The sequence below is a fragment of the Muscardinus avellanarius genome, assembly GCF_963383645.1.
Source record: "Muscardinus avellanarius genome assembly, chromosome: 5".
In the NCBI taxonomy this organism is placed as follows: Eukaryota; Metazoa; Chordata; class Mammalia; order Rodentia; family Gliridae; genus Muscardinus; species Muscardinus avellanarius.
The window spans coordinates 42,076,779-42,220,957 of record NC_137790.1 but is presented as its reverse complement, the minus strand read 5'-3'; the positions used below and the strand labels follow the sequence as shown (position 1 = coordinate 42,220,957).

The 144,179-nt window shown below is 38.0% G+C and overlaps 2 protein-coding genes across 2 annotated transcripts; both read right to left on the bottom strand.

The window, feature by feature from the left end:
- Nucleotides 1-40,270: 40,270 nt before the first annotated feature.
- On the bottom strand, nucleotides 40,271-47,876 carry LOC308262917 (uncharacterized protein C3orf38; the record flags this gene model as incomplete). Its single annotated transcript, XM_080695683.1, has 3 exons — nucleotides 47,671-47,876; nucleotides 43,742-43,983; nucleotides 40,271-40,948 (listed from the first exon to the last, which is right to left on the bottom strand). The coding sequence occupies exons 1-3, from the start codon at nucleotides 47,795-47,797 to the stop codon at nucleotides 40,271-40,273; spliced, it is 1,047 nt and encodes a 348-aa protein (XP_080551809.1). The 5' UTR covers nucleotides 47,798-47,876.
- Nucleotides 47,877-58,139: 10,263 nt separating this feature from the next.
- ZNF654 (zinc finger protein 654) lies at nucleotides 58,140-142,808 on the bottom strand (the record flags this gene model as incomplete). The annotated part of the gene is made up of 9 exons (XM_080696487.1): nucleotides 58,140-58,262; nucleotides 58,946-61,336; nucleotides 66,271-66,412; nucleotides 78,436-78,575; nucleotides 79,421-79,623; nucleotides 82,400-82,535; nucleotides 99,855-99,936; nucleotides 111,722-111,867; nucleotides 142,614-142,808. 9 exons carry the CDS (start codon nucleotides 142,806-142,808, stop codon nucleotides 58,140-58,142), a joined length of 3,558 nt encoding a protein of 1,185 aa, XP_080552613.1.
- Nucleotides 142,809-144,179: the final 1,371 nt, after the last annotated feature.

Sequence of the window (144,179 nt, the reverse complement as noted above, 5' to 3'; positions counted from 1 at the left end):
ATTTTATCCAATTCTATTAGTAACTTTTAACTCTGTTTACATTGTCTTTGGATATACAATATTTTCTTTTATTTTTTAGGGAGTTTGTATATTCTTCTGTTGCCTGTGCCATTTAAATCATATCCAAGAAATCACTGCCAATTTCAATGTTGTGAGGTTTTATGACCCAGATTTTCTCCTAAAAGTTTATAGTCTTAAGATTTCTATTTAGGTCTTTTATCTAGTTTGAGTTAATACTTGTATGTGGGATTAGGTAAGGGTCCAATTTTATTCTTTTCCATGTAATTATTATTTTTCAACAATATTTAGTTAAAAGATTATTATTTCCACCACCAAATCTTCGTGGAAACCTTGTCAAAAATAACTTGACAATATAGGGAAGAAGTTAGCTCTAGGCTTGTATTTAACTCCAATGGTCTATATATCTGCCTTTAGAACAATACTACACTGTTTCAATTATTGTAGCTTTATATGGTTTGAAATCAGAAAATATACAGCTTCTAGCTTTGTTTTTGCTTCGAGTTTGTTTTGGGTATCTAGAGTCCATATTCCATATCAGGATAGATTTTTTTTCTGAAAAATAAATATATGATAGTTTCACCTAAAAAAAAGAAAAAATATTCTCTGGTAAGAAAGAAAGCAAAAAGAAATATTGAAATGTTATCTTTAAGTCATCAAAAGCTTGGTATCAGACAAATGAAACTGTTATGTGAGATTATCATTTTTAATTTTGGATAAATTGCTATAATACTAGATGTCAACCACTAAGCCAAGCATGGGAGGGAGGGATGGGGAGAGAATGGGGTGGGGATCGGGTGGGGGCTGACTGGGCGATGTGTGCATGTATGTCTACAAAAGTTTGTATCCCACTATGATGTATGAATACAGTGCACCAATAAAATAAAATTAAAAAAAAAATTCTCTCTCCAGTCAAAGTTGATCTCCTCACTCCTCACCATTTCTTAGCATCCTTAAAATGTGTGTGTGTGTGTGTGTGTGTGTGTGTGTGTGTGTGTGCGCGCGCGCGCGTGTAGAGCCAGTCATGGTAGTACATGTTTATAAGCCCATTCCCGGGAGGCTGAAACAGAAGGATTGAAGGTTCGAGACCTGTCTCAGAAATTTAGCAAGACTCTCAGCAACCTAGTACTATCAGAGGTAGAATGACCCTGGGTTCAATTCCTAATATCCCCCAACACACGTGTGTGCATGCGCGCACACACACATACACACTCAAATATATACGTACATATATATTATTCACTATGGATAGAATACTGAAACTATTGAAGTGCCAGCTGACAGATGAACTGATGGGTTTATGTTCTGGTAAAACCGCTGTAAGTTGAAAATGCATTTAGATATATAACCTACTGAACATCATAGCTTGGTAACACACACACTGCAGACATTCAGTTGTTAACCCACTTATCTCATGTCCACTTATCTCATGTCCAAGCTGCCACTCTCCCTTGCTGTCCAGAATTGTGAGAGTACTAAATCCCACAGAACAGATTAAAATTCAAAATTAAAAGCATCATTTCTACTGAGTTGTGCATCACTTTTTGTACTATCATGAGGTTAAAAAATGTAACTTGAACCATAATTACTTGGAACCATCCACATATGAACAACTGAATATTATTCTGCATTCAAAAGGGAATCCTACCATTTGCCACAACAGGAGTAGACCGGGTGGATACTCTGTTAAATGAAATAGGCCAGACACAAAAAGGTCTCACTAATCTGTAAACTCTTTTTTCTTTAAAAGTTGATACACAGAGATAGAGAATAAAATGGTGAACACCAGGGCACGAGGTGAGGAAATTGGGCGATACAGCCTTCCCAAATGTGGTTTGGCTTTCTTCAATCTGCTGAGGACCTGAACAGGATAAAAAGCAAGGGAAGAAGACATTTCATCCATTTTTATCTGTTCCATTGTTTAAGTTAGGACATCTCATCTTATCTTACCCCACCCTCAGGATGAATTATTCCACTTGCTTCTGCAAGTTTCCAGCTTGTGGCAATAGATAGTGGGCCTTTTCAGCCTCCATAATAATGTGAGCCAAGTCCTCAAAATAGATCAACTGATTCTGTTTCTCTAGAGAATCTTGACTAATTTGGTGACTTCTGTAAGAAGTGCTATGCAAAGAAGGACTAGATTACTTTTTAGAAAGGAATAAATAATCTTTAAGACTTCTCCAAACCCTAAACTATATCATTTCATGATGAAAATGCATTATTTATATTAAATGTAATTTTAATTTAAAATATTTAAATTAACAAGATAAGTTTCTCACTAAAATCATGAGCAAAAGAACATAAGCAAATATCTATTCATATGCAAATTTTAGACATAAATAATGTCATTAACTTAAAAAGTCTATTTATATATTATAATATTAGAAATACAGGTTTTAAATTATTCAACCAAATCTTATATATAATCACTATAATCATCAGAGGATTTGATGCATTATTAATCATCTCCAAATACAAGATACATTAAGTGAATATATCTACATTACATCTAATTGAACACATGATTTAGAAGAAAAAAGATTTATTTTCTTACTGTTTTGGGTTTAGTCCATATGTGGCAAAGGGACCGCAGATCTCAGGGCATGGCAACGAAAAATGGAGAAAGGGAGAGCATATAGACTGTGCTCACATCATGGAGGCCAGAAATGAGGAGAGAGAGTGTGGGGAGGAGGATCCATATATATAAAATCTCCAAGGACCACATCCTTCAGCCACACCCTAACGGCCTACCAGGTATCACTCCAGTAAACCTATTACAATGGGTTTATTCACTTCTGGAATTATAACTCTCATGACTCAATTATATGAACCCTGAATATCAGCAAATGTGCTCTTTAGGAGACATCTTATATCTAACTATAACACCATGTTAATGGAATACAAAAAAATCATAGTTGGGATAAAAATAAATGTTATTGAATAATTGACCATATTAACAAATGACAACTTTATGGATCAAGAATATGACCCCCTTTGAAGAACATATCAAGTGAATTATCTTCCCCATGAAGTACTGAAGACATCTAGACATGAGATGATGGTTGACTCTCTGTCTTAAGCAAATTGGTTAGGAATGGTGTCTGAAAAAAATGTGTTTAAGAATGTGCAATCTCCTTTGAGCTCAGTGGGAAAGAATAAGGAGACTGATGATCTGTGTCTGCTATGAACTGGGGGTGAAGGAGAGAGGAAGGGTTTCAGAGTCCAGTATGTGCCAACTCTATTGTTGATCATTAAACATTCACTTTCTACATACCTTTCTCCCACCACTTCTACCCTTCTGTCTAGCTATAAAATCATTCATAACAAGCTGTTAAATGATTCCTCCAGAATACCTCATTTTCCAGCCAAGTAATGGCTATTTTTGGTGAGAAAATCACTTTTTTAAAATTTGCAAAAGACAAAGTAGCATTCCTGAATTTCATTTTGACAGTCTTCATCCATCATAAGTATGATATTAATGAAGAGGTATATGAGGCCAAACAGAGAACAATTCAAAAAAAGAAACTAGAATTATATGAACCACAACAGTGTTAAAAAAAAAAAAAAAAAAAAGTTGATTCTGCCGGGTGTGGTGGCGCACGCTTGTAATCCCAGCGCTTGGTAGGTGGAGACAGGAGGATTGCACAGGTTCGAAGCCAGCTGCACTGGCTTAAGAGACCCTGTTTCCAAATAAAAAAGTATAATAATAGGTCTGGGAGTGTAACCCGGTTGTAGAAGGGTTTCCAGGAACCCCAGTCCACCAAAAAAAAAAAAAAAAAAAAAAGTTGATTCAGCGATCCTTCCTTTGTCTGGGGCCCAATGCTGCCCTTTGACTGTGGGGCTGTGATTCCCTTGCTATATCATCAGCACAGCTGTCAAGCCCCTGTTGGCATCTGCCCCAGCACTCCTCTCCCATTTCTCCCACAGCCAGCCCACCTGGGCATAGGGGAGTCATCACATTCACAGTAGTTCCTTGTGGTGGGCTTGTCAGTCACAAGAAAAAAAAGTTGATTCTGCCGGGTGTGGTTCTGAAAGACACTGCACTTCTAGGAAAGATCTGCCATTGTGCTTTTCTGAGTAGCCTGCCCTACTGTACCTAACATCTTATATTATGTACTAAAATTCTAATTATGCACAATTAAATTCCCAGGAGCTTATAACTCATAAAAGAGAAATCAGACAATAAGGCAATTCTTAAATAATTGTGAAAACAAAGCCAACACTGTCCAAGATAAGGTCAAAAAGATTTAGGTTAATAATATTTCTTTCTTTGTAAATGCCCTAGTAGGCCTCTGCTTCTTTTAACCCTCTTGCTCGGAGTCCACCTTGAGAATTGTACTATCCCTGTAGCCCCTCAATTAAAAGTTATTTTCCCTTCCCATCTGCCCCTTATCTGCATGAAGGTGACCATACTTTCCCACTCCTTCTGGGAAGCTCTGAATCCCACAATTACCAGCCTATGCCAACAACATCCTCTTTGTTATTATATATGGTTCTTTGGTCATGTTTATTTAAAATTTTTTAAATTTTCATTATCAATAGCATTGCTTCTGTGGCTTCATAGATGACATAATAAGAGCTAATAACATTTTTTCTTGTCCTGTTCCTCTCCCATTATCTGGCTCTTACTTTTTTGTTCCATCTTCCATGGTCTAAAGTTGTATTCCCACAACATTTATATATTGAAGCCCCAACTTCCAGTGTGATGGTTTTTGGGGATGTAGTCATTGGAATAATGAGGTTTAGATGAAGTCATGGTGTGGGAGGTCATGGTTAATTAGCGTTCTTATACCAAGAGGTACTGGAGAGCTTTCTTCCTCTCTCTACCATCAAAGACCATATAAGCGCAAGAAAAAAGGCAGTCATCTGCAATCCAAGATGGGAGTTGAGGGGGACTCCTTACTAGACAATGTTCCTGTTGACACCTTGACCTTGAATATCCAGTCTCCAGAATGTGAGAAATAAATTTCTGTTCTTTAAGCCACTTGTTCTATGCTATTCTATTTGGGCAGCCCAAGATAACTAGAACAATATCCACACCTATAAGCATACCCTACACCTTAAAACTATAGCTCCCTTCCCTTTAGTTACTTAGTTATTTAGCTAGTTAATTAGTTTTTACATTTTTTTTTTGAGACAATGTCTTGCTATGTTGCTCAGGCTAGTCTTGAACTCATAGGCTAAAGTGGTGCTCCTATCTCGGCCTCCCAAGAAACTGGGACTGCATGTGCACCACCATGACTGACTGACCAGAGATCATTTTAAATATCAGTTCCAGGTACTTTTTATACCTATTACCTTTTGTTTTCTCTATTCACTCCTTTTAATGTCATGGTTCTGAAAATCCTTATTCCATTAATCCTACAGTGTTTTCACTATTCCACATGGCTTTCAGTCACTTAATTCTTTTTTCACACCAACCAAGGAACCATTTTCTTTCTTTTTTTTTTTAGCAAAAGTAGCACATGACATTTATTGGATTTTTTTTTTATAGGCCAGACATAGGATTAAGTAAGAAGCATTTTATATATATACAGTAGATATATACATTAAAGCTTCTTTTAAGGCTAAAAAAAAAACCTTTAATGAAGGTACTCTTACCAACCCCTTTTTGGCACTGGGAGTTGAACCCAGGGGACTTCTACCTCCAGCCTTCACCCCACCCCACGTCCTTTTTTTGAAACAGAGTCTTACCAGGTTGATGAGAGTTCACTAAGTTGCTAAGGCTGGCTTCCAAACTATGATTCTCCTGTCTCAGCCTCGCAAGTACTGGGATTACATTGTACATCACCATGCCCAGCTTATTTCTCTTGTTTTAGAGAAGAAAATGTTGAAGCTTAGTATTTTTTAGTAATTCATCCAATGTTAAACTTCTTGGCAGAGGTAAGAGAGTCAAACCCAAATCTAGATCACAAGCCTGCCTTGTAAATCACTGTGTGCGTGGCGGGGGTGGGGGTGGGGGGCTTGTGATCTCACACACACACACACACACACACACACACACACACACACACACACACGTGGTTAAACCTTACTATCTGTATAGCAGAATAACTTTAATCTTCTTTATACAAGACAAGGATAATGATATGGATTCTCAGAAAATACTGTTAAGTAGTTAACATGATTCCTTATAATATTCTTACAATAAATATAGCAGTGAAATTCACTAAATTGTTTCTTATACTATAGCTTTGTGGTTGAACACCTGACAAATACAGTGTTGTTTTTAAATAAATTTTTAATGGTGCATTGTAGTCATACATCTCAATGGGATTTAAAAAAAAAAAAAAACTTGTGGAGAATATACATCATCCAGTCAGCCCCTACCCAATCTCTAACCCCATCCCTCCCCCTCTCTCCTACCCAAGCTTGGCTTCCTGATTGACTTTGATATGTTTAAGTATATCATGTGCTTTAAAGAGTTTCCCTTATCCTCCCTCTTATCCCCTCAGATAGGTCACCTTCATTGCTCCTCTACAGGGTCCCTTCTTCATCTAGAGTTCCTCCTGTTACTCATTTCTCCCTAATATTTTGCACATTAAGAAAAGCATCTGATTTCTTTTTGTGTGTGTGACATTTCACTGTAAATGTCATAATTTTGTTCTCCCTTATGGCTGGGCAAAATTCCATTGTGTACATATCCCATAGTTTTAAAATCCATTCACCTGTTGAAGGACACCTTGGCTGGTTCCACAGTTTGGCAGTGGTGAACTGTGCAGCTATGAACATGGTTGTTCGTGCATTAGTTTGGTTTTCATTCTTTTTGGTAGATACCCAGAGGTGGTATTGCTGGATCATATGGTAAGTTCGTTTTCCTTCTTCTGAGGATCTTCTATACTGTTCTCCAAAGTGTTTGCACCAACTTGCAATCCCACCAACAATGTATTAGAGCTTCTATTTCTCCACACTTATTCCCACTTACTGAAAACCTGTAAGCCAGAAGGTGAGTAACTTTAACAGGATGATCCACTTAGAACCCATTTTTTTTTAAATAAAGGTCACTTGGATCTAGAAATCTACTGAGATATTAGGTGAGGCAGTGGCAGCTTCTATTGCTTCCTGGCCACACAGTTGAAGAAACCCGCTGGGCCTTTCCTGTGAAGCAGGCACCAATTCCAGGCCTGTCATGCAACAGGCTCTGGGCCCAGCCTGCTGGCTTCTGACCTGGCCTGGCCACACGGCAGGCTCCAGGCCCAGCCTGCTGGGCAGCAGCCATGAGCTGAGGTTTCCTGGGACACCCGGCGCAGTGAATCAGCCCAGCAATATGGGTGGGACTCCCTCTGACTTGCCCCAGACATTTTTCTTATATAGTGTGTTGTCTAGAATTTTTGCACATGTGCGGCAAGAACAGTCTACTTTTGGGGAGATATTTTTAAAAATTCAAGGTGGATTGGACTGGATCTCTCTGCCCGAATACTGGCCACCACCACCACTACCACCATTTTGGTTAGTCTCCGCAAAATCTTTTCTTACATAATATGTTGTTCAGAGTTCCTGAGCATGTGGGGCAGGAACAGTCTACTTTTGGAGAGATTTCTTCAAAAATTCAAGGTGGAGCCGGGCGTGGTGGCGCACGCTTGTAATCCCAGCGCTTGGAGGCAGAGACAGGAGATCGCGCAGGTTCAAAGCCAGCCGCGCGCGCTGTATTAGGAGACCCTGTTTCCAAATAAAAATGTAAAAATAGGTCTAGGAGTGTATCCCGGAGGTAGAAGGGCTTCCAGGAACCCCAGTACCACCAAAAAAAAAAAAAAAAATTTAAGGTGGATTTGGTTGGATCTGTCTGCCTCTCATGAATACTGGCCACCGCCGCCTTCTTGGTCTCTCCTGGAGTATGTTATTGTTAAGTATTCCTGTGCATGGGTGGCAGGAGCAGTCTGCTTTCTGATCCCTTCTGGAATATCCCTCCAAAAATCACTTTTCTTGCAGTGATGGGCAACACACTGCAGTCTTGCCTCTAATTCCACCATTTTCCACTTTCTTTCCTTTCTTATCTGAAAGATAAGAAGTCATGACTGGAAATGTCTGTGTGTTGTCCCAATCAGTTCTTAAATCAAAATCAGTTGTCCAGGGGTTATCAGGGGGACGCATATCCTATTTGGCCACTGCTAACCATCACCACTGCGGCCATGGTCACAGCTGCAGCTGCAACTGCAGCAACCGCCACCTTCCTCCCTCTTCATATATATATATATATATATATATATATATATATATATATTTTTTTTTTTTTTTTTTTTTTTGATGGTACTGGGGTTCCTGGAAGCCCTTCTACCTCTGGGCTACACTCCCAGACCTATTTTATATTTTATTTGGAAACAGGGTCTCTTAAGCCAGCGAGGCTGGCTCCAAACCAACGGGATCCTCCTGTCTCTGCCTCCCAAGCACGGGGATTACAAGCGTGCACCACCACGCCCAGCTCCTCTTCATATTTTTTAATAAAAGAAAACAGTATGTGTCTTTTCCAGGAGTTGGGAGCCCATGTACTTAGTACCAATGTGTTTTATCTTCCCGCCAAGAGTGGAGGCCCACAGCTTCACCATGGAGAAAGGGTTCTGCTGCTCTGACCACACCCAGCCACAGTGCTACGCAGAGGAGTGCAGTGGCCAGGAGCACCCTTGGCTCCCAAGATGCATGGTGCCAGAAGACCTGACTATGTGGGTTCCATCTGCCGCACCCTGAACATTTTTCTTTCATAGTATGTTGTCCAGAGTTCCTGAGCATGTGGGGCAGGTGCAGTCTACTTTCGAGAAGATTTCCTCAAAAGTTTAGGGTAGATTAGAATGAATTTACCTGCCTCTCCCTGATACTGGCCACTGCTGCCGCCACCATCTTGGCCCTCTTCCAAAGCATTTTTCTTACACAGTATGTTTTCCAGAATTCCTGAGCATGTGGAACAGGAGCAGTCTTTTTTGGGGAGAGTTCTCCAACAGTTCAAGGCAGGTTGGATTGGATTTGTCTACCTCTCCTGAATACTGGCTGCCGCTGCCACTGCTGCCGCCACCATCTTGGTCCAGCTCTTCTCTCTTATATTTTAGGTAGGAAGTCATGGCTATAAATGTCACTATATGTTGTCCCAATCAGACGTTAAACCAAAATCTGATGTCACAGGTTTCTCAGAGGAATACCTGTCCTATTTGGTCGCTGCCAGCAATTGTTGCTGAGGCTGCAGGCGCATCGGCTAACTTCTTCCCAGAAATTCTCTAAAGAAAAATTTCTGCTGAAAATTCTCCTTTTTTCTTGATTACTATGTCATACTATATATACCAGTATTGGGAATGGCTTAGGAAGATTTGAGAACGCTCTGATTGTTAATAGATATATTTCAGAAATAATTGTGTCAAAATGGCAGACCTAGAGAGAGAAAGGAAGCAAACAGCTATTGAAACTTAGATTGACTTAGCTAAAAGTAATTAGCAAGTCAATTGGAGAGGGGAGCTAGGGCTTCCTCTTTCTAAAGACAGATCTACATAATAATCTAGCTAGGATAGACCTTAGGAGACACCTTGCCACACCTAGCTGGGGAAGGTGCCTTGCAGGGTAAGAGGAGGTACCTTACAGGGATGTTTACTACATCAGAATTACATAAACAAAATTGAAGTCACGGGTATAAAATGCCAGGTCCACGTGCTGTATCTTTGGGTGGTAAATTGGCTTGAACCACCCCCCCATGCCATTTTCATGGGGCTGTTACCATCTTCTGTATTTCTATCTTTTTAATAAACTTCTTTAAATCTTCAGCAAGTGTCTGAGCTATGTATACTTATCCTTAGCTCAGGACAAGAACCTGTACTTTTTATCTTTGTGTGCTTTTGTTGGGGAAATTATTTCTCCCCTCACACACACCGCAACATATTTCACTGTAACACTATAGACACCACACCTTTCTGGATTTAGGAATATGATTTTCACTTAAAACAGTCCGTGGAGCGCTCAGGCTTTGAACTAAACTTAGCCTCAGAAACTATTACCACATATCTACAGCACAAGTGAAAATGGTTTTCCTCCTAAACATATTAAGTCTCTGAGTGGATGGCCTGAAGGCCAAGTTAAATGATATAAAGTTGTACCCATCAGACTTGCTTGGTTGTATACCCCCTAAAAGAATGTTTTTTTTTTTAAATGTCATCTCCTCACTAATTTCAATTCAACATCTAAAATTGTTTTTATTATGTTGATAGTAAATAGTCTAAAAGAAATAACTTCCTTTTTGTGGTACTGGGAGTGGAACCCAGGGGCTTTCTACCTCTGGGCTATACTCCCAGACCTACCTATTTTATATTTTATTTGGAAACAGGGTCTCATTAAGTTGCTGAGAGCCTCACTAAGTAGCTGAGGCTGGCTTCGAACCTGTGTGATCCTCCTGTCTCAGCCTCCCAAGTGCAGGGATTACAATTGTGTGCCACCACGCCCTGCTGAATAACTACTATTTTTTAAAAATAGAATTGTTAAGTAACTCCTTAAAGTGTATCCAATGTTAGTAAATGAAGTACATGCAATATGCTAATTTACTTGAATCTAGAAGTCATTCACTATGCATATGTATATCAAACCATCTTGTATGCTTTTTTTTTTTTAGCTCTTATTTTATTTTATTTTTTTAAATTAATTTATTTTTTTAAATTGGTGCATTGTAGTCATATATCAATCACATTGGAGTACAAGACTTGAGAGGATATACAAGCACACATCATCCAATTAGCCCTCCTCCAGCCCCCGTCCCATTCCCTCCCCCTCCCTCCATCCCACACTTCTTTGGTGATTTACTTTGATACATTTGTTTATGTACCTCCTGCATTTTAAAGAGGCTCCGTCCTCCAGTATTACATACCCTCTGATTGGTCACATTAGTTGCTTCACTATAGGGCCCTTTCTATAGCTCAACCTCTTCCTGTTGCCCTTTTCCTCCTAGTTATTGCTGATTAAGAGAAGCGTCTGATTTATATTTTCTGCGATATTTCTCTGTGCATGCTGCGTTGCAAGTACCAATCTCACTCTTGATGGTCCCAGTAGTGGCCTGGCTACTCAGTGGACTGATCCAGACCTCGCTGGCTCACGCAGCGGCCTTGCCTCATGGGAGGACCCAGTTCTGGTCTCGCTGGCCCCTGAACCGGTCAAACCCCTAAGCTGGCTTTGGTCCCGACCTTAGAGGCCGCAGGAGTGAACTTGCCTCACGCCAGGCTCCGATGCTGGCCATTGGCCCCTGCACCGGTCTAACCCCTTGGCAGGATTCCAATCCCGGCCTCGGAGGCCCCAACACTGGTAATGCCTCATGGCAGGCTCCGATGCCGGCCTCACTGGCCCCAGCACCGGCCTAACCCCTTGACAGGCTCTTATCCTGGCCTCAGAGGCCCCAGTACCGGCCTTGCCTCAAGGCAGGCTCCGATGCCGGCCTCGCTGGCCCCAGCACCGGCCTAACCCCTTGACAGGCTCCGATCCCGGCCTTGGAGGCCCCAGCACTGGTCATGCCTCAAGGCAGGCTCCGATGCCGGCCTCGCTGGCCCCAGCACCGGCCTAACCCCTTGGCAGGCTCCGATCCCGGCCTCGGAGGCCCCAGCACTGGTCATGCCTCAAGGCAGGCTCCGATGCCGGCCTCGCTGGCCCCAGCACCGGCCTAACCCCTCGGCAGGCTTTTATCCTGGCCTCGGAGGCCCCAGTACCGGCTTTGCCTCACGGCAGGCTCCGATGCCGGCCTCGCTGGCCCCAGCACCGGCCTAACCCCTCGGCAAGCTCATATCCTGGCCTCGGAGGCCCCAGTACCGGCCTTGCCTCACGGCAGGCTCCGATGCCGGCCTCGCTGGCCCCAGCACCGGCCTAACCCCTCGGCAGGCTCTTATCCTGGCCTAGAGGCCCCAGTACCGGCCTTGCCTCACGGCAGGCTCCGATGCCGGCCTCGCTGGCCCCAGCACCAGCCTAACCCCTCGGCATGCTCCGATCCCGGCCTCGGAGGCCCCAGCACCGGCCTTGCCTCACGGCAGGCTCCGCTGCCGGCCTCGTTGGCCCCAGCACCGGCCTAACCCCTCGGCAAGCTCTTATCCTGGCCTCGGAGGCCCCAGTACCGGCCTTGCCTCACGGCAGGCTCCGATGCCGGCCTCGCTGGCCCAGCACTGGCCTAACCCCTCAGCAGGCTCTTATCCTGGCCTCGGAGGCCCCAGTACCGGCCTTGCCTCACGGCAGGCTCCGATGCCGGACTCACTGGCCCCAGCAGCGGCCTAACCCCTCGGCAGGCTCCGATCCCGGCCTCAGAGGCCCCAGTATCGGCCTTGCCTCACGGCAGGCTCCGATGCCGGCCTCGCTGGCCCCAGCACCGGCCAAACCCCTCGGCATGCTCCGATCCCGGCCTCGGAGGCCCCAGCACTGGTCATGCCTCACGGCAGGCTCCGATGCCGGCCTCGCTGGCCCCAGCACCGGCCTAACCCCTCGGCAGGCTCTTGTCCTGGTCTCGGAGGCCCCAGTACCGGCCTTGCCTCAAGGCAGGCTCCGATGCTGGCCTCGCTGGCCCCAGGAGCGGCCTAACCCCTCGGCAGGCTCCGATCCTGGCCTCGGAGGTCCCAGCACTGGTCATGCCTCACGGCAGGCTCCGCTGCCGGCCTTGTTGGCCCCAGCACCGGCCTAACCCCTCGGCAAGCTCTTATCCTGGCCTCGGAGGCCCCAGTACCGGCCTTGCCTCACGGCAGGCTCCGATGCCGGCCTCGCTGGCCCCAGCACCGGCCTAACCCCTCGGCAGGCTCTTATCCTGGCCTCGAGGCCCCAGTACCGGCCTTGCCTCAAGGCAGGCTCCGATGCCGGCCTCGCTGGCCCCAGCACTGGCCTAACCCCTCAGCAGGCTCTTATCCTGGCCTCGGAGGCCCCAGTACCGGCCTTGCCTCACGGCAGGCTCCGATGCCGGCCTCACTGGCCCCAGCAGCGGCCTAACCCCTCGGCAGGCTCCGATCCCGGCCTCAGAGGCCCCAGTACCGGCCTTGCCTCACGGCAGGCTCCGATGCCGGCCTCGCTGGCCCCAGCACCGGCCTAACCCCTCGGCAGGCTCTTATCCTGGCCTCGAGGCCCCAGTACCGGCCTTGCCTCAAGGCAGGCTCCGATGCCAGCCTCGCTGGCCCCAGCATCGGTCTAACCCCTCTGCAGGTTCCAATCCCGGCCACGGAGGCCTCAGTAGTGGCCTTGCCTCACAGCAAGCTCCGATGTCGGCCACTGGCCCCGGCGCCCGCCTAACCCCTCAGCAGGTTCCGATCACTGTCTCTGTGGTTATTATTTCAAAGGTTCCAGTTGTAGTTTATCAGATCTCTGCCTCCCCCGAATATTGGCCACTGGCATTGCCACTGCCTCCACCGTTTCAAATCCTTCCCAGGCTCTTTTTCCACTCTGAATGTTGTCCAGTGTTCCTAAGCATGCGTGATGGTAGCATTCGACATTTGGTGTAATTTCTCCAAAAAAATATAAAGTTGGTAAGATCCGGTTTCTGCTTCTCCTGAATACAAGTCTCCACCACCATCGCGAAGAACTCTTTCAACACCACATTTCTCCTTGGTCTCCGCTAAACTCTCTCCTTATATGTGATGTCTGAGATTCTTAACAATATAGAGAAATAGCAGTCCTCTTTCACAGCGAATTTTTCCATAAGTTCCAGTGCATTTAGATAAGTTTCGTCTGCATCTCCAGTGTCCTGGCATCCATAACGGCTTTCTTACCACCTCTCCGATATTTTTCTTTATCTTTTTCTGTTCTGGGCCCGGTTTCTCCAGGGGTCTGGCGTGCTACTCGCAGTTCGGTCGGGACCCAGAGTCCCGCGATCCGGGCCCCAGCTGGCGTGCCCTGTGCTCGACCCCCGCCCAGAACCCAGCGTCTTACTGGGCCTGGTTTCTCCAGGGGTCTGGCGTGCTATGCGCAGTTCGGCCCGGGGCTCAGGGTCCCGCGACCCAGGCCCCGGCTTTTGTGCGCCGCGCGCGACCCCTGCCCAGAACCCAGCGTCTTACTGGGCCTGGTTTCTCCAGGGGTCTGGCGTGCTACTCGCAGTTCGGCCTGGGGCCCAGAGTCCCGCGACCCGGGCCCCATCTGGCGTGCCCAGCCCGCGACCCCAGCCCAGAACCCAGCGTCTTACTTGGCCTGGTTTCTCCAGGGGTCTGGCGTGCTATGCACAGTTCGGCCTGGGGCCCAGAGTCCCGCGACCCGGGCCCCATCTGGCGTGCCCAGCCCGCGACCCCCGCCCAGAACCCAGCGTCTTACTGGGTCCGGTTTCTCCAGGGGCCTGGCGTGCTACGCGCAGTTCGGCCGGGGCCCAGAGTCCCGCGACCCGGGCCCCATTAGGCGTGCCCCGCCCGCGACCCCCCTTGTATGCTTTAAATATATACAATAAAAAAGAATGTATAAGGTATATCTGCCATTTGATTTTTCACCCACTAATATCAATTTAAATGTTTACAAAGAGCTTCTCTTTTCTTTATACCTCTTAATTTGTACTTTTAATTTTAGTTGCCCATAGAATTTTATCTCAATCTTCTACATTAGGTGTCTAAAAGATATTGATCACTCCTTCCACAGAAATATATTTTTTTAAATTTCCCACAATATTTTAAGTACTAAGACAATTTCATCTGGATTTAAATTATATAATTTGTAATAGCCCGGCATGGTGGTGCCCGCTTGTAATCCCTGCGCATGGGAGGCGGAGACAGGAGGATTGCACAGGTTCGAAGCCAACCATGTGGGCTTAAGAGACCCTGTTTCCAAATTAAAAAATTAAAAAAAAATAGGTCTGGGAGTGTAGCCTGGAGATAGAAGGGCATCCAGGAATCCCAGAACCACAAAAAAAATTTTGTAATATTTATAATCAAAACAACAAAATTATTTGACACATTTTACTGAAAATCCATAGTTTAATTAAATTAGTAAGCATTCTTATGCTGCTGGGGATCATCATGCATAAAGTCCTAGGTTTGATCCTAGACCACAGAAACAGCCTAGTTGGGGAGAGCCCAAAGAAGTTTGAGAACCAGGAGCCTGGTGCAGTGGTGCACAGCTGTAATTCCAGTATTAGGGAGACTGAGACAAGAGGATAGTAAGTTAGAGGCCAGAGAGCAGTAATTTAGTGAGACCCTGTTTCAAAATGAAAGAAAGAAAGAAAGAAAGAAAGAAAGAAAGAAAGAAAGAAAGAAAGAAAGGAAGAAAGAAAGAAAGAAAGAAAGAAGAGAGAAAGAAAGAAGAAAGAAAGAGAGGAAAGAAAGAAGGATTAAAAAAAAGAAGTTGGGACCAAACTCAGAAGTAGAATGCCCCTGGGATCAATCTCATGCAAAAAAAACAAAAAGAATAAAGGAAAAAGAATCAGGAAACATTGAATGAAGAACCTTTAGGTTGGCTTAATTTTCTAGAAAGTCTTAAAACATATGCTGAAGCAAATGTTTTCCAGTTGAAGTCCTTTCCTGCAGAGCCAAACCTGACAGCCTTAGAACACGAAGAAGAAGCCTTGGCCACAAGGTGGCACTAAATTCCCACTTTCTGCTTTAAATTGTTATTACAAGTTTCTTTCATAATAATCAACAGCAGCATTTAGGTGTTGAACAAAAAGAAGACAAAGTACTTTGTTTCTTTAATATTAAAGGAAAAAATGTTTCTGGGAAAGAAGGCATTAAAGCAAAAGTTATTTTACAGTATCAATTCATGATTTATGGGCCTTGCAAATTTGTTTCTAGTAAGATGTAATGCAATAAACATGTTTAAATTGAATTTAAATTTAATAAATTTGGTACTCTAAAATGAAAATAATTCTGAAAATTTAATTTTTTTGTGTGGTAACAAGGATGGAACCCAGGGGCATTGTACCTCTGAGCTATACCCCCAGGCCTATATTTTAGTCTTTTTATTTTTTTATTTTTTATTCATTTATTTATTTATTTTGCAATACTGGGGCTGGAACTCAGGGACATTGTACTTCCAAGCCATACTCCAGCCCTAGTTGTTATTTATTTATTTATTTATTTATTTATTTATTTATTTTTGGTGGTACTGGGGGTGGAACCCAGGGGCTTTCTACCTCCGGGCTATACTCCCAGACCTATTTTATACTTTATTTGAAAACAGGGTCTCACTAAGTTGCTGAGAGCCTCACTAAGTAGCTGAGGCTTGCTTTGAACCTGTGTGATCCTCCTGTCTCCATCTCCCAAGCACGGGGATTACAAGCTTGCACCACCACACCTGGCATAGTCTCTCTCTCTCTCTCTCTCTCTCTCTCTCTCTCTCTCTCTCTCTCTCTCTCTCTCTCTTTTTAGTATTTATTTATTTATTTATTTATTTATTTATTTATTTATGTGTGTGGTGCTGGGGGTGGAACCCAGAGGCTTTCTACCTCCGGGCTATATCCCAGACCTATTTTATATTTTATATGGAAACAGAGTCTCACTAAGTTGCTGAGGGCCTCACTAAGTAGCTGAGGCTGGCTTCAAACCTGTGGGATCCTCCTGTCTCAGCCTCCTAAGCATGGGGATTACAATTGTGCACCACCATGAACAGCTAGTCTTTTTATTTTTGAAACCGGGTCTCACTGAGTTACGAAAGACCTCGCTACATAGCTGAGGCTGTCCGCGAACTGTGATCCTCTGCTCTCTGCTTCCTGAATGCTAGAATTATAAATTTGAATCATGCACCACTGCGCCCAGCTTGAAAAATTAATTTTTAATAAAATCAGTAACTTTGGTCAGTATGAATAAATTCACCCACTAAAGAGAAATTACCTTAGAAAATATAAATGTGTCTATGAGTCAAAAGAACTGAAATTTCTCAGTATTCTAGCTTACCAACATATACAATTTCATTCAAATGAGATAGTAAGCTATGAATATTAAGTGTATTTTTTTCTTCAGTTTTCAGGGCATTATTGCATAAATATTTCAAAACACATTATCATGTATCTTAAGAGCATTTTAAGTAATCAAACTAGCAGAAGTAGACACAAATTTATATTAAACTAATGTTCTGACAATTTCTGTCAGTAAAATAATATTTTACTTACAACATAAACAAAAGAAATGTTTGCTGTTTCAATTTTTTCTTCTAAATATTTACTGTGACAGTTTTCAAACATAAATCAAAATTCAAAGAATTCTAAGCAAGCGCCTGTATATGTACCACAAGATCATTTTTAGTGTGCCTGCTTTATCATCTCTATCCATTGATCCCTCTCTGAATCCATTAATCCATCTTATTTATATAAGTTATTCAAAGTGAACTGCAGATAGCAGCATACTTTCCCATAAATATTTCAATATGAAAATTTTTAAATAGTTAGGAGATAATTAAATGGAGGTGGCTGTAAAGATCTGAGTTCTAATGTCAGAAAACCAAACTTCAACTCACTGAATGGTCTGATCCTAGGAATACAAAACGTGACCTTTGCCAATCAAAACCTAGGAACTTCAACAATCATAAACTATCAATTAACCTCTCACTAGGAAATTTTCAGTTCATAAACCCTCACGTAACCTCGCCTAGGGACTTTAAAGTTAGTCTTCCACTGTAACTAAGCAAGCATTTTCTGTCTTGCTTCTGTAAGAGTTACAGAAAAATTCTTTGTAAGAGTTTTTCTCTTGAATTTCTTTGGTGGAGCCCACACCACTTAGAGTTTTGTTTATGAGTCTGTTTGCTCAAGCAAGCTCTTAAAACTTTAACTGGCCTATATTTATCTTTTTGGGGGGGCAATAATAGGCAGTAATAGTAACGGGGCATTATACCTCCGAGCTACACCCCCGGCCCTATTTTTTATTCTTTATTTTGAAACAGAGTCTCACTAAGTTTCAGAGGGCATCACTAAGTAGCTGAGGCTGGCCAAGAACCAGGATCCTCCAGTCTCAGCTTCCCAAATGCAGGGATTACAAGCTTGCATCAGCACACCCAACTTACGTTTATCTTTTAACAACATCACTAACTAGAATTTAATACATGTGTGTTTGTATAATATTTATACATACCACAATCCACATTACAAGTATTTACTTGCTGAGTTGTGACAAATAGGTGTATCTGTATACAGTCAAGTTTTTATAAAAACATAGAATATAACTTTTATGGTTGAATCTGGAATGTCCCCCCAAAAGGCTCATGTGTTAAAGGCTTGTCACCAGTGCAGCCCTGTGCAGAGGTGGGGCTCCATGGAAGTGATTTGACCATTGAGAGCTCTAAGCTCATCAGTGGATTAATCCATCTATGGCATTCCCACTTGGGTGAACTATTGGAAATTGGCAGAGACTGGAGGAGGTGCAATCTAGGTGACAGAAGTGGATCCTTGGGTGATGTGCCTTTGGGAACTGTAACTTATCCCTGGCCCCTTCCCCTTTCTCTGTTTTCTGGCTTCCTTGAAGTGATGAGCTGCTCTCTGCCACACCCTTCTGCCTCACCACAGGACCAAAGCAATGGAGCCAGCCATTCTTGAACTGAAACCTCTGAAACTGTGAGCCCAAATAAATATTTCCTGAGTTGTTTTACTCAGATATTTGGTCACAGTGACAGAAAACTAACACAGCATCACCAAAGTCAATTTCAATATTCAATTTTTTAATTTTTTATTTACAATACCAGAAATTTTTCTTTTTTATTTTGAAACAGGGTCTCACTAAATTGTGATTCTCCTGTCTTAGCCTCCGAAGTACTGGGATTATAGGCACATACTACCATGTATGACTTCAACATTCTTGACTCTTAAAGTCATGCTGCTTTCAATTTTTTTTTCTTTCCCATTCCATTTGCTTTAGACTTTATTGCAAGGCAGTTTGGGTTTTATTTTCAAGTTAATCCATTGTGTAGCCTCCGCCATAAAGCCCCCAATTGCCTCTGAATACTAATTTATAGAAGTTTCATCTGTTGACTCTTAGGTATATTATTGCAGGATTCTATCTGCCTAAACAAAAGTGGACGTTTCCCAAAATGTCAAGAACAACATTTTTGTTAACAGATATTTTACATTGAGTCCGTGATGAAGTTTTTGTTAACAGACAGGTGTTCTGCATTGAATACTTGGGTGTTATCAATTATCATTATGGTATAGACTATGTTGACTTGAATATATATATATATATATGTATGTATGTATCAGAACTAAATCTAGTTGATTTCCAAATGCCACAATAGCTAGATCAGATCAGGTGCCGTGCCACAAAGTGATTATTTCTTATAAAAAATTATACCAGAGAGAAGATCTTCATATTTTCTTTTTTTTTTTTATACTGGAGGTTAAATCCAGGGGCCCTCTATCTCTAAGTTACAATCCTAGCCCTCTTTTATTATTATTATTATTATTTTTTAAACAGAATCTTGCTAAGTTGCCGAGGGCCTTGCTAAGTTGCTTGGCTGGCCTTGAATCTATGATCCTCCTGACTCAGCCTCCCAAGTAATAGGATTACAGGTACATACCACCACACCTCACTCTTCACACTCCTGATTAAGCAGTTTCATCTTAAACACAAAGGAATGTGTGTGCAGGTATAATTTAAAAAGTAAAATATTCATGTCTAATTGGTTATGGACTGTTATGGGCTGAATTATGCCACCATAAACTTTTTTGTGTATTTTACCAGTACTTCAGAATGTGACTGTATTTGGAAAAAGGACTTTAAGAGGTAATGAAAGTTAAATGAGGTCATTAGCATGGGCTCTAATGCAATGTGACTGTTTTCCTTATAAAAGAGAAGTTTAGAACACAATCTCCCTAAATTCTTGAATCCCTTCCTCTACTTCAAATCAAAAGAGCTCAGCTTTCCCCACCTCCCTCAAAGCAGGCCAGCTGCAGCTCCATGTTTCACACAAACTGTTAGAACACTTTCTACACCCCCACCACAGTATTAATGCAGAGTATGTGTTTTTTTAGGCTCATATCAACAAATTTGATTGAATCCAACCTTAGGTTTCTTTCATCATATCATATCCTTAATAGCTATTCCACACATTTCCCAGGTGTCAGCTTATATAACTTAAAAAATTAGCAATAGAAACATGACATATTTACTAATATGCTAATTATGATAGTGACTGAAATCTTTATCTTGGAAAGGAAATAGCAAGGAATATCAAAATCACCTGAGAAAAATTTCTTCAGTTCTCCAAAATAAGTTGTACAAAATATGTCCTGGTGGTTCCCAAACTTGTTAGGCTTGCCACCCTTTCTTCAGAAAATAAAATTAGCACCCTTGTGGACATCTAACTTCTTTAAGCAAATGAACAGAAAGATGCAATGACAAATTTGCATTATTTTATGTATTTGTATTTAATTGTGGCAACAAGGGTGGTATTACCATTTTTAGAAGAAAGATTGCCTACTGACTGATAAGGATTACATTCTGAAGATAGAATTCATATAATTTGAATGAAAGGATATATTTATGTATGTATGTATGCTCTTCATATTTTGTTTGGTTTGGGTTTGTTTGGTTTTGCAGTGCTGGGCATCAATCCCATGGCCTTGCACAAGATTGGCAAGAACTCTGCCACTGAACTACAGCCACAGCCCAAAATAGATATTTTTAAGTTTTCTTATTTTTGCACTGAAAATATTTCCAACTAAATTTTGATTGGATAGAAAGTAAAAGGAGAAAGTGATCGCTGATCATTACTATAACACTGAAATTATAAAAGAACAGAAATAAGGGGCAATTGAATGGTTTCTAAAACATAGAAAGTGATTTAGTTCAATTGTTTGTATGAAAGGGTGATTAATTTTTTAAACAATATATAAAGTTAGGTGAGTATAATCTATTGAATCCTTATAAGAATGATATATAAGTAGCTTTACATCTCTATTACTATATTCACATAGAACAAAAGTTTGTCACTCTCCTGCAAATATGAGAACAGGCATGTGATTTACAATGTTATCTCTTTCCTGGGACTTGAGCCCAAGGGCTCATGACATGCTGTTATGGCTTTGTAGTGTACTATGGGCCCTCATCAGGCCCCATGTGTGGGTGCCAAAACTTTTACACTGAAGATGCCAGGAATTCTTTTTCTTGGCCCAGGATAGAAATGAAGAGCCAGAAATCTCCGTTGTAATGCTAAGAGGTTTATTGAAAAGTGAAAGTAAAAAGCCCTACACTGTAAAGAGAAGTGGAGGAGTGCTCAAAATGAGACACTGCTGGCCCCCACTCCGCCCCACCCCATACTCCAGGTCTTATATTTAGGTCATGCTTCCTTATCTTTACAAAGACAGCCCGGTCTGGTCTGAAATTACTGAACAGAATATCATAAATCAGGGTATAGCTTAGTCAGCAACTGGGTGAGAGGATACATGGTGTTTCCCAGTTCCCTCCCCCACCCTTTTTTTGTTTTGCTGTACTGGGGATGGAGCCCAGGGGCATTCTACCTCCAAGTTACACTTCCAGCCCTATTTTTTATTATTTGTTTTGAATAGGGTCTCACTAAGTTGCAGAGGGCCTCATTAAATAGCTGAGGATGGCTGCAAACCTGTGATCCTCCTTTCTCAGCCTCCCAAGTACGGGGATTACAAGCGTGCACCACCACACCCAGCTTCCCAATCCTCATTTAAGTCCCAGTGTCTGTGACCTTTTAGGTCTCAGCATTTCCATTTATCTTATTTTTGTTAATACATCCACAGCCTGTCTGCCTGCGGAGCACTCAGCAGCACAGCCTGCCTGTAGCACAGGAATCATCTACCCATGACTAGGTCAATGGTAGGTGAACAAGTGCTTTACCACAAGGCTACAACACCAGACCCCACTTTAAAAATGCATACACACAGCTGGGTATGGTAGCACACACTTGTAATCCCAGAGCTTGGGAGGCTAAGACAGGAAAATCACACAGGTTCAAAGCCAGCCTCAGCAACTTAGCAAGACCCTGTCTCAAAGTAAAGTATAAAATAGGTCTGGGAGTATACCCCAGAGGTAGAAAAGCCCCTGGGTTCCACCCCCAGTACCACCAAAACAAAAATGCATACACACAAACACATACACACACAATTTTACTGGTGCATTGTAATTTTACAACATAGTGAGATTAAAAAGCAGTGCATGTATATGTGCACACATCACTTGGTGTGTTTCCTCCGGATCCTACTTCACTCCACCTCCTCCTCCCTCCTCTACAAGTTAGTGACATTGGTAATGATACCTTCATATATTAATATAACATTACTTGATCTGTTCCCTTCCTCAGACTTTTTTTTCCCTCTACTCTCCTCCCTCCCCCACCCCCTGCAGCTAAACCACTAGACTCTACTTTTATCTGAAGTTCCTTTTTTTCCTACCCTCTCTCTACCTTTCACAAATGAAAGAGAACATATGCCTATTACTTTCTGAGATTGGCTGATCTCCTTTAAAATAATGTTCTCAAGTTTTACCTAATCCTGCAAATGACAAAATTTTCTATTTACTTCTTACTTACTTTACTTACTTACTTACTTACTTACTTACTTACTTACGGTAGTGGGGATTGAGCCCAGGGGCATTATATCTCAAAACTATGACCCAGCCCCTTTCTTTTAGTTTTTGTTTTGAAATACAGTCTCACCACATAGGAAGATGGCAGTGGCCACGGTCAAAGTGGCGACCGCAGCAACAATAGCTGGCAGTGGCCAAATAGGACAGGTATTCCTCTGAGAAACCCTGTATATCAGATTTTGGTTTAACGTCTGATTGGGACAACATATAGAGACATTTATAACCATGACTTCATAACTAAAATATAAGAAAGAAGAGACAGACCAAGATGGTAAAAACGGCAGCAGCAGCAGCGGCCAGTATTCCTGAGAGAGAGATAAAACCAATCTAACCCACCTTGAACTGTTAGAGAAATCTACCCCTCCAAAAAAGACTGCTCCTGCCCCACATGCTCAGAAATTCTAGAAAACATACTATGTAAGAAAAATGCTTTGGAAAAGGGCCAAGATGGTGGCGATGGCAGTGGCCAGTATCAGGGAGAGGCAGGTAAATTATTTCTAAAATTATTTCTAATCCACCATGAACTTTTGAGGAAATCTTCTCAAAAGTAGACTGCACCTGCCCCACATGCTCCGGAACTCTGGACAACAAACTATGTAAGAAAAATATTCAGGGTGCGGCAGATGGAGCCTCGCATAATCAGGTCAGCTGGCGCCATGCATCCCAGAAGCCAAGGGCGCTCCTGGCTGCAGTGCTCCTCTCCGTACTGCTGGAGCAGGGTGCACTCAGAGCAGCAGAACCCCCTCTCCATGGAGAAGCTGTGGGCCTCCAATCTTGGAGGGGAGATAAAACACATTGCTACTAAGTACTTGGGCCCCCAACTCCTGCAAAAGACATGTACTGTTTTCTTTTACTAAAAAATATTGAAGAGGGAGGAAGATGGTGGTGGCTGCAGTTGCAGCTACAGCGGTGAGCACAGCCACAGCGGTGATGGTTAGCAGTGGCTGAATAGGATATGCATCCCCCTGAGAAACCCTGGACAACAGATTTTGATTTAATAGTTGAATGGGACAACACACAGAAACATTTCCAGTCATGACTTCCTATCTAAAATATAGGAGAGTGGAAAATGGAATTAGAGGCAAGACTGCAGCGTGGTGCCCGCCACTTCAAGAAAAGTGATTTTTGGAGGGATATCCCAGAAGAGATCAGAAAGCAGACTGCTCCTGCCACCCATGCACAGGAATACTTAACAACAACATACTCCAGGAGAGACCAAGAAGGCGGCGGTGGGCAGTATTCAGGAGAGGCAGACAGATCCAACCAAATCCACCTTAAATTTTTGAAGAAATCTCTCCAAAAGTAGACTGTTCCTGCCCCACATGCTCAGGAACTCTGAACAACATACTACGTAAGAAAAAGTTTTGCGGAGAAGGACCAAAATGGCGGTAGTGGTAGCAGACAATATTCGGGAGAGGCAGATAGATCCAATCCAATCCACCTTGAATTTTTGAAAATATCTCCCCAAAAGTAGACTGTTCCTGCCGCACATGTGCAGGAATTCTAGACAACACACTATGTAAGAAAAATGTCCAGGGCAAGTCAGAAGGAGCCTCGCTTGTATTGCTGGGCTAATTTGCTATGCTGGATGTCCTGAGAGACCTCAGCTCATGGCCACTGTGTTCCTCTGTGCTGCGCTGGGGGTGACTGGAGCAGTGGATCCTGCTCTCCATGGTGAGGCTGTGAGCCTCCACTTTCAGTGGGGAGATAAAATCCATTGCTGCTAGGAAATTGGGCTCTCAGCTTCTTCAAATGACACGTGCTATTCTTTGCTACTAAAATATATGTGGAGGGAAAAATGGGAACTTGCCAAGATGTCCTTCAACGAATGAGTGGATTTCAAAACTATGGGATATGTACACAATGGAATTTTGCCCAGCCATAAGGGAGAACAAAATTATGGCATTTACAGTGAAATGTTACACACACAAAAAGAAATCAGATGCTTTTCTTAATGTGCAAAATATTAGGGAGAAATGGGTAACAGGAGGAACTCTAGATGAAGAAGGGACCCTGTAGAGGAGCAATGAAGGTGACATATCTGAGGGGATAAGAGGGAGGATAAGGGAAACTCTTTAAAGCACATGATATACTTAAACATATCAAAGTCAATCAGGAAGCCAAGCTTGGGTAGGAGAGAGGGGGAGGGATGGGGTTAGAGATTGGGTAGGGGCTGACTGGATGATGTATATTCTCCACAAGTTTTTTTTTTTTTTTTAATCCCATTGAGATGTATGACTACAATGCACCAATAAAAATTTACTTAAAAATATACAGTCTCACTAGGTTGCTAAGAGTCTCACTCCTTTCTGAAGCTGTCCTCCAACCTTCTCCCCTCCTGTTTCAGCCTCCCAAGTACTGGGATTACAGACATGCACCACCATGTCTGGCTAATTTTCCATTTATCTACTGACAGAGTTAAGTTTGTTCCATAATTTGGCTATTTTGAGTTTTGCTACCACAAACATGGCTACACGTGTGTCACTATAGTATTCTAACTTTAATTCTTTTGAAAAAGTACTGAGACGTGGTATAGCTAGGTCATTTAGTGGTTCCATTCATAGTCTTTTGAGTAACCTCCCTACTGATCTCCGTAGTGGTACTAATTTACAATACCACCAACAGTATATAAGAATTCCTATATATCTATATCATCATTAATTATTTTTTGTATTTTTTATGTTTGCATTGTAACTGAAGTTAGATGAAATCTCATTATAGTTTTGTTTGCATTTCCCTGATTGGTTTTCTTATATATTTGTTGGCCATTTGTAATTTTTCTTTTGAGAAGTTTCTATTCAGGTCAATTGCCCACTTTGATTGGGTTATGTGTTATTAAGTATTAAGTTGTTTGAGTTCTTTACATATTCTAGATATTAATATCCTATCAGAGGAGTGTCTGGCAAAGATTTTCTCCAATTCTGTAGGCTCTATATTCAGTCTTCATTCTTTCCTTTGGTATGCATAAGCTATATTAATTTAATTTTTTTTTGCGGATTTGGGGATAGAACCCAGGGGCATTTGACCTCTGACCTACACCCCCTGCCCTATTTTTTATTCTTTATTTTGAAACAGGGTCTCACTAAGTTGACAGAGGGCCTCACTAAGTAGCTGAGGCTGTCAGTGAACTGCAAACCTCTGTCTCAGCCTCCCAAATGCTGGGATTACAAGCATGTGCCATCACACCTGGTTGAACTATTTTAATTTGATGCTATCTTATTTATTCAATCTTGTTTTTATTTCTTAAGCTTCAGGGACTTTACTAAGAAAATTTGAAGCCAGGCCTTGTGGTACATGCCTGTAATCCCAGTATTTATGAAACTAAAACAAGATAAATGAAGGTATGTGGACAGCCTCAGCAAATAGTGAGACTCTCATCAACCTAACAAGACCCTGTTTCAAAATAAAAATAAAATAGAGCTCAGAGATTGAATGTCTTTAGGCTCAACCCCCAGTTAAAAAAACAAACAACTCTGTACTGGTGTCTATATATTGGAGAGTTGGTCCTGTGTTTTCTTCTACTAATTGCAATGTTTCTGGCCTACATTCTAGGTCTTTGATCTCTCTTGAGTTAACTTTCATTCAGGGTAAGAGACAGGAGTCTTGTTTCATTCTTCTTCATATAGATATCCAGTTTCCCCAACACCATTTGTGGAAAAGGCTGTGTTTTCTCCAGCATATGTTTTGGCATCATTGTCAAAAATCAACTGGCTATGAGGATATGTCTCTGTATTTTCTTTTTTTTTTTCTGATTTACTATAGCTCTGTAGTACACTTTGTAATTAGGTATTGTGATGCCTCCAACATGGTTCTTCTTGCTCAGAATTGCTTTGACTATTTTGGCTCTTTTGTTTTTTCATATAAATTTTAGAATTTTTTTAGTTTGGTGAAGAATCGCAATGGTTTCTTGTTTATTCTAGGTATATATAGTTGTCTGACTGAACAAAACTACAATCATCAAAAATCATATTCAGCCTTTTTTTTTTTTTTTTTTGGTGGTACTGGGGTTCCTGGAAACCCTTCTACTTCCAGGCTACACTCCCTGATCTATTTTTGTACTTTTTTATTTGGAAACAGGGTCTCTTCAGCCAGCGCAACTGGCTTCGAACCTGCGTGATCCTCCTGTCTCCATCTCTGAAAAGCAGAGATTACAAGCGTGCACCACCATGCCCGGAAATATTCAGCTTTTTAGTCTCCAAGATTTCCTATTCTTGTTAATCACAGTCTTAGAAAGTCTTCTGCCCGTAGCTCTTAGAAACCACAGGATCTGAAATTGAGGGCACTCACAGACATCACCAAGTATGATATTGTGTATTTTGAGACAAGGTCTTTGTAGATTTCCTAGGCTGAATGTAAACTTGTAGTTCTGCCACAGCTCCAAGAGTAGCTGGCATTACAAGAATGGCCATGGCATACTACACATTTAGAGACCTTATTGTTTTTCTTTACTTTGTGTGAGGTACTGGGGATTGAACCCAGGGGCATTCTACTTCTGAGCCACAACCCTCTGTCCTATTTTATTCTTTATTTTGAAATGAGGTCTCATTAAGTTGTTGTGGGCCTCACAAGTAGCTGAGGCTGGCCATAAACCTGTGATCCTCCTTTCTCAGCCTCCCATGTATTAGGATTACAAAGGTGGGCCACCACACCCAGATTTGTTTTTCTTAATGATTCATCTTTATAATTCTTTTTTGGCCCAATACTCTATCATACAATAATCATTTTACATACCATCACAAAAATAAAAATCTATCTATAGATGTTGTTCTCAATCTGTCCTTTGTATTCTCCTCAGGGAAGAAGTATTCTTTCCTCGTAGATGCAGTATTTGGATGTAGGTTTATATAAGCTCAAAATGTAAAACAATGAGATGGTTGGAGAAAATGAAGCTCCATAGAACTGAGCCATCTGCAGAAGAGTTATGTGATCTTCAAATAATCTAATCTCCATATTATCATTCTCATATGTACCTGGAAGAATGGCTCAAGACAGTGGGTTGGTTAATATGTCACTTGAGCAAGGTACTTAATATCAAAGAAGAGTCATTTACCAATAATAAAATCTCAAAAATACATTTAATCAGAAAAGAGGGTGACTCAGAGGGAGACATCAGGATTCAGGTATGCTGAGACTCAGAACTCAGAGACTGCTTCTTGACAAGGGAATAAAAGCAGCAAAAAAAAGCTCAACAAAACAGGTTAAAAAGTGACAGAATCAGAATTAGAAGGAAGAACTGAGAACTATAAAGAGCTCCATGCATTTCTCCTAGTGAACACAGAGCAGTGGTGGCACCATCTTTGCTATGCCACACCAGGGCAAGTGGCTATCAGCACTTGGCTCCCACATACCTCCTACAGGAAATAATTATGAGGCCATAAACTACAGACCGTCATCAAAATAGGTTGGCATTTTGCTCCACATTGCAGAGACCCAGTAGACCAGACAGTCCAGCCGGACTCTGAGGCTACAGCTGAACCCACTTCTTCCAGAAGCAATCCAGAGCAGCACTCATTAAGACCATAAATTAACACAGTGTCCCAGAGGAAGACTGCCCTGCATGGTCACAGGGACTTATATGGCAAGGAAATAGATGCAAGGATCTGAGACTTTCAATTTCTTTCTTTTTTTTTTTTTTTTTTTTTTTTGGTGGTACTGAGGGTGGAACCCAGAGGCTTTCTACCTCCGGGCTATACTCCTGTGACGGGCCCCGCCCATCAGCCAATAAGTCCGAGAGCTAAGATGGCGCTGAGCGGAATTTCCCCAGAGCACTTAGGTGGTAAACAGCTTTCAGGAAGTGACGACAAGAGCATGAGATACACGGGAACACCGCATGCCATAGGGCAACAGCCAATGGACTGGCTGTTGCCATGAGTTGTGCACGTGAACAGTCTGCTGATTGGCTGTTGGGCTCTATATAAGGGGAAGATTTCTGGGGGGAGGGAATCGACGGGAGAAGATCTACGGGAAGAAGATTTACGGGAACTGTATAAGAACCTGGGGTAATAAAACTGCTTGAGGAAGATCGTGTAAGAGTCGTCACTGCGCACGACAAGTGGTGGCCCGTACGGGGACCTTCGCTTTGATCAGAACCTCGGCAGTCCAGGGCAGCCGGCTGGTAAGTACTCCTTGACTCCGAAAAGGGAGGAGGAGGCTCCGTTTACGGAGGGTTATTTTCCCCGATCAAAGGGGGCTCCATTAAGGAGGGCAGCTGGCTGGTAAGTACTCCTTGACTCCGAAAAGGGAGGAGGAGGCTCCGTTTACGGAGGGTTATTTTCCCCGATCAAAGGGGGCTCCATTAAGGAGGATATTTTTTAGTGTAAGCAAGTTAGAGAATCGGGCTGGTCCTGATTCGATTTTCTCGAGCAAATAGATAGGGTAGCGCCATGGTTTACAGTATCAGGGAATCTTTCTTTAGCAAGCTGGGATAAATTGGGAAGAGACGTAGAACGCGCCGAAGAGCAAGGTATTGTTACAGGAGGGACTCGGCCGCTTTTTCGGCTGATTCGTGCCTGTTTGGAAGAAAGGCGCTTTAGAAGATTTGTGCAGGAGGGCCAGGCAGCTTTAGACGGTGTAAAAGAGGAACGTTCAACTTCCTCTAAAGTGGCCAGTGAGGAGGATTCAGAGTCAGAGGGGGAAGATGACTCTGAGGAGGAATTAGAGGCCATTTGTAAACAAGTGAAAGCTTTTGAACTGATTAAAGAGGAAATTTCGCCTCCTCCGTATAACCCTTCTGCGCCCAGAGCAGGAGAAGGTGTCTCTTTTAGTAGTCAGATGTGGAGAGATGCGGGAATTGGGTCGTCAGCTGCTTTCAATATAGCAATAATAGAGAGTTTACATCGCTATGCCATGACCCCAGGAGACTGGCAAAATTTAGTTAGGGCCACTTTAAATCCTGGCCAATACTTGGATTGATCCGCAATGGGGGCTTCTGACTGCTTTTCCTTTTCCATTGCCTTTGAGTCATTCTGCTCAAGTTTTTCCCCGCTTAATCCTTTTACCTTTTCCCCTAAAATTGGCACAGGAGCAAATTCTACTTTTGCAGGTTATAATTTTACTTATCAGAGCCCGACCATGGCCTTTCATTCTAACCCATTTGATCTGTGGCTTCTTTGTGGGATAAATGGCAGTTGCACGGATTTAGCTCCCCTTGTCATGATTAATGATAACGCGTCTATTGCCGCTAATCTTTCTTGCGAGCTTTCTGCATATCCTACAGATAACTGGTCATCGAAATTTGACAATTTGACAAAACAATTGCGGTTGGAGATCATCAAAACCAATACTACTCGAGTTGACCCGGTGATGGCCCGCACCTTGATGTCCTGGATCCAACAAGCAGCTCGTCATTTAAGAGTGGGCTGGACTGGGTGCTCTTGGCCTCTGTCTGGTCTTACTGTGTATCTTATGTCTCTATTGTCTTAGAAAACTAATCCGTCAGCGCGCTACAGATCAAGTGCTCATAGCTCAGGCATTTGCAGCCATGGAGTTGGGACAATCCCCTCAAATATGGCTTGCGGCGATGGGAAAGTCTTAATGACAGGATGCCAGCTAGGACTGCACTCAGGACCCCGGGAGGGTGCATCCCGAGGAGGGCATGCTCAACTGCATACGGGTTGCCACTGATTCTTGTCCCGTCCCTGGAAAAAGGTGGTGGGCCTAGAAGCCCCTTCCAAACATACAGGGGTTGAGTCCTCTGTCCTCTCCTGTCTGAAAAAACAAAAAAGGGGGAACTGTGACGGGCCCCGCCCATCAGCCAATAAGTCCGAGAGCTAAGATGGCGCTGAGCGGAATTTCCCCAGAGCACTTAGGTGGTAAACAGCTTTCAGGAAGTGACGACAAGAGCATGAGATACACGGGAACACCGCATGCCATAGGGCAACAGCCAATGGACTGGCTGTTGCCATGAGTTGTGCACGTGAACAGTCTGCTGATTGGCTGTTGGGCTCTATATAAGGGGAAGATTTCTGGGGGGAGGGAATCGACGGGAGAAGATCTACGGGAAGAAGATTTACGGGAACTGTATAAGAACCTGGGGTAATAAAACTGCTTGAGGAAGATCGTGTAAGAGTCGTCACTGCGCACGACATACTCCCAGACCTTTTTTTTTTTAATATATATTTTATTTGGAAACAGGGTCTCACTAAGTTGCTGAGAGCCTCACTAAGTAGCTGAGGCTGGCTTCGAACCCATGCGATCCTCCTGTCTCAGCCTCCCAAGCGCGGGGATTACAAGCGTGCGCCACCACGCCCAGCCTCTGAGAATTTCCAAATCACCACTGTGAAGGTAGGAGTGGGGAGTACTATCAAACAAATCAAAAACATGAATTAGCAGATAGTCCCTGCTTCTGAACAAGGGGGAAATAGCTTAGCCTACCAAGTTTCAAGCTCAGAAAGCAGTGAACTTGTGCCTGGCCATGCTTGGGCTATAAGCACCAGCACAGTAATCCAGCAAGGGATCCCATGATTGTGGCCACTCAGGACAGCACTGGTGTCCTTGGGACAAAGTAGAGAATAAAAAACCAATACAGAAAATCAACTAAAAGCTAGTTCCTCAAAAAAATTAATAAGATAGATAAACCACTAGTCAATTTAACTAAAAAACCAAGAGAATCAACCCGAATCTTGAAGATAAGAGATGAAAAAGGAGATATCACAACTGACAGTGCAGAAATCCAGAGGATTATCAGAAATTACTTTGAAAAACTATACTCCAACAAAATGAAAAATATGGAGGAAATGGACAACTTTCTAGAAAAATACAAACTTCCTAAACTAAGTCAAGAAGACATAGAAAACTTAAATCAACCAATAGGAATCAGAGATTGAAACAGCAATAAAGATATTACCATCAAAGAAAGGCCCAGGACCAGATGGCTTCCTAGGTGAATTTTATAAAACCTTTATAGAAGACCTGACCCCAATACTCCTCTATCTATTTTGCGATGAAATATATCTTTGACTAACTTGGATGCAAAACTGCTAAGCAAAATACTAGCAATACACATTCAAAACCACATCAAGAAAATTATACACCATGACCAGGTAGGCTTCATCCCAGAGATGCAAGACTGTAATTCATCATATAAACAGATTCAAAGAAAAAAAATCACATGATCATTTCAATAGACGCTGAAAAAGCATTTGATAAAGTCCAACAGCCATTTATGATAAAAGCACTTCAGAAAATCGAAGGAGAAGAAACATACCTCAACATCATAAAGACAACCTACAATAAGCCCACAGCCAACATCATATTAAATGGGGAAAAACTTTGAGAATTCCCACAGGAACAAGACAAGCATTATCACCACTTCTCTTCAATATAGTACTTGAGACTCTAGCCAGAGCAATAAGACAAGAAAATGAAATCAAAGGAGTACAAATAGGAAAAGAAGAACTCAAGCTTTCACTATTTGCAGATGACATGATACTATACATAGAAGACCCAACAAACTCAACCAAAAGACTTATAGACCTGATCAACAATTTCAGCAAAGTATCTGGATACAAAATCAATCTCAACCAATCAGAAGCTTTTCTGTACACCAACCATAAATCAACTGAAAAAGAAATCTGGAAAACACTTCCACTCAGGATTTCCCACACACACAAAAAAATAAAACACTTAGGAATAAACTTAACCAAGGAGGTAAAGACCTCAACAAACAAAATTATAAAACATTGAAAAAAGAAATCGAAGACCTTAGAAGATGGAAAGACCCCCCCCCCCCGTTCATGGATAGCCAGAATAAATATAATCAAAATGGCCACACTTCCAAAAGTGATCTACAGATTCAATGTAATACCCATTAAATTACAGACATAGAAAAATCAGTCCTTAAGTTCATTTGGAACAACAAAAAAACCAAAATAGCCAAAGTTGTTCTCAGCAACAAAAAACATGCAGGAGGAATCAATACCCGACTTTATACTGCAAAGCCATTGTAATAAAAACAGCATAGTACTGGCACAAAAGCAGATACATAGACCAATGGAGCACAAAAGAAGACCCAGAAACAAATCCACACACTTACAGTCAATTGATTTTTGACAAACTGGCCAAAAACATACACTGGAAATTGATTTTTGACAAAGGGGCCAAAAATATACACTGGAAAAAAAGATAGCCTGTTCAACAAATGGTGTTGGCAAAACTGGTAAGCATATGCAGATAAATGGAAATAAATCCCACTTTCTCACCCTGCACAAGAGTCAGTTCAAGATGGAATCAGACCAGAGACCTTGGGGCTCCTTGAAGAAGGCATATGTCCAACACTGCAACACATAGTCATAGATAAAAACTTTGTTATCAAGACCCCAAAAGCACAAGAAACTAAAAGGTAAATCAATATGTGAGATTGAATGAAACTGAAGAGCTCTGTACAGCAAAGGAAACTATCAAGAATTTTACCCGAGAACCAACAGAATAGAAGAAAATTTTAGCCAACTACTCCTCTGATAGAAGACTAATATCTAGAATATACAGAGAACTCAAGAAACTCAACACTAACAAAACAAATAACCCAATAAAAATATGGGCAAGTGAATTTAAAAAAAACACTTCATGAAGAAATTCAAATGGTCAATAAATGCATAAAAAATGTTCAACATCATTAATAGAAGCAAATCAAAATGACCCTGACCTCTCTTAAGCTCCGCTGAATCACCTAGGCTCAATCAATGTGTGCTTGGTATATTTTGGAGGGAGGGAGAGGAAGGTTGTCCTAATGCATGACAGACCGGCCCAAAAGTGCCTCTCTGTTGCTAGGAGTGCAACAGTTTGTCTCTGGTGGGAAACTTAGTTCCTTTCAGGACACCAACCCTCCCAACTCTTCTGTTCTTTAGCCAAGGCCACCTTTGATGCCATCTCAAAGACCTACAGCTACCTGACCCCCAACCTCTGGAAAGAGATTGTGTTTACCAAATCTCCCTATCAGGTAGGGTTGAGCTGCTCTTGGCCAGACTTGACCAGGGCACAGCCTTGCACAAGGTTGGGACTTTTTGGTCATGGCCAGGGGCTGGGGTATGCTACAAAAGTTGTGTTTGCCTTTTCAGGAGTTCATGGACCATCTTGTAAAAACCCATACCAGAGTCTCTGTGCAGATGACCCAGGCTCCAGCTGTGGCTATAATATAGGGTTTTCATATCACAAAAATAAAGTGAATGGAACCTATAGACTGCCAAAGTTCACCATTCTTTCATCATTGATCTAGTTCAGAGGTTAAGATTTTACTTATAATTTCAGAGAAATCCTAAAAGACAACAGTTAAATTACTAAGAACCTCGACAAGAGATCACAAAGAAGCATCTTTTAATAAAATAAACTCTTTATTAAACTATAGTACAAGCTTGATAATTCTATCAAAGAATGTGGGTTGTGTAGGAGCTCACAGAACATTACTCAGAAAAATAAGTGATTTTATTAAATAAAAATTTATTGAGTACCTACTACAATGAGGCATTATCTTTAATACACAAAGGTCTAGGAATATATAAAGCTCTGAATAAAAAGTAGCACTCAATCCCTTATTTATTGTAGCACTGGGGATCAAATCCAGATTCTCATGCATGCCAACAAGCACTCTACCACTGAACTACATTCCTAGCCTATTATTTCCATCTTTAATAAAGACAAATGATAAATTAATACTAGAATTGCTAGTGCCCAAATAAACATGATGCGGTCACAAATACTAACAGATTTACTTAGTTAAGAGAGGAGAAAACATGTATGCCAATTCCTCAAAGAACAAGCAGCCATGCAAAAAGCTTGGGAAAGATTATTCTACAAAAGCAGTCTACTCAAAAGCCCTACACTATATCCAGGTGTGGTGGCGCACGCTTGTAATCCCCACGCTTGGGAGGCTGAGACAGGAGGATCACACAGGTTTGAAACCAGCCTCAACTACTTAGTGAGGCTCTCAGCAGCTTAGTGAGATCCTGTTTCCAAATAAAAATACAAAATAGGTCTGGGAGTATAGCCTGGAGGTAGAAAACCCCTAAGAGTTCCAACCCCAGTACCACACACACACACACATGCACACAAAGCCCTACACTGCAGAGAAAACATGCTTATTAAAAATATTAAATAATATATACCTAAAGCATGATGCTTTGGAAAGATAAAAACCCACCAGCAAATTAACCTTCATGTTGAGAATAATTAGTCAAAAACTGGTTCATCAAAAAGCTACTATGAGCCAGGCGTGGTTGCTCACGCTTGTAATCCCAGCATTTGGGAGGCTGAGACAGGAGGATCATGCTTCTCAGACAACCTGAGCTATTTAATGAGGCCCTTTGCAACTCAGTGAGACCTTTCAAAATAATGAATAAAAAAATAGGGCTAGGGGGTGTAGTTCAGATGTAGAATGTCCTTGGGTTCTATCACCAGTACTGCAAAAACAAACAAACAAAAAAAACCCTATTATGTGTAAACAAGGCACGGTGGTGCATGTTTGTAATCCCAGCCTTGGGAAGCTGAGACGAGATCATTACCAGCTTCAGCTTAGTGAGGCCCTCTGCAAGTTAGTGAGACCCTGTTTCAAAATAAATAATAAAAAATAGCTCTGAGGTAAAATGCCTCAGAGTTCAACCCCTCCCCCCAAAAAATCCCTACTATGTATAAAAGGCAATATAGTTACCAAATTGCTCTTTAGTTTTTCTGGGCTTAAATCTCCACTCTAACATTAGCTGTAACAGCTTAGAAGTTACTCAACTTTGTTTTACATAAGAAAGATAATGGTATTTATTTCATATAGCTATCTGCTACTGAATGGATTAATACACGCAATATAAGCAGAGAAGTAACCAGCTTATATAAATATCCTCCAAATTCAACTATCATTCATATTCTGCAAGAAACTGGGGGAAAGAAAGTGCAAAATTAGAACCACCAGTTCAAGGTATTTACAATTCAGGGAGACAAAAGTAACTTACATGTCACAATCTGAGAACAATTATGTGTAACACTGATCATCAAAAAATGAGAAGTGAAAAAGATTTAAACTTATAAACTGAATACTTCAGTAATAAGATTTCCCTCAGTAATTTTTTCATAAACATCAAATCTGAGAATTAACCCAGTGTTGGCGTGGGTGATTTTCCTTTTAATCCTTAAATTTAGTAATTCAAACATAACTAACCTCATATAATGCCTAAAACATCATTAAGTTTTCCTTTTTTTTTTTTTTTTTTTTTTGGCTGGTCTGGGAATGGAACCCAGGGGCATTTCATCACTGAGCTATACCCCCTGCCCTATTTTTTCTTATTTTGAAAGTCTCACTAAGTTACGAAGTGCCTCACTAAGTAGCTGAGGCTGTCTGTGAACCGTGATCCTCCTGTCTCAGCCTCCCGAATTCAGCCTCCAAATTGCACGCCCGGCAAGTTTTCTTCTTTCTGACCATGTAAAAGTCAGGGACCTATCAATTTTTTTTTTACAAAGGGGCTAAAGAAGTTCTCATCCTGCCAAGCATAGTGATGCACATCTATAATCCCGGTACTTGAAAGACTAAGACAGGACGGTTTGAGACCAGCCTCAGCAACTTAGTGACTTTTCAAAATAAAAAATAAAAAGCAATACGGGTATGTCTCAGAGATACAACACCCTTGGGTTCAATTCTCAGTATCACCAAAAAAAAAAAAAAAAAAAAAAAAAACTTCTCATGTTAAAAGACAAATGACCAAATGCAGATTGGGACCTGAATTCAAGACAAATTTTGGAAAATCTTTTTTTTTTTTTTTTTTTTTTTTGCAGGTCTGGGGATGGAACCAAGGAGCATTCGACCTCGGAGCTACAGCCCTGCCCTGTTTTTTATTCTTTATTTTGAAACCAGGTCTCACTGAGTTGCAGAAGGACTAAGTAGCTGAGACTGTATGCAAACCGTAATCCTCCGGTCTCAGCCTCCCGAATGCTAGATTACAAGCGTGCGCCACCACGCCCAGCTTGGAAATAATCTACTGATGCATTATTTTTGACTTGCATTTGATCCAATGACTTACAAATAGTGGAGGTACTTAATATATGCCAAATAAACTTGAAAAGAACCCAGACACAGAAAGTTTTCTCAGTACTGCAATTATACTAATTGCATCCAAACTGAGTAGATAAAAGTTATTGGGGGAAGTGAAGGAGAGGTAGAAAAAAGTGGTAAAAGGTGGGGTTCACATATATACAATGCAGAAAATAATGTTCATATTTTAAAAGTAATCATAATTACCAATATACAATCACTACAAAATAGAAATCTTCAAGTTTTTGTTGAGGTCTCGAGAATATTATTTTCCATGTTTTTTATATTTTATCAGTTTCTCCAAGGCATGTTCATGAATTTTCATAAAATTGTCAAAATAGAGTACTTCTATGCTCCATTCGACAGAATTTCAGATGTCTTCATATCTAACATTTGTTAAAAAGCAAAATTCATAAATGAGACTTATAATCTAACAGATTTCCTAGAAATTATTTTTTCATTTATAAGATTTAGTCCTCTGAGGGACTTAAGATAATACCCCTAAAACACTACTTTTTAAAATGTTATTGAAATAGTCTAGAGAAATATAACATTACAAGAGTTTTAACATGGAGTATGTCTATAGGAGTATAGGAGTATGTCAAAACTGTGCTTTAGGAAAGACCAGGAACTCACTGAAATATTTAAATATTGTAATATTACATGTAAACATATCTCCTCTAGGGAGAAAGAACATAGATAGCTATTGTCTTAGTTTTCCTAAGGTTGATGACCACCCCCCATGCCCAACTTAAGTAGCAAGGGGTATAGCTCAGTGGTAGGGGGTGCTTAGCAAATACCTTGGTTCAAACTCTAGCACCATAGAGATCAAAAGATATTATGGCATAGTTTTCATTAATTTTAGTGACCTACTTAACTATATAAGACCCATTTTGTAAAAACAGTTTCTGAATTTTTCTTTAAACTATTTTTTACATTTCTTTCTGGTGCTTTTATTCTTACAATGAATATGTAAACAAACTTCCTTTAGCATAAAAGTGTTACCTTTCTTAAAACCCCGGAATATTTTCCCGACCTGCTACTGTTTGACATTTGTAAACTAATTTAACAGAGATGGCTTTTTCCTATAGTTTGGTATTTTAGTAAGAAACATAAAATACTTTATTTGGCATTTTAGATAGTAATAAAATATCCCAATGTAATTATTACTTACAATTTAGTTAAGATTTTATATTTAGTATATTTTTAAAATTTTTGATAAAAAAGGTATTTATCTATGACATTATTAGGTTATAGTAAATTAGCCTACAGAGGATAAAGCCCAATTGATCCCTAGTTTGAGCAACCAGTTATGACTTGTAGTGTTTTATTTGTCACTACCTGAATCCAGATTCACCAAATACCAGATGGGTTTAACAACGCAAGAGACCAAAAACTAGAGTCCCTGCCATTGCCTAACACGAAGCAGATTAATTAGTTCAATATTTGCATTTTGCTTTTGGCCATTCCCAAGGCCTTAATCAAGCTCCAAGCTTCCTGATCAGATTTTAATTCTTCCTTTAGGCTTCTTCCTCCCAGTAGGTTCCTCATAAATTTCACCTGTATCTTTTTTAAGGTAGTCTTAGGGATATTAAGAATATCTCAGTGAGTTGGGTGTAATGGCACAGACCTGTAATCCCTGCACTTGGGAGACTGAGACAGGATTGCAGGTTTGAAGACAGCCCCAGCATGTGGTGAGACTCGTTAACCTAGCAAGACCCTATTTCCAAATAAATAAAAGGACTGGGGGTGCAGCTCCAAAGTAGAGTCTCTGGGTCCAATCCCTAGTGTGTACACACACACACACACACACACACACACACACATCTCAAAGATCCTGAGCATTCAAGTAAACACAGATCTCTCAAATCTGAGTTGTTTGGGGACTTGAAGGTTTTCTTGTATACACATATGAAATTCAAGCAGATTAGGTAAGTATAAAAACAAAAAACAAAAAAACAAAACTCAACGTTGAGAAGAACCAAATGTAAAATCTTTTTTCCTAGTATGTAAGCTTTTGCTCATACATTTACCCATTCACTCTAACATGAGGCTCTACTGTGTGCCCATGTACAGGAATTTACCTGAAATAAAACACAGCCACCTCTTAGCCTATCAATATTTCAAAATTTTAAGGTTGATTAAAAATCTGTGTAGAAATTGCAGACTTGGACAAATTCAAAATTCATTACTGAAAACCAAATAAATCCCTGCCCATTCTAAGCATCTACAGTAATATTCTCCAATAGTTGACATAATAGCACAAAGAGGCAGTTTTTAACTTTATCTTTTACTTAGGATATATATCTATTTTATTTTATAATGGAATTTCAAACCTAAGAATAAATAAAACTCGTTTCAAAATTCAAGCAGAGCTATAGGATGGAGAAAGATGGACCTGTAACCTAATTGCCTACCTTATAAAAATATGAGAAAATTACTTTGCAAATTGCTTTTTTCTTATACCCAAAGATATTATATTGATAGTGTAACAAGGAGTGAAATTTGCTTTATTTTGGTTAAATGCTTAAAACTTTACCTAAGAGCAAGATAATTATAAATTAAAAATCTAAACAGTACATTATTCTTACGCAGACAAAAGGGATTTCCCTCCTTTATTAAGTTCTTATTTTAGGACATATCAATTAACCCTCATAAGAGCCATGCCATTAAAAAAACAAAAGCAAAAAAAGAGTGTTTTCTTCCTGGTTCCAATAATGGGTATTAGTTTCCCTAGATGATCATGAACAGAGTTAAATGTAATAATTTAACATGTACAATACATCATCACATTTTCCAGTTGAATTTTTTCCCCAAATGGTACTTTTTAAAATTAAAATCCCTAACTTAATCTAGGATCAGTAAATAGTTGCTGGATGATGAGGAATTTAAACTTTAAAGCAACTATGCAATTAATCTGGCAACCAAATCTTATAACTCAAACCTAGTTACATGTTAAGAGGTGAGAAACTCCTCATAAATTTAAGTTATGACATGGATGTGTATGTATACATATATATCCTTTTTTAGAGGGGATCCCCTCTTCCAAGATCAATCAAGAGGTAGAACAATACTCATTTACAAGTTAGGAAGTGGGCACACCTTCAAAATTTCAATAGTGTATTTTCTTTTTATGGTGTTATAACAAATGCTTTATAAAACTGTTAGCTGAATCCTAGGTAAGAATAAGGTCTGTTTTGAGAATAGCATTTGTCATTGCCCAAAATAGTTGAGAAGAGGTTGTAGATTAATAAGTATTTAGCTTGGTCTAGGGCAGATAACTTTGAGAAATGGTCTTTAAATATTTAAACAGAAAATTTTTATTCCTCTGCTAAATTATTGGACTTTTTGCATAAGAATGTTATTTGAGTTTTCTAAAATGACAATTGAGTTTATATTAAACATCTCCAAAATATTTAAGATTTTAAAGACAATACTGTAATGAGATGCATTTGTAAAATATCCAAACTTAGATAAAATAAATGAGGGGACCTTGGAACACTATTAATCCTTTGGCTCATGGAAAGTACAGATTTAAAAAGAATGAATTAAAATGAAGATATAACCTGATTTCTAAGGCACACAGCTACACATCTAAAGTGGGATTTATTTGATGAACTGTAATAGGCTCTCAAAATACTTGCTGCAACTCAGGTAGAAATAGGCATGTATTCACATAATATGTAGTCTGTAGTCCAGAAAGGTATTTCAACTAGAATATGTCAATCCTCATATCTGAAGTGATGTAGAAGCTACTGATGCAGTATTTGAGTTTCTGTACAGAATTTTTTTTTAGGATGACAAAGTTTGCTCAATGCTTTAGAGGGCTAGGAAAACTCAGTTCTCTTTTGTCCAAAAATGCCTCATTTACACTACATAAAGCCTGGTCTCCAGTCCCACTATCCAACACCTGCTTTACATCAAGTCTTACTTCCTTGTCACAAGAGGTGATTACATTATAGAAGGACTCCAGATCACTCTGTTCAAATGTAACAGTTGGCTTCAGTTCTGTTCCAGGAGCAAGGGAACTTTCTCCAACAATTCTCAGGTTGATAAATTTGATCTTCCAAGTATTCTCCACAAAAGGACAGCGGATAAGCCCAAAAATTTGTTCAAAAATGCCCAAACAAGTGTTCCCTCGGTGAACAGTTCCTGCAACCCCAATCATTACTAACCCATGAGGAGAGGAAGCACATTTCAGTCCACTGGAATCTAGGTTAGGGCTGAGAAAAAGAAATTCTTCTTTTACTAGTGACAGCAAACGAAGGCTCACAATTTCTGCTCCATAGTAGTCTATCACATTTTGTTCTGATGTGCTGTAATAAAACTTAAGCTTCACATCATGCCAGAAGTGCTGTGGCCCCCATTCATCTTGAGGTGGTCCCAAAAAGGGATTCTGAGAATTAAGAAGTTCAAAGAACCAGTGGCAGAATTCTTCTCCTAGGCGACGAAAATCAACTTTTTCAGCTTTTTTATCTTCTTTTGCCTGCTGATTAAATAAAAAATAAGACTAAAATTTAATTCATATCTACTTTTCTGCTGAGCCTTTTTCAGGAGAGAAGTTTTAATGTACTGATTACAACAAATAAATATGAATTATATATGAACTTACTAAACCCATCTTATTTCAAAAAGGAGAAAGATCATTTCAGAAGTTTCCAGCTTATACAGCTAAAAATTCAGCTATGTAAAGTTTAACAAGGCTGGGCACAATGGTGTGTGGCCTGAAGTCCTAGCTACTAGAGAAGCTGAAAAAAGAGAAACTCTTGAGTCCAAGAGGTTGAAGTCAGCCTGGGAAACAGTGAAACACTGTCTCTTAAAAAAAAAAAGTAAAGAATAGTAAGAAAAAGTCATATATAATGCCCATGATGTTTTAAATGAAATGCACAAGTTACTTTAAAAAGTCACAATCTAACAAGGCCCCTAAATACAACAGTATGAATATCCAGTGATAATGGTTTATACTTTAAAACATTCACACTGTATGCTTCAAATGAACACACTTTATTGTATATAAATTATGTCCCAGCCTACATGGTGGTGCATGCTTGTAATCCTAGCATTCGGGAGGCTGAGACTGGAGAATCCCAGTTCATGGACAGCCTCGCTACTTAGTGAGGCCCTCTGCAACTCAGTGAGACCCTGTTTCAAAATAAAGAATAAAAATAGGGCAGGGAGTGTAGCTCGGAGGTATGCCCCTGGGTTCCATCCCCAGACCCGCAAAAAAAAAAAAAAAAAAAAAAAAAACCAATAAAGCTTTTACGTGTTTACACAGACACTTCAAATGTGGTTGAACTAGGTCATTTTCCATGACAAGGACTAATTTTACTCTTTCTCCATTGACCAAAAAAAAAAAAAAAAAAAAAAGTTACTGCAAAAATAAACCCGGTAGGCAAGATCCCTTTCTCTTATTCTCTTATGTATTTTAGACCATAATATCTCAAAGAGATGGTCAAGAAGTTATGCTTACTAAAAATCTGCTACTGGATATATCAGGCATGGTATATAGCACTTATTTCTTCCTATAAGTAAATAAATGCTTATAAATAAACATTTCTATCTTCACAATAAGTTTTATGACACATATTATCACTATGATCCTTCTGATCATTTCTGTTTCTTTCCCCTAGTGCTGGGAATTAAAATCAGTGGCTCCCATATGCCAAGGACACATTCTACCACTGAACTACACCCCCACCCCCACCCCATCCTAGCCATTTTTTAGATGAAGAAAACAAGGCTCAGAAAGAACAAGTTACTTAAGTTACTTGTCCAAGCTCACCTACCTACTTTATGGCAGATCCTATCATCATCATAATCATCATCATCACTTTAGTGCTGCAAATTCAATCCAGGGGCATTCTACCTCTGCGTTATATCCCCGACCTTTTTTTTTTTTGGGGGGGGGGGGGGATTAGGGCTGGAACCCAGGTGCCCTGAACCTCCGAGCTACACTCCAGCCCAACATTTTAGTCTTTTTATTTTTTGAAACAGGGTCTCATTGAGTTGACAAGAGCCTCACTAAGTACCTGAGGCTGTCCTGGAACCACAATCCTCTGGTCTCCATCTAACGATTGCTGAAATTACAAGCGTGTGCCACCCCAACTGGCCCATGTCCTTTTTTTTTGGGGGGGGGCAGTACTGGGGATGAAACCCAGGGGCATTCTACCTCTGAGCTACATCCCCAGCCCTATTTTTTATTCTTTATTTTGAAACAGGGCCTCAGTTGCAAAGGGCCTACGTAGCTGAGGCTGGCTTTGAACCTGTGCGATCCTCCTATCTCAGTCTCCCAAATGCTGGGATTACAAGCACGTACCACCAAGCCCTGCTTCCATCCTTTTTAAAAATGAAAAATGTCGCTGGGCGTGGTGGCGCACGCTTGTAATCCCCAAGGCGGAGACAGGAGGATCGCGCAGGTTCAAAGCCAGCCACGTGCGCTGGCTTAGGAGACCCTGTTTCTAAATAAAAATATAAAATAGGTCTGGGAGTGTAGCCCGGAGGTAGAAGGGCTTCCAGGAACCCCAGTACCACCAAAAAAAAAAAAAAAAAAAAAAAAAAAAGAAAGAAAAATGTTTCATTTTGAAGCAGGGTTTCACTAAGCTACTGAGACTGGCCTCAAAAGTAGGATTCTCCTGTCTCAGCTTCTCAAGTACTAGGATTACAGATGTGAGCCACCATGCCCGGCTAGCAGACCTTAATTTGAAGTAACATCTGTATGATTTCAAATTCTCTTTTTTCTGTTTTATGTTAAGTAAAAAAAAGTCCTTAGAGGATCTTTTTCTACTATAAAAGCAATTACCTAGAATTCATTAAGTCAAATTTTACATATTTACTCAATATCTAAAATGCATGGTAGATATATATAAAGCAAAAGAAACAGCCAATGCCATCTGAAAAACAGTACCAAGGCTTTCTTCTAGTTAATTAAGTTTCTTTCATAAAAATTTTGCATTATCAAAGGCACTCTTAGAATTTTTATAGCTTTCTTTTATAGTGGAAAAATACTAGTGAACTAGAGTCAAAATTCAAGTGAAATTAATCTTAGACTTTACTCTGTAAAAGCCATTTGATAAAAGAAGAAAACATTGATTTCCCTAATAAGTCAACAGAATATTTTGTTAAAGGTTTTATTGGTCTTTGTTCTTGTAAGATGCAAAGGATATAAAATGAAGTTCAAATTGTAAAATACAATTGTTAACTATTATTTTCTCAGATCTAGATCCCCTAGGATTATAGTGTTTCAAATAGAACAAAGGTTCAGAATAACTACAAATCAGTTTACCTGTTGAAAAAGTTGGAGGTCTTCTGTCTTTGTAAGTGACTCTGAAGTTTCTTTCAGTTTCAACTGTGCTTGTTTTTCCCAGTAATTTTTTGCATGCTGAATAAGACTGTGTTTTTCAGTAGTTGGAGGTATAACAATCCCCTGTGTTGCCAAGTACTTAAATATGACATCTCGGTGGACTTTTTTGCGCCTCAGAAGTTCTTCTACACTTTGACTATACACTAATATTGCATGAATAGCATCTAGAAGAAAATTGTAATGGTTAGCAAAAATCAAAAAGAACTTGTAAATTTGTGTAATGCCAGGAGAAATTCTACCAGAAAGTATTTATAATTAGTTATGATATTTGCTTTTGCATGAGATAGTTTTTTTTTAAACCAGGAAGTTGTCAGTTTTATTTTTATTTTTTGGTGGTACTTGGCTTCCTGGAAACCCTTCTACCTCTGGGCTACACTCCCAGACGCATTTTATATTTTTATTTGGAAACAGGGTCTCTTAAGCCAGTGAGGCTGGCTTCGAACCAGCGTGATGCTTCTGTCTCCGCCTCCCAAGCACGGGGATTACAAGTGTGCGCCACCATGCCCGGCTATTTTTATTTTTAATTCATTTATTTGTACTTTAAATTTCACTTACCTCCCCTAAATGTCCCCCATTTCTTTCACTTTGTATAAGAGATAGTAAACGCCTATTATATTATTTTAAAGAATTGTGTTTTAAGAAAAATTTTGAGCCATAATTTTTTCTAATTAGGCCAAAAGATCTAAATTCATATACAACTTCTACAAAACAGTAAGTGTACAGTATTTTGTGTCAAGGAATTTTATACAAGTTCTACAAAACAGTGAGTGTACAATAAGTATACTGTACAGTATTTTAGGTGTCAAGGAATTTGGGTCCAATTTTTTCAGTCTATAGACAAAGTTGAAGATATAAAAGGTATCAATACCACCAGGTGTGGTGGCTCACGCTTCTAATCCCAGCATTCAGGAGGCTGAGACCGGAGGATCATGGTTCGCGCACAGCCTCAGCTATTTAGTGAGGCCCTCTAAAACTCAGTCAGACACTGTTTCAAAATAAAGAATAAATAATACGGCAAGGGGTGTAGCTCGGAGGTCGAATGCCCCTGGGTTCCATCCCCAGACCCGCAAAAAAATAAAATAAAATAAAAGGTATCAATAATCATTTTTCTAGAACATGGCAGAAGCAGGCTTTAATTTAAAAAACCTATATAAAACACAAAGAATATTTTTATATGAAATGGGGTACAAATAATGGTCATGAAATTGGCAATAGTTTTTCCTAAGTCTTAAGACACAGGAAATTACTAGTATCCTTTAAGGCTCCACTAAAAATGTCAACCCTCACTAATGCCATTCCCCTCTCTTCTCACCCAAATTAAGAGTAGCTACTGTCCTAGATGCTGTTTATCATGTCCTACTGTTTACTTAGGGTTGTACAGCACAAGGATAGATCCTTAAACAATATATTTATATAATGGCATTTTGAAATGTTATATAAATCCAATCCATTAATTGTTGTTCTGTAATCAACTTCACTTAATGTTTCTGAATTAATATAGTTGTATATATGTAGCTCTAGTTAATTCATTTTCACTGTTTTACTACAGTTAATTATACAACTATACTACAAGATTTCTCTCCTTGTTCATAGACTTCTATTGTGCCTGTCCTGTTACAAACACTGCAAACTTGAATATTCTCATATATTTCTCCCAGTGAAGGGACTAGTAAGCTACCTGGTAGTTTGTTAGAAATGCAGAATTTTGAGTCTACCCAAAACTACCGAATCAGAATCTGCATTTTACTAAAATTCTGAGGGATTCAACAGTATATATAAGTGTGAGAAGCTCAGGTCTAGAGTATGTGTCTAATCTTTCAATTTAGGAGGTGTCTGTCAAACTTGCCTTCTAAAGTGGTAATTCTAACTTACATTCTTCCATTAGTTGTAGAGGAGTTGCTTTATCTGATCATTAACATTTGAGGTTTGTATTTTTAATGTTTTGCCAAACTGGCACATAGACATTTAGTGTTTTTTATTTTTACTACATTGCTTTCTAAAAAGGTTGAAATTTGTGTGCGTGTGTGTTTATTGTTTATGCACATGTGTGCTGAGGATTGAACTTGGGCGTTCTACCTCTGAGCTATACCACCAGCACTATTTTTTTTTTTTTTTTTTGAAACAGGGTCTAAGTTCCTGAAGCTGGCCACCAACCTTCTCCATTCGTAGCCCCCCAAGTACTGGGATTATAGGAATTATACATCATGCCCCACAGAATATCTTTCATATGCTTATTGTTTTTTTCCTGTAATATCTCTTCAAATCATTTAAAGAACCTTGTAATGGGAAGTTTTTAATTTCCTTATTTGCTCTTAGACCTATCAATTCCAACATTTTTCTCTATTACGATTTTTAATTCACACTCATAAGAAGGCAATTAGAAGCCAAGCAATGGTGACTCATTCCTCTAATCCTAGTATTTGGGAGACTGAGACAGTAGGATTGCGGGTTCTCAGCCAGCCTCAGCTATTTAGTGAGGCTCTTAGCAACTTAGATTCTATTTCAAAGTAAAAAGTAAAATAGGGCTCAGAATAGAGCTCAGAGATAGAATGCCCCTGGGTTCAATCCTCAAAACCACAAAAAGAAAAAGTCAATTAGCATATAAAATACAAAACTGAGTCTATTTTCAGTAAAAGAAAAAAAAAATCTTTATAGTACTCGAGATTGAACCCAAGGCCTTTCTAACTGAGGTGCATTCCAGCCTGATTTTATTTTGAAACAGGATCTCATTGAACTGCTGAGGGCCTAAGATCCTTCTGTCTCATCCTCCCAAGCACTGGGATTCCAGGCTTGCCTTTACAATCCAGGCTTCAGTCTAAATTCTTATTTATTTTGCAGGTTTGGGGATGGAACCCAGGGGCATTTGACCCCCGAGCTACACCTCCTGCCCTATTTTTTATTCTTTATTTTGAAACAGGGTCTCAATAAGTTGCAGAGGGCCTCACTAAGTAGCTGAGGCTGTCAGCGAACCAAGATCTTCTGGTCTCAGCCTCCCGAATGCTGGGATTACAAGTGTGCGCCACCACATCCGACTGTCTAAATTCTTATTAACTTATTTTAATGTTCATGCTCGAAAGTTATGAATGACTAATTTTCTTAAATGGCAAAAATATACATTCGACTTAATAACCCTCAAGATATACTCTGCCCTATGCATTTGGCTCTAAAAGTACTACACAAAATCACCTCGGAAAATATTGTCTCCAAAAAATAAAATAAATAAATAAATAAATAAGGAGAGGAATTTAAATCATTTGCCTTTTTGTTACAGTAGTAGTTTTACCTGAACGACTAATAGAGCCGGGGATGGTGGCTCACGCTTGTAATCCCAGCATTTGGGAGGCTGAGACAGGAGGATCCGGGTTCGCGGACCCCTTCAGCTACATAAGTGAGGCCCTTCCCAACTCAGTGAGACTCTGTTTCAGAAATAAAAAGACTAAAAAGTAGGCCTGGGGATGTAGCTCGGAGGTAGAACGCCCGTGGGTTCCATCCCCGATACCGCAAAAAGAAAAACAACAACAGCAACAAATAGAAAATGGTTCTAATTTCCTCTCCTCCGCACACTTGGACCAAAAAAAAAAAAAAAAAAAAAGCTTGAGCAACAGCTGACTTCTCAGTTGTTTCAAACTGAGAAACGAAAGTGTTCTGTTCCCCTAAAATCGGGATAAATGAGTAGTGACACGCTGTGGATCCTAGAACCTTCCGCTGCTCCTCAGCCCCAAGGCCAAACACCTGGAGGCCGCGCCTCGGTCAGCAGCCCCACCTCCCAGGGCCCGGGGTCGGGGTCGGGGTCTGGGCCGGGCCGGGTCCTCGGCGGGGGCTCAGCGCGGCGGGGCCGGGGTCTCCCCTACCATGGCGGTCCTCAGGGTGCACCAGGCGGTTGGTGACGGTGTCGCAAAGGGCGTTGATCTCGTCGTTGTCCAGTAAGCCGAGCAGGTGACGACAGCCCTCCTTCTCTAAGTGGCTGAGCCCCGACATCTCGACCCCCGAGAGCGGGGGGAGAGGCCGACGCCAACGCTGAGGTCCCCGGCCCTCCGGGCCCGCGCCCGGGCAACAGACACCGGAAGTGCCTCTCCCGTCGTTGGCCGCCGCAGAGTCCGGGTATTCCAAGCTCCCGGGCGGAAGTGGTCGCTGGGGAGGTTAAAGAGGAAACGCGGGGCTCGCGATTTGTGGTTCCGGGCTGTGACGCGGCAAGATTCCCCGTCTCTCACTTAAGGGAGGCGCGGCGTTCGCTCAGAGAACAGCGGCCCTTCACGGCAGAGCTGCTGGTTACGTCAGGAATCCCTGAAGCCGGCAGGACTCGGCCTCCCCGCGAGCGCGGCGAGCGCGGCGCGGTGCAGGTGCGTGGAGCGCGGCGGCGCAGGCGGCGCTCCCGTGATGCCGCGGGGCGCTGGGGCGGCGCCTTCCCGCCCACCCGGCAGGCGCTGTGCGTCGGCGGCGGCTGCTTGCGAGCTGGGTGAGCCCTGCTTTAAAATCTGTAAATCAAATAAAAGAAAACCTTTTTTTTTTCTTTCTTTATTGCTTTTTTTTTTTTGCTTAACAATATACCGTGAAAAGTTGATAAAAGAGCTAATCACGCCTGCTTTCCTTCCAGCTAGCCCCCTCTCAGAGGCTCTGGGTAGGAGGTATTAAGATTTATTTATTATTTATTATTTATTTATTTATTTATTTGCAGTACTGGGGATGGAACCCCAGAGGCATTCTACCTCAGAGCTACACCCTCAGCCCTATTTTTTATTCTTTATTTTGAAACAGGGTCTCACTGACTTGCATAGGTCCTCACCAAGTAGCTGAGGCTGTCCTCCAACCACGATCCTCCTGTCTCAGCCTCCAGAATGCTGGGATTATAAGCCTGTTTTAAGTGTAGTTTTAAGAACCTGCACGTTCTGGAAGCCAGATTGATAGGGTTTCACTCCAGTAGAGATACCTAATTCAGGGGTTGTGGCAGAGGAGTCTAGCACACTGCCTGGAGCCTAGGTTCGCTCAGTGTACGTACATTTACTAGTGTTACTATTAGTGTGATGACGCTAACCCACATACACTGACAGAGAACCAGTCATATTTTCAACGCATTGTTACTTGCTTCTATCTCCTGTTTTAATCTATATTCTTAAACGAATTAACATTTAATTAGAGTATTTGCATTTAGATGCTGAAATGTGCACAAGTGCAGATCCAAGTAGGCAAAATTAACATTTTTCTAAAAATGTCATAAGAGACATAAAATATACCTTGAGTATTGCCTTTAAGGCATATAGCTGGGCGTGGTGGCACATGCTTGTAATCCCAGTACTTGGGAGGCTGAGACAGGATCGCACAGGTTCGAAGCTGGTCTCAGCTACTTGGTGATGCTCTCAGCAATTTAGTGGGACCCTGTTTCCAAATAAAATTTTAAAAATAGGTCTGAGAATATGGCCCGGAGGTAGAAAGCCTCTGGGTTCCATCCCCAATACCACAAAAACAAACAAAAAATAAAACAAGGCATATAAGTCGCTAAATTGCCAGTGAATGTTATTTGGGGGTATCACTTAGTAGTTAACAATTATTCATTTCTCATTAAGCATTGATGAATGCCTATTATGCTAGAATTGGTAATTCTGAGAAATGACACTCCCTTTCAAGGAGCTTTCTCTAGGTGTTTTGCAAGTAAAGATGATATTGAGTGATTATGTATACTGGTGTGGGACCACATGGAAACCATACCCAATTTTTTTCTTTCATTCATTCATTGCTTAGTTTCAAAAGTATAATTAGGATTGGGAGTGTAGCCTAGCATGTTTGAGGCCCGGGGCACAATTAACAATACCTAAAAAAAAGTTAAAAACAAAATTAAAATGTATTTATTGAGCACCTAACTACTTGATAGTTTTTTTTTTTTTTTTTTTTTGTACTGGACACAAATGCAAGTTCTTAAAATCCTCTTCATTTGAGAGAAGTCCTGCTCCATACTATGGAGGAGGAGTGCTGCAGAGGGAGGCTAAGAAGAATACTGAACAAAAAAGCCTTGTTGGATTTCCCTGTCCAGTATATTAGCATTATATCAAACCCATCTTTTCAGTCACATTTCAGCATATCTTTCCATGCTTCATTCATACCTGTGCAATGAAGTCTTCATCAAAACCCAAAGGGACAGTACAGAGAGCTTCTGGATAGCTGAACACATGGAAGTTCCTGGAAGTTGGCACATTGAGCAAGGGCATGCAAACTCCATGCCCCTTTTCCCAAAGCTAGACTTATGCAGCTGTCCATCTGTGTCTTTTGTAATATTCTTTATAATAAACCAGCAAATTTAAGTGCTTCAGCCAGGTGTGGTGTGCCCGTAGTCTTAGGACTTGGGTGGCTGATGCAAGAGGATTGCAGGTTCAACACCAGCCTCAGCAAGTTAGTGAGACTGTCAGCCATTTAGGGAGATCCTTTTTCAAAATAAAAAAATAAAACAGGGCTAGTGGCATAGCTCAGAATTAGAATGTCCCTGGGTTCATTCCCCAGTACCACAAAAAATATTTTTAAGTGTTTCTCTGAGTTCTGTGTACTGCTCAAGCAAATTAATTAAGCTCAAAGGCTGTGGGAACTCTGATTTTTAGTTTGTCAGTCAGAATCACAGAAAAAAAGAACAATCTGGGGCTTTAAACTGGCATCTCAAATGGACCAGGAGACACACAATTTTGGAACGACCCTCAACATGTAGGATCTGATGCTATCTCCAGATAGGTGGTATCAGAATTGAACTAGAGGACATCCAGCTGGTGTCTGCCACTGCAGATTGCTTGCTTGTTTGGTATATATGAGAAAAAAAAAAAAACCTCCACTTATCTGGTATCGGAAGTGATCTATATTGGGAGTATTGTAGGAGAAAGTGAGTTTGAGGGGCTTTATTTTTCTAAATACAGCACTACTGATATTTTCAGCAGGACAGTTCTTCGTTGTGGGAGTTGACCTGTGCATTGTAGAATGCTTGCCAGCATCTTTGGCTTCTATCAACTAGGTGTCAGTAGCACCATCTCCTCTCAGATGAGACAATACAAAATACCTCCTGATATTGCCAGATGCTCCCAGCGGGAAGATCAGAAACACCCCCATTTGAGATCCATTGATATTAGGCAACCTGTCAAAGTGCCTTCTGAAATCTTGAAAATGTTCTTTGTGTTTCCCAGTGTAGTAACCATCAGCCATACATGGTTATTGAGATCTTGTAAGGATCTAAGGTACCTGAGAAACTGAATTTCAAATTTTAATTTCAGTTAATTTTTCATTGTCACATGTGGCTAAGGGCTACTACATGTAATATTTTGTATTGTTCATTGCCCTCCACTAGTTCTGTGAAGCAAGTATGTGTGTATATCTGTGTGTGCATGCATGTGTTTTCTATTACAAGACTTGACACTCAGTAGGCATGCAATGAGCATTTACTGAATAAATGAATGAGTTGTGATGCCAATGAAGAGGCTTAAACTGAGAAATGGAATTATCTGATTTGATTCAAACAGGATCACTTTGGATCGTGGTTTGAAAAGTAGACCAAAGGAAGACAAAATGGAGGAAAGGGAGGGAGCCCAATTAGAAGACTACTACAATAATCCAGGTGAGAGAAGATGGTTACTTGAGTTATAGTGGAGGATGTGATAGGGATGACTACAAAGTTTTGATTTGGTCATTAGAGCTGCCATTTACTAAGAGAAAAAACACTGGGTGAAGTAGATTTTCATGAGGAAATAGAAGTAATCAAGAGATCAAGCTTTCTGGAGCAAGTGGTGATACCAAAGAAATTGAATCTGAGTGAGAGCTAGAACAGGAATGAACAGGAAGAGGGTAAAGAATTACCTGTCAAGGGAGAATAGTAGTGAAAAAAAAAAAGTATAGAGTAAGTCAGTATGATGGAGAGCAGTTGGACTTTTGAATATGGTTGGAGCCCGAGATCGAACAGTAGAAATTGAAAGAGTAGAAACTAATAAAAAAAAAAAGGACATGAGGAGAAACTTAGCAAAATTATAATAGGTTAGCAACAGACCTCTCACAGACTTAATTCTTATATCCATTCAAGAATATCTGTCCCCTTTTACAGGTGAAGAAGTCTGAGCTTACTGAGAGCATATATAATTGCTTAGGTCTCTACAAATATAACACTACCATGCTAGAATCTGAATATAATGAATTGCCATGCCTTTTTGGCTATTTCTAATAACCTACACTGGGTAATTTTTGAATAGAAAAAAAATAAACTTCTAGGTTACAGTAGTTTGGGGTATTAGATATTATATTCACTCAACACTTGTTACTTAAGTACCTACTAATGGAGCACTTTAGATGTCCTGGATACAGTTTCTGAGAATCTCTGAATTTACGGGGAAATAGTTTACCTTCTAGGAAAATATAATGGATTAATTGCATTATATCTGTTTAATAATTTATTTTTATTTTTCATTATTGGTGCATTGTAATCACACATCTTGATGAGATACAGGATGGTAAAGACATACATGCATACATCACTCATTGAGCTCTTCTCCAATCCCCACCCCATTCCCTCTCCCTCCCTCTTTAGTGATTGACTTTGATGTTTGTGAACATACATAATGTGCATTAGGGTGTTTCTCTCTCCCCACCTCCCATCTCCCTCAATTAGGTTGCCTTCTTTACTCTTTTGTTTTCTCCTTTGTTTAGAGTCCTCCTATGTCCCATTTTCTTCCTATCTTCTGCATATTAGGGAGACTTATCTGACTTGTCACTTTTTGTGACTAATCTTACGTAGCATAATGTTCTCCAGTTCCATCCATTTTCCTGCAAATGACATAGTTTTGTCTTCTTTGCTTTTTTTTTGGGGGGGGGGTGTCTAGGGATGGAACCCAGGGGCCCTGAGTCAAATGGAGACTGAGACCGGAGGATCGCGGTTCTCAGACAACCTCAGCTACTTAGTGAGGGCCTCTGCAACTCAGTGAGACCTGGTTTCAAAATAACGAATAAAAAAATAGGGCAGGAGGTCGATGGAATGCCCCTGGGTTCCATCCCCAGACCCGCAAAAAATAAATAAATAAATAAAAGAATCATTGCTAGTAGAAGATAATGAAATATCAATGAGATATATCTATACCAGTCTTTATCCTGTCTCTGAAATAACTCATCTTTGGGCAACTCTGGCCCCAAATGTATTTGGATATATATATTAGATTTACTTATGTTACGTTTGTGGGGAAACTTCAGTGGCAGAATGTAAACATGATTTTAGGACACATTTGATATTTCTCCATTTATTAGCTGTATGATTTTAATTTACTTTTCTGAGACTTGGTGTCTGAAAAGCAGTGTTTTTATTTACCCTTGAGTTTAATTATTAGAGGTAACACAGAATAGCTGGTACACAGTAACTCAGTAAAAAAGGCCATTTTTCCTAGTGTTTAGCACCCATCAATAAAGGATCTGTTTTAAAAATTTTATTCCTTTTAATATTGGATTGGGTCCACATAAAATTTATAGCCAAAACTTCTCTTATTCAGATTCTTGACATCTGCATATTCTTATTAAGCTACAAGCTTTGGTGTGGATACAGATTATGCCCCTCAAAGGCTCATGTGCTAGAAGCATAGTCCCAGAGAGAATACAAAGGTAGTGGGGCTTCTCAAGAAATGATCAAATGGGAAGGGTCATTCCTGGAATAGATCAATGTAGTTCTTAAAGGACTGGGTTGGTTCCTGGGATTGTTAAAAAAAAAAAAAAAAGAGTGAGCCTAAACCCCTCTGTTGCTTTGTTGCTCGTACACATACCTCCTTCAGCACACAGTAGTTCTCCTTCTGCTTCTACACTATGTTGTGATATATAGCCAGATGGTGGCACCATGCTGTCTGGACTTTCAAACCACCAGAATTGTGAACCAGATAAATCGTTTGTAAATATCACCAGTGTCAAATATTATTATAAGACACAATGAAAAGCAACTTAAATATCTTTGAAGCACACTTGATAATATTCCCAGAATTCTTCAAGTTCTAGAAACTTAATATAGTCATTGTTCTGAAAATGGATAACAGTCTAAGATCATGTGACCATAAATCAGACTGAGAATTTTAGATCTCAGTGATAGTTTTTTTCAGTGTTTGAAAGTATGTAGTATGTGCAATCACTGTAAAACATTATCTAGTTTCACTTGTAGTGCTAGCTTATTGCACTAAGAAGTTCTTCTACTTAAAGCCTTTTTCTAGTTACAATTATCGCAAAGATTATATGTGAGGGTTTCCTTTTTTACTGAAAAAGAGGCACCCTCATGACCAAGAACATCACTTTTGGTTATAGACAATTAATTGACTTAAATGTTTCCTCCTGAAACACTTTTATAGGAAGTAATTTTAATTATGTAATATATACTAATTTGGGGGAGGGGAGATTTGGGAATTGAAACCAGTACTTTATGTACCCTACCACCAAGCTACCCTCCCAATCCCACCCCTTTTTGAGACAGAAGATCTATTTTTCCCAGGTTGCCCCACAAACTTTTGAGCTCAAGCAGTCCTCCTGCCTCAACCTTAAAAAAGCAGCTGGGACTACAGGAATATGCCACCATACCCAACACCTCCCAATATTTTAAAAGTGACTTCAGAGCCAGGCCTGGTGGTACCCACCTGTAACCTCAGTACTTGGGAGGCTGATACAGGAGGATTGCAGATTTGAGACCAGTCTCACAACTTAGTGAGACCCTGTTTCACAATAAAAAATAAAAAGGGCTGGGGGTATAACTCGAGGTAGAATGCCCTTGGGTTTACTACCCAGTACCAAAAATAACTTCAGTGTTCATTTTGTTTTTTAAAGTCCAACCAGAAGCTGTTTTGAAGAATTTCAATTGTAAACAAATCCATCCCACTACCTTAGGTCTGACATACATATATATATATATATTTTTTTTTTTTTTTGGTACTGTGGATTGAACCTGGGGGGCAGGGGGCTTTCTATTTCCAAGCTACTCTCCAGCCTTATTTTTTAATTCTTTATTTGGAAACAGGGTCTCACTAAGCTTGGAAGACTGATGAGTAGCTTAGGCTGGGCATGAACCTGTGATTTTCCTGTCTCAGCCTCCCACTGGGATTACAAGCATGTGCCACCATACCTGGCTTAATATTTCTTTTACAGCTATTAAGCGGAGTACTGTATCACACAGAAACCACTTACCTGAAATGACTTTAATAAATAACTAGACTTCTATCAGCTGCTATTCCTGCATGTGAACATTAGTTTAAAAAAATACCAAAATTATGTATCTTGTATGAAGTATTAGATTTTTCTATATTTAAAAGTTAGCTCAAAAATGTTATGGTAATAACAATAACTGGATTACCCTTTCTATAATTTATGAGACATAACAAATTTCTCATTTAATAAGCCTAATTCTTTTTTACATCAGTGTACTACATAAAACTGAACACTTGCATTATCAACAAGGACAATGTTTTATTGAACAAATCTATGTACAGTACAAAAAATTTCTTGAAATGAGACACTATTGTTGATTTATTGCAGTTCAATGGCTCAGTTTTAATTTGTACTATTATAAAATGCAAAGTAAAATAATTTAAATGTTCAACAAGGAAGCACAAATTTTCTTTCTTGCTGAATCGGTAATATCTTTCACATATTAACAATTCCATAATGCATATGCAGCATTTACTCATTCCAAAAAGGTGTTTTACAGTACCAAATAAATTAAAAAATAAACACAATCATCCCTTTTAGGTTTTTCATTCATACAATATTAAACCAAACGTGAAAGGAGTACGTCTGTACCTGTGTGATTTGAAAAGAATCACAAATTCAATGATATAAATTATGTATGCATAATATAATTGGTGGTTTTTTAAAAATGAATATGGCTAAAGCCCAAAGTACCAGTGTCCTTGTCCACAGAGCTTCCCCTTTTCTATATCCTCTAATAATATGTGAGCAGCAAAAATTCAGATTTGCTCTTTTCTTGATCTCACTGACATACAGTAGTTAATATTTTATTTTTTGAAGAAAACTCTTATTTTTTTAAAAAACAAATTTGAAACTTGGCCCATGTAAGAAATAGAAGTAGAAAAGAAAAAAAGGAGACAAATCTGAGGAATAAGAAAGCTTCCTTCTGAATCCCAAATTAGAATTGTTGGAAGTTTATGCACCCCATAAAAGCAAAAAAATATAGGCTTATGTTTTAGAAGACATAATAAAATACACATTTTAATAGCCAATATTTGAAAAGTACATAAATAAACAGATTAGAAAAATGTGGTCAAATAAAATTTTATAAGACACTCCTTGATTTAGTTACATATAAACCAATTTGATCTTTCAGAATTTTTTTCTCTAGCAACACAAAAGTACAAGAAAGACATCAAATTTAAAGACAAAATAATAACAAGTGAAAAATGTTTACATCTTAGCATGAACTTCAAAATAATTAAATAGAACACTTTGTGGGCATAGATTTATGTCAATGGTTACAAATTTTAAGAAATAAAAAGTCAAAGATATGGTAAAATGATAAACTTCTATAAAATGTCCAAAACAGAAACTGTATTTCAAAACAAAACAAACAAAAAAACAAAAAAACAACTTCACTGTCCAAACTAACCAGGTTCCAAAGAGACTTGTCAATTATTACATTTTCGGTATCACGAATTATGGAAAAGTTTCAGTTTACCATAAGGACTTAAAAACTTGATTATGAATTGTTTTTATTTATCCATTATCTACATGTAAGTTCCACAGCCTAATGTAGGCTACATAACAAAACAAACTTAAATTTGATTGGAATGGACTTACGACCATCATTGCATAGTAGTGAATGCCCATGATAAATAAACTAATAAAACTGACAAATATATTAGCTCATCTGACCTATCATGAACTGGAAATCATAATTTAATAGTCTAGATGCTAAGCTGGAAGAAATGTCCCATTTTTTCTAATAACTTCATTCAAGAAGAAGCTCTAATATTATTAAAATTTATCATTGTGGGGCCTGATGAGATTATCTGCCTTGAGAAAATTTTATCAGTTGGAATAACTGGAATATTTGGTTGACATTAGTATATTAGTAGGTCCATTAAAGAATTTACCTTTGCATTTTTTATCTTTTTATCCTTGTTTTAGATTAATACACTAATAGGTAAAGGAGATCTGTAAGCATCTTCTTTTTAACAAAAGACAAGTGGAAAATCTCAGTGTATTTCTAAAAAACATTTGTAAAATGTTTATTGATTTAATAATTTATTAAATTAAAATCTTCCTTAGGAAAATTACTGGTCATCAAGGAAAATAATGCATTAATAAATCTCTTATTGTGTTCCTGTTGTGCAAATTTTTGTGTACATACTTCCTTTTATATATAAAAATTACTATTCAGACCAATTCATCACTAAAGAATTCAAAACATGAGTAGTATGGCTTATTTGAGAATTAACTCTAAGTGAATAAATGAACAAATTCTCAACCTGATTCTTAAATGACATTTTAAGTCAGTTATTATCATAGGACTATACTTAGATAACTCACATTAATGTCTAAAGGACTTTACTATGAATCATCAAGCAATGTCCTAATATTATATACAAATAGAAATATCCCAGTGTGCTTTTACCATTATTCACATTGAACAATTTGCAATTCAGTGTTTTCTTTCAACTAGATAGCCTATATAATGGTCTTAGATTCCTCTCATATCCCCCCAAAGTTACTGATGATACTTTTGATACCTTTTAAAAATAATTTTTATTACAAAAGTGGAATGTTCTATCAAGAGCTAATTATCAGCAAAGCATTTTTTATTGTTTTTTAAATTTTCAATGCTGGCATGCCATTCATTGAAGTTTGACCTGTTCAATTAATCATTGGAAACAATTTAGAGTCTTTAATAGATAGCATGGTGACAAGTAATATTTTATTTCCATGTATCAGCTTCTAAATTATACCACAAACCAAACAGCAATGGTTTCTTAAAACATGTTTGATTATAAGGCAAGACATAATCTGATTATGCATGACAAGAAAACAAATCCCATTTGTAGAATGCTTTACATTGTTTATTATTGTAAACCAGCTCTCCCTTCACCTCCTTTTTTTAAATAATGGGTTAACATTTCCCTTTTTGTAAGGCCATAACTGGTTTTTCCTTCTGACTAGTTGCCCAAACAAGTTTCCATATAAGCAAAACTGAACATGCTGCTATTAATCATTATAAACTTTTAAAAATGTGGCTTTCTGGATAACTGGTACTTTGGGAGTTTTAAAATAACCCTTTTAGAGTCTAAGCCAGCACATCTCCTCTGCAAGTTCATTCTAGAAATGTGCTTTATCTTTATCTTTAGTAATCCGAGACCACTCTAAAATTAAGGCCATCAGGGAAATAGCAAACTGATGATGCATTTTCTTGTAGTGCTTTTTTCACACTACTGCTTGATCGACGGGAAACATTTTCATCAGGCACCTGTAAAGCAGAATATGTCTGTTAATTCAAATTTTATAGCAGTTCAATTGGAACTCTTAAATTTATTCCAGTTTAATTTATATTCTCACTCAAAGGATATTGTATTACAAGAAAGGTAAGCTCTTTTGTGCCTTTTAACTATTTTCCATTTTTGGGGTCACTTCTATTTTTTAAGACTCAGCTTCACTTGACTTATAACTTTCATTACATGAAATTTGGAGTGAAGAAAAGCCTATAATAGTGGAAAGAGTAGGATCAGAATATGAAGACCTATGTTCTAGTTTCCAAAAGTTCACTGGCCTATCCCAATGTAAATTACTTAAATTGTTAATTTCAGTTTTTGATCTATAAAAGAGGTATAGTAATATCACCTCACAATGGTTTTGAATTAAAGAAAATAATGTTTGGAATAGTACTTTACCACCTGTGCTATGCAAATGTTAATTCTTTTGGCCCCATAAAAATCTATATAGCAGGTGACACGCATCTGTAAATCCTAGTACTTAGGAGGCTGTGGCAAGAGAATTGCAGGTTGGAAGCCAGCCTCAGCAACTTAGCAAGGCCGTCAGCAACTCTGTAAGATCTGTTTCAAAATTAAAAAAAATAAGGCTGGGGTTACAGCCCAGGGGTAGAATGCCCCTGGTTCAATCCGTAGCAATATGCTCACCACCACCCCCACACACTATAGCTTTATTTATGGCATTATGTATAGATATGTCCATTGACAAGACAGAAGACTTACTTTCATCATCTGAATCAAATCCAAAGAGTGTCTGACATTTCTTTTGTGCAAGGTGAGCCTCAAGTGCTTCTGCATTACAGTAGGTGGTCAGGCATTTGCCACATCTTAATCTTTTCACTGGTTTTTTATAAATGTTATCTTGATCAGAACAGGCATCTGCTCTATCAGTCAGAAATTTTCTGCGTTTTGGCATACTAAGGTACCGTTCATCAAGGTAACTGGGAGGCAATGGTCTGACATATGGCTTTGTTAAAGTTAAGCCATATGAAGTATGTTCACTTGTATGATTTGGTTTGGAAGGTGCCTGAGATACTGGCTGGTTACTGTGTTCTTGAGTTACAACAGAGGGTAAAATAGAACCATTTTCTGGCCTGGTTCTGTTTGTATCAGTTTTCAAAGCAGGATTTGATAAAACTAAAGGTGTCTGCTCTAATACACTGTGACCATTGACTAACTCACTAATACTACAACTATTTTCAGAATTTGGCTCTATGTCAGGCATCTTTTGGTCTATCAAGCTTATATTTGAAATAGTATCATCAGAATGTTCATTTCCATTCTGAACTAAACTGTCTGTTTTCTTTTCTGTACTTTCTATACATGTCTTTGGTTCTGTAGAATCGCTCCTTGATTTGCTAGTAGAAACTGGTACACTAATAGTTTGTTTCTCATTACTAGGTGAGTCTTTTTCCTGATGATTTGGAATTGAATCTGTATGAACATCCAAAAGAATAGTTTCACTTGGTTGTGCCGATGATTCTGGTGTTTTACTTAAATAGTGCTGAGCTTCATGTTCATATAGCAGAGGAAGATCTTCAAAAAGTTCATGGCATTCTGGAAAACTACATTGAGCTTGAAATATCCTGTGACTTTTTATATGCTGGGCAAGCTGGAATGGCAGCTTAAATGACTCATTGCAATTGAAATGCAAACAAAAGTACACATTTGGGTAGCTATGTCTATTAAGGTGATCTATAAAATGCTGAGAATCTTCAAATTGCCTTTGGCAAAATTTACATTTTCCTTTGCTCCATTTCATTACTGTTTGCCGCACATTTAAATCTGTTGGATGTACAGTCCTTGCATGTGTATTTAGAAATCCAATTTTTTTAAATATCTTGACACAGCCAAGAGCAGGGCACTTAAAGTTTCCTTCTTGATCTGTAGCATATATGTCTTTCGGATGGCACACGGTTCCATTGATTTTATGAAGTACTGAAGTTTCCTGATTCAGGTCATAATCATCTTCATAATCACCGTCTTCATCTTCTTCCTCCTCAGAATCATCCTCACCTTGTGGTAAAGGCTCTGAGACATTATTTAAATGAGTATCAGAACCGCCATTTTCAATAATGTTTTCAGTAACATCTTCTGGTACACGTATGGGAATTTCAATGAATTCAGCCACATGCTCAGGGATGGCTTCTTTGTTTCCATCATTGGAAGTCAGAGTCCCTACTTCCAAATCCTTACTATCAGAATTCCCATTTTCAAGTGAAATGGAAGAACTGGAATAATTTATTTCTTCAAAAGCAGTGATTTCCTGATCGTCCTGTTGAGCTGCAGTAATTTGTTGTCTCTGTATCTTCTTAACATGATTCTTTAAATGCTTCTGCATAAGTCCTCTGTTTCTAAATTTCCTACCACATATTACACACGAAAAACTACCTTTCTTTTGATGAGCCTGGGCATGCCTTACAATATGACCTCCAAGAAATTCCTTGTTACATAACATACACCGATGCCTTGGAACATTGTGATCTACTTTGGAAGCATTAAGAGTGGTAAGGTTTTTCTTTGCATTCACGTGACCTTTCAGTTGTACTCCAGATATATCATCAGGGTCAGTCTCTTCAGTGCTCTGATCTATAAGACCTTCATCTAAACTTTGGTGTTCTACTGTCTTTTTTAGATTACATGTAGAATTTTCCAGTGTACTTTCATTTATAAATCTAACTGCTGATTTATCTCTCAGTAAAGCCACACAGTTTTTCTTAATCATTACAAAGTTCCAAAATTCAGGATCAAAAAACAATCCCTTTTTTAAAATTGGAAGTAATTCAAAACGGACACGATTCTGAACACTACTTGTGCCTTCATTATATTCTTCATCTGGACGTTTATAAAGCTCTTCAACAGTATGATAAGCTTCTAAGGAGCGCTCAAGAAAAAATATTGAGAGTGCACAAATCCTGAGGATCTCCAAATCATTTGGCAAAAAATGTGCAATTGTTTTATAAATCAGACATTTAGTTTTAGGATCATCATGAAGGTCGAGTTGTAGAGCACAACCACATATTTCAACACAAATTTGCAAGCCTTCTTCTTCAACCTGTAAAAAGAAAAATATTACTATTACACCAATGCTTTATCTTTTTCTAATAAAACTCTGAAAGGGAAGATTTCAGCACATAATATTCTAATGTGCAATTGTTCTCAACTGGTAGCTTTGTTTAACACTTATTTAATATTTAGCTTTCTTTCTGAAAATAAGAATAATCTGCAATAGATATTATTTCATCTTCCACATTAACTTTTCAAGTTTGACAGGCCCTACTAACCACAATACAAAATGGTTCAGAAGCATACACTGAGTGAAGTTTCTTACAAATTTCATTTTATTAATTCAGGTACAACCCTCATATACTTTGACAAAGAGCTAACTTATAATTTTAAACAGATTAATTTTTTATGTTAAGAACTAAATTTTAATTATGGAATTTTTATGCTGCTATGATAAATATTATTTTATCGATTAAGTAACATTATTTTTTCAGTGCTAGAGAACAAACCTAGAGCCTCACACATGCTAGGCATTTTATCACTAAGACTCCCACACCCCAAGAAATATTTATTCAAATAAGGAGGAAATATGGCATACATGAAGATGGAATTATAATCTTTCCAAATCTAATACAGTAGCAGAGTAATTATCTGAAATTTGTTCAAGCTTTAAAACTTACTAATGAGTCAGCCAGGCGTGGTGATGCACACTTGTAATCCCAGTGCTTGGGAGGCTGAGACAGGAGGATCACACAGGTTTGAAGCCAGCCTCAGCTACTTAGAGAGGCTCTCAGCAACTTAGTGAGACCCTGTTTCCAAATAAAAATATAAAATAGGTCTGGGAGGATAGCCCAGAGGCAGAAAGCCCCTGGGTTCCATCCCCAGTACCAAAAAATAAATAAATAAATAAATAAATAAATAAATAAAATAAAACTTACTAATGAGTCAAAGATAAAGTTATAAATAATGCCTCTAATGATTTGGAATAATCTAAATACTTGTTTGAATAGGACAAGGTATCATAACACAGCTCTAAAATCACACACACACACACACACCCCTTACATACATGTCATACTGCCTGCATATGGTTATAGATTAGATTATAGGGAGGAATACTACCTTGCCAGCTTCATGTCCTCTTAGTCCCTTACTTATGTATGGCCCTGCTTAACTACAGTTCCACAAACAGACCTTCACTTTGCATGTACTAATCCCTCTTTATTCTGCTGGTAAATTCCTATTGATCTTTTATTCATTATTTATAGAGAATCAGTTTCTCTCCACATTCTTTCTGTCCTCTGCTGTAAGGAACAGATAAACACTCACTCTTCTTTCTTTCTTAATTTACAATTTACCTTTAAGAGTTCTTTATGCTAGGCATGGCAACATAAACTTATCCCAGTACTCAACAGACTAAGACAGGAGATTATCAGGTTTGTGGAAAGCCTCAGCAAGTCATGAGACTTTCATCAACCTAGTGAGACCCTGTTTTAATATAAAAATAAAATAGGGCTGGGGATGTAGTTTAGATGTAGCATGCCCCGAGTTCATTTCCCAGGACAAAACAAAGAAACAAATGAGGTATTTATAAATTATCTTATAACTAGCTATGTGTTCTCTAGCCATTGATGTTGAAATCCTAATTGACAAGGCATGGTGTCCAATTTTTTCTATCCTCCAATAGTAAGCATAAAATTTGGTACGTAGTGACCTCTAAATAAATGTTTACACAATGAATAGGAATCTGATCTATTCCACTGACTTTGGTATGCCTCTATAAATCATCATTTCAGGTTTGGAATCCTCTTCTGAATTCAAATTTTATGTCCATTGCACTTAATTTTCCCACTTAGATTTTCCAGGCGTAGCAAATTCAAAATCCACTGGTTTATAAGATTTCCTTCTTTACCATTTTTGAAGTTCTACCTATCATACTTTATCTTGACTTATAATTATACTGTATTAAATGCTCAAGTTTAAAAATTTTAAAACTAGCTGGGTGTGGTGGCGCACGCTTATAATCCAAGCGATTGGGAGGCTAAGATAGGAGGATCATACAGGTTCGAAGCCAGCCTCAGCTACTTAGTGAGGCTCTCAGCAACTTTCCAAATAAAAGTATTTAAAAAATAAATAGGTCTAGGAGAATAGCCTGTAGGTAGAAAGGCCGCTGGGTTCTACCCTCAGTATCACAAAAAGATAAATAAAAATAAAAATTTTAAAAAGATTAAAAAAGAGAATGGACTACTTCCTTATCTGAATTTTTTTAATGGTTTCAGTATACTGTGACCTAAAGTTACAACTTTTAGTGAAGCACTGATATTAATTTAGGATCTGCAAAAATCATGCCCCCATCCCAGTCTCTCTGATTAGTCTCAACTCTAATCCACCCTGCCATGTTTCTCTGCTACCCTATTAATGCCACCAGACATTTGTGAGAAACAAATAATAAAATAAGGAAAAAGTGCTCCGTAAACTATAAAATTCTCTAAAAAATTATTAGTACTATCCTGATCTATCATTAAAAACCCAACACAAGCTGGGTGTGGTGGCATATGCTTCTAATCCCAGTGCTTGGGGTGCTGAGACAGGAGGATCACACACGTTTGAAGCCAGCCTCAGCTACTTAGTGAGGCTCTCAGCAACTTAGTGAGACACTGTTTCCAAATAAATATAAAAACAGGTTTGGGAGTATAGCCCAGAGGTAGAAAAGCCCCTAGGTTCCACCCCTAGTACCACCCCTCCCACACACACCAAAAAAAAAAAAAAAATAACCCCCCCCCAAAAATACAACTCAAATCATTTTCCTCTACAAAGCCTTTTCAGATATGCCATTTGTAATGTCTCCTGAACTCACACTGCACTGTAGCTATGCCTCTTTACAGCACTGAGACATGGGAATGATAAAAGAGTTCTCAGTAGAGTGTAGCTATTAATATTATATTTTTAATATTTATTTCATCTTATTTCATCTTTCAACTTTTCCTCATATATTGTATCTTGAATATTTTTATATTCATATGTCTTGTTAAAACATTTAATATAAAAAATAGAATCTGCTCTGTAATCAGCAGATTTTAAACTTTCTGTAACACTCAACTTTTGGTACAAGTGTGAATAATATATAAAAATAGATACATATGTATGCATCTTTCTTTTGGTACTAGAGATTGAACTCAGGGGCATTCTACCACTAAATAAACAAATAGCCACACCCCAGCCCTTGTTATTTTCAAATAGGGCTTGCTGAATTTCTGAAACTGGCCTTGAACTTGCCAACCTCCTGCCTCAGCTTCATAAGTACTAGGATTATAGGTGTGTACTGCCATTCAAGGATTGATATATCTTTATTTTTAAAAAGGAAGTCTTACATCTGACTCTGGTACACATAAGAAGTGTTCTGTTCCATAGTTTGAACTATACACTTTGTTCTATATACTTTTTTTTGCAACTTGTGGCAGAAGGAGAAGTTAATTTTGACAACACATTTGAAAGACACTTCAGTTAGAAAAGTGAATTAGAAATAAAAGTAATGGTGGTACACACCTATGTAATCCCAGTACTTATGAGGCTAATACAGGAGGATTACAAGTTCCAGGTCAGCCTCAGAACTTAGCAAAACCCTCTTTCAAAAAACAAAGAGGTAGAATGCCCCTGGGTTCACTCTCTAGTATGACCAAAAAAAAAAAAAAAAAACCACCCTTTGATAACAATGCTGCAAACTCAATATCATGGTAATATAATTACTACACGGTCATATATCTAATGAGTGATGTGATATGTGATAATGTGACAAATGCATAAATAAAAGAAAAATTAAAATATATTATTTAATGGTTTTCTCCTTATATATTTAAAAGTAACCCACGTGAATATTTGATTAAATGGAACTATGAAATGTAAAGTGACTTTTTCTTCCCTCTCATTGCATTCAAGCTCTTGTTAATATTTCTTATTAAAAATTATGAGAAAAATTAAAATAGCTAATTGATGCCTCTTTATATATTTAAAAGTAACCCACATAAATGCCAATAAAATAGATCTTCAAAATGTAAGCTAGCTTTATTTTTCCTATCTTTGTATTCAATAGTCTGTTAATTTGAAGGGAAAAGTGAAAAGATTAATAATATCCACTTTCATATCTATAAAGATTCATATAGTTATACTCATTTGCAAGAGTCCAAAAAAAACTTGATTCATGAATATGTGAAAAATAAGTATTAAGCTTTTATAATTATTTCAAAAAATTAAAAAAAATTGTCCTAAGTTTCAAAAACATCTCAGATTTCATTGTTCCTTTTGATATAAACACTAATGTTAAAATTATGAAGTTTCTCTGTGACAATGAATAGATACTACCTATAGCTATGTAAAGGTCATTTGCAAATTAATTAAGATTCTACAATTAGAACTTAAGCTTATTTAAGGGTTACTAATTAACTCATAAGAAAAAATATTATAGCTTTTATGGAAGCAGCTATTCCCCATATTAAATTTTAAGTAAATTGCCTTCCCCACCATTTCAATTATATTCCATATATATATATATAGATAGATAGAGATATACATACACCCTTATACCATTTTAGGCGTTTAGAATTGGGGAAGAAGAGGATGTATTACATTAAAATATGGCCTTTGCCAGGCGTGGTGGCGTGCACTTGTAATCCAGCATTTGAGATGCTGAGACCTGAGGATCGTGGTTTGCGGACAGCTGCAGCTACTTAGTGAGGCCCTCTGCAACTCAGTGAGACCCTGTTTCAAAATAAAGAATAAAAGTTAGGGCAGGGCGTGTAGCTTGGAGGTCGAATGCTTTTGGTTCCATCTCCAGACCGGCAAAAACAAACAAACAAACAAAAAAAAACATGGCCTTAAAATCCTCCTTAACTTCAATGTTATCAAACAAATTTTTAAGATTCAAGTTTCAGTTAGCTGTCACTTAAATTTAATTTAAAATTCAATGGATAAATACATCCTATTTACCTCATCTTTAATGATTTTCATGAAAGGAAATATGACTCTCACATTAGTTGCTGTTCTTAAAAGCTGGTAGCATTGATCTACAAAAACTTGTTTTGAAGGATTAGATTTAAGCTGTAGTTTACTCCATATGAAAATCAACTCCCTGTAAATGAGAAAAAAGAGAGATATCAAAAATACAGTTTATCAAAGCAGACATTAGCTATGTTTCCTTGATTCTACAGTCCCCTGACTGGGATATATACAAAGTGAGTATAAGTGTGTTTTATGTTAAACCTCAAGCTACTTCTGCTACCTATATGAGATTAGTATAAGTTGAGGATAAAAAGATCAAATAGCACTATTTTGCAATTATGATAAGGACTGAATTCCAACTATATGCTGACATACCTAAGACATCACTAGTATTGAATCAAAATAGTATTTCAAATCCCAACTTACCAATATGGATGATATAACTTAAAACACCATAAACTTTGGCCTTTAATATCTTTTTTGTAAATTTAGAAATTAATCTCATAGACTACTTTCAACCTATTGAGATACTAAAAGCAATATAGAATAAAAAGCATAAGTGTGTTTTAGTACTGTTTCTGAAATTTTACTTTATCTTTTTTGTGGTACTTGAGGATGGAATACAGGAGCCTTCTCTCTCAAGGATACACCCCCAGACGTGTTATACTTTTTATTTGAAAACAGGGTCTAAGTTGCTGAGAGACTAAGTTGCTGAGGTTGTCTTTGACCCTGCGATGCTCCTGTCTCAGCCTCCCAAGTACTGGTATTACAAGCATGTGTCACCATACTGGCTAAAATTTTACATTTTGTATCACTTGTTTTTCTCTTAAGATATAATACTTTCAAACAGACAAGCTATGTCCTAGCTAGATTCTTTTCTAAGATATAGTCAAGACAAAGGGTGAATAAGGCTAGGGACAGTGGGTTTTGAGGCAAAGACAAATCATAAGATATAATTGATACATTTAAATTTCACTTTGTAGAAAACTAGAATTCTTTATAACTTGTAAGGACCACGCAGGGTTGGTGACCCTGCTCTCAGCCTCCTAATGTATCCAGGCTCGGTGCTGCCAGGATCCTAAAGACAAGGAAAGAATTTTTGCATATTTAAAATCAAGGTCCAGTTCTGGTTTTTCTGGATTTTGTGCTTTGCCAAATAGAGGAACCTTATGGAGCTTTAATTAGTTCTCACAGTTTTAGAAGTATGACTAATAATCATTCTAGAGAATAGTTGACTTCCATGAAGATGGCTACCAAGAAAAGCAGCGTTTAGGAGTCCTGCTAACACTCCATCTCTATTGCCACAAAATCATACTTTTCATAGCCAGAAAACACTATCAGCAGAGAAATAAAAACTGTAAATATAGGGGACAGAGAAAAAGAAGACTAGAAGAACAACCATAGACAAGAAAAGAAACCAGCCCACATTGTGGCTGCAGAGCAGCACTGCTGCCTTCTTCCCTCACAGCACCAGGCTCCAGAGAAGAAAGGTAAACAAGGAGCTGAAGTGAGCAGCTGCAGATCATTCGGTGTAACTCAGCAGTTTTTTTCAGCGGAAAGAACTTCTAAAACTCCCAGTGGCCAAGCTCAGCACGCTATCCAGGGACTCAGAACGGAGCTCAAAACCAGAAAAGAAATACGCCAGCCTCACGACTGAGGACATGGCAGTGGCGCCATATTGCCAACAGCAACAGTGAGTTCACCATGCCTGCGACAGCTCCAGATCAGTGCACTCAACAACTGTAAGTAAAATTGCAGCCACTATATGAGAAATCCCAACACTGCACCCCCAGGAACTTGCACGGCTTTGATAATCTCCCTGGGTCTGAGATTTTGCAGTCTAACCCAGTGTAGGAGTAGCAGTGGCAGAGATACCACACCCTAGTCACAGCTCCCCGTGGGAAAACACCCAGCCTGGCACCCCCACGGTCTTCCATAGCCTCGACTAACTCCCTGGGTCTGAGATTTTGCAACACAACCCAGTAAGGGAGTAGTGGTGACTGAATTACCACAGACTCGAGATCCAGAGCACCCTAAGTGAAATCATAGTGACCCAGGGAAAAACCCAGAGAAGGAACAAACTTCCTTCTGAAAGAGGAATATGGGAAATCATGGGAAAGAGGAATAACAATGGAGCAATGAACAGCCACAACCCCACAACATCAGAACCTGATAACACAGAAATTCAGAGATCTCCAGAAGAGCAAATCAGGAATATAACTGTAGAAATAATAGAGAACCTTCAAAAAGAATTTAGAAAGAGTTTAAAAGAAATAAAGAATGCAATCATTGAAGTAAAGGCATCAATTCAAACTATAAACAATCGATTAGACCACATGGAGAATAGAATATCGCTCCTAGAAGATGATCACTCCAAAAAGGAATGCATAGTTTATGATTTAGAAAAAAAATCCAACAGCAGGAATTTGACATTGAAGAAAGATGGACCCATTTTAAGAGAGCTAACCTAAGAATAATTGGAATAGAGGAGGGAAAAGAAGGTGAAACCAAAGGGATCGACAATCTCTTCAAGGAAGTAATAGCAGGAAATTATCCAAACATAGAGAAAGAGGTCAATACAGAGCTCCAGGAAATTTGTGGAACTCCCTTTAGACAGATCAGAGAAGAGGTTCCCCACGCCACATAATTGTCAAAATGACCAATGTGGAAGCCAAGGAGAGAATCTTAAAGGCAACAAAAACAAAAGGCCAAGTGACATTCAGAGGCAAACCAATTAAAATCACTCTAGACTTCCCGAACCAAGTCATGAAAGCCAGAAGGGCTTAGAGTAACATATTCCAAACTCTGAAAGAAAACAAATTCCAGCCAAAAATTTTCTACCCAGCAAAACTATCAAATTAGATGGGGAAATGAGAAGCTTCTATGACAAACAGAAACTGAACGAATTTATGTCTTCAAAACCAGCACTAGAGAAAATACTCAAGGAGATTAACTACAAAGAAGAAATAAGTAATACATACCAGAACCAGAGAAGATTTTCCATCCAGCAGACAACTAAGCAAAGAAAAATAAACAGTATTTCAAACAGAAATAAAATCTTAACATGTTAAGAATTAAAAATTATCTCTCAATAATCACAACTGAATGTAAATTGCCTCAACTCCCCAATGAAAAGACATAAAGTAGCAAAATGGATTAAAAACCAGAATCCAATTGTCTGCTGCTTACAAGAAACACACCTTACAAGTAAAGATAGGAACAAACTCAAGGTAAAGGGCTGGAGCAAGGTAATCCATGCTAACGGAACTCGAAGACAAGCAGGAATAGCAAATTTGATATCAGACAAGTAAGACTTCAAACCCAAACTTATTAGAAGAGACAAAGAAGGTCATATTTTACTAGTAAAAGGAATAATCCAGCAAGAGGAAATAACCATAATCAATATCTATGCCCCAAACATAGGTGCAGCTGCTTTCATAAATCAAACTCTTTGTGACATGAAGTCACACATAAATCCCAATACAATAATACTGGGAGACTTCAACACATCTCTCACAACATTAGACTGATCTTCCAGACAAAAGGTCAGTAAAGAAGCCTCAGAACTAAAGAACACCATTAATCAAATGGACTTGTTGGACACATATAGAATATTTCACCCAACTATAGCAGAGTTTACATTTTTCTCAGCTGCTCACGGAACCTTCTCCAAAATAGATCACATCCTGGGACACAAAATGAGCAATAGCAAATTCAAAAAATGTTACATACTTCTGTGTTATTTCAGATCATAATGGAATCAAACTAGAAATCAACTATAAGAAGACCCAGAGAAACAACATAAACATGTTGAGACTGAACACTACACTTCTGAATGAAGAATGGGTCAGAGCAGCCTTAAGAGGTGAAATCAAGAAATTTCTAGAAACAAATGAAAATAAAGATGCAGCATATCAAAGCCTCTGGGATGGGACACTTTGAAGGCAGTATTAAGAGGAAAATATATAGCACTGAGTGCTCACATAAGAAAAACAAAGTATTCAAATAAATAACCTAGCAACACACTGCAAAGCTCTTGAAAAGCAGGAACAATCGAACCCTAAAGCCAGTAGAAGACAGGAAATTATTAGAATTAGAGCAGAAATTAATGAAGTAGAGAATTAAAAAAATACAGAAAATCAACAACCCAAAAGCTGGTTTCTCGATAAACCGCTAGCAAATCTAACTAAAAATAAGAATCAACCCAAATTATGAAGATAAGAGATGAAAAAGGAGACTTTACCACTAACAGTGTAGAAATCCAGAGGATTATCAGAAACTACTTTGAAAAACTATACTCCAACAAAATGGAAAATCTGGAGGAAATTGACAACTTTCTAGATAAATACAACCTTCCTAAACTGAGTCAAGAAGATATAGAACACTTAAACCAACCAATAACAATCAAAGAGATTGAAACAGCAATAAAGAGCTTACCATAAAAGAAAAGCCCAGGACTAGATGGTTTTTCATCAAGTGAATTCTATAAAACCTTTATAGAAGAGCTAACCCCAATATTCTTCAAACTATTTCATGATATAGAAAAAAGTGGGACTCCCCCACATACATTCTATGAAACCAACATCACACTAATACCAAAACTGAATAAAGATAGTTCAAGGAAGGAAAACTACAGGCCTATATCTCTGATGAACTTGGATGCAAAACTATTAAACAAAATACTAGCAACACACATTCAAAACCACATAATGAAAATCATATACCGTGACCAGGTAGGGTTCATCCCAGGGATGCAAGGCTGATTCAACATACAAGTATCAATCCATGTAATTCATCATATAAACAGAATCAAAGACAAAAATCACATGATCATTTCAATAGATGCTGAAAAAGCATTTGATAAAATCCAACATCCATTTATGATAAAAACACTGCAGAGAATTGGAATAGAAGGAACATATCTCAACATCATAAAGGCAATCTACAATAAGCCCTCCGCCACCATCATACTAAATGGGGAAAAACTTCAAGAATTCCCCTTAAAAACAGGAACAAGACAAGGATGTCCATTATCACCAGTTCTCTTCAGTATAGTACTTGAAACTCTAGACAGAGTAATAAGGCAAGAAAAGGAAATCAACGGAGTACAAATAGGCTTATAGAACTGATCAACAAATTCAGCAAAGTGTCTGGATACAAAATCAATCTTAATAAAAAATCAGAAGCTTTTCTGTACACCAACCATAAATCCACTGAAAAAGAAATTCAGAAAACACTTCCACTCAGGATCTCCCACACACACACACACACAAAAAAAAAAATACTTAGGAAAAAACTTAACCAAGAAGGTAAAAGATCTCTACAAAGAAAATTATAAAACATTGAAAAAAGAAATTGAAGATCTTAGAAGATGGAAAGATCTTCCATGTTCGTGGATTGGCAGAATAAATATCATTAAAATGGCCATCCTTCCAAAAGTGATCTACAGATTCAACGCAATGCCCATTAAACTACCAAGATCATTCCTCACAGACATAGAAAAATCAGTCCTTAAATTCATTTGGAATAACAAAAGGCCCAGAATAGCCAAAGTAGTTCTCAGCAACAAAAACCATGCAGGAGGAATCACAATACCTGACTTTAAACTATACTACAAAGCCACTGTAATAAAAACAGCATGATATCGGCACAAAAACAGATACATAGACCAATGGAGCAGAATAGAAGACCCAGAAACAAGCTCACACACTTTTAGCCAATTGATTTTTGACAAAGGGGCCAAAAACATACACTGGAAAAAAGAGCCTGTTCAACAAATGGTGTTGGCAAAACTGGTTAACCATATGCAGAAAACTGGAAATTAATCCCACTTTCATGGATCAAAGACTTGGAAATTAAACCAGAGACCATGAGACTCCTTGAAGAGGGCATAGGTCCAACACTGCAACACATAGGACAGATAAACACTTTCTCAACAAGACCCCAAAGGCACAACAAATTAAAAGGCAAATGGATACGTAGGATTTCATGAAACTGAAGAGCTTCTGTTCAGCAAAGGAAACTTGTCACGACCCTCAACCGAGAGACAAGAGAATGGGAGAAGATTTTTGCTACTTACACCTCCGATAGAGGACTAATATGTAGAATATATAGAGAACTCAAGAAACTCAACACTAAAAAAAAAAAATCATCCAATAACAAATGGGCAAGTGAACTAAATAGACACTTCATGAAAAAAGAAATTCAAATGGCCAATAAATGCATGAAAAAATGCTCAACATTGACAATGGCCAATAAATGCATGAAAAAATGCTCAACATTGGCAATCAGAGAGATGCAAACCAAAACTACCCTGAGATTTCACCTAACTCCAATTAGAATGGCAACCATTCAAAACACGAACAACTACAAATGCTGGCGAGGGTGCAGAGAAGTGCGAACTCTAAAATAGTGTTGGTGGGATTGCAAATTAGTGCAACCACTTTGGAAAACAGTATGGAAAATCCTCAGAATGGGAACAAATCTACCATTCGATCCAGCAATATCACTCCTGGGTAGCTACCCAAAAGGAAGGAAACCAAACTACCAAACTAATGCATATGTATCTATGTTCATAGCTGCACAATTCACCATAGCCAAACTATGGAACCAGCCAAGATGTCCATCAACAGATGAATGGATTACAAAGCCGAGGGATATGTACACAATGGAATTTTACTCAGCCATTAAAAAAACTCAATTACATCATTTTCAGGGAAATGGATAGAACTGGAAGCCATTATGCTAAGTTAGATTAGTCTGTCACAAAAAAATAAGAAATCAGATGCTTTTCCTAATATGTGAAAGCTAAGGAGAAATGGGTCATAGGAGGAACTCTAGATGTAAAAGGAAATCCTATAGAGGAGCAAACAAGACAACCTAAATGAGGGATGGGAGGGGAGAAGAAGGAAATTCTCAAAAAAACACAATGTACTTAAACATATCGAAGTCAACCACTAAGCCAAGCAAGGGAAGGAGGGATGGGGAGGGAATGGGGTGGGAATTGGGTAGAGGTTAAATAGGTGATGTGTACATGTATGTCCACACAAGTTTTTTACCCCAATATGATGTATGAATATAATGTACCAATAAAAAATAAAAAATAAAACTTGTAATAAAAGTTATGCAAAAGCACCAGCATAATCTAAAAGTAATAAAATAAATGTTTTTAAAAAGTGATTTACTGCATATGTGCTTAGAGCGCAGCACATACAACCTGTGGATATTGCAAGGGTATCCTTAGTAATACACTTAGTTTTTTGCTTGTTTGGGTTACCCCAAGGATCCTTTGGAAATAGGGCTTTTCCATAAATGATCCTGTTTCCAATCTTGAGCTGTTCTCATTCTAGGGCTTCACACAATGTGGAGAGTGCTTTTTGAAAGCACATTGATCACGGTTCACATTGGCCAAGTTGTCATGTCCATCTGCACCATGTTGCAGAACAAAGAGCATCATGTGACTGAAGCTCTAGGCAGGGTCCAAGTTCAAGTTCCCTGATTGCCAGAAGATCCATATCTCAAAGAATGAAAGCTATTCCAAGTTTAATGCAGATGATTTTAAGACATGGTGGTTGAGAAGTGGTTCATCCTCAATGGCTATGCGGTCAAAGTAAATCCCCAATCATGTTCTCTAAACACGTGGTAGGCCCTGCATTTGGGAGCACTTCCACTGTGCTGCCCCCTCCTTAACGATACCCACCAATAAGTCTTACTTCCCATCCAAAAATTAAAAATAAATCTAAGGACTATTTGATTACCATATAAAGGTATGCATAGTTTACTAAGAGCAAAATTATAAAAAACAAAACAAAAATGATAGCTGGCAACATATACAAAGTAAAATTAAAATTGCATCTCCATTTCATACTGTCTAAAGTTTCATCCACACACATATTTCTTTGGAACATTCACCAGTTTTCATACCTGCCTTCTAAATCTTTAGCTCTGACCTATTTCCAAATTCTTCTGCTTGGATATTTCAATGTAGATTTTTTTACATCACATTAACCCACTTAGAACTAATCATTTTCCTGTAAAACTGATGATCTTTTTCTAGCTCAATCAGTGGCACTAAATAGCCCTCTACTGTGTAAATTTTAAGCTGTTTATTTTCCAGTGTCTTTACATCTCAACCGTATTTTTGTTGAATTGATCATTTTTTCTCAGTGCCTCCTCTGGCCCTTTAAGTTTGCAATTGTATGTCTAATAGTGGCTGCTAACCTGCTCTGTTTCTAACCTCCTTGACCATTTCATTTAGTATTTATTCGATATGTTCTGTAGTAGAAATAACAACAGAAGAATGGATTCTGGAATAAAAGGATCAGTATTTGAATCTTGGGTATTTTTCTAGGTTGATCTCCTATCCGTAAAATGTTTCATTTATTTTCACTGTTGTTTATGTTGATTACTCTACTTTGAAAGTACTTCTTAATTTCTTAAGAAGAAATTGTTTACCTTTAAAAGCATCTTCTTCAGTAAAGCTTTTCTGAATACCACAAACTAAAGTCAAACATACTTCAGAATAGATCTTATCCCTCTAACTGATCTCATACCTTTCATAAGCTTCCTTGTGTATATTTTACAAGTCATTTCTCTAATTATTAATATACTATAAATCTCAATGATATATATTATATAGTGAAAGACAGTGGAAATGACCTGGAATTGGGAATAAGAGGGACCTAAACTTCAATATAGCTCTATATAGTCATTGGACTGGAATAGCCCAGTTAATGAACTATCTTTTGCTGAGAATAGTCCTAACATACAAAAGTGGAAACCCTGTGGCCGTGTCTCTTATGTGACTTTCCCCTCCCTGCTTACTTCATGAGTAGGAAACTGATCTCACGAAGACAAAGACCCTAGAGGGTTCACAACTCTAAACTAAGAAGTTTAGGGACTATTGGTATTTCTGCTGATCTTACAGCAAAATAAACAAAAGACAAAGGACAGAGAAAATAGGTTTTTGAAAGAAACTTGCAATCTCAATGTCCCTTGTAGCAGTTATCTTTAAGGAACAACTGTACCCCTGCCCTTTTTATGGCTCTTGGCATATCCTAGTGTGTTTTCAATAAATACTACCTTTTTCCTACACTAGACACTATTACTTGCAAACTGAGTAGTATAAATTTCAACTCTATTTTGTATTAGCTATGTGACTTTTATCGGTTTAATCTAATTTCTTATACATAAAATTGAGATATTCTTACTTAACATTTTTGTTTTTAAAGATGAATTTAATGTTTAAAAACAAGTGATTTTAGATATAGCTTTATTTTATTAAGTCCTTTGGTTTTAGAAGTTATTGAAAGAGACATGGTTAGAGCAATAGATCTTTACTGATGTTGATAAATTGACTGAAATTTTAAAAATAAGACAAAACAGCCAGTGCTGACTTATTATATTCATCACTGTTATTAAAAATTAAGAGAGATAAATGAAACAGTTAAAATGTCTGGTATAGAATAGTGTTTATTAAGGCACTAGATTCCTGTATTCATTTCTTGTCTTTGTAATTTTAATAGTACCAAGGAATGAAGTTTTTCAATAAATATTTCCATTAATAATCTGGTAATTGAGTGTGTGTGTGTGTGTGTTACTGGGAATCAAACCCAAAGCTGTGCTCTACCAGTAAGCTGTTCCCCAGTTGGATAACCTCACCACTACTGTATTTCATAAATGCTAGTCTCTTGAGGAATATATTAAGAGAAACTACTCATGGAAAAAGAGAAGAGGTGATAGCAGACATTCTAGATACAAACTACTTTTATGAAAAAATAAATATGGATGAAGAAGGTAAATAAATTGACTCTTTTTAAGAAGACAGGAAAATCTCTCCAACAGATTTTAAAACATAAAATGATAGTTAAAAATAATGGGAGAGTTGGATATTCAGTATTATACTAATGAAAGTTCAACAAATAGGAGATATATAATTATTTTCCAATTTGTTCCAACAAATATTTAACTCCTTGTATAACTTTTTAGGACACAAAATGAGAAGAGTTTGTTGTTGTTTTAAGACAAAGATCATATTTTCCTTTTGTAAACAAAATATATATCCCAAGATCCTAATAAGCTTGCCAGAATAGGGCTTCCATATGGATTTTAGCTTTGCCGGAGGCAAGTCAGAAATCTTAAGATATGGTTATAAAACTCTATTTTGAAATGAACTTACAAAATGAGATCTTAGGTTTTACTTGTATGTTGGATTTTAAAGGAAAACATAAAGCACATAAAACAAACAAATATGAAAAACCACCTTGAAAACCACTTGTGTTTAGAAGTCTACAGGGGCAGCTTTAGCAAAGCTTACATTTTCTTTTAGTCATAGAGTCCTTTAGGAAACATAGCAAAGATTCAGTATACAAAAAGACTTCCCAGGAAGGAACCTATTAACTATTAATACAAACATTAAGTTATCTAGTTCTTAAGGAGAGGCTATACTGATCAAGTCACCTTTACAACACAATTGTTTTCCTAATTTTACTCATTTATAATAAGTAATGTTTAATAGCAGAGCCTATGAGTCAAGCTGCCTAGGATTAAATCCTGACGTTACTATTTCTAAACTGAACTTTACTGCAATATTATCTACTCCATAATGTTGTTGGATTAAACAAGATAATGAATACATAAAATATCAAGTGTTAGGAGCTACTATTATTACTGTTATTATCATTATTATTGATAAGTTAGAGAGAAATGGAGTTAGTGGTTCACTCCATTGGCTTGTGGTAACAGTAAAACTGGTTTTTGGATCTGGTCCTGTCCAAGAGAGGAAAAATGAAGGGCAAGACAGAATAAAATAGACAACAGACCTTGTAGGGTAAAAACAATCCTACTCTTCAAATTGTAGTAACAACCAACTTGTAGAAGAAAATGACCCTAGCATTCAGAAATACAGAGGAGAGAGAAGAAATGGGAGGGCAAACTATCAGCACTCAGGATATTCAGAAGGAAGGGTCACAGGAAGGCTAAAGACTCCTTTCTGATTGGACACCTGGAGCCACATTCCCAGCTTCTATTTACAGAGGCTGCCTGTGGCCAGAAGTCAGAAGATAGATTTTATTCCATTTTAAGGTCCTTCCTTAAAGAATAAAAAAACTGGCCAACCAACTGAAGAAGAGAATAAAGTATATTTTCTGAATATTTGTTTGTTTACATTTGCTTTTAATTACTTTTAAATTGAGAGACTAAATATACCCTGTTTAAATAGTATGATAAGATCTATGATCAGAGAATATTCTTATCTTCAAAGGAAAGGATCTATTATTAATAGTCATGACCATTCCATTTCAGAATAACTGCATATCAAAAAAGGATATTTTGAAAACTATTTAAAAGTATTTGTCTCACCTCTCCCTCCCTATCCATACTTCCACTATTTGCAATTCCAGTTAACATGGCACATTTCTAAATTTAAAAAGTGTAATTTAACTAAAAAATACTCCTAGACAAAAAGTATACTTGATTTTAGACCCAATTCTACTATTAGTTAGCTATTTCATTCTGAGTCTAAAGATTTTAATTTGTAAAACAAGAATGTTCAGGTATGATTTAGAGCTATATGCCTTCAACCTATTGTTTTTAAGTATTTTATAGCCATAATCATTTCAAATGATTATGTTCAGCAAATGAAACTTAGTTTTCCTTTAAGAATCAATGAAGTAGCAAAGTGCTAAGAGTTTAACTTTTTTTTTTTGTAGTACTGGGACTTGAACCCAGGGGCATTCTACCTCTTAGCTACTATACCCCTATCCCTATTTATTATTATTTTGAATCAGGGTCTCACTAAGTTTTGGAGGGTCTCACTAAGTAGCTGAGGCTGGCCACAAACCCAGATACTCCTGTTTTAGCCTCCCAAATACTGGGATTACAAGTGTGCACCACCACACCCGGCTTCAGAGTCTAACTTTTAACATTTTCATTATGACACTTACTTTAAACATTTAAACATTCAGTGAATAATACATGATTGTTTTCTTTTTAAAAACTTTAGTTCTTAACAATGTACTATGCTTCTTTGCACAATTAATTTTTAAGTGGCTTAACATTTTCCTATAATATTAAAACAAGTATGAAGTCTCAACTCTGCTAATCAATGCTACTTCTGTTACTTATCATTTCAATTTTTGTATTAGGAACACTTACCAGATACAGTACATATCCCCATTCTGAAGCTGTGGGATAAGAAAGGATTCACAGAGTTGCAAGGCTAACAAAGTCTTGCCTTCTTTTTCAGTGTTACAGATGATATCAATTCCACTTTTACAGTCAGTTTTCAATAAATGCTATAAGGGGGAAAAAACTCAGTTCATATCATTACAAATATCTAAAAATTAGTCGCACTAAGTGGGTAACATAAACATTCAGAAAAAAGAACTTAAGATTTCTAGTTTTCTTCCACAAAGACAATGAATAATCGTACAGAAATAGTTTTATGGTTCATAGTTTCACTTTATAGCACATTCACTTTTTTTTTTTTTGTGGTACTGGGGTTCCAGGAAACCCTTATACCTCCGGGCTACACTCCCAGACACCTATTTTTTTAATATTTTATTTGGAAACGGGGTCTCCTAAGCCAGCGAGGCTGGCTTCAAACCTGCGCGATCCTCCTGTCTCCACCTCCCAAGCGGGGGGATTACAAGCGTGCACCACAACGCTGGGTGCTTATAGCACCTTCACTTTAAAAGGCACATTTTATGTATACCATTTATTTTTCAATAAAAATATGTATAGAAAAGGGCACATTTGTAATTTCATTAATGCTCATGACCCATAGGCAAGTAGGGACCACTATTAGGAAAAGATTGAGTTGTTCATCTTGGAAGAACAAAGTAGACATAAACATTTAACTTCTTAGTACTTTATTAAGAGCAAAATTATAATGCAGTTTTTATTTAGCCTCCCTGTCACCAAAAATTCAAATAATGCTTATTAAATATATTTTATTCATTTCATTATTTGTTAATATCAGATTCTAATTCAACATGAACTTAAAGAATGGTGCCAAAAGAAAATACATCTAGATAATGTGATCCTTAAATTTTTGTTATTATTGAAGAAAGAATATAACAATAACAAGCTACCTTCTAGGATTAAAATATCAATGGGTAAAAATAGTCTCAAACAATACCTCCTGGAATAGTTGATCTTCTACAGGTGACATAAACAGACATGTGAAGAGAGCTTGATGGAAGTACAAGTCTTTACTGATTTCTGGGTGATTTATGCAAGATTTAATAAGAGCCATTGCTTCAGGTATGCGTTCACAAGCAATTAAGTATCTGGCACGTAGTTCAAAGAACAGTGGATTTTCAGAACTTAAATATTTGTTCACTATAATTAAAAAAAATACTCTTGTTACTCTCAAGAAAAGATTCAAACTTCTTTGTTTTAAACTTTACTACTAAAATATGGTATCTAATTAGATTAACCAGCTATTTAAATAACATTTCCTTAGTAGAACTTAGGAAAAGAATATAATGATATGGTTGAGAAAATTAAAATATGAATGATAGCAAACAGTGCTTTTAAGAAATATTTGTTGATTTCCTTTTTGTCTTTCTCTTTAAATAAGCTAAATATATATATGATATATAATTCTCTCTACATATATATATATATATATATATATATATATGTAGAATAAGAAATAAAACTAAAATTAAAAAGGGGGGATGACCTTTCCTTCTATTCAATATGTTAATATATGTTTCAGATAGTACAGTCTAGGATGGCTTTTAGTCTCAGATTACAAGTATTATCTTCTTACAACCCAATATTTTCATTACTGTAAGATTAAAAGGCTGAATCCTAAATTGTCCCATAAAAACCATATTAACTCAGATTATAGAGAAATATAACCTAAATTAATGAAAATGCTGAGTCATGAGATAAGTATATTTTGTTACTTTTTAAAGAAAATTTAATCTAAAATTGTACCTAAATAGGACTGCTTATTAACATATGGCCATGAATCATTAAGGATAATTACTTATACTTATCTTCACATAATTTAAAATGGATAAACATGTTTAGCTCTGTACGTTTACTTAGACCTAACAACCTATGACAAGTAGTATGGTATTTATATTACAAATGACAAAATCAAGTCTCATTCTCAGAGAGAAAAAATGTCATGCCCTTGGACAAAGAATTTGTAAGTGGCAGAGCCAGAATTAGAACTCACATTTTATTATTTTGAATCCAAAATGTTTTAATTACTTACATATGTTTATCAGCAGCTACTAAAATACTTATGAGTAATGTTCTATTTTAGGTTAACTATTTGCCTTGCTATTTGTTTAAGATACATTAAAAACAAACACTGATTTGTAATTAATGCAAAGATAAATTTGTCTGGTCTTTAATGAGCACTAACTAAAGAAAAGAAATCTAGAGCAGTTTTTCCCAAAGTGAAGTTTGCTAATGTAGTTATAAAAAGAAAACTTATTATTTTAATGTGATTTCAGGCCTAATGGACCATTAGCCTTCTGACCAACCAACAACATGTTATACTAGCTCCTACTTAAGTAGCCTAAAAATACTTCCTTAGAAGCCCAAATTTTCTTTTCCCCTTTCCTCACTTTTTTTTTTTTTTTGAGGTTCTAGAGATAGAACCCAAGGGCATTCTACTTCTGAACTATACACTTAGCCCTATTCTTTTTTTATTCTTTATTTTGAAACAGGTGTCACTGAGTTGTGAAGGGCCTCACTAAATAGCTGAGGCTGTCTGTGAACCGCGATCCTCGAATTTCAGCCTCCCAAATACTGGGATTTCAAGCGTGCGCCACCACACCCAGCTCTCCTCACTTCTTTTAATGCCATGTCTTTATACTTTTGTTCCCTCTGGCCTTGTTTCCCAGTAGACATATAGTTTGTTTCTTCCAGTGTATAACCCTTGCTTTTCCTTTATTTGATTCTTCCTACTTTCTTTCAATAATCTGACTCTTGATCCTCAGCTCCAGTTGTCTCTTCATTTCTTTCCTTTTTTTTTTTTTTCTTCTTTTTTTGCAGTACTGGGGATTGAACCCAGAGGTATTCTACCTTCAAGGCACACCCCCAGCCCTATTTTACTCTTTATTTTGAAATAGGTGTCACACAAGTTGCTGTGGCTGACTTTGAGTTTGTGATCCTTCAGTCTCAGCCTCCAAAGTGACTGGGAAGTACTGGGATTACAAGCGTGCAAACCACGCCTTGCTTTTTTCTCATCTTTTCCATGATCTACATATCAAGCAGGCCTACTCTGTATTTGGATACTGCATATCACTGTCACATATACCTTAGTTCTTTCTTATTGTCTCACATCCGATCCTATCCCACCATTTTGTACTGCTTCTGCTACTCTTATCTCTTTATTATCTCTCACTATGCTCCACACTTATCTCTATGGCTGGTTTACTCTTAAGCCTAAGAACCACAGCCTCTTCTTTCAGCTGGCTTACAGCCCACTCTTTAACCTAGAACAAATGGAAATATCTTAACCTGTTCAACATAATCTAGTGTATGAGTATCTTTCTCACTAGACAAGGACTGATTGGTTCTAGGGTTGGGGTTTAAAATTTACTTATTCATTCAATTAATCACACATTTACTCATGTATTCACTATGTAGTCATTCATTCAATCAGCAAATACTTACATTAGGCATCTACTTGACACCAGGCACTAGGCTAATAGAATATACAATAACAGTAAAAAAAAAAAAAAAAAAAAAAAAAAAAATTCAAAGTTTCAGCTCCTATGGAATTTAATATGTAAGGGATATTCCATGTTGTTTTATGAAGAGAAAGTTCTTGGTTTTTGCTTTTTTTTTTTTTACATAAAAGTGTTTCTATTTAAACAGATTTTAAAAATATAACAGGAGTAATGAAAACAAACTCCTTGTAACATACACTAAATATGTTAGCACTCTCAATTCCCATCATTAGAAATAAATATACCTAATCTAGTTTCAGAAAGCACTTTGGGCCAGGTTAGAATAACAAAACATTATTCACTTGAAAATACATTACTCCATTATTCAGTGTTAAAAATGACTACTACTGTTTTAATTAGGAAACAAAATGTTTGCTTCTAACAAATGATATTTGATTTTGAATCTCCTGAAGTACCTATCTCCTGAGATGCTGGCTGGGCTTTAAGAACAGCTTGCAACACTGGATCTTCCCATGGGCCACCATCTCTAATGATTCGAGTCACCAGTTCCAGATTCACATTTCCATATCTGCGGAGGTGATTCTGGCATTCCTAGGAAAGAAAAGTCAACTTGATCACCACTGCCTATAAAATGACTGATGGCCAAATGAGTATCCAACCTCTGAGCTACATACACCCCAGTTTTATTTTATTTTAAAACAGAGTCAGCCAGGTGTGGTGGTGCAGAGTTGTAATCTCAGCGATTGGGAGGCCGAGACAGGAGGATCTCATAGTGTCGAAGCCAGCCTCAGCTACTGAGTGAGGCGCTCAGCAACTGAGTAAGACCCTGTTTCCAAATAAATTATAAAAAAAAAAAAAAAAAAAAAAGTCTAGGAGTATAGCTCCGAAGTAGAAAACTCCATGGGTTTCAACTCCGGTACTCAAAAAAACAAACAAACAAACAAAAAAAAAAACCTAGATTGTGTTGAAGGGTAAATAATAATATACATTGTTTAAAAAGTGCTTGGGACAGTGGTTGGCACATTGTAAGCACTCAAGAAATGTAAGTTTTTTATTTTTTAGTATTTTCGACATTTGAATAAATATAACAAATATTTTAGGACACTCAATTGGCTTAGCATTTTAAAAAAACTTCTGTATTTCCACATGTCAGCATGTTACAACACTTATTAAAGTAATTGATCAACCATTTTTTTGTAAAAACATATGGAATATAGTCATGACCTGTGGCAGTGGCTACGTGGTTAAAAAGAATCATCAATTTCAAACCTCAAAAGGTAAAAACACAAATTATTCTACACTATACTACTGCCCCTATAATTCCACTACTGTACGTTGACATTTGGCCCAACAAAAGAAAAGAAATAAGGTGAGCTGGGCTCTTTCCCCTGAGTTAATAATGAGCTTAGTTCTTCTGCTCAGCCATTGAATAGCACATCTTTCTACTAGCTAGGAGAAGATGAGACACCAACCATATTATTAGTATGAAGGAACTCAGAACTGGACTTAGGCCTAAGTCAAGGCACACTGCCAGTTTACTAAATTTAGCAGACAATAAAAAAATTCTTGAAGCCGGGTGTAATCCAGCATTTGGGAGGCTGAGACCGGAGGATCACAGTTCGTGGACAGCCTCAGCTACTTAATGAGGCACTCTGTAACTTAATGACACCCTGTTCCAAAATAAAGAATAAAAATAGAGCAGGGGATATAGCTCAGAGGTTGAATGCCCCTGGGTCCCATCCCCAGACCTGCCAAAAAAAAAAAAAAAAAGCAAAAACATTTGAAGGTTTTGTTAAAAAAAAATTTTCCTGATCCCCAATTTAGACCACTAAATCAGAATTTCTAGGGGACTAGGGGAAAACCATGACAATTTGACAATTTGTATATTTAACAACTCCCACCTACAGGAGACTTTGAGATAGTGCCCCCCCCCCACTTCCTCACACCCCCCAGCAAGGGGATTGACCAGAGGCATTCACCTCCAAGCTACACCCTCAGCCTGATTTTATTTATTTGGAAACAGGGTCTCACTAGGTTATAGAGAGTCTCATTAAGTTGCTTAGGCTGGCTTTGAACCTGTTATCCTCCTCATATCTCAGCCTCCCAATTACTGGGATAAGAGGCAGCGAGTATGTTGCCCAGGCCGGCCCCAAGCAGTCCTACTACCTTACTATTTGGAACTATAGGCACTCCATTGGTAAAATACTTTTGTTCAGTACACTCACAAATATTATAAAATCTATATTTGTTCCCCAGAAAGTCTTTCTAATAAAATCTGTTCAGTCTAAGATAAAAATTAAATTTCAAATTATATTATGGCACTATAGTAACAAAACATGGTACTGATACAAAAAGAGACACACAGATCAATGGAACAGAATAAAAGATACTGAGACAAGTCCTAACAGTTATAGCCAATTGATTTTTGACAAAGGAGCCAAAAACATACACTGGAGAAAAGTCAGCCTTTTCAACACATGGTGCTGTGAAAACTGGATATCCATATATAGAAGAATGCAGTTAGATCCCTATCTCTCACCCTATACAAACAAGAGTTAACACAAGGTGGATTGAAGGCCTAGAAATGAGACCAGAAATATTGAAATTAGTAAAAGAAAACACAGGACTAACTTTCCAATATATTTGGTACTAGGTAAAGATTTCCTTAATAGGACTCTCAAAACTCAGGAAATAAAATTGAGAATCAGTAAATGGGGTGACATCAAATTAAAAAGCTTCTGCATAGCTAGGAAACCTGAGGAGCAAGCCTATCGAATGGGAGAAAAAAATTTGCCAGATACTCCTCTCATAGAGGACTAATATTTAAAATATGCAAAGAGCTCAAACAACACTTAAAAAATAAACTACTCAAAACATCAGTAACTGAAAGTCACTTCTCAAGAGAAATACAGATAGCTAACAAAAACATAAATGTTCTACATCATTAGTAGTCCAGGAAGTACAAATCAAAATTACTGACATTCCATCTAACTCCAGTTAGAATGGCAATCAATAATACACACAATAACAAATACTAGGGAGGATGAAGAGAAACAGGAACTCTTATACACTGTTGGTGGGACTGTAAATTAGTACAACCATTATGGAGATCAGTGTGGAGGCTCTTTAAAGTGATAAGAATGGAACTACCATGTGACCCAGCAATACACTCCTCTGTATTTTACCAAAAGAATTAGAATACTACACTGATACATGCATTGACATGTTTATAGCAGAACAACTTACAATAGCCAAATTATGGAACCAACCTAGCTGTCTGTCAATAGATGAATGGATGAAGAAAATGTGGTATATGAACACAATGGAATTTTACTCAGCCATAAAGAAAAAAATTATGTCACTTGCAGGAAAATGGGTGGAACTAGAGAATATTATGCCAAGCAAGATCACCCAGTTTCAGTCAAGAATTGTATGTTTTCTCTCATATGTGGGAGCTAAAGAGGAAGTAGGAACATTAAGGGGCTTCAGATAAATAAGAAAGAGACCAGTAGAATAGGGGAATAGAATTAGGGGAGGGAGCTGGGGAAGGGAAAAGGGAGGCTTGAGGATGGAAACAGTTCAAATAATGTTATTTCCATATATGAAGGTATCACTACCAACCTCACTAACATGTACATAAGGGAGGAGGGGGAGTGAAGTGAGATTGGGAAAGAAATATACCAAGCGCTGTGTGTAAGTATGTCTATATCACTTTGAACCTCACTTATGCTGCATAATTACAATGCACCAAAAGTATAAAAAACATGAATATTGTTTATGTACTTCTTGGGTCAATATACTATATTTTGGAGACTACTACTATGGGAAGTAGCTCTTGATAGTAAATAAAAATGAAATTAAGATTTCACTGTGGTCTATTATAAAAGATAGGATAAAAGAACAAATATGTTTTAGAAATCTTTTTTGATTCTTCTTTCCTTAAATAATATTTCCTTTTTCCATAATACTCAATTTTACTATATCTGAAGTAAATAAGAAAGCACTTACATCACTATAGAATTCACAACTTCTCTTAGATTATGGGAAGATTGGGTTTTTTTTTGGAATGTTTACTTAAATAATGAATTGGACATGTATATTAACTTAATCTTTCATTGTCAAGTCTGCTATTGTTATTTACTGTAAGGTGCTAAATATAATCTCCTTGATTACTTATACTTAACCTTGTGTGTTTCCCAATGACTGAGAGAAAACACAACTCTTTAACTCATTCTTTCACAACCTTTTCTGGTGGGGACTTAATGTTTTACTCCAGAAGAAAGACTTCTTTTCCCTGAACTGGCTGCCATTTTTTAAAAAGTTAACAGCCTATAAAGCATTACACATCAGTGTTTGGAACCTTCTACATGTTGGCTTGAACCCTTCTGCTGCTTATGACAGAATGAAACTCTAAATCTCTTGTTTAAAGATGTCCATGTAAGCCCAGCATGGTAACACACACCTGTCATTCCAGTACTTAGGAGACAGGGACAGGAGGATCATAGGATCGAGGCTAGCCACAACAACTTAGTGACATATTACTTAAAAAGAAAAAAAAAGAAAAAAAACTGGGGCCAAGGGTATAGATCAGAGGTAGAATGCCCCTGAAGTCCAATCCCCAGGTCCAAAAAAAAAGCCGATGTCCACATATTCACCCATTACACATCAAGAATCCTTTTCTGTAGCCTGATCTCTGCCACATTTCTCAATTTCACCTTGTATTTTCTTGCCAATGCCTTTTTATTTTATGCCACTCTTTCTCCTAAAACTTACATAATCATATCTAAATCTGATTTTTCCTAAGAAGTTTCCACTTCAGTACACTGATCCATATTAAACTTACTCTTCTGCAGTATTAAAAATCTGTATCAGGCTACTCTTCTGCTACATATCATATGGAGAGCCATGCATTATATCTTAATGTGTTGATATCTTACTTAGGTAATTAAAAGCTTTTTCAAACCAAGCCAGGAAAGGAAAAGTGTGCTAAATACATTCTTAATAGTAAGTTGCTTTTTTATTATTCAAGATAGGGTTGTATGGAAATTTGTGTTAGTGGAAGCACTATGGAGCATCTGTCTTTTCTTTTTTTTTTTTTAATAAAATGTAGACTCCAGAATAAAGTCACATAATAGCACTTACCAATTTGATTCATAAGGAAGTTGAGAAAGAGATGTAAAAGGTCTTCATTAAAGTTAATTTTAGGACTTCCGGGAAGATGGCGACCGAGAAAAGCGGGGCTTAAGAGCCCCACTAACAGCCAATCTCTATTACCACAAAATCAGCACCTTTCATAGCCAGAAAACACCATCACCAGAGAAATAAAAAAATCACCAGCCCCAGAGAGGAGGGGGGTCTCAGAACGGAGCTCAGAGCCATAGAGGAGATACACCGGCCTCACGCCTGAGGACGCTATAGCAGCACCTTACTGCTGGCGGCAGCGGCGAATTCACCAAACGGCTACGGCTACAGACCAACGCACTCAACAGCCCACCAGGCTCCAGAGAGGAGTGGCGGACAGCGAGCTGAGGGAATCAGAGCGGAGCTCAAAACCAGAGGAGAAATACGCCAGCCTCACGGCCGAGGGCATGGCAACAGCGCCATATTGCCACCGGCGGCAGCAGCAGTGAATCCACCGAGTCCACTACAGCTCCATCTGCGTACTCAACAACAGTGAGTCAAATTGTGGGCCACAGAGGAGAAATCCCAGTACTGACTCCCAGGGACTTGACCCAGTGGGGGAGTGGCGGTGGCAGAGATACCACACCATAGGAGAACGCCCAACCTGGCACCCCCCATAGTCTAAAGCAGCCTCAATTGAGACTCTGCGATACAACCCAGTAAAGGAGTAGTGGAGACTGAGATACCACAGACTCGAGATCCAGAGCACCTTAAGTGAAGTCGTAGTGACCCAAGGGAAGAACCCAGAGAAGGCACAAACTTCCGAAATCATGGGAAAGAGGAATAACAATGGAGCAATGAATGCCCACAACCCCACAACATCAGAACCCAATAAAACAGAAATTCAGAGATTTCTAGATCAAATCAGGAAAATAACTGTAGAAATAATAGAGGTGTTCCGAAAAGAATTCAGAGAGAGCCAAAAAGAGATAAAGGATGCAATTAATGAAGTAAAGGCCTCAATTCAAAGTACAAACAACCAATTAGACCACATGGAGAATAGAATCTCGCTCTTAGAAGATGAGCAATCCAAAAATGAACGCATAGTTTCTAATTTAGATAAAAAAATCCAACAGAAGGAATCTGACATTGAAGAAATATGGGCCCATTTTAAGAGAGCTAACCTAAGAATAATTGGAATAGAGGAGGGAAAAGAAGGTGAAACCAAAGGGATCAACAATCTCTTCAAGGAAGTAATAACAGAAAATTTTCTAAACATAGAGCAAGAGGTTGATACACAGATCCAGGAAACTTATAGAACTCCCTTTAGACAGGATCGGAGAAGAGGATCCCCACGCCACATAATTGTCAAAATGACCAATGTGGAAGCCAAGCAGAGAATCTTAAAGGCAACAAAAACAAAGGGCCAAGTGACATTCAGAGGCAAGCCAATTAGAATCACTCCAGACTTCCCAAACCAAGTCATGAGATCCAGAAAGGCTTGGAGTAACATATTCCAAACTCTGAAAGAAAACAACTTCCAGCCAAAAATTTCCTACCCAGCAAAACTTTCTATCAAATTAGATGGAGAAATAAGAAGCTTCCATGACAAACAGAAACTGAAGGAATTTTTGTCTTCAAAACCAGCACTAGAGAAAATACTCAAAGAGATTAACTACAAAAAAGAAATAGGTAACACACACCAGAACCAGAGAAACAAGATTTTCCATCCAACAGACAACTAAGATTGGTTATCTGTGGAGATTCATTATATATGTTAGTCTTTTACCTATCTCTAAATTGTATTGTTTGCTTTTATTGTTAATTTTTAGGATTTAGAAGTTGGACTATTAATATACCTTCAGATATAGCATTTGGAAATATTTTATCCCACTCTATCAGTAACTTTTAACTCTGTTTACATTGTCTTTGGATATACAATATTTTATTTTTTAGGGAGTTTGTATACCCTTCTGCTGCCTGTGCCATTGAAATCATATCCAAGAAATCACTGCCAATCTCAATATTGTGAAGTTTTATGACCCAGATTTTCTTTTAAAGTTTATAGTCTTAAGATTTATATTTAAGTCTTTTATCTATTTTGAGTTAATATTTGTATATGGGATTAGGTAAGGGTCCAATTTTATTCTTTTTCATGTAATTATTATTTTTCAACAATATTTAGTTAAAAGATTATTATTTCCTCCACCAAATGTTCGTGGAAATCTTGTCAAAAATAACTTGACAATATATGGAAGAATGTATCTCTAGGCTTTTATTTAACTCCAATGGTTTATATATCTGCCTTTATAACAGTACTACACTGTTTCAATTATTGTAGCTTTATATGGTTTGAAATCAGAAAATATATATCTTCTAGCTTTGTTCTTTTTCGAGATCGTTTTGGGTATCTAGAGTCCATATTCCATATTAGGATAGATTTTTTTCTGAAAAATAAATATATAAATATATGATAGTTTCACCTAAAAAAAAAAAAAAAAGAATTCTTTGGTAAGAAAGAAAGCAAAAAGAAATATTGAAATGTTATCTTTAAGTTATCAAAACCTTGGTATCAGACAAATGAAACTGTTATGTGAGATTATCATTGTTAATTTTTGATAAATTGCTATAATACTAGATGTCAACCACTAAGCCAAGCATGGGAAGGAGGGATGGGGAGGGAATGGGGTGGGGGCTGACTGGGCGATGTGTGCATGTATGTCTACAAAAGTTTTTTGTATCCCACTATGATGTATGAATACAGTGCACCAATAAAAAATTAGAAAATAAATAAATAAAATAAAATGAGAATAAAAAAGTTAATTTTATAAAACATAGCCTATAAAATACAGTAAAACTCCTTATAAACACTTTGGAATGAAGTGATAACAATCATGATTTTATTTTCATTGGTAATGTTATAGTATCGCACTTCAAAAAGTACAGTTCAAAAATTTAAGGATGTTGATCCTGGCATGGTGGTGCACGCTTGTAATCCCAGCATTTGGGATGTTGAGACAGGAGGATCCTGATTGGCAGACAGCCTCAGCTACTTAATAAGGCCCTTTGCAACTCATGGCTGGGCGTATAGCTTGGAGGTAGAATGCCCTTGGTTCCATCCCCAGTAGCACACACACAAAAAATTAAGGCTATTAAATTTTTTTTTACAAAAAGACATTTATGGTTAATTTTATGGTTAATTTTTTTTCCTATGATGGGTTCCTGAGAAGTATTTTAGCTCATGTTTTTAAAATCATTTAAATTAAGGGGCGTAGTAACACACACTTGTAATCCCAGCATTCTGGAGGCTGAGACTGGAGGATAGTGGTTCATGGACAACCTCAGCTACTTAGTGAGGCCGTGTTTCAAAATAAAAAATAAAAAAATAGAGCAGGGGGCCTATCTAGGAGGTCACATGCCCCTGGGTTCTATCCCCAGACCTGCAAATAAAATAAAATAAAACAACAAAAAAATTAAAAAATTCTAAGTCCATATAAAATAAAAGAAAGAGTTATAACAATGGAAAAGTTGCTGTTTTTCCAAAGTTTTTATGGAGAAAATAATTTGAAATGAATAATTTGGAAGTGTTTGCATCATTGCATTGATTACTATTGCAAAAAGACAATATGCCACTTATAAAAACTTAAACCAGAATTTTCTGTTGAAAAATATCTGAAATATTTTAATTAGTTTATAATTCATTTGTTAATAATCATTAGTATTAAGCTAGATGTGTAGTGGTAGAAGGCTTCTCTAACATTCATAAGGCCCTGAGTTTGATCCCTAGAATCAGAGAAAGAGAGCATTCTCGAGAAAGCTTGTCAGTATTCAAAATCACTGACTGCCTAAAATAATATCAAAAATTTAATATTCAGTGTTCAATAAAATATTTTACATAATTAGTGAAAGGATTTTTAAACTGGGCATTATAATCTAGAATAGGACATTTTTTCTACTTGGATCTACCAAGGTATCCTCTTCATCTATTTATGGCAATTAACCAAGTATCAAAATAAACTGATCCTAAAATTAGACTAGAGAAAATATCATAACATTTTTCAAAAATAAAGCATATTCAGTCACGCTGCTGTCATTCAGAGAGTTTCTACAACGATTATATTAAAAATACAATTTCACTTAATATTTTTGACACTAATCAATTATTCACACATAGAAAATTCTACCTTTGCCCTTATGATTTTCTCACAACTAAGCATACATTAATTTTGTTTTTTTTTCTACACATTGTGAAAATAGATGCTATAAGCAAATATTTGATGTTTTCATCCCACAACTACATTTATTGATCTGTCTTAGGTCTATTCCTTTATGCAATGGACCATGCAGTTAAACCTTTTAGGCAATAGACGTGTGTGTGTGTGTGTGTGTGTGTGTGTGTGTGTGTGTGTGTTTGGTGGGAGGTACTTACTGGCCATTGAGCCTAGGAGTGACCTACCACTAAGCGACATATTTATCTTAAAACAGGGTCTTGTTAAATTGCTACATGCTAGCCTTGTGTCACTACACCTTGCTCACCTGTTTTATGTTTATTAAAGTTCATCGAGGATGATGCATCTTTAAAAGGATTATTGGGCATAGAGTAAAACATGGCTAGGCACCACAAATAACTGAATTTATTAATTTATCTATCATTTGTTTTGGAAAACATTGGTATACCATACTAAGGGATTAAGACTACTAAGTATTGGAGAGAAAGAAATGAATGTCAGTCTCTGCCCACCAGATCTAAGAATGCAGTAGGAGATAGAATATAAGGGCTTTAGTTCTTTGGTAATGGTGGAAAGCCTTAGCAGAGAAAAGTCATATGCATCAAAATGAATTTTGAGCAGAGAGATGAAAACTTCTATTTGAGCAGAAAATATAACATGATTTTGAAATTACTCTTTTCCAAATGCCTTACCATAAACTTATATGATTGTATTCTTTTTTACCAACACTAAGGTTGTTTTGAATATCAAGATTATGACTTTGCCATATTAAATTGTTGGGAAACTTTTTCCAAGCACCCTAAAAGAGGCCATGGTCTAGGTTTTGAGAAGGTTTAGTGGAAAGTCTATAAATCTAGGAAAGATCAACACTTGCCCCAGAGAAACAGGTGAGCTTAAACTCTTTTTGAAACTCTTAAGGCTGGTTTTTTAATATATTTTGTTGTTCCGTTTTTTGGTGTGTGGGCTAGGGGGAGAGGGTTGTTACTGGCAATTAAACCCTAGCTCAGAGGTAGATAGCCTCTGCGTTCAAAATAAATAAATAAATAAATAAATAAATAAATAAATAACTGGGGCTAATTCTCTCTTGGAGTTATACCTCAACACTTTTTTTGTTTGTTTGTTTTGAAACTAGGTCTCATTACATTGCTGAGGCTGGACTGGGATCCTCCTATCTCAGCCTCCAAAGTACTAGGTAACGGGCATGCACCACCACGCCCAGCTTTGCACTAGTCTTTTCTTTTAGTGCTATTCCAATAAGACAGCTTTGGGACTCTTCCTATTTGGGAGACAGTAACCCTTGCATTCTTTCATTCACCAAAGGACACAGAGATTAAAAAAAAAAAAAAATGCTATAGAGTTCCAAAATTTTAAAGGCAAAATTCTAGTTTGAACAAGAATAAAAAAGTCTTTTTGACTTTACACACTGACTCCAAAGAATGGGAAGACTTTTCTCCAAGGTTAGGGCAGTTCATTAAAATATTGCATAGCTGAAACAGTAAGACTTTTAAATTCCTACTTTGGTCAGCATTTTGGTCCCTACCCCTAAGGCTCCTTAATTTTTTTCAAATTAATTGCTAAGTTTTAAAATATATATCTCTTAGCTGGGTGTGGTGGCACACGCTTGTAATCCCTGGGCTTGAGAGGCTGAGACAGGAGGATTGTACAGGTTTGAAACCAGCCTCAGCTACTTAGTGAGGCTCTCAGCAACTTAGTGAGACCCTGTTTCCAAATAAAATATAAAAAATAGGTCTGGGAGTATAGCACAGAGGTAGAAAGCCTCTGGGTTCTACCCCCAGTACCACCAAAAAGATAAAAAAATATAAAATAAAATATGTATCTCTTGATTTATAAAAAGATAAGTGTTGTGAGTTTAAAAAAAAAAGGAAAATAACAAACATAGGATGTAAATCTAACCAGGGTTTGGACACTGTTACTTGGGTGCTCCAATGACACTTAAAACCATTTAAAACCACATAACTATCTAGGGTGTGTGTGTGTGTGTGTGTGTGTGTGTGTGTGTGTGTTCTATTGGGGATAGAACCCAGAGGGCTATCTCTGAGCTTGTCAGCTATATTATCAAGTCTTTTTTCCCTTAGAAAACTTCCATAGACATTATTTATTCTGGCATTTGTTACCAAAGAGTTCACTGCCACCCTGATATTACTTCCCTTTGTAGGAATCCTGTTTATTCTACATGTGTCCCACATTTGTAGGAACTTTCCTTTTTCTGATAATTGGAAACTATAAAAAGACATGCTGATTATGATTTGAAAAACAATTTTCAAGGATTATTTCCTTTACAAATTTGATTTTTACTATAAATACACTGTTAATTGCCTTCACAACATTTTTAACTTAACAGTTTCCTCTCAAACAGTATTTCATCTTTATATGTTCTTTATAATTTCACAGACAGTATCTTGAGCTTAACATCAGCAAGGTTATGGATTTCAACATATCATTTTTAAAAGTTTACATATCAGCCAGGTGTGGTGGCGCAAGCTTGTAATTGCACCACTTAAGAGGCTGAGACAGGAGGATGCACAGATTCGAAGCCAGCCTCAGCTACTTAGTGAAGCTCTCAGCAACTTAGTGAGACCCTTTTTCCAAATAAAGTAAAAAATAGAGGTCTGAGAGAGCTGGCGTGATGGTGCATGCTTATAATCCCAGTGCTTGGGAGGCTGAGACAGGAGGATCACACAAGTTCGAAGCTAGTCTCAGCTACTTAGTAAGGCTCTCAGCAACTTAGTGAGACCCTGTTTCCAAATAAAGTATAAAATAGGTCTGGAAGTATAGCTCGGAGGTAGAAAAGCCCCTGGATTCCACCCCAGTACCCTCCCCCACACACACACAATAGGTCTGGGAGTATAAAAAAAACAAGTCCCTTAGTTTCACCCTAGTACCACCAAATAAATAGTAATAATAATAAAATAAATTTTTAAAAAGTTTAAATATCATATATTTCCATGTAACTGATGAAAACTGGTATTTATTTATTGTTTATTTATTTGGTCATCTTTAAAATATCTAGAATAGAGAGCTGTTTTACTAATGGATGGATAAGACCATATTAAATCCTTCAAGCCCAAATGAAGAGAAAAGAGGCACTGTCGTTTTTTTTAATTAACGGCATATTAGAGAATATACAGTAAGCTTTGATAGGATAGCTTCACAGCTTTAATAAAGATTTTCTTGTCTCAGAATATTAGGGCAGACTAGAATTCATTTGGATCATACCTCCATTTTTTTTTTTTTTTTTTTTTTTTGGTGGCACTGAGGGTGGAACCCTGGGGCTCTTCTATTTCCGGACTTACACTCCCAGACCTATTTTAAACTGTCTCAATAAGTTCTGAGAGCCTCACCAAGTAGCTGAGGCTGGCTTTGAACCTGTGCGATCCTCTTCTCTCAGCCTCCCAAGCACTAAGATTACAAGTATGTGTCACCACACCCGGTTTACCAGTTTTTCAATAGAAGGAAGGTTCTTAGGCAGAGACATACATTCCATTTTTATTAAATAACTTTTCATTTGTGCATTTTAGCCATACATCATATTAAGGTTTAGTCACAGAAACACAGATACAAGCCAGGCATGGTGGCGCACACTTGTAATCCTAGCACTTGGGAGGCTGAGACAGGAGGATCACATAGGTTTAAAGCCAGCCTTAGCTACTTAGTGAGGCTTTCACAGCAACTTGGTGAGACCCTGTTTCCAAATAAATATAAAATAGGTCTAGGAGTGTAGCCTGGAGGGAGAAAAGCCCTTTGGTTCCATCCCCAGTACCAAAAAAAAAAGAAAAAAAAAAAAAACAAAAAAGAAAAAGAAACACAGATACACCTAGCATATTCTTCCTCTGAATCCCACCCTGCTCCCTCCTCCTCCTGGTTCATAATTTTGAAATAGGTATTGATAGTTTCACAAATGGACATAGGATTTTTCATCAAGTCTCTCTTTTCCTCTCCCCTCCTCCCTTCATAAATCACTTTCCACTATTTTGCTGGTCTTTCTCATTTATCTGAAGTCTCTTGTTTTCTAGTTTCTATCTTCAACATCAGAGAAAAACCTATGACCCTTCACTTTCTGAGACTGGCTAATCTCACTTAGCATAATATTTTCCAGTTTTATTCATTTTCCTGAAAATGATATTAATTTTTCTCTTCTCTTTTATTTGTGGTTTTAGGGATTGAACCCAGGTGTGTTCTATCTCCAAGCTGCTCCCCCAGCCCTACTTTTTAATTTTTTATTTTGAAACAGGGTTTCACTAAATTGTAGAGGGCCTCACTAAGTAGATGCTGGCCCCAAACCTGCAATCCTCCTACCTCAACCTCCCAAGTACTGGGATTACAAGTATAAATCCACTGTGTGTATGTATATACCACATTCATCTGTTGATGGACACCTAGGCTAGTTCCAGTTTAACTATTGTGAATTGTACAGCTATAAACATTCCATTTCTAATGTAGTTAAAACAGTTAAACGAGATTCCTGTTTCCTAGGATCTATTCCATGCCTGGTACTCTTTTCAGAAGCAACAACAAGAATGAGATCAGCTATATACCAAAGCTCTACAGTCTGCTACTTCCTCCAGGCTCTATTATTAACATGTAGCTGTTAGATAGGGGGGATTACTAGATACCAATGGGTTTCTCTTCACCTCTTTCTCTCTTTTTTTTTTGTCTCATTCATTCTCACATATTTTCCTAATTCAACTTACTTAATCAAATATTTTTTGACCCATCTTTCAATCTGCATATATGTCTGAAAGTTGAGCATAAGGCCTTCATCCTAGTTTCAATTAATTATTTTGTCATTTTACATTATTTTTTCTATTTTACTGGGTATTTAGAAGATTTCTTAATGATGATAAAGTTGGCTTATCCTATGAGAAGTGTCACTTTATGATGAGGTAAAAATAATTACTAGAAATTAAAACTAAGAAAATTTAAAAACCCAGGAAATAGAACACATGGCTTTATAAGACTGGAGGTTTTTCTTGGTTGGAATAATGCAGAGGAAAAAAACATAAAATGTGGATAAGAAGAGTTCAAGATTTTCCTTTTTACAAATGAGTTTTAGAAGATCAGAAATTCATGAAAAACAGGGTAAGATAAAAAGTTAGGCTTTGGTCTTATTGTAAAAACTAAAATTCAAAAAGTATGACCTCAGAATTCACATCCTTTACAAGATAAGCTATATTGCCTTAAGAACAGAAACACGAACCAGATGTAGTGGTACATGCCTGTAATCCAGTATTTAGGAGGTTGAGACAGGAGCATTAAAGGTTTGAGGGCAGCCTCAGCAATTTAGCGAGACCTTCAGTAACTCAATGAGACTCTATTTCAAAATGAAAAAGGCTGGGGATATAATTCAAAAGTAGAATACCCCTGGGTTAATCCCTAGTACCATAGGAAAAAAAACAATAATAAAACAGTGACATGATCATTTTGCATATAATGATACCAAACACTTTACTAATTAACCCACACAGTAACTCTGTGTGGCAAGTACAATTAATATCCCCAATTTACAAATGAAGAAACTGTTACAGAAATTATGTAACTTGATCAAAATGACAGAACAAATAATAAAGCTGTTATATTCATAGTTGAAATGAGGGTGGAGGAAAAAGAACATTTACTTAAAATCTAGTGAAGAATATTTGAGTCATCTCTTGCTACTTAAAGTATGGCCAGAGATTAATGCCTTCAGTATCATCTTGTTAGAAATACAGACTAATAGTCCACACCTCAAAACTACTGAATTATATTTTAAATTTTAACAAGATCCTTATGTGATCTCACATACATTAAAGTATGAGCAGCATGAGTTTGCCCTATTTATGGTAGAAGAGAAAGATTCCACCTTAGTCTCTATACAAAGAGATCAACTTCTTAAGAAAATCATGTTTAAACTAGTACTGTAAAGCAGGTAAGGTGGTGCACGCCTGTAATTCCAGTTCATGGAAGGCTGAGACAGGAGGAATCCAGGTTAGCAGTCAGTCTCAATAACTTAATAAGGTTGTTAGTAACAGTGAGACCCTGTTTCAAAATAAGTGATAAAATAGAACCAGGGGTATAGCTCAGAAGCTATAGAATGCCCTGGGTTCAATCCGCCGCACTACACACACACACACACAAACTAGTTCCGTATATTAAAAATATTTCAAAAAGTAACATTAGGAATGTCATTGTCATCAAATTATTAAAGGTCAGTTAAAAGACTGGATAATTCACAAGCTTAGCAAATGCAAGGTCTTAGAAAGGTGTACATGGATTACATGTTGACTTCTGCTAGGTGGAGAAGGTCAGAGACCTGAGAGGCACTAACAGCAGTACTCAGTTCAGAAAATAAAGAATGATTCCCTAGGTAGAGCTAAGATGGGAGCAAAAGATGAAATCTCTCCAATAAAGTAGGATTTAGAAGGCTCAAGGAAAATCTAAGTAAGAAGAAGCCACAGCAACAGAAATGACAGAGAGATTATTTTAAATGGGGTGTGGGAGTAATTAGCTTGGGCTTTAAAATTTAGCCAGAATTGCAGATATTAAGAGAATTAGTGCCTAAGACTTAAAAAGGGAGGGAGTAGCCAGGCATGGTGGCACATGCTTGTAATCCCCATGCTTGGGAGGCTGAGACAGGAGGATCACATAGATTCAAAGCCAGCCTCAGCTACTTAGTGAGTCTCTCAGCAACTTAGACCCTGTTTCCAAATAAATATCAAATAGGTCTGAGAGGATAGCCTTGAGTAGAAAGCCTCTGGGTTCCACCCCAAGTACCACACCGCCCCCCCCCCAAAAAGGGAGGGAGTGACTAGAAACCAAGAACTCTTCTTGAAGAATTATTTTGGTAACTGAATGGACACCAACTTTTCAAGAGAAAAAAAACTAAGGATTTATCCCTAGCAGATGTTGTTTTCATATATTTAAAATAGAAATTAAATACAGTTTCTTAATGGCTCCAAATATTTATGTGGTTCTCATAATCAGTGCTCAACTGATACCTCCATGAGGTATTCCCTGACCATCTCATTTAAAACTGAAATATCTAGCCAGGCGTGGTGGCACACACTTGTAATTTCTGCATTCAGGAGACTGAGACTGGAGGATCGCGGTTCGCAAACAGCCTCAGCTAGTTAGTGAGGCCCTCTGCAACTCAGTGAGACCTGGTTTCAAAATAAAGAATAAAAAATAGGGCAGGGGGTACAGCTTAGAAGTCGAATGCCCCTGGGTTCCCCCAGACCTGCAAAAAAATAAATATGAAACTGAAATGTCTTTTACCAATACCACTATGCCAACATTCCCTATCCTTGTGTCCTGTTTTTCTGTTTTGTTTTGTTTTCTAAAATACTCTTCAAAACAGCTGGGTATGGTGGCTCATGCTTATAATCCTGGTACTTGAGAGACTGAGACATGAAGACCTCAGATTTGAAGACAGCCTCAGCAAGTAGTAAGACTATCATCAACCTGATTCGAATTAAAAATAAAATTGGGCTGGAGATGTAGCTTGGAGGTAGAATGTCTCTGGGTTCAATCCTCAGTACCAATAAAAAAATTAAAAAATAAATACTTTTCACTTATAATGGTTTGATTTCCTGTTTTTCCTTACATTTGAATTTAAACTTGGCCTGAGCAGTCTTTCTGTTTTGCTTACTACTATTTTCCACAGAGCTCAGTGCCTAGCACATTAGAAAAATGCAGCAAATATCTGCTGAGAAGTTGTTAAACAATGGATTGCTAAGAACACAAGTGTCAAAGGAAAAATTAAATGAAAAAGTATTCTTATATCTTCTGCTGAATGTATAAATGAATAGATTGTTCATTATAATTTACCAAATATAGCAATACTTCTGATTGACCATAATCCTTTCTTTTAACACATGGTACAAAGCATAAGCTATGTTGGAGACTTTGCCCTTGGAAGAGCTCAAAATAGGTCTTGCTTTTTATTCCATCCCAGAGATGTGCTAATGAGATAATACTAAAGACATGAGTTAGCCATAGTACTAGCTGTTGCTTCTCAGTAATGGTAAAAAGATCAAAAGCTCTTTTGACTGACAGGAGAGGGCTTAAAATCGTTTGTCAATCTTATCTAGATTTATTTTCTCCTACACCAGAAAATGCAAAAAAAAAAAAAAAAAAAGAAAGAAAGAAAAAATCTTCTGCATCCTAGCGTGAGAAGGTTCTGATATACAACTACAAAAAAAAGTGGCATGAACAACAGCCTGCTTCTCGTCAGGGCAAGAAGAATGCTTTTTAACAAAGACTAAGTTCTGTATTACAGCAATAAAAAGCAAGTAAATGCCCAAAATGTGCTTAGGAATCTACAAGGGCAGTTGTAGCTCTGATCTGACAAGAGTGAAATTAGAATACTAGCTATGAACTGCTCAGGAATACAGTTAAAAATTAATTTTAAGACCTTTGTTTATCTGCCAACTTAATAGGGTCTTAAACACTGTCACCTAATGACCATAAAAACTTTTAAAAAAGTAAATAATCAATAAACTATTTTAGGTGAGAAGAAAATGTTTTAAATGTAGACAGTATATGAAGTAGTTAACTGTTTTACCTGGAATGATCCCAGAATATCCTTTAAAGGCTCTTCATAAAACTCATCTCTTCCAAAGAACAGCAGCAACTCAAAAAAACTCCTAGAAAGAATAAATGAATGATAACTTTTATTGATTCTTTGAATTTTTATTCAAGTTTAAAAGATTATTAAATCATTTCAAAATAAAGTAATGTGGTTTTAAAGAACTAGCTATCATCTATAATTTATAATATTTTTCAGTAAGATCATAAGTAGTCTCAAGAAATAAAAAAATATGTATTAAAATTGCTATACTATGAAACAATTACAACATCACTGTCCACAATGAAATAAAGTTCAGTGGTATGAATGGTGGCCTTATGTAGAAAAATAATCCAAAAAGGCACAGAGTCTAGTTTTACCATGGCACATTGGGCTCCCAAGAATATCCAGAATCTACTTTTCTTCAAAAGTATATAAGGTTTGGATAAAAAATAACATAAAACGTAAAGCTAGAAAATAAACATGAAACTCTTTATCTTTAAATTATAGCATATGTCACCAACTATATCTAATAAATGATATGATTCCTAAAACTCTTTGCTTACCTTGATGATCAAATTCTGTGGCTTCTCTGGTTTAAATTACTTGAAAATACTGCTACTAAATACTAATATTTTTAATAACTTATGATTTCATAAAGGAATATATACTATTTCCTTCTCACAAACATGGAAAATTAATAAATTATTTAATATTTTTAGCAACCTAAAAGTAATACGAATGAAAAATCCTCTAAATCCTAGATTTGAATTTATTTCACATATACTCAACTAGGAATATCTAAGATGACATTCTAATAAATGATACTGCCTTTAATCAAATTAAATCACTAATGAAGACTGAAATTATTTTTTTAAGTAGTACTGGGGTTCCTGGAAACCCTTTTACCTCCGGGCTATACTCCCAGACACCTATTTTTTATATTTTTATTTGGAAACAGGGTCTCTTAAGCCTGCGAGGCTGGCTTCGAACCTGTGCGATCCTCCTGTCTCTACCTCCCAAGCATGAGGATTACAAGCGTACGCCACCACGCCCAGCCTAAAGTCTTAAATTTTAAAAATGCTAAAAACATTTAAAACCAATTAAAAGCAAAATAATGTACAGAAAAGGAACCTTTGCTGATTTCTCTAACTATAAGGCTCCTGTAAGTAATTAAAATAAAAAACCTTCAACAACCCAAGAGAAAATTGGAAGAGAATATTTCACAGAAAAGAAAGACAAGTGAACTTTTTTCAAATATGCAAAGAATTATCTACCTTACTCATGATTTAATAAGCAAAAACTATGAAGATAAAAATAATTTCTCCTATGATATTTACAACAATAAAACAGTTCATGGCTCTGGTAAAGAAACAGGCCATGATATTTTATTAGAGGGAATGTAAATGGTAGTATCATTTGATCTAGCAATACCATTATAGGAATTTCATCCTCTAATGTACAACACATAAGTTCAAAGATGTACTGCTACACTCTGGATCTGGTGTGTCCCCAAAGTCTTATGTTTTGAAGATTTGGTCCCTAAAATAGCAATATTCAGAGATGGGGCTTTTGGAAAGTGGTTATATGATTAGGGTTTGGACCTTATCAATGGCATAATCTACTGAGCAACTTGTGGTTGGATGGCATTGCTGGAGGTGGTGGAAAGTGTAGAAGAGCCTATTTGGAAGTAGGTAGGTTGCTGAGGGTGTCCCCTAGAAGGGTATTTCTGCCCCAGTCCCTCCCTGGGTCGCTCTCTCTGTTTAAAAAAGTAAAAAAAAAAAAAAAATTCATGACAGGTAAATATTACATGAAGAAATTTGAACATCTGCTATTATATAAGGTGTTAATGGAACACAGTTCCATACTTTTTATTTTAACATTGATTATGGCTGCATTCACACTCTAATAGCAGAACTAAGTAGCCGCAAGGAAAACTATAGGCTGAGAACCTAATATCTGTCACTTCACACAGGCTTAGCACACATTCTCAAAGTGGGTGACACTGACCCACTGAAGGGTTCCAGGATGGAAAAATAGATATATAACGATGTCTATTTGTTTGGTTAAAGAAAGTAGATTTCTAGTAGACACTGAGTAATTGTTTTTCTGAAAATGGGATGGTAAATCTAATAAGTTTGAGAACCTTTGGCTCTAGAGTCACTTATTTTGGCCTTAAATCTCAGCTCTAACATTTACCTGATTTGTATCCCTGAGCAAGTTATTTAATATCTCATTGTCTCAATTTCTTTTTAATACAGAATAATACCGTAGCTGCTTTTTGAAAAACACTTGAAACTCATGGACCAAATGTAGGATAAGGAAGTACTAATTATTCGGTAATTAGTGCTATAGGGGTTTGCTGATAATAATACAAATTTGAGAGATATTGTGTCTCAGTTCCAGACCATTACAATAAAACAAATACCACAATAAAACTAGTCACACAACTGGGAATAACAGCACATCCCTGTAATCCCAGCACTTGGAAGGCTGAGAGAAAAGATCACATTTTCAAGGATAGCCTCAGCAATGTATGGACACCCTGTTTCAAAATTAAAAAATAAATAGGACTGTGGTTATAGCTTAGAGGTAGAATGTCCCTCAATTCTCAGTATCACCAAAAAAAAAAGGAAAAAAAATAGTCACACAATTTGTTTTCCTTATACATAGAAAATTTATGTTTACAGAATACTAAATGTGCAAAAGTATGTCTAGCCGGGCGTGGTTGCACACTTTTGTAATCCCTGTGCTTGGGAGGTGGAGACAGGCCAGCCTTGCAAATTAGCCAACAGCATTTCAGAAGAAAAAAGAAATAGGGCTGGGCGTAGAGCCCTAGGTGCAGTCCCTAGTACCACCAAGAAATAAAATTGGAATGAATTCTCGCAAACTCAGTTTTATCAAAATAAGTTCATAGAATATTTTAAGTCCTTTGTTGTCACTTCAGCAATGTTTACAACATATTTACCAGGAGTAGATTATATTTCAAGAAATCAATTCCCTCCTTATTCCCACTTAGTGTCTCTATGCAGCCCAGGCTGACCTTGAACTCTAGGGTTTAAGGGATCCTCCTGCCTCAACTTCCAGAGTAGCTGGGACTACAGGCACACCACCATGCCCAGCTAGAAACCACTTTCTCTCTTCATAAGATTCTTTCTTCATTAAAATTTTATCAAAAAGTTGCACCCATTCAGTCACATCTTTAGGCTCCATGCCTAAATTTTGATTATTTTGCTAGTCACGGAAGCCTCAAACCTTTCAAAAGTCAACCAAGAGGGTTAGGATAAACTTCTACCAAACTCCTGTTAATGTTGCTATTTTGATCTCCTCTCATTAGTCATTAATGGCAAATGTTTTCAAAGGGTTTTCCAATAGCTTTATGAAATATATTCCTTTAATAAGACCTTAAAGTCTTAATGTACTCTTTAAAACAAGGGCACAAGGTAAGTGTTACGTTAGCAGACATAAAAACATTAATTTCATTGTACACTTCCTTCAGAGCTCTTGGGTGACTTGGTATATTAATAATGAACAGTACTATTTCGAAAAGAATCATTTTTTTCTGAGTAGTAAAAGAGTGATCTTAAAATATTCAGTTAACCATGTTGTAAACAGATGTGCTATCATCCAGACATTGTTGTGCTACTAATATGGCACATGCAGAATAGATTTAGTATGATTCTAAATGCCCTAGGATTTTCCAAATGGTAAATGAACTTCAATTTAAAGTCACCAGCTAATTAGCCCTAAGAAAACTCAGTCTATACTTTGAAAAGTCGGTCTATCCTCTGAAGCCAAGCACTGTCTTCTCTCACTATAAAAGTCCTAAATAGAAAGCTATCTGAAAAGATGTTGTTTAGTGTAGCCAATGCTACAGTTTGAATCTTAAATATCCCTCAGAGGCTCATGTGTTAAAGGTTAGATCTCCAGCTTATGGCCCTATTGGAAGGTGGTAGAGCCTGTAAGTGGTGAGGTCTAGTGGGAGGTCTTAAGGCACATCGGGTGTAGCCTTGAGTGGGATTATGGAACACGGGTCTCTTCCTCTGTTATGCACTCTGGTCATGATGGGTAAGCCTTGCCACAGGCCCAAAAGGACAGAGCACACTGAATATAGACTGAAACCTCCAAAACTGTGAGTCCTCTGCCTTCTTTTCAAGTTGATTATTTCAGGTATTTTGTTATAATAGAAAACACCAAACCCTGGCTTTTGCCTATGTTGATTTTCCTTTCTCATTAAGCTTAATTATTTCTAGTTTTTAATTCAAAGAAAGTGTGACTTCCTTTTACTTGAACACTTACACACCACTGTAGGGTTACTAATTGGAATAATTTCAGTATCTTTGTATCTCAGATATAAGACAGGCCTGAGAGAGACTAGGGTAGCCCAGTTGATAACACAAGCAAATTTTTTTTAACTAAGTTTGCTGTCTCATATGGATGCAGTCCTTAACAACCCATAAGAGATATAATAAAAGAAAAGGTTCAAAATATTGTGAGAATTGTCAAAATAAGACACAAAGTGAGCACATGGAAAATGGTGGCTATAAACTTGGTTAGATCCAGGATCGCCAAAAAACTAATTTGTTTAAAAAATAATAGTATCTGTGAAGCACAATAAAATGAGGTATGCCTGTATTAGTACTAATATTATTGAAATTATCTAAATTTCCTTCAGCAAACTATAAGAAAATAAGATCCTCAGAGGCTTACTCTTCTTAACTACACATCAGTTTTGTTGAAATATAACACACTAGTTGTTTTTAAATTATGAATATTTTTAAATATATGATTCATCAAAACATTTCCAAAAATTTATTCTCACCATTAATATTTTAATGTTTAGTTTAATATAATGTATTTCTCTAGCATGTTTGTTTAATATGTTAATAGCCATACATTAATATATAATTCTAGGCAAAATTATGGGTTACCTACAAGTATACCTAAATTAAAATAATTATTCAAGACAAAATTACCTAAATAAAATAATCATGTGCATGGTGGCGCACGGTTGTAATCCCCATGCTTGGGAGGCTGAGACAGGAGGATCGTGCAGGTTCAAAGCCAGCCTTGCTGGCTTAAGAGACCCTGTTTCCAAATAAAAAAATACAAAATAGGTCTGGGAGTGTTACCCGGAGGTAGAAGGGCTTCCAGGAACCCCAGTACCCCCCCCCCCACACACACACAAAAAAAAAAAATCAACAAAAATATTTGGTAGTGGAACAAGTAAGTTATAAATGGTATACCTTTTGTACTAAAAATTACCATATATAAAACCATATTTCTGGCCAGGTGTGGTGGCACACACTTATAATCCCAGCGCTTGAGGAACTGAGAAAGGAGGGTTGCACGGGTTTGAAGCCAGCCTTAGCAACTTAGTGAGACCGTTTCCAAATAACTATTAAAAAAAAAAAATAGGTCTAGGAGTATAGCCTGGAGGTAGAAAAGCCCCTGGGTTCCACCCCCAGTACCACAAAAATAAATAAATAAATAAATAAATAAATAAATAAAGCCATATTTCTTTGTGTTCATCTACCAGTATATTCTTGTTACTATACAGGCTTAACTAAAGTGTTACGGGAGTCTCTAGTTAAAAGACAAATAAGATTCTGTCATTTGGATACTTAGAATTCTTACCACATTTTACCCAAATGGAAATAAGGTAACAGATTTCTTTAAAATATATAGACACACATATATAAAGTGTTTAGTAGTTTTAACCAGAATTACTCTTTTTTGGATCTCTGTAGCACTTAGTAATTTTCACACTGAAGTACAAGAATGTGGATGTATGCATATACCTACCATAGGAACCATTAAGTCACAATACAATAGTCCACTTAGCAACTTAAGTCAGAGGAAATTAGGTCTACTTGATGTAAAGTAAAAAATAAGTAAAAATAAAGTTACTACCCACATTATTTAAAACATTCAGTTCTTATTCAGGTACACACCTGTAATCCAAGTACTTGAGAGGCTGAGATAGGAAGATTTCGGGTTCAAGGACAGCCTCAGCAAGTAGTGAGATTCTCATCAACCTAGCAAGACCTTGTTTAAAAGTAAAAATAAAATAGGGCTGAGAGTGTAGTTTGGAGGTAAAATGCCCTTGGGTTCAATCCCCAGTGTCACACAAACAAACAAACAATAAATTCAATTCTTAAGCTTTTTTTCTGTATGTATGAAGTCTAAATCTTGGTTTCTTAGTAATTTCTACTCAATGCTACTGATCAAAGAGCACTTATTTTTAACATATTCAACCTTCAAATGCATTTATCACTTTTAAAACATTTTTCTCAGCAGTATATCTACTGTGGAAGAATGCCAGTTCTGTTCATATACATATTGACAAAGATAAAAAAAAACTACATTATATTTTCCATAGTATGACAGACTAAGTACCTTTAATGATTGTACCCCTGAAAATAATTAAAATGCTAAACAGCTGGCTTTGCTTCAACTAAAAACTGAAATATACTTAGTATATCTAGACAATAAAGAAAACTGCCTGTCTGAACTGAAAGCTAGGTAAAAAAAAAGATGAGAGGGCTCGACGTATTGCCATACACTTGAAATCCCAGTGCTTGGGAGGCTGAGATCGGAGGATCACAAGTTTGAAGCCAACCTCGGCAAAACAAGGCACTCCACAATTTAGTGAGACCTTGTTTCAAAATAAAACACAAAAAAGGGCTGGGGATTTGGCTCAGAGGTAGAATGCCCTTGGGTTCAATCCCCAGTGAAGAAGAAAGAAAGAAAGAAAGAAAGAAAGAAAGAAAGAAAGAAAGAAAGAAAGAAAGAAAGAAAGAAAGAAGGAAAGAAAGGGAGAGAGAGAGAGAAAGGAAGGAAGGAAGGAAGGAAGGAAGGAAGGAAGGAAGGAAGGAAGGAAGGAAAGGAAGGAGAAAAGACGAACAGACAAGAGAGGGAACTGCTTTGAAAATTCTCTCCTGTAGGTTCTGACATTGATTCATACTACCTTATGTGGTCTAAAAATTCTTAGGGCAACAATTTCGCTAATATTTATCCTGAGCTATGGGCCGGGCGTGGTGGCGCATGCTTGTAATCCCCGCACTTGGGAGGCTGAGACAGGAGGATCGCACAGGTTCGAAGCCAGCCTCAGCTACTTAGTGAGGCTCTCAGCAACTTAGTGAGACCCTGTTTCCAAATAAAATATAAAAAAGGTCTGAGAGTATAGCCCGGAGGTAGAAAGCCTCTGGGTTCCACCCCCAGTACCACCAAAAAAACAAAAACAAAATATTTATCCTGAGCCACTAATATCCCCCGGAAACTGGTAAAAACGTACACAAATCCTTTCTGTACAACCCATCTTCTTTCCAGGCTTTAATTACTGATATATTTATTCCAAAAAAATACAAATTCACAATGTAAATAAAAATAGCAAAAAAAGACCCCAACAACATAGCCCCATGAGCAAGAGCCAATCCGTGACTGTATTAAAATCACACACAGATGGATATGGTGGTGCACCATATCATAAATCCCAGTACTTGGAAGGCTGAGACAGGTGGATTGCAGGTTCGAAGACAGCATCAGCCAGTAGGGAGACCTCTTTCATCAATCAAGCAAGACACTGTTTTAAAATAAAAATAAAAATAAAATAGGGCTGGGAGTATAGTTTGAAGGTAGAATGCCCCTGAGTAGATTCTCTAATACCACACATACACAAAAAGACTTCAATGAGATGACATTAAGAAAATGGGATAGTCTATTTTGGTTTTTTTTTTTTTTGGGGGGGGGGTTGTGGGTCTGGGATGGAACCCAGATTCGACCACCGAGCTACAACCCCAGCCCTATTTTTTATTCTTCATTCTGAAACAGGATCTCACTAAGTTGCAGAGGGCATCACTAAGTAGCTGAGGCTGTCCACAAACCACGATCCTCCAGCCTCAGCCTCCCAAATGCTGGGATTACAAGTGTGCGCCACCACGCCCAGCTAGTCTATGTTTATTTTGAATCAGGGTCTTATTAAGTTGCAAAGACTGGATTGGAACCTGAGATCCTCCTGCCTCAGCCTCCCAAGTACTGGGATTACAGGAGAGAGCACCTGTACCCAAAAAATTGTATTCTTGATGATTGCCATTCTAACTGAAGTTAGGTGGAATCTTGGTGTTGTTTTGGTTTTTTGTTTTGTTTTGTTTTTCTGTTGCTGGGGATTTAACCAAGGGTTATTCTACCTCCAAGCCACACTCCAAACTGTATTTTACTTTTTATTCTGAAACAGATTTTGACTAAATTGATAAGGCTGGCCTAGAACCTGTAATCCTTCTATCTCAGCCTCTCAAGTACTAGGATTACAGGCTTATACCACCACACCTGACTTCCTGGTGTGCTTTTAATTGACATTTCCCTCATTGCTAATGATGTTAAACATTTGTTCATGTATTTGTTGGCAATTTTATTTCTTCTTCTGAGAAGTGTCTGTGAACCATCAAGTTATAGAAAACTTAAACAGACGAGTAACAAGCAATGAGATTGAAGCAATAGTAAGAAGCCTTCCAATAAAGAAAAGCTCAGGAACAGAGGGATTTCCAGCTGAATTCTATAAGACCTATAAAGAGGACATAATCCCAATGCTCATTTAACAATTCCATGAAATAGAAAGAAATGGTACTTGATCCCAAACTCATTATACCAAAACTGAATAAAGATACCTCAAAGATAGAAAATTATGCACCAATATCCTTGATAAACATAAATGCAAAAAGTATTGATTAAATAGTAGCAATTGTTATTCAAGACATCAAAAAGATTGTGCATCATGACCAAGTTGGTTTCATTCCAAGGAAGTAAATTTAGTTCAACATATGCAAATCAATACATGTAATCCATCACATATATAAAAGACAAAAACTACATGATCACTTCACTAGGTCTGAAAAAATCATTTGACAAAATCTTACATGCATCCATGTTAAAAACATTCAAGAAATTGAGGATAGAAAGCCTTTCTCCAGCATTCAGGAGGCTGAGACCAGAGGATCACATTTTGCAGACAGCCTCAGCTACTCAGTGGCCCTCTCTACAACTCAGTGAGACTCTGTTCCAAATTAAAGAGTAAAAAAATAGGGGAAGGGGTGTAGCTCAGAGGTCAAATGCCCCTGGGTTCCATCCCCAGACCCGAAAAAGAAAAAGAAAGAAAAAAAAAGAAAGAAAGCCTTTCTAACTATGATCCTAAATTCTGAAGTAATAGGGAAATATTGATGTTTTAATTATACATACACATATATGTATATATACTTATATGTATGTGTGTGTGTGTGTGTGTGTGTGTGTATAAAATTTGTTGTAGTGGTGGTACTAAGGATTGAATTCAGGCATTCTACCTCCAAACTACACCCCCAGCCCTATTTTATTTTTTATTTTGAAACAAGGTCTCCGTAAGTTAATGAGAGCCTCACTACTTGCTAAGGATGTCCTCAAATGTGCAATCCTTTTGTCTCAGCCTTCCAAGTACTGGGAATACTGATATAGCATCAACAGAATTGTTATCTGGTCAGGCAATATTTTCTTCCAAGATTATACCTTGTACATTAGTGGAGAAGAAGGCTAGATTCTCACATAACAAAAGGGCCAAGAGGCAAAACAAGGTCAAAATCCCCATTTGATAATGGAATTAATCCTACCCAACAAGGCTGAGCCCTCCTTGACCAATCACCACTCAAAAGCCCCACCTCTTAATACTGTTGCAGTGGCAATTAAATTAACATGAGTTTTAGAGGAGACAACATCCAAACTAACAAGGGTCATCTGAAAAAGATATTCAACTTCTAAGCCAGACATGGTAGCACACGCTTGTAATCCCAGCATTCAGGAGGCTGAGACTGGAGAATCGCAGTTTGCAGACAGCCTCAGCTACTTAGTGAGGCCCTCTGCAACTCAATGAGACCCGGTTTCAAAATAAAGAATAAAAAATAGGGCAGGGGGTGCAGCTCGGAGGTCAAATGCCCCTGGGTTCCATCCCCAGACCCACACACACACAAAAAAGATATTCAACTTCTATAATTTAAAAAATACAAAAATAAAACTATAATTAGATGCAATTTTTCATTTAGTAGATCACCCCCCCAAAAAAAATTAAGGCTGACAATATAAAAATATCATTAAGTCAGAGACAAAGCCCATTTTGGGGGCTTGGAATGGAAAGGACACTGGGAATAATTAGCAAAATTATAATTTGTTCATCCATCTGCCTAGATTCTAATACCCCCAATCTACTGACAAAAAAAATGCAAAAGGTTCTTAATCATTTCATTGTTTATAATAGGAAAAGGATTAAAACAATTCAAATACATATCAATACAGTGGAGGAGGAGGAGGGTTTTTCTTCTCCCTTGGTTAAGAAACTAAACTGTTGGCAGTTTTGAGAGAATGAGGTCAAGAGGAAAGATGGAAATGGGGAAAAATGCCAGAGTGCAAAGGTCATTGCTCCAGCAACATTTAATTTCTTTGGAAGAGAAGAAAGTAGTAATTCTGTTTGCCCACTTCGCAAAAGCCCTAAAGATTGGTCATTGGCCTGAATGAAAAATATGTGATTCTTTTATCTGTAGTCTTCTAAATTACCTAATTTCTTACTCACAATTTCACACCTTCCATACTCAAATTTTACATCTCTTGGTGGAGGAAGGCAACACAGAATGGCTTAAAAGATAGTGGAAAATATGATTTTACCTGTTAAACATAATTTATAATGCTGTCTTACAAATAAGCAAGCTATACATAAAAATAAAACGGTATTTCAGAAATACAATTTAATCTATTCCTCTGATATTTTCTAGTGTATTGTAATAGTGATAATTTCACAACCCACTATTGTGGTATGAGTACAATTTGAGGTCAAATGAATACAAAAATGAAAGCTGTAATTTCCTCTCCTGTTTCAATTACTACTCTGTTTTCTGAACTCCACAAAATTGTGAATATCTTAAATTAACAGATGATCCTTCTGAAATCTCTTCATTCTCTCTCTTTTACTTATTTACTATAATTTTAGTAGGCTTCTGGGAGAGCAAAAAGGAAAAACATAAGTGATCAGTCTGTAATCTGTATTCAAAGTTCTCTACAAGTATTTTTAAAAACCAGGAAATTTTCTTTTTGTATGATACTGAAGAATGAATCCAAGTGTACTCTACCACTGAGCTACATGCCAGCTTTTTTTTATTTTTAATTAATTAAAAAAAAAATTTTTTTTTTTTTTCTGGCAGTACTGGGGATTGAACCTAGAGGCATTCTCCCTCTGAGTTACACCCCCAGACCTATTTTTTATTCTTTATTTTGAAACAGAATCTCACTACATTGTGGAGGGGCTCACTAAGTAGCTTAGGCTGGCCATGATCTTGTCTCAGCCTCCTAAGTACTGGCCAGCCCTTTTTAAAGTTTTTTATTTTGAGACAGGTTTTCATTATCCTGCTAAAGCTGGTCTGAACTTGAGATCTTCCTATCTCATCCTTCCAACTACAGGGATTTCAGGCATGCACCACTCTACCAAGCTATAAAAATCAGGAGTTTTCTAACCTTATGGGGCCTATTTTAAGAAGCGTCTGCTAACAATCATGACCATAGTTTCTGAGACTATTAGATTGCCAAAGCAATTTGGGGAATTGAAAAGAAAATTCAAAGGCTTGTAATGACCAAAAGAATCCATGTATCACAATTCCATTTAATTCTAAGATCAAAAGTAAATTTTTTGTTAAATGTTCAAAATTAAACCTAAGTACGTAAGAGAAGAAATAAAAATTTCTTGTTGAGGGCAGACTTTAGGAAAGGTTTCTTCCTCAGAAGAAAAAAACAAAAATCAATTCTTAACTACTTTAAGAAAAATAATGCATTTATAGAAAATAAAGAGTACTTACACAGCAAGACTACTCAAAACATATTGTACGTGCTCACATTCATCTGGGAATGATGCACTGGCTGATGTAAAACAACAAAGTGCAGTCTGAAGAACCTGAAGCTGCGGCAAAGGGACCTGCCATCTTCCAGCGTAATCTTCAACCACCTGACAGGGAAGCAATCCAAAAAGTACATTACTGTAGAAAATAGTAATTTTTAAAATGTGGATAAAACATATATATTAGTTCAGCATAAACACAGATAACTTATGGAATGGGGAAAAGTCCTGTACTATTTATACTTATGGCATATATCTGAAAATAAAAATTACTATCTTTGAAAATGCAGGAAAGGGGTGTATTCATTCGAGTCACCCCTCCATGCCACTCTGCCATGGGGCTATATTTCTATTTTCTGTATTTCTATCTTTCTAATAAAATTCTTTAAATCTTCAAAAAAAAAAAAAAGAAAAAGAAAATGAAGAAAAGAAATATCGTATATGAATTACTGTCTGTGTAACTGCCAAATCTTTACCAAACTTTGTAACAAGTGTTCATTTCCTATATCCAGCTTTTGACAAAATATTATTAAATAACAAAATACCTAGATAGTAAAATATGATAATAAAGAAAGTTAAATTTTAAGCATACATCATCATTATTATTATTACTATTTATAAGGCTCTAAGTGGTCTATCAACAAATGAATATTAACATATGGTAGCATGATGGTTATAAATATTTTGTGTGTATAATATTATGGAGAAGAATCCAGAACACATTCAGTCTTGGCTTTGTCATCTAACTAGCTTTATAAACTTGGATACGTCATCTTTTCATGCATATAAATTTCCTCATCATAAAACAGAGATAACATTGATTATTTTGCAGGCTTCCTTGAAGATAAACTGTGATAATTCTTGAGAAAACATTTTAATTTATTTATGTATTTATTGTGTATGTGTGTGTGTGGGGGGGGGGTACTGGGAGTGGAACCCAGGGCTTTTCTACCTCCTCCCAGACCTATTTTATACTTTATTTGGAAACAGGATCTCACTAAGTTGCTGAGAGCCTCACTAAGTGACTGAGGCTGGCTTCGAACTTTTGTGATCCTCCTGTCTCAGCCTCCCAAGTGCTGGAATTACAAACTTGTACCACCATGCCCCTCCTAAGAAAATATTTTAGAATCATCAAGAGCTACACATTTGTTAATTATATTTTTCATATTAACACTGCTGTATTAAAACAGTGTTATGTTAACAAAAGCCATTGTATAAAACTATAATCTACAGGCCAAATTTGGCCAGTCACTCATTTTTGCACTACTTCAAGCTATGAGTGAATTTTAAATTTTTAAATGGTTGAAAAAAATTTTTGTGATGTGTGAAAATTGTATAAGATTCAGGTTTCAATGTCTTTAAGTGAACTTTTGTTAGCACACAGTTTCACTGATCACTTATCAATAGAAGCCATGTGGTCGGTCTATTGCCACATTTCTGTTACAATAGCAAAGTTCCGTAATTGTGACAGAAACCACATGGTTCAAAAAGCCTGCAATGTTTACCACCTGCACTTTACAGAAAAAGTTTGTTAACTCTTGGTTAAAAAAAAAAAAAAAAAAAAGCTAAGAAATCTTGAGAAGAATATAAAAACCAAGAATACTCAGAGCCCAAAAGACTTTTCATACAATATTATTGTTAAAAAAAATCTTAAAGATTATCTAATCCAGCCTACCAACCATAGCAGGAAAATCCATTATAATATCACTTCCAAACTGTTAAACAATTTTAACAATGCCGCTGATCGGTAATTCACTTCCTCAAAAGTCAAACTTACTTAATTTTACAGAACTCAATTAGAAATTTATTATGAAACAAAAACTATGACATAGATTAATCAGTTCTAGTTGATGTCCTAAAATTACACAAAACATGCAATAGTCTGTCAAATTCTATAAGGAAAAAATCATACACATCTGTATTATAATCTCTTCTCTAAATTAAACATATGTCATCCTTTCAATTGTTTTGACTATTTCCCATACTTTGCAAAACTTTCACAGTTCACTCTATCATGCTCCAAATTGTCATCTATGTTCCTTTAAATATTATTCCCAGAATGGAACTTAACACTCCAGGACAAATGCATTCAGAATCGCTAGGATTATCGCATTCCTGTTTTTTACTCTGATTATATTAATGCAATTTGAGGGTCATTTAGGTTTTGCTGATTCTCAATCAGGCAAAATGCTATCTTTTTCACACCGACTATTGTTAAACCAGTTCTCCTACATTCCATAAATCTTACTTTTCCCACTCTGAGCACTGTCCCAAGTATTTAGTCCTGCATTTTTAGCTAACATATTAAGCTTCATTCCTTGTTCATGTTATCAATATAGTGAAAGGAGGTTTCTTATAATATAATCAAAGCTGTATATAAAAAGTAACCCATACATAAACATAAAATGGGGCCAAGTTCAAAACTGTCAGTGATATATTACAGATCATTAATATTCTTTCAGCAAGGGTGCTGAATCAGTGATTTATACTAATCTACCCATCATAACTCTATTTGTCCATAAGTATGTCATGAGAAAATTTGTCAGATTAAAAGAAAATGTCCACACCTATATATCCCAAGTCTATTACATTTTTCACATCTATTACCAGCAATTCTTTTTTCAAAAACTACAAATAGAGGCGGGTGTGGTGGTGCAAGCTTGTAATCCCAGCACTTGGGAGGCTGAGACAAGAAGATGGTGCAGGTTCGAAGCCAGCCTCAGCTACTTAGTGAGGCTCTCAGCAACTTAGTTGAGACCCTGTTTCCAAGCAAAGTATAAAATAGGTCTGGGAGAATAGCCCGGAGGTAGAAAAGCCCCTGGGTTTCACCCCCAGTACCATACACACACACACACACACACACACACACACACACACACACGCAAATAAATAAATAACTAGAAATAAATAAAAGGCTAAGGTTGTGGCTCAGTGGTAGAATACTTGCATAAAATAGGCAAAGCCGTAAATTCAATCCCCAACACTAACAAAAAAGAGTAGAAATTAAAATTTGATATGGGTAAAACAGGAGGATCAGGGTTCATGGATAGCCTCAGCTACTTAGTGAGGCTCTTTGCAACTCAGTGAGACCTTGTTTCAAAATAAAGAGTAAAAGGCCGGGCATGGTGGCACATGCTTGTAATCCCCGCGCGTGGGAGGCAGAGACAGGAGGATGGCGCACGTTCGAAGCCAGCCGCACATGCTGGCTTAGGAGACCCTGTTTCCAAATAAAAATGTAAAAATAGGTCTGGGAGTAGACAATAAAAATGTAAAAATAGCCCAGAGGTAGAAGGGCTTCAAGGAACCCCAGTACCAAAAAAAAAAAAAAAAAAAGAGTAAAAAAGAGGACTGAAAGTGTAGCTCAGAGGATGCCCCCACTGGGTTCCATCCCCAGTACTGGGGGAAAAAAAAAAGAAAAGAAAAATCTGATTTAATGAACTTGTAATGATGGTTATAGAGAAAAATACCCTTTATACCCTTTTCTAACTATTGTCAGGCTTTTTTTATTTTTTCCCCCAGTACTAGGAGTGGAACCAGGGGCATTCTATCTATGAGCTATACCTCCAGCTATACCTCCAGCCCTATTTTTTATTCTTTATTTTGAAACACAGTCTCACTGAGTTTCAAAGGGCCTCACTAAGTAGCTGAGGTGGCTGCAAACTGTGATCTCCTGTCTCAGCCTCCCAAATGCTAGGATTATTAAGTGTGCACCACCATACCCAGCTCCCAACAGGCATTATTTAAAAGGCTGTTCAGAGGCCAGGTGTGGTGGCACACGCTTGTAATCCCCGCGCTTGGGAGGCTGAGACAGGAGGATCGCACGGGTTTGAAGCCAGCCTCAGCTACTTATTGAGGCTTTCAGCAACTTAGTGAGACCCTGTTTCCAAATAAAATATAAAAAAAGTCTAGGAGTATAGCCCAGAGGTAGCCTCTGAGTTCCTCCCCCAGTACCACAAAAAAAATAAAAATAAAAATAAAAAATAAAAAATAAAAAGCTGTTCAGTGTATACTCCACACTGTACTACTTTAGTAGACTATGGTTTCCATAACCCACCTTTTTTGATAAACAGAACATGTGCACAAATCTAGGCTGATAGCATCTCATCTCTTCAATTCTTTCTTTCTTCAAACATTTCAATGGTTCTGTGCAAAATGTTTCCTGCCTCCTAAAGTGTAACAGGATATCATTTACCTAAGAGACTTAAGCTTATTTTAAAATACACATAAGTTTTCCTTACCTTTTTGGACTTTAATTCTTTTAAACATCTTTAATTCATAACCTGAAAATCATTAGACTTGCTAGAATACATTTTTTATATAAAGTAGTTATATTTTTTACCCAAGGCAGAAGGTGACACCTTCATCCATATTTGTTGAATTAATAGGAGATAATATATTTGTACATAAAAGAATGAAATTAAGATTGTGAAGTCAAAGCCGGGCATGGTGGCGCACGCTTGTAATCCCAGCATTAGGGAGGCTGAGACCTGGAGGATCACGGTTCGAGGACAGCCTCAGCTACTTAGTGAGGCCCTCTGCAACTCAGTGAGACCTGGTTTCAAAATAAAGACTAAAAAATAGGGCAGGGGGTGTAGCTCGGAGGTCAAATGCCCCTGGGTTCCATCCCCAGACCCGCAAAGAAAAAAAAAAGATTGTGAAGTCATACCATAGGAATTTATTCCATCCAAGCGGAAAGAAAATATATCAAAGTCCCACTAAAATAATTTTTTTCTTTGTGTGTGGTACTGGAGATTGAACCCAGGGGCATTCTAGCTCAAAGCTATATATCTAGCCCTATTTTTTATTCTTATTCATATTCTTATTTTAAAACAAGGTCTCACTAGGTTGCTAAGAGTGTTACTACTTCCTGAGGCTATTCTCAAACCTGTGATCCTCCTATAGATTCCCAAGTACTAAGATTTAACACAAAAATCAGATATACATAAAAGTTGGAAACACCAGCGTATAATACTAATATATTTAGAAGTATCATATTAAATATAAATATACTTCATAAAGCAATCCAGCCTATGAAGTAGCTTTTTCTTGTTTAATTTTGTTCACTTTTCTTTGTAGTACTGGGGATTAAACCCAGGGGCATTTGACTTCTGAGCCATACTCCAGGCCTATTTTATTTTTTACTTTTGAAATAGGATCTCACTAAGTTGAATTAAGTTGATAAGGTTGGACTCAAATCTGCAATCCTGTCTCAGGCTCCCAAATACTAGAATTGCAGACATGTGCCACCACCCTGTGCTATGAAGTAGTTTTTACAGTCACAACATTCACCTAAAATCCAACACATATACAAAATAAAAGGGCTCTCATGAGTCATAAGAAGAATAAAGTGAAGTTATAGACTACAGAAAATTACCTCTAATCTAAAAGCCAACTTTGGCATGACAGATGATTGCCATTAAACACACTGTAAATAACTCTTTGAACAAAAATATTTTTATTAATATTTAAGATTGGTTATGACTTCTTTAGATTTTTAAATATTCTGGTAAACTGCATTCTGCCACTCTGTACTCAGTATACAGCATTCTTCATTTATCTTTCCTCTGTATTATTTCAAAAAGATATCCTTATTGTCGAAGCAGTATATTTTTCCCCACAAATGAAAGTCTTTACATGTACCTTTCATGTGATACTGGAGATTGAACCCAGTGGCATTCTAGCTCAAAGCTATATATCTAGCCCTATTTCTTATTCTTATTTTAAAACAAGGTCTCACTAGGTTGATATTTCATGAATAAATGAGGAACAATGATTTCCCATACAAAATTAAGTGCATAGCTTTTTGTAGCTGCCAACATTATAAGAAAAGGCAAAGACCTAGAAAGTAGGATATTGATTAATGAAAAAAAGGAAGGATAAACAGCAACAACAACCAAAATTATCTTCTCTGTTTCAATTCTTTTTTTTTTTTTTTTTTGTCTTCCTAAGTTCTAGACACTGAGTTTGGAGCAAATTTTTTTCTCTACATTTTCATTCATAAAATAGCCTAAATATTGGACATTGTGAGTTTAGAACAAACTTTTTTCTCTACACTCTCATTCATAAAATAGGAACTTAGTCCTTGTCCTTCTCAATAGGACTGTGGCTATAGCTCAGAGGTAGAATGGTCCTGGGTCCAATCCCGAATACTGGGGGAAAAAGAAAAAAAAAAAGTTCCACTTTGAGGACAAATTTCATCTTCCTAAAATTCTCTTACTCCACAAAGGTGATGTTAACAATACTGGTGAGAACCTACCAACTCCAAGCCAAGGTTAATGTACAGGTTTGATTCTCATCTCCTTGAAGTGGTCACTGCATTGTGAGGCTGGTCAGGCCTCCCCTTGGCAGCTTGGGAATCTGAAGACTTGTCTTTCTTGACTGTCCTCTTATAGTTAGGTCTTTTTAGTTTGTTCTTGTTTTTTGGTTTCAAACGTTGAACCTAAGAATAGTCAATCTCCAAGTTACACTATCAGTCTTTTTTATTTTTAATTTTGAAATATGGTCTTGCCATGTTGCTGAGGCTGGCCCTAAACCTGTGATTCTCCTGACTCAGCTTCCTTAATACTAAGATTACGGCATGTGTTACCATGCTTGGCTTAGTTAGATCACTTTAAAGGCTTTAGATAAATTTCAGCCCATCAGTTCTGCCAGTTTTCATTTGTTTCCAAAATCAGCAGGGAGAATACTATATTAATTGTTGCCTTCAGAGCTGGGCATTCTAGTGCACACTTATCATTTGGGAGGCTGAGACAGGAGGATCGCAGTTCATGGACACCCTCAGCTACTTAGTGAGGCCCTTTGCAACTCAGTGAGACCCTGTTTCAAAATAAAGAATAAAAAATAGGGCTGGGAGTGTAGCTCGGAGGTAGAATAGCCCAGTACCTCAAAAAATAATAAAAAAAAAAGTTGCCTTCAGAAACATTAAAATTGGTGCCTGGACATAGGAACACAAAAAATATATGAAGATAAAAATAAAATAAGACATGAACAAGCACTAACTCTGGGTACCAAGATTGCTCAGTCTTAAGATAAACTAAATTTGTTTAAAAAGATACACTTAAAAAAAAAAAAGAAGAATTAAAGAAAAATAAAAGGAGGGCAAGCTGATTAAAATGGAAAAAGGCAAGGATTCCCTTAGGAATAAGATCCCTTCCTAAAAGCCAGACTACATATACATATACATATACATATACATATACATATATGTACATATATACATATATACACACATACATATATATGTATACATGTATGTATATGTATATACCAAGCTAACTGGTCTTAAAGATGTAACTGGGTATATTACTAGAAAACAAGAATAACTGGTTTCAAAAGCACCTGAGAGAGAGAGAGAGAGAAAATAACTGTAAGATGGAAATATCAAGAGTGAACAAGACCTGAAATCTCTTGCAAAATGCTCATTTTAAGACAGATGGAAAATTGATAAGAGCAAGTAAAAACACAAAAAACAAAAAAATCCTCACCTTAAAGACTGAGACTAATATATAAAGCAGCATAAAATATGTACAGATCTGGAAAGTAAAAAGGGGAGGGAAGATTACCTTAAAGTACTGGAAGCATTTCTGATATATTTCAAGTTAACAGTTACTGCAAATGGCAATTTGTGGCACATCCTGGTGCCATAAAAGAAAATGCTCCAGGAACTCAATGTTTGGCCTCAGGAGAGTGAACAGGAAAAGAAAGCTAAAGAGAAACAAAGTAAGAGGTCAGTCCCAGATTTGATGTTTGGGCTAGTAAGATTTTTTTAAGAAAGATGACAGTGGGCAAAATTTGATACTGAATGCTTTTTGATGAATTTAGAAATCCTTTCTTTTTATCTCTGGTGTTATAGAAGGAGGGAGAGATACCTGAAGAAGCAAAAAGCAAAGAGGAAAAGGATAGAGGAAAGGCTAAATTTAAAATAGTCTAAAAGAGCCAGGTTTGGTGAGGCACACCTATAATCTCAGGACTTGAAAAGCTGAGTTGAGACAGGAGAATCACAGGTTTGATGTCATCCTAAGAAACTTACTGAGACCCTCAACAACTTAGTGACACCATTTTTTAAAATAAAATACTAGAAAAGCTCTGGCAGTGTAACTCAGAGGTAGAATATCCCTGTGTTCAATACCCACTAACAAATAAAAGAAAAAAATCAAATGTGAAAGAAATCTAAAATACAAAACAAGACCTAATGCCTAGGGATGTCATTCCTGCCAATTTGTAAACTTTGCAAACAGACAAATTCAGATATGACTTTAGGGAGGAAATATCTGGGATAAGTGCTCTCACCAAGATATAATAAATATACAATGGCACAATTCACAATGAGATTTTGCAGTAAAACGTAAGGACATGTTGTAGATTCTGGCAGTTGGCACAATAGGCTGGTACCCTAATGAGTTTGAAATAAAATGAGTTGGTATCCTATTTTAAGGACATCTTATATCTTATCTTCTCTCTAACACCATTAAATCCTACTGGTAAAAAGTAATGTAAATCAACTGTACTGTACAGTAAATTCAAGGAATTACTAGTATTTCCAAATGTAATATGTATTGGACTGGCTTAAGTAACAAACCATATACTGACCGCTGAGGTGTAAATTGTTAAATTAAAAGACTGGGGGCTGATTATCCTTTAAAGAGTGAAAAAAGCCACTCACAATCAGAGGACCATAATCTGAGCTACAGTGTGAAAAATCCCCAGCTCTTAATCAAAGAGACAAACATGAGACACTTTAACTCTGATTAAGCAATATTCTAAGAACAAAGAAATTTGGGCTCTTAATCTCTGGAGTCGACTTTGTCTTTGATAATGGCAAAATAGGATGTAGCTCAGGGGTAGAGTGTGTGCTTAGCAAGGTGAAGAGGCCCTAGATTGGCCCTCCACAAAACAAAACAAAATTCAAACACAGAAGCAGGTGCTATTGACAATTCTATATTCTAAGTATTGAGGTATTGCTAAAAAGAGAAAAGGAATAATGAACTCTGCATTTTTTGTAGGTCTGGGAATGGGAACTAGGGGCACTCGACCTCCGAGATACACCCCTGCACCAAATCGTAAGTGAAACTAAGTCCCGCGGGAGATCTTCTGGTGCTGTGCCCCTATGGACTCGGGCAGCCACGATAAACTCCCTAGGTCTGAAATCTTGTGGTTCAACCCAATGAAGTAGGAGTGGTGGCAAAGATCACCACACCCTCCAGACACTCAGAGCTGCACTCAATAACATTGTAAGTGAGGTCGTGGTCGGTAAAACGACCAGCCAGGCCCTCCTAGGGACTTACGCAAACCCGATAAACACCCTGAGTCTGAGACTTTCCGATACAGCCTGGAGAAAGAGGGAGAGGAGGCTGCTTTTGTATATAACAGAAGCTCAGACAGACTCAGACTTTGATCAGCGAAAAACATGGGGAGAAAGTCTGGCTTAACACTAGAAGCTTCAGGATCACCACAGACCTCCCAATTGTGGCAAACAGGGAGAAGTCAGACCAGGCCAGCCCTAACTGTAGAGAACAGTGACTCCTACATTGAGTTTAGTTTCAGAGGCATACATCACCAATGGTGGCAGGGAGAGACTGAGCCTCCAAACCGGTGGAAAGCATGGAGGGTGACCTGCGCTTAATACTTAACCCAGCCCCAGTGGTATCGACTAAAAATCTCAGAGAGCCAGACTCATAGCAGGAAGGGTGCAGGTGGTACTCGGTATCTGCACAGAGACTCCAGTAGACCTACCTACTGAATAGTCATTTATTTGTAGAGTTGCATTAATTCATTGTTTGAGGTTGTTTTGACTTTTTGTTCTTTTTTGTGTGTGTGAGTGTGTATCCCTTGTTGGCTCTTTTGTTTGTTTCTTTTGTTTGTTTTGTTTTTAACCTCTGCCCAAACCCTCTCCCAAGCTTCTTCCTTTGTACACACCAACTCTCTCCTCATTATCCCTTTCCTATCTTTTTTTCTACTTTTTATCTCTCCCTTCTCTTGTATCAAATCTACTTCATATCATTATACCAGAAACTCTACATTGGTTACTAGAATACTACTTCATTCTTACTATTTCTAATCCCTAGTATATACTACTTTACCAAACATATACTCCCACTCTAGTCGACCCTATCTGAGATTTTACCCTATTCTTCCATTTACTCCTGCACTCCCCTCCTTCCTCAACCTTCACTATTGAATACAATACAAGCTGCCACTGGATATACCAACTGACACTTAGAGACTGAGAGAAATCTATCAAAAGCAACAGAGGCAAACTTCTGAAATCATGAAAAGGAGGAACAAAAGGGAGCAATGAGCTCCCTCAACTCCACAATTACAGAACCTGATAATTACAGAATTGCAGAGGTCTGCAGAGGTCTGCAGAAGGTCAAATCAGAAATGTAACTATAGAAATAATACAGGAATTCCGAAGAGTCTGAAAGAAATAAAGGATCCAATCATTGAAGTAAAGGCATCTATTCAAACTATGAACAATCACTTAGACCACATAGAGAGGAGAATCTCACTCCTAGAAGATGATCACTCCAAAAATGAACACATAGTTTATAATATAGAAAAAAACAATTTGACAGCAGGAATTAGACATTAAAGAAATATAGGCACATCTTAAAAGAGCTAACCTAAGAATAACTGGCATAGAGGAGGGAAAAGAAGGTGAAAACAAGGAGCTCAACAATCTTTTCAAAGAAGTAATAGCAGAAAATTTTCCAAACATAGAGCAAGAGACCGACACACATGTACAAGAAACTTATAGAAAACCCCGTTAGACAAGATCACAGAAAAGTTTCCCAACACCACATAAGAATCAAATTGACCAATGTAGAAGCCAAGGAGAGAAACTTACAGGCAACAAAAACAAAAGACAAAGTGACATTCAGAGGGAAACCAATTAGAATCACTCCAAACTTCCCAAACCAAGTCAGAAAGCAATACGGGCCTGGAGTAGCATATTCCAAACTCTATAAGAAAACAACTTGCAGCTAAAAATTTCATACCCAGCCAACTTATCTCTCAAATTAGATGGGAAAATAAAAAATCTTCCATGACAAACAGAATCTGAAGGAATTTATGTCTTCAAAACCAGCACTAGAGAAAATACTTAGAGATTTACGACAAAGCCAGGCATGGTAGCGCATGCTTGTAACCCCGATGCTTGGAAGTGTGAGACAGGAGGATAGCACAGGTTTGAAGCCAGACTCAGCTACTTAGTGAGGCTCTCAACAACATAGTGAAACACTGTTTCCAAATAAAATATTTAAAAAAAATAGGTCTGGGAGTATAGTCTGGAGGTAGAAAGCCTCTGGATTCTACACACAGTAGCACAAAAAAAAAAAAAAAAGAGCTTAACTACAAAGAAGAAACAAGTAATACAAACCAGAAACAAAAATTTCCATCAAGCACGCAACTGAGAAGAGATGAACAAATAGTATCTCAAACAGAAGTAAAATCTCAACATATTAGGAATTAAAAATTATCTCTCAATAATTGCACTGAATGTAAATGGCTTCAGTTCCCAATAAAAAGACAAAGTGGCAAAATGGATTAAAAACCAGAACCCATCTATATGCTGCTTGCAAGAAACACACCTTACGAGTAAAGATATCAACAAACTTAAGGTAAAGGGCTGGAGCAAGGTAATCCATGCAAATGTAACTAGAAGAAAAGCAGGAATTTTAACTATGATATCAGATAAGTTAGACTTCAAGCCTACGCTTATTAGAAGAGACAAAGGTCATTTTTTTACTGGTAAAAGGAACAATCCAGCATGAGGAAATAATGATAATCAACATTTACCCCACAAACTGAGGTGCAGCTACTTTCATAAAACAAACTCTTTATGATATTGTCACATATAAATCCCAAATACAATAATACTGGGAGACTTCAACACACCTCTCACACCATTAGATCGATCTTCTAGACAAAAGGTCAGTAAAGATGCCTCAGACCTAAAGAACACAATTAATCAAATGGACCTGTTAGATGCATATAGAATATTTCACCCAAATACAACAGAGTTCACGTTTTTCTCAGCTGCTCACAGAACCTTCTCCAAAATAGATCACATCCTGGGCCACAAAGTGAGCACTAGCAAATTAAAAAAATGTGGCATACTTACTGTGTCTTTTCAGACCACAAGGGAATGAAATTAGCAATCAACTATAAGAAGACTCAGAGAAACCACATAAACATGTGAAGACTGAACACCACACTTCTAAATGAAGAATGTGTCATAGAAGAAGTAAGGGGTAAAATCAAGAAATTTCTAGAAACAAATGAAAATAGAGATACAACATATCAAAACCTCTGGGACACAGTGATGGCAGTATTAAGAAAACTTATAGCACTGAGTGCTCACATATGAAAAACAGAAAATGATAAAATAAACAACTTAATGACAAACCTCAAAGCCCTTGAAAAACAGGAAAAATCTAACCCCAAAGCCAGTAGAAGACAGGAAATTGTTAAAATCAGAGTGGAAATAAATGAAGTAGAGAATAAAAAAAAAAAAAATACAGAAATAGAACAAAACCAAAAGCTGGTTCTTCAGAAAAATTAACAAGATAGATAAACCACTAGCCAATCTAACTTAAAAAAAAAGAGAATCAACCCAAATTTTGAAGGGAAGAGAAGAAAAAGGAGATATCACAACTGACAGTGCAGAAATCCAGAGGACTATCAAAAATTGCTTTGAAAAACTATACTCCAACAAAATGGAAAGTATGGAGGAAATGGACAACTTTCTAAATAAATACAACCTTCCTACTAAGTCAAGACGACATAGGAAATTTAAACCAACCAGCAGCAATCAAGGAGATTAAAACAGCAATAAAGAGCTTACCATCAAAGAGAAGCCCAGGACCAGATGGCTTCCCAAGTGAATTTCATAAAACCTTTATAGAAGAGCTAATTCCAATACTTCTCAGTCTATTTCATGAAATAGAAACAGGACTCTTCCACCAGGTGTGGTGGCGCACGCTTGTAATCCCCACGCTTGGGAGGCAGAGACAGGAGGATCGCGATGGTTCGAAGCCAGCTGTGCTGGCTTAAGAGACCCTGTTTCGAAATAAAGATATAAAAATAAAAATAGGTCTGGGAGTGTAGCCCAGAGGCAGAAGGGCTTCCAGGAACCCCAGTACCACTAAAAAAAAAAAAAAAAAAAAAAAAAAAAAGAAAGAAAAAAGAAACAGGACTCTTCCAAATACATTCTATGAAGCCAACATCACATTAATACCGAAACCTAATAAAGACAGTTCAAGGAAGGAAAACTACAGACCTATATCTTTAAGGAACTTGGACGCAAAACTGCTAAGCAAAATACTAGCAACACGCATTCAAAACAACATTAAGAAAATCATACACCATGACAAGGTAGGGTTCATCCCAGGGATGCAAGGCTGGTTCAACATATGAAAATCAATCCATGTAATTCATCATATAAACAGAACCAAAGACAAAAATCACATGATCATTTCAATAGATGCCAAAAGAGCCTTTGATAAAAATCCAACATCCATTTATGATAAAAGCACTGCAGAGATTCAGAATAGAAGGAACATACCTCAATATCATAAAGGCAATCTACAATAAGCCCCCAGCCAACATCATATTAAATGGAGAAAAACTTTGAGAATTTCCACTAAAAACAGGAACAAAACAAGGATATCCATTATCACCATTTTTCTTCAATATAGTCCTTGAGACTCTAGCCAGAACAATAAGGCAAGAAGAGGAAATCAAAGGAGTACAAAAAGGAAAAGAAGAACTAAAACTTTCACTATTTGCAGATGACATGATACTAAGAAGACCCAACAAACTCAACCAAAAGACTTATAGAACTGATCAACAAATTCAGCAAAGTGTCGGGATACAAAATCAATCTTAAAAAATCAGAAGCTTTTCTGTACACCAACCATAAATCCACTAAAAAAGAAATTCAGTAAACACTACCACTCAAGATTTCGAAAAAAAAAAATACATAGAAATAAACTTAACCAAGGTAAAAGACCTCTACTAAGAAAATTATAAAACATTGAAAAAAGAAATCAAAGATCTTAGAAGATGGAAAGATCTTCCATGTTCATAGACAGAATAAATATCATCAAAATGTCCATCCTTCCAAAAGTGATCTACAGATTCAACGCAATACCCATTAAATTACCAAGATTATTCCTCACAGACATAGAAAAATCAGTCCTTAAATTCATTTGGAACAAGAAAAAAACCAGAATAGCCAAAGTAGTTCCCAGTAACAAAAACCTTGCAGGAGGAATCAATACCCGACTTTAAACTATACTACAAAGCCATTGTAATACAAACAGCATGGTACTGGCACCAAAACAGATATATAGACAAATAGAGCCAAATAGAAGACTCAGAAACAAATCCACACACATACAGCCAATTGATTTTTGACAAATGGGCCAAAAACATACACTGAATAAAAGATAGCCTGTTCAACAAATGGTGTTGGCAAAACTGGTTAACCATATGCAGAAAATTGGAAATAAATCCCACTTTCTCACCCTGCACAAGAGTTGTTCAAGATGGATCAACGACTTGGAAATTAGACCAGAAACCAGGAGACTCCTTGAAGAGGGCATAGGCCCAACACTGCAAAACATAGGCACAAATAAAAACTTTCTCAACTAGACCCCAAAGCACAACAAACTAAAAGGTGAATCAATATGTGGGATTGCATGAAAATGAAGAGCTTCTGTTCAGCAAAGGAAACCGTCAAGGACCTCAATCAAGAGCCAAAAGAATGATAGAAGATTTTTGCCACCTATGCCTCAGATAGAGGACTAATATCTAGAATATACAGAGAACTCAAGAAACTCAACACTAAAAGAATGAATAATAAAATATGGGCAAGTGAACTAAATAGACACTTGAACAAAGAAGAAATTCAAATGGCCAATAAATGCATGAAAAACTGCTCAACATCATTGGCACTCAGAGAGATGCAAATCAAAACTACTGTGAGATTTCACCTACCTCCAAATAAAATGGCATTCATTCAAAACACAAACAACAACAAATGCTGGCAAGGATGTGAAGTGGGAACTCTAAAACATTATTGGTGCGATTACAAATTAGCGCAACCACTTTTGAAAACAGTATGGAGGATCCTCAGAAGAATGAGAAAAAATTTACCATTGGACCCAGCAATACCACTTCTCTCCCCAAAAGAAAGAAAACCAAACTACCAAACTAATACATGCATATCTATATTCATAGCTGCACAATTCACCACTGCCAAACTATGGAACCAGCCAAGATATCCATCAACAGATGAATGGATTAAAAAACTGTGGGATATGTACACAATGAAATTTTACTCAGCCATAAAAAAAACACAATTACATCATTTTTGGGAAATAGATGGAACTGGAGGACATTATGCTAAGCGAGATTAGTTAGTCACAAAAAATAAGAAATCGGATGCTTTCCCTAATATGTGAAAGCTAAGGAGAAATGGGTCATAGAAGGAACTCCAGGTGAAAAAGGAGATTCTAGAGAGGAGCAAATAAGGCAACTGAGGGGATGGGAGGAGGGGAGAAGAAGGAAACTCTCTAAAGCACATGATGTATTTAAACATATCGATGTCAACCACTAAGCCAAGCATGGGAAGGAGGGATGGGGAGGGCATGGGGTGGGCATTGGGTAGGGGCTAACTGGGCAATGTGTGCATGTATATCTACACAAGTGTTTTACCCCATTATGATGTACGAATACAATGCACCAATAAAAACATTTAAAAGAAAATTAATAAACTTTACCATAAGTTTTCTTAAAATGCACTGTTCTGCCAGGCATGATAACACATGCTTGTAATCTGTACTTGGGAGTCTGAGACAGGAGGATCACAGATTTGAGGACAGCTTATTTAAGTAGTAAGAATCTCATCAACATAGTGAGACCTTGTTTCAAAATAAAAATAAAATAGTGCTGAGGGTATAGTTCAGAGGTAGAATGGCCCTGGATTCAATCCCCAGTAATAAAACAAACAAACACACACACACACACACACACACACACACACACACACACACAGAAAATGTTCTTAAATGAAGATGAGTATCTCCAAGATTATTAAAGATATACAGATATACACTGGGACAATGAACTTTTTTTAAAGGAATATACTAATTCTTCAAATCCACTAAAACCAAAACTGTACTGTTCATTTAGATGTTTTCACTTTTCCTTCTACTCTTTATTAGTACTACCGCCATTCCCATATATTCAGATAAGAAACACAACGCAATTTCATATAATTCTTTTGTGTCTTGTCTCTACATTCAACAAAATCCAACTAAATCACTCACTTCCATTATAGTTCTTAAAACCATTCCTGCCACTTCATTTTCACTGCCTCTACCAGCCAAGATTTCAATTATTGTTTTGCTGAACACTCTCTTTTTGTGTAAGCTTCCATTTTTACCTCTAATAGTCTATCCAAAAATTAATGATGGCACTGCTTTGCCCTTAAATTCTGTATCATTCCACAAAACTCAAACCCCTAAGTTAGGATCTGCACCAATTTGTTCTTTCCAATCTTAATATCTACCAAGAATTTGGTGTTCTAGTTCGGTGGTTCTCAATTTTTAGTATGCTTAAGAATCTGCATCAAAATCTAGGAAGCTTATGAGAAACAAAATGCCGGACCCTACCCCAGAGTTTCATGCTGTCAGAATGGGAAGGATAAAGTGCAATATTTCTCTCAAGTTTATAAACACAGGATGACATGTAGGAAATCAAAGTAATAAGATGAATGAGTTTTAATATTGTCACAATTCTGTTATACTTGTAGTTTATAATTCTTCCAGTCTTGATAAGTTCTGCATATTTACTATAGTAAATTTGCATATCTAAGAAAAAAAAATCCTTTACCATTTCACTGCCCAGGTATAACCATTATTAACAACTTGATATATTTACCTCTCCTAGCTCTATGTCTTGGTAGTCAGTACTTACTTTTGGTGAGTTTCAGCTGCATCATTCAGAAAATGACAATAAAAATACTACTTAAAAGGTTTGTGCAAAGAATAAATGACAATCTAGGACAGTGACTGGTATATATATATATATTTTTTTAAAGGCTAGAAGCAGCTTATGGGCCATAATTCTGCATCTCAATTATTCAACCCTGCTATATCATGAAACCAGTCCCAAAAAATATACAGAAATGAATAAGCAACTCTAATAAAGTTTACATGCAAAAGTAGGCAGTACTGCTTTTGCCACCAGAAATTACAATAAAGGTTGAAAACTTTATGTTGTGTTTGAATTATTGTTGGCTGGTGTTAGTTTATACTGCAGTTTTTAAGTTCTTAAGAGAATTTGACAAAAACCAACTTGAGCCAGCTCACAAAAAAATGCAAAAAAAACGTTTTATAAGTAATTTCAGAAGGTTCAAAGACTTCCTTAAAGCATGCAAATAACTCATAGATTATCATCAATAAATCCTGTTTTTAGTGAAATAGCTTATTCGATGTTTCTTTAAAGCATTTCCTCACTCTAATTCCAGATGTAAGTACAGTGGGAATAGACTGGCCTGTAGTCAAATTGTGTAATTTCAAGCCGGCAGTAGTAGTGCATGCTGGTAACCCCAGTACTTGGGAGGCTGAGACACACAGATCACAGGTTCGCAGCCAGCCTCAGCTACTTAATGAGACCCTCCAAAACTTAGTGAGACCTTGTTTAAAAGATAAATAATAAGCCGGGTGTGGTGGCACACACTTGTAATCCCAGAATTTGGGAGGCTGAGAATGTTACTTAGTGAGGCTCTTTGCAACTCAGTTAGACCCTGTTTCAAAAAAAAGAATATAAAATAGGACTGTAGGTGTTACTCAAAGAAAGAATGCCGCTGGGTTCCATCCCCAGTACTGCAAAAAATATTTTAATTAATCTCATTAAATTGTAATATATATATATATATATATATATATATATATATATATATATATATATATATATTTTGCGGGTCTGGGAATGGAACCCAGAGCCATGTGACCTCCAAGCTACACCCCCTGCCCAATTTTTTATTCTTTATTTTAAAACAGGATCTCACTGAGTTACAGAGGGCCTCACTAAGTAGCTAAGGCTGTCTGTGAACCGCAATCTTCCAGTCTCAGCTTCCCAAATGCTGGGATTACAAGCATGCACCACCATACCCAGCTCGTAACTAATACTATGATAGTAACTTTATGTTCAAAGTTACATTTCTTAAGAAATAAAGTTTTGCCAGGCATGGTGGTGCATGCTTGTAATCCTAATACTTGGGAGGTTAAGACAGGAGGATCACAAGTTCCAGGACAGCCTCAGGAGCTTAGTGAAGCTCTCAACTTAGCAAGGCCCTGTTCCAAACAAAACATAAAAATAGGGCTGGACACAGGAGGATGGCACAGGTTCGAAGCCAGCCTTGCTAGCTTAAGAGACTCTGTTTCCAAATAAAAATATAAAAGAGGTCTGGGAGTATAGCCCAGAGGTAGAAGAGTTTCCAGGAACCCCAGTACCACCAAAAAAAACAAAAAAACAAGGCTGGGGGTATAGCCCAGAGGTAGAATGCCCCAGCATTCCATTCCCAGTACCACACTGGGGGGGGGGGGGGGGGAGAAAAGAAAAAGAAACAAAGTTCTAAGCCAGGCATGGTGGCAAGCACCTAGAGTCCCCAGTACTTGGGAGGCCAAGACAGGAAGACCACAAGTTCAAAGCCAGCCCCAGCAACTTAGTGAGACTCTCCTCAACTTAGTGAGACCCTATTTCCAAACATATATATATATATATATATATATATATATATATATATATATATATATATATATATATATATCCATGATCCTCCAGTCTCAGCCTCTCGAATGCTGGGATTATAAGCATGCGCCACCACAACCAGCTCACAACTCTAGTTAAAGTCACCAAAGACTCCATGTTAATTCAATGATTGGATCTCAATAGCTTTTGATATTGGTTACCACTCATCCCATCCTGACATTCTCTTACCTTGCCTTCTGAGTTTCTCCATTCTTCTCAGCTTCTCCATTCTCTTTAATCCTTCTCAAACTTCATTTGAAGACTCATCCATTTTTACTCATCCATTTAATTTTTGAGTTCCTCAAGCTCCAATTCTAGGTCCTTTTCTTTTCCTACTCTTTATTTTCTCCCTACATAAGCACATTTGAACATCTGGCTTCCACACAGCAATAGTAAGCAGACCTCCCTTCTGAGCTATAGATTCTGTAGGTCTAGATATCTTTAAAATCTCTTGTTTGAGCTGGGCGTGGTGGTGCACGCTTGTAATCCCCACGCTTGGGAGGCTGAGACAGGAGGATCACACGGGTTCGAAGCCAGCCTCAGCTACTTAGTGAGGCTTTCAGCAACTTAGTGAGACCCTGTTTCCAAATAAAATATAAAAAAGGTCTGGGAGTATAGCCCAGAGGTAGAAAGCCTCTGGGTTCCACCCCCAGTACCACTAAAAAAAAAAAAAAAAAAAAATCTCTTGTTTGAAGCCAGGTGAGGTAATGCAACCCTGTATTCCCAGTACTTGGGAGGCTGAGACAGGAGGATTGCATGTTTGAAGCCTGCCTGAGCAACCTACTGAAGCCCTCAGAAACTAGTGAGATTCTGTTTCAAAGTAAAAATAAAAATAGGTCTGAGGGTATAGTCCAGAGGTAGAAGGTCCCTGGGTTCCATTCCCAGTACCACAAAAACAAAACAAAACAAAAAAATACTTGTTTTAGGCAGAAAATACAAATTCAACATGCTGAAACTAAATCAAAGAATCTCAACAGAACTCATTTTGCCCCAAAATCCAGAAATAGTCAAGCCTATTTGCTACCACGTATAAAGTACTGTATACCTTTTCTTGTGTCTATTGGCTTATCACTATATCCCCACAGTCTTATATAAGTGACAAGCTCTCACATTCCCATCTATGATTTTTCTAATACTTAGATGGAAAAATTTACAGTTATTTTCCTATTTGGAGAGTTGACAATATAAGAGTATTAATGCACTAGACTTAGGATCTTATAACATTACATAAATCAACCTCCTTTCACATTTCAGTTGCCACCAATGGCTCACCATCCTCTAAAATCCTTACTGAATATTAACTTACATTTAAAATGGTATTGAGCCGGGCATGGTGGTGCACACTTGTAATCCCCACGCTTGGGAGGCTGAGACAGGAGGATTGCATGGGTTCGAAGCCAGCCTCAGCTACTCAGTGAGGCTTCCAGCAACTTAGTGAGACTCTGTTTCCAAATTAAAAATATATATATGTGTGTGTGTGTGTGTGTGTGTGTGTGTGTCTGGGAGTATAGCCCGGAGGTAGAAAGCCTCTGGGTTTCACCCCCAGAACCACCAAAAGAAAAAAAAAAAGTGGTATTGAACTGATGAGATTTATTGACCATATTCTTTCAAATACTTCACCAGATACATATTTTACCATAGATTTCTTTAAAGTCCTCTTTTCTATTTGTAATTGTTAAGGTATAGTTTAGCACATTTTGGCAGGAAAATAAAAAAAAAATAGTGCCAACAGTAGCAGTACAACTGGTGCCTTACTTCTTTTTGGCAGAACAACAAAGTGATAGTTATCATTTTAAAAAACTTAAAAGCAATAAACTCCACTTAAAAAATTTTCTTCAGCTGAGCATGGTGGCATACATTTGTAATCCCAGCATTTGGAAGGCTGAGACAGGACTGCAGTTTGTGGGCAGCCTGTCAGGTACTACTTTATGAGGTCCTTTGCAACTCAGTGAGACCCTGTTTCAAAAGAAAGAATAAAAAAATAGGGCTAGGGGTGTAGTTTGGAGGTACAATGCCCCTGGGGTTTCTTCTCCAGTACCACACACAAAAAAAAATTCTTCTATCATTTTATCTACAAAATTAAAATTGAGGATTGAGTCCAAGGTCTCCTGCATGCTAGGCAAACACTACAACACTGAGTTATACCCCCAACATGAGATCGTGTGTGTGCGCGCGCTTGCGCGCCTGGGGATGTAACCCAAAAGGCATTCGACCTCCAAGCTACACCCTCTGCCCAATTTTTTATTCTTTATTTTGAAACCAGGTCTCACTGAGTTGCAGAGGGCCTCACTAAGTAGCTGAGGCTGTCCATGAACCGCGGTCCTTCAGGTCTCAGCCTCCTGAATGCTGGGATTACAATCATGTGCCACCACGCCCGGCGAGATCATTTTTTTTTTCTTTTGGTGGTACTGGGGTTCCTGGAAGCCCCTCTTCTACCTCTGGGCTACACTCCCAGACCTATTTTTATATTTTTATTTGGAAACAGGGTCTCAAGCCTGTGAGGCTGGATTCAAACCTGCGTGACCCTCCTGTCTCCATCTCCCAAGCACAGGGATTACAAGCGTACACCACCACGCCCGGCTGAGATCATTTTTTTAAGCAATGTAATGAGTGGTTATTTAGAAATCAATAGTAAATATACATCTAAAGAAAGACTTTGACCAAATAAGTTACTAAAGCTTAGGATCTCACTGGTCAACTTAAAATGACCTTTATTAGGTTCACCTAACCAACTCTTTTTTTTTAAGGCATTTACATAATTTGGAAAAACAAAGAATTAAAATCTTATCATATTCAAAATAATTTTCCATTTAATTGTAGAAAATAATCTCTAAGGCAGGAATGGAAAAGATATTATATTTATATTTTATCTTTTAATTATAACAGTAGTAGCTTAATCAAGAAAATCTAGAGAAATAAACAGGTGTTAAGAAAAATAATATGTTGGGAATGTAGCACAATGGTCATGTGCTTAAGTACAACATTTAGTTCCCCAAATATAGCTATCAAAATCCAAGGTTCATTGTATTTTTTTCTAAGTTACTGTTTTTCCAAGAAATTCACCTTTTATGAACTGGAAAGTCCCAAATGTATCAATTTTTAAACTTACTTTTATTTTTTGGTACTGAAAGCTGAACCCAGAGATAGTCTACCTCCAAGCTATATCCTCAGACCTATTTTATTTTAATTTTGAAACAAGATGAGCGTGATGGCACACGCTAGTAATCCCAGCATTCAGGAGGCTGAGACCTGGAGGATCGCGGTTCGCGGTCAGCCTCAGCTACTTAGTGAGGCCCTCTGCAACTCAGTGAGACCAGGTTTCAAAATAAAGAATAAAAAATAGGGCAGGGGGTGTAGCTCGGAGGTGAAATGCCCCTGAGTTCCATCCCCAGACTCGCCAAAAAAAATAATTAATTAATTAATTAATTTTGAAACAAGGTCTAAGTTGCTAAGGCTGGCACTGAACCTCCAATATTCCTGTCTGGGTCCTCCGAAGTATTGGGATTATAGTAGTACACCACCATGTCTGGCTTCAAATTTTGAAAATTATTTAAAATAAAGCACTTTTTAAAAAAGCTAAATGGTGTGTGTGTGTGTGTGTGTGTGTGTGTGTGTGTGTGTGTTTGTGTTACTGGGGATGAAACCCAGTGGCAGGATCCCCCTGAGTTGCAAAGGGCCTCACTAAGTAGCTGAGGCTGTTTGTGAGCCATGCTCGTCTCAACCTCCTAAATGCTGGGATTACAAGAGTGCACCACCATGGCCTGCTAGAAGTCTTAATATGCAATTTAGAAATAAATAATTTTGACAAAGAAAAACAAAGGACAAATAAATAATTTTCAGTTTTGAAATATTCACTACATAATACATCAAGAAAGATACTCTTTTGCAAAAGTAAGTAAGCCACTACAAAGCCAGGCCTGGTGGCATAAGCTTGTAATCCCAGCATTTGGGAGGCTAAAACCAAAGGATCGAGGTTCACGGACAGCCTCAGCTACTTAGTGAGGCCCTCTGCAACTTAGTGAGACCCTGCTTCAAAATAAAGAATAAAAATTAGGGCAGGGGGTATAACTCAGTAGGTCGAATGCCCCTGGGTTCCATCCCCAGACCACCCCCCCAAAAAAATAAGTCACTACAAGTTAATTTCAATTCATTCCTTTTCAAATCTTGCATCTTTTATTCTTTACTGAGCTAAAATCTAATTTGAGACTTCTAGTTAAATGTGCCAGACAGAACACACCTTCACTTTTGCTCCCACCTGCAAATTTCACTAAAAGTAAAAATTTTTGTTTTAAAAGACACACAGCTAGGCATGATGGCGCATGCTTGTAATCTTAGTACTTGGGAGGCCAAGTCAGGAGGATTATGCAGATTTAAAGCCAGCCTCAGCTACTTAGTGAGGCTCTCAGCATAGTGAGACCCTGTTTCCAAATAAAATATAAAATAGGTCTGGAGTATAGTCTGAAGGTAGAAAGCCCCTGGGTTCCATTCCCAGTACCACAAAATAAATAAATAAATAAGTAAATAAGTAAATAAATAAATCACCCACAAGAATTAAAAAGAATCCCCAAAAAATCTCAGGAATTTTAGGCACCTTATGCCTCTAAAATTGGAAGTCAAGCAGGGTGGTGAAAAAAAATAGAAAAAGTGTTTTTTTTTTTTTAAAAAAAAAAAGAAAGATTAAGTAAAAATCTCCCCCAGGTCTCCTCCCCTAACAAAGTGAAAGAAACTACCTCTTAATTCTCTAGAGAATCTAAACTATGAGAAAGAGACTCAGAAATGAAGTGGAGGAGATTTGAAAGGGAAGGAATATGTAGAAAATGGGGTAAAATCCAAGTAGATAGTGAATATGCTCAATATGGAGATGGTGATAGAGTTCTTACATTCTCCCTCCAGTAGGCCAACTGACTTCATCTACATTTAAAAAACAAAATGTATAAAAGCCAGGGCGGGCGTGGTAGCACACACTTGTAATCCCAGCATTCCTCCGGAGGCTGAGACCAGAGGATAGAGGTTTGCAGACAGCCTCAGCTACTTAGTGAGGCCCTCTGCAACTCAGTGAGACCCGGTTTCAAAATAAAGAATAAAAAATAGGGCAGGAGGTGTAGCTCAGAGGTCGATGGAATGCCCCTGGGTTCTACCCCCAGACCCACACACACACACAAAAAAAAGTATAGACATAGAGGTAAATATCAAAAAACTAAGAATTGTACATGATTGCTGCTGGAGAGAAAGAAAACAGAGCATTACAACTGTACAATAATAATAAGGCCACCATATCATCCCTGATCTATTCAAGATTTTTTAATGAGAAAAAAATTATTTGTTTAAGCAGCTTAAGCCAGATCTCTATTCACAGAAAGATGCAATTCTTGATATTTAGGTCTTGTATGCTTTTTAAACTATGTATAATAAAAGTAAAGGTAAAAATAATTCCAATTAATAGCAAAAAATGGTAAGAAATGTATTATATACCTTGAGAAACTACTCATGGAAAAAGGATCATGTCAATTCTATACCAAAACCAAAATTCTATACCAAAACCAAAATTAGTTTGAGCTTGATAAAGTACTCATAGAACTAGAAATATTATTTAATTCAATACTAAAACCAAGAAACAATTTATTATACCTTGAAAAATTCATACAACTAGAAGCATTATGTAAATTCTACACCAAAATCAAGACAGAGCATTTCCTAAAACAACGAAATTTGAATATCTCTAAAGAGACATGTACATGTACTTTATAAAAAATATAATGAAGCAGCCAGTGTGGTGATACATGCCTGTGAGTACTTGAGAGGCTGAGACAGGAGGCTCATAGGTTGAGCCAGCCTCAAGGCCATCAGCAACTTAGTGAGACCTGTTTCAAAATTTAAAAATAAAGAGGGAAGTGGGGGGGGGGGCGCATGCTTGTAATCCCAGCACAGCATTTGGGAGGCTGAGACAGGAGGATAGTGGTGCATGGCCAGCCTCAGCTACCTAGTGAAGCCCTCTGCAAATCAGTGAGACCTTGTTTCAAAATAAAGAATAAAAACAGGGCTGAGGATGTAGCTTGGAGGTAGAATGCACCTGGCTTCCATCCTCAGTACTGCAAAAAATAAAAAAATAAAAATAAAGGCAGAGACTTTGGAGTGTAGCTCAGAGGTAGAATGCTCTAGGATTAATCTCTAAACATAAATAAATAAGTGAATAAAGAAAGACAAACAAACAATAAGGCCAACTCTCACTGCATTTTAAGTGTGAACTGCAATGCTAGCCCACAATAGTTGCTTAAAAATTGTTAAAAAATCATTAAATACTCTTTCACCACATATAACATTACACATATAAAGTACTCACTAAGAGTCTCAAAGTAACAGTGTAGCAGGTTGTTAACCTAGGTATTATCTGACATTTTAAACCACATAATCACTTGTTGGGCTACCCTGTGCACTGTGGGACATTCAACAGCATCTCTGGCTCCAACTCATTAGTTGCCAATGATGACAATCAAAAATATTTAAAGACTGCCAAATGTTCCCTACAGGAAACAATATCTCTAAGAACCCTTGCCATAGATAAAAAGCAGAATGTTCATTATCAGAACAGAATTTAGGAGTTATAACATTTCTCTACAGGTCGTTATGAGATACAAACTATGAACTACTTATAAATTAGATTATCTCTAACACCATATTAAGCCCTCAGAGGATTTCATGTGGCAGAAATATTAATAGCTTCTATCTGTTTAAGCCTATCTATGTGCTAGTACAGTAAAGCACTTTCTGTTCATTGTATTATTTTATGCTTCTGACATCCTAATGGGATGATATTAAGTCAACTATAATAAAAAATAAATTTAAAGTCTACTTTATTAGAATATTAAAATGATTCTAGAAAGCCAGGTGTGGTGGCCACACTTGTAATCCCCGCACTTGGGAGGCTGAGACAGGAGGATCGCGCAGGTTCGAAGCCAGCCTCAGCTACTCAGTGAGGCTCTCAGCAACTTAGTGAGACCCTGTTTCCAAATAAAATATTTTAAAAATGGGTCTGGGAGTATAGCCCGGAGGTAGAAAGCCTCTGGGTTCCACCCCCAGTACTACCAAAAATAAAATAAAATAAAATGATTCTAGAAATACTTATTACTATTTATTTTGGCATCTAAGAAAAAAAATACCCCAACTTGTTTAGTTTACAATTTATGACCAAAAACAATGTATCTGGTTAAAAAAAAGAAAAAAGCTTAATTATAACTTTTTGGAATAAGGGAACTGTTTACAGCACTAGCAAGTTGATATACAAAAACAATCTGTTTCTTTAAATTCTTTTTACTGCTGTGGTATAAAGAATATTTTTTAAAACTTGTGTGTGTGTGTGTGTGTGTGTGTGTGTGTGTGTGTGTATGTGTGGTACTGGGGGTGGAAACTAGAAGCTTTCTAACTCAGGGCTATACTCCCAGATCTATTTTATACTTTATTTGGAAACAGGGTCTCACTAAGTTGCTGAGAGCCTAAGTAGCTGAGGCTGGCTTCGAACCTGTGCGATGGTCCTGTCTCAGCCTCCCAGGGGCTAGGATTATAAGCATGTGCCACCACGCCTAGCTTTTAAAAACTTTTTATCTAAGATTCCTTGTGTCTCTTTTGGCAACTTTTTGTTTCTTCCCATTTACCAAACTGGGGGGGGGGGGAGTATATTAACTTTATAATTATTTGACGATTTATTTATAATTCAGTCTGCCTTTTAGTAGATATTGAAGGCTGGGTTCAAATCCCAGTTTGCTCACCCACTGGAACCTAAGACAAGTTAGTCTCTTTAGGCCTCAATTTCAACTATGTTACTTGCTATCTGAAGGCAAGAGTTACAAGGCTCTCAAAAAGAGTTACTCTCATTTACTTTCCATCATCAAAGCAAATTAAGTATCAGTTAAGAGGCAACTGTATTTAAGCATTTATTGAGTCTACTAACAAGGACCAAGGGAGTATATGATTAGGACAATTGACTCAACATTACACCATGTCTTCTGTTTTATTTTTCGTTATGATAAAAGAGACAAGAACCTGTCTTCAAAATAAGTGTTCCTTCCTCTCTCCCTTCACCCACAGAACTGCCAAAAAAATTTTGATTCATTTTTCCCTCTAAAAGAAGGAACATGAATTGGAGTTTTTCTTCTCAACACCATTAAGCTACATAATTTATACAGCGAATGACCTGTCCCCTACTAAGTATATTTTATCCATTTTAAGTCATTTACTAATGAAAAAGGTACTTAATATTTATCTTCAGTAAATATTAGGAAACCTAATTGTTAAAAAGAATCTTTGGCAAATAGGTAATTTAATCCAGTGTTTTCCTTATTAGAAAATAAAAAATTCCTAAAGTGGAATTTTATTAATCAATAGATAAAATCCAGCTTAAGACAAATGATTCTTTTATTCCATCTAAAAGTTTGAATATAAAAAAGAACTTTACAAAGCTCACCTACAAATTACAACCAGAAGAGAAACCCAAAGAATACTTTTATCTGTAATCTAGAGTATTATAAAATAAGTAAAGAGGTTTCAGGTAAAGGTTGTTAACATAAATGTATGTCAGTATGACATTCATAATTTAACAATATAAAAAGTCATTAAATTCTGCCTATTTATTTTTCCTTCTATGGACATTCAGAAAGTGCCCTAATTTATATAACCATCAACTTTATTTGTTCTCAAAATATTTTAGTATAAACCAGACATGGTGATGCATTCCTGTAATCCCCAGTAACTTGGGAGACTGAGACAAGAGGATCACATGTTCAAAATCAGCGTCAGCAAATAAGTGGGACTCTCAGCAACCTAGCAAGACCCTGTTTCAAACAAAAAAAATAAAAAGAGGGCTGAGGGTATAGGTCAGAGGTAAAATGCCCCTGGGTTCAACCCCCAACATTATCAAAAATATGTATAGTGTCAATGATCAGATACCTTTTCACGGCCTAAGCTTGTTCATTTGTTCTTAACTTTATTTATTTATTATTTATTTTTTTTTCTGTACTAGGGATGGAACCCAGGGGCATTCTACCTCTGAGCAACCCCAGCCCTATTTTTTTATTCTTTATTTTGGTGGTTCTGGGGGTGGAACCCAGAGGCTTTCTACCTCCGGGCCTATACTCCCAGACCTTTTTTTTATATTTTTTTGGAAACAGGGTCTCACTAAGTTGCTGGAAGCCTCACTGAGTAGCTGAGGCTGGCTTCGAACCCGTGGAATCCTTCTGTCTCAGCCTCCCAAGCGCGGGGATTACAAGTGTGTGCCACCACGCCCGGCTTTTTTATTCTTTATTTTGAAACAGGGTCTCACTGTATTGCAAAGGGCCTCACTAAGTAGCTGAGGCTGGCTTTGAACTTGTATGATCCTCTGGTCTCCGCCTCCCAAATGCTGGGAATACGAGGGTGCGCCACCATACCCAGCTTTCAAAATCAATTTTAAGAGCTGGGCGTGGTGGGGCATGCTTGTAATCCCAGCAGCTGGGAGGCTGAAACTGGAAGATCACTCAGGTGTGCAGGTTTGCAGCCAGCCTCAGCTACTTGGTGAGGCTCTCAGCAACTTAGTGAGACCCTGTTTCCAAATAAATTATAAAATAAGGCTGAGGGTATAGCCCATAGGTAAAAGCCGCTGGGTTACACACACACACACACACACACACACACACACACACACACACACTGATTTTGAGAAACAATAGTAGCCAAAAAGTTCTCAAAGAATGTGCTAGTACTCAAAATTTCAAATTCTCCACCAATCAGTTTTTTTGATCAAGTAAATTAACAAAACTAATAACTAAAACTGGGTTGGGGGGGTGTGGTCCAGTGATTAAAGCAAAAAGCCCTAGGTTCAATCCCCAGCACCAAAAAGAAAAAAAAAAGTAAAAAGGCCAAGTTTTTCTTTAATGATTTAAAAAGCATAAAAACATAGATTTTTTTTTACCCCTGAATATATTAAAAACATCAATTGTATCTTAATTTTCAGAAGTTTAAAATTCCTGTAGATAACAGAGTCTACCAATAGCATAGTTTCTAGATGTAAAATGTAATTAAAAAACAAGCACACTGTAAACAAGATACTGAACTTATTTTTTGATTCACTGATTGACAGTACTGGAGACTGAATCCAGTACTAGCATTTACCTCTGCTACCTCCAAGCTATATCCCCAACCCTACTTTATTTTGAAATAGGGTCTTGGTAAATTGCTGATGGCCTTACTAAGTTGCTGAGGCTGGACTCAAACTTGGAATCCTCCTGTCTCAGCCTCCCAAATATTGGGATTACAGGTGTGTGACACCATGCCCAGCTGACACTGCACTTCTTAATCCAGAGAATTTCAATTATCAAAATAAATTTTCAAGAAAATTATTAAAGAGCAATGTCAAAAGAAATTGACACACCCTTGGTACCAATACAACTTCAACCTTAAAACCAACGTATTTATGACACTGGAGGAGAAAAGAGCAAAGGACAATTTACATTTAAATATTAAAAATTTACCTGAAAATGTCAACTCTATTCTTTTTCTTTCAATGCTTGGTGAAACATTAAATCAAATGTCAGTAAATACGATGTTCACTTCTTGTTAGCCTTATTTTATAATTGTTAACAGAATGAAATTAACAACTGATCTAAATCTCTTACATATTTGTTCACTTAACTCATATTTACTATCCCCTAAATTGATATAAGAGAAAAACTTATGTCAGAGAGGTTTAGAAACTGGTACAAGGTAAGCACTTAAGTGGTGAAGGTGGGTTTGAACCCTACACAATAAATTTTAAAATGGGCAGGATGAGGCCGGGCATGGTGGCGCATGCTTGTAATCCCAGCATTTGGGAGGCTGAAACCGAAGGATTGCAGTTCGTTCAAGGACAGCCTCAGCTACTTGGTGAGGCCCTCTGCAACTTAGTGAGACCCGGTTTAAAAATAAAGAATAAAAAATAGGGCTGGGAATGTAGTTGGGAGGTAGAATGCCTCTGGGTTCCATCCCCAACACCGCAAAAAAAAAAGGGGGGGGGGAGGATAGGATGAAAAAGTAAATTTTTTCCAAAGCAGTTTGCAAAAACAAGACTGTGGTGAATAAGAACAAAACATTTAAATTATAAATGCACGTAGATGAGAATACAGATTACACAAACTTTACTCCTAAACAAGTAGGTTAGCTCTATAATATTTGATTACAGTCAGAGACTAAACCACATCCAATCCTAATGTCACTTGACTGAGTAAAGGAAATAATTCAGTGTCACAGTTTGGACCCTGAATTTTACAGGCTAAACATTGTAATTTAAAGGGCAGGAAGAATGGTGATGTAACATAACAGAAGGAATAGTTTAAGAAAAACGACTTTCTCTGCGATCAGTTAATTAGGAAAGAGTATGTATTAAGAGGTAAGAAAAGGAAAGATGACGATCATACGCCTTTAGCGCCCCACCCACCGAAAAAAGTAACTAAATCACCGTGGGTCAGCGCCAAAGCCAAGTGGAGAACTGGCCCAGCGGGATCTCGTGAGGGGATGACAGGAGACCCTAGCAGAGGGGGAGGGGTGGCGGTGACAGAAGAGGAGGCGACAGAGGTGGCAAACCTTCCATCCCCGAAAAAGAGAATATCGGGGCAAGGGGCGGAAAGGGAAGGCAAAAACGTGAACAGAGGTTCCGACGAAGAGAGAAGGAACAGAGTAGAAAACATAAGAAAGGCGGGACCCTCGGGCAGGAAGGGGTCTGTTCGGAGCAGGGGAGGCATGTCAGAACAGAGCTTTCCGGGCAGCTGACCCTCCGCCGCCCCAGCCCCTCCACCACCCGCGAACTCTCACTTTCTCAGCAACCGCAAGCCCGCAGGTCACCCGCGTCCTGCTCCCCGTCCCCCACCCGAGCCAGAGAGGTGCCAGCGGGGGACGGAAAGTCCCCTCGCCCTCCCTGTTGGGCTGGGGGAGCGATCCCCTCAAACAGCCCAGATCGGTGGACGAGAAGGCCAGGAGAAGCAGAGGCCCAGGACCCGGTGACAAGTCCGGGCGGCCGACGGGCGCCTCACCTGACAGAAGCGTCGGCAGTAATCCCGACTGCTGATCCCGACGCCGTCGCCGCCGCCGCCGCAGCTGCCGCCGCAAGCGCCGCCTCTGCCGTCACCCGGAGCTCTAAGCCCTTCAGGACCTGGCGGGGACTCCACAATGGCCACGAGCTCTTCTCCGAGGCGCTCGGCCTCTTGGTCGCTCTCTTCCTCCGCCATGAGGCTCTCGCCGCCCAGCGCGTACCAGCCCCTGCGCCGCCGCCGCTGAAGCTGCCTCGGCTAACCTCCTCCTCCTCTAGTTCCCTCCCCCTTCCCTCCGCCCCAGCCGGACAGGGGCCACTCCGCTGGGCTCTACTTCCGGCTCCGCCCACCCACGCCCCCAGTTTTCATTGGAGAAGCCTAACCGCCAATCATATTTATGCCCACCCTCACACTTCTATTGGTTCACTCAGCCGTCCGTTTGGTACAGCCGCCGCCTGTTGGTCTGTGCTGTTCGGCGGTTGCTGGGGACCGCCTACGGGCTCTGCCATAGGCGGTGCGGGAGGACGGGGCGCGGCGGGGGACGCGGCGGCCGCCGCGGGGCTCTCTCGGGCGACGGCGGCGGCGGGTGCAACTCCTCCCTCGCCCTCTTGCTCCTCCCTTTCTTCCTTTCCTTTCCGGCAGGGTCTCGTCCACTTTCCCTAGCAGCGGCGTCGATCTTACGGTACCGAGGCGCTGGGGAGGCCGCGGCGGGCCCGGCCGTTGGTGCGGGCAGCGGCCCCGGGCCGCGGGTCCCGAGGCGGGGGCCGGGGGCGGGGCCGGGCGCCGCGCTCGGCGGGAGGGAGAGGGAGGGGACGCAGAGCCTGACAGCGGCCGCCTCCTCCCCCCGAGACGGACGCCAACTCGTCTGTCGAGTTCCCGGCCCCCGGCGGCTGCTCAGACGCGGCCCTGCCCTGCTAGCGGGGCCGCGCGGCGGGGGCCGGCGCGCCGGGCTGGGCGCGGGGAGGCCGAGCCGACGCCGAGTCCCGCGCCCCGCCCTGCCCACCCGGGCCGCTGCGAGGCCCGGGCCGGGAGGACCGGGGGAGCACAGCGCCGGCCAGCGCGGGCTACGCATTGGGATCGCGTTAGCGGAGGGGGGGTTTAAGGACACCTGAGGGGTAGCTGTTTCCTTTCTTGTCCATATTTTCATTTATCGCTCTTCCTTCCCCCTCCCCCATCTTTCCGTCTGTTTTCCGTGTTTTCCAGCAAAGGCATGACTTGCCGGCATCGCAGGGAAAATAGGGTGCAAGCCCAGCAACTATTTCCTCACCACCACTTGTTGAAAAACTGATTTGAAGGAGTTTCCGGGATTGAACCAACAGAAAGTGCCTGGAATCCATGCGTCTCTGGTTTTGCGCTGGAGACCCTTCGCTACTAAGTATCAAGAAAAAAACTGGAAACTAATCCGGTAAACATTTAAACTTTGATGAGTTTTATTTTAATCTAGTAAATTATTTGCGTCTTTTTTGTTGGATAATTCCTGCTCTTTTTAACTTATTCGTATGTTTAGAATATCTTTTATTGAAAACATTTGTGTTGTTTGGGTATGTCAGCTGCAGCATCCTCTACTGC